At 53.4% G+C, this 120,389-nt stretch overlaps 4 protein-coding genes across 6 annotated transcripts; all 4 read right to left on the bottom strand.

The window, feature by feature from the left end:
• Window positions 1-5,142: 5,142 nt before the first annotated feature.
• Window positions 5,143-33,268, bottom strand: ACVR2B (activin A receptor type 2B). 3 transcript variants are annotated; one of them, XM_045857127.1, is made up of 11 exons: window positions 33,016-33,268; window positions 12,637-12,844; window positions 12,110-12,219; window positions 11,804-11,955; window positions 11,577-11,720; window positions 10,919-11,062; window positions 10,421-10,569; window positions 8,420-8,534; window positions 7,570-7,708; window positions 7,344-7,474; window positions 5,143-5,898 (listed from the first exon to the last, which is right to left on the bottom strand). In XM_045857127.1, exons 1-11 carry the CDS (start codon window positions 33,065-33,067, stop codon window positions 5,704-5,706), a joined length of 1,539 nt encoding a protein of 512 aa, XP_045713083.1. In that variant the 5' UTR covers window positions 33,068-33,268; the 3' UTR covers window positions 5,143-5,703. The 3 variants fall into 3 exon arrangements, with proteins under 3 accessions (XP_045713083.1, XP_045713082.1, XP_045713081.1); XM_045857126.1 differs by lacking the exon at window positions 33,016-33,268 and adding an exon at window positions 29,116-29,323 and having other exon boundaries at window positions 11,804-11,931; XM_045857125.1 differs by lacking the exon at window positions 33,016-33,268 and adding an exon at window positions 29,116-29,323.
• Window positions 33,269-42,019: 8,751 nt separating this feature from the next.
• Window positions 42,020-81,994, bottom strand: XYLB (xylulokinase). The gene is made up of 19 exons (XM_045857446.1): window positions 81,858-81,994; window positions 80,493-80,575; window positions 76,525-76,594; window positions 74,722-74,802; window positions 72,705-72,791; window positions 72,010-72,138; window positions 71,127-71,192; window positions 69,763-69,835; window positions 67,937-68,055; window positions 65,102-65,183; window positions 63,523-63,563; window positions 62,880-62,995; window positions 61,989-62,104; window positions 60,355-60,428; window positions 57,662-57,758; window positions 51,779-51,837; window positions 50,338-50,425; window positions 47,730-47,824; window positions 42,020-43,574 (listed from the first exon to the last, which is right to left on the bottom strand). Exons 1-19 carry the CDS (start codon window positions 81,912-81,914, stop codon window positions 43,497-43,499), a joined length of 1,611 nt encoding a protein of 536 aa, XP_045713402.1. The 5' UTR covers window positions 81,915-81,994; the 3' UTR covers window positions 42,020-43,496.
• Window positions 81,995-92,381: 10,387 nt separating this feature from the next.
• Window positions 92,382-99,569, bottom strand: SLC22A14 (solute carrier family 22 member 14). The gene is made up of 11 exons (XM_045857362.1): window positions 99,054-99,569; window positions 98,231-98,334; window positions 97,869-98,023; window positions 96,717-96,885; window positions 95,840-95,960; window positions 95,463-95,560; window positions 94,974-95,191; window positions 94,297-94,447; window positions 93,468-93,671; window positions 93,259-93,384; window positions 92,382-92,694 (listed from the first exon to the last, which is right to left on the bottom strand). Exons 1-11 carry the CDS (start codon window positions 99,567-99,569, stop codon window positions 92,553-92,555), a joined length of 2,004 nt encoding a protein of 667 aa, XP_045713318.1. The 3' UTR covers window positions 92,382-92,552.
• Window positions 99,570-105,418: 5,849 nt separating this feature from the next.
• Window positions 105,419-116,015, bottom strand: SLC22A13 (solute carrier family 22 member 13). The gene is made up of 10 exons (XM_045857112.1): window positions 115,615-116,015; window positions 113,235-113,338; window positions 112,902-113,056; window positions 112,521-112,689; window positions 112,172-112,292; window positions 111,990-112,084; window positions 111,502-111,716; window positions 111,200-111,308; window positions 110,476-110,691; window positions 105,419-110,229 (listed from the first exon to the last, which is right to left on the bottom strand). Exons 1-10 carry the CDS (start codon window positions 115,993-115,995, stop codon window positions 110,136-110,138), a joined length of 1,659 nt encoding a protein of 552 aa, XP_045713068.1. The 5' UTR covers window positions 115,996-116,015; the 3' UTR covers window positions 105,419-110,135.
• Window positions 116,016-120,389: the final 4,374 nt, after the last annotated feature.

Genomic DNA, 120,389 nt, shown 5'->3' on the forward strand with positions numbered 1-120,389 from the left:
GCAGGATTCCAGACAGAACTCACTTCCTTGCGAAAAACCCATCCTCACCTGCCTGAAAAGCATCAGCTAACCAGTCATATTTTTCATAACTATGAGCTCAAAATGTAAACTTTGAAAATGAATGTGACACTGCCACAGATGTCCAGAAGAGCCCACATCTGTATAACCCACTGCAAACACATGTATGTCCGTGTACACACCTCCTCGGTGTCCTAGAGTTGGCCTGCAGTGCTCAGAGCTGCCCGGGCCTCACACAACCCGGACACTCCTGGAGACCACAGGGCAGCCCAGGGCCATCCCCACACGTGGGCGTTTAGAAAACAAGCATTTCAACTCACGAGGAAACACCCCAAGTGTCATCTCTTCGAGCTGCCGCAGAAGCGAATGAGGTGCCGCGGGTTTTGGCACTATGGGGGTACAGGAGTACCACAATCGAAAGTCCTACTTCACTCATACCTGGAAGATGCCCTCAGGAAAATGTAAAAGCTTAGTAAAAATGCAGATAGTGGTAAATCCTTTAAATTCAAAATCCCGTCCAAGCCAAAGATTACAGTAGACCCAAAAGGAGTCTACTCCTATTCCATAAAACAGGAATATGAACAAATCCCACCTAGATCACTTGGACTTATCTGATGCTAGTTTGTGGATCGCTGGGATCCACTTTTTTTTTTTTTTTAAATGTGGCTGACTCAACCAAATTTCCAAGGGCAAGTGTTTTAAACTTTAGTTTCTTTTTCCTACAAAACTAAATCCTTATGTTAAAAAACTTTTCCAAGCCTTCTAAGGGTTTGGGATACATTCATAGGGGAATTGCTGGTTACAAATCAACAACCAGGAATCTTACTTAAAGAACTATGGATATAACCCTGAATTCATTAACCATTTACAAATCTAGACTGAGATGAAACTTTCATCAAATGAATTACTGGGCCAGTTTCTTTACCCAAAACATTACAGTTCATCAAGACTTAAGCTTGACATTACTTGGTTGAACACATTAGCTGAGTAGTTTATTAGCTAAGCTTTTTGTAAACAGCCAATGACCAAGGAGAATTCATGTCACCAAAGGAGAAAGAGCCACCATGCCCCTTCCTTTCTGGCTGCTCACCCTGCATGAGGGTTGAAGAGTAAGCTCACTGGGCTTCCTGGGAAGGTGTGGTCACATGTCCCCAACATGTGAACCATGCCCAGCTGTCTTTCCAAAGATGAGCCCATTAGAACCCAATAGCTATTGAAATGTCTGGGAGAGGCCACCAAAGTAAGTTCTGGAAAATGCTATCCAAATTAGGCATTTTTCTAGTGAGTCAAGTTCTCAGGAATAATGGCTGGCTATTGGACTTCTGGTACCAATTCTAAAAACTTACATACTTATGCTTACTATATTCTTAAAAAACATCAAACCCTTGTCTTACAAATTAGGTGCCTGGGATTTTACATGGCACTCTAAAAAGGGCAAAAAATTCCATCTGCCAGAGGGCCATCCAGCCCACCCACCCTGAATGGGACAGCCACTTCCCTGCTCTCGTGGCTCAGAGTATTGGGGCCATGTGACAGGCTTTCCGAGCCACACACAGCACATGGTGGACATTCAATACACAGCTGGGCCTGCCACCAAGGAAACACCACACACAGCCCAAGCACCCAGTGCAGGGCAGCAGGGAGCAAGAACGTGGCCGACTGGAGAGAAAGGTGACAGAGCAGAGCTGCAGGGTCACCAGCTTTGCTTCCTAAAGCATGACCTGACAAAAAGGTTAGCCTGGCCCCAGAGGCAATGGAAGAACTATCTCGTCCGGGGCCTGGAGATGAGAGACTATGTGTGTGGGGGCTCCAGGCTCCTAAGATGCTCCAAGCTGGACGAGGTCCTTGTTCGGCATCCATGCGCCACATCTGGACAGGATGAATCCTGAGTCAGAAGCAGCTGGCACCCATGGGGAAGCCTTCCGTAGGCAGGGCCGATCCCTCTGGGCACCTACCAGGAGCCAATAGGACAGGAAAGCCATGCTGAGTAACAAAGGCTGTGATGATGCTCCCCAATCTGCCTAAGCCAGGTCTCCCTTTCTCCTAAGAACAGTCTACCTGCAGCTCTTGCCCTGAGGAACTCACTCAGAGGAGGACTCCTAGTGGGGACCAATGGTACCCGGAGAATGCCTGACTTGGGAGGTCTATTGACTAGGTTCATGGCCTTCCTTTCCTTGTTCCCCTGTCACTGATTCCTTCACAGGACATTGGCACAGCAGCCTCTGTCTCCACCTGCTTACTCTTTCTCGTGTTCACTTGCTGGACTTCTCTGGCTAGGGACATCTTCCCATCGTGATCACTGGTGTTTTCAAACAGAGCACCTTCTTCCCCAAAGCCCGTCCCACAGCCAGGAGCCTGCCTGGAGGACAGGACACTAGAAAGGCAGGAGCAAGGATCCATGGTCACTGCTCCCCCGACTCAGCTGCCTTCCCATTGTGGATGCGGTAGCCTCTCCCACAGGCAGGGAAAGCGATGCCAGCCTCCATTCCCACCAGCTCCCACAAGCCTGGAGTGGGAGAGGCGGGGTAGTCATTACCTGAGCTCCCCGGAAGTGAATGTCACGTGAAACCTTTGTGGAGAAGAGCACAGGCAGAGGCCCTACAACACCCCCCACACAAATGGGGCCTCTAGATGGCTCACTCCCCAAAGAATTCATGACAGCAAACACACCTTATCTGAGACAAGATCCACCCGGGTTCCTCGCAGCACACTCTGGGACGAGAGTACCCACCTTCTCCCAGCCAGCACAACAGGGGGGTGTTATGGCAGGAGGGGCAAAGGCAGCCTGAAGCCCAAAGAGCTTACTGGACTCTCCCCCCTCCCTGGCCACGTCAAACAAGACCATCTCCTGACACACCCTTCTGGTGCCAAGGCCCCAAGGAGATGCCAGAGCAGCTAAGCACAGGGTGAGCAAAGAAGGAGTCCTCCCTCCCCTGATAAAAGGCATGCAGACCACCAGGAAGGCCTTCCTGTCCACACTGCGTCCCAGCCGGCAGGTCCCCACATCAGAGCCACGGCTCAAGCCTCCATGGCCAGGCCCCAACGTGTCCTCCCGAGAAGCCAGCCAGCACACAAAAGAGAAATCACCCAGAAGACACCTAAAACCACACGGAGAGGCAGGGGTAGGACCAGCGCTCCAGTCATTCCTGTAGTAGGTCGGCTGGTTGTTAGCGGCTCATTAGTTTCTGAGGGTGAAAGTAGAGACACCCGGCACTGCCCGAGGAGAAAGCTGAGGAAATTAGATATGGCACTTTTCAATAAATATTTTAAAGCTTCTGAAAGAAAGAAGTGAAAAGGGAAAGCAACTGCTGTAAGGCCTGTTTTGCTGTTAAAAATTATTCCCAGGGAAGAAAATACCACAGCACAAATATTCTTTCAAAAAAGTAAACGACAATATAGCTTACCAAAAAGTCCCTGTAACCACCTCGGCCAGCTCACAATTTGACCCATGAAGCAAAAGCTGAGCTCTGGGGCAGGGGAGCAAGCTCATCCAGGGCCCAAACAGAGGAAAGGACACAGCCAAGGGGACACCCCTTGGGGCAGCAGGCGGCTGGCCCCTAGGGTATGTGCGGTGCCCTCGGGTCTCAAGCCTCAGGGCGACAGGTAAGAACACTCCACTCCAGACATGCCTCTCTAGCACAGACAGCCCGAGCACAGTGCAGGCTCCCAGGGACACTGCGGGTCTCTCCCGACTGCTGCTGCTGCTGCTGAAGTCCTTAAGAAATGAAATCTCAAGTAAATGACCTCAGGTGGGTTTTTGAGGGCCACAGTTTACCAAGTCACAGTGGGGTTACCTGTCATTCTGAATGGCAACCAATCGAAGTGAGGGGAACATCTGAACCTCCAAAGAACCCAAGAGGAGGTGCCCCCTCCCATCCTCACCCGAGTCCACCTCTCTCCATCACCCACCCAGTCCCCCCGCAATTGAGAGCTCCGGTTCTAAATTAAAATGGTCTACAGAAACCAGAAGGAAAAGCCTTCACAAACAAGAGTGACCAATGCCCAGATGCGGCCCAGCCAACCAACCTACAGGTGATGACAATTCTGTACAAGGGCGTCACCAACAGAAATGGTAGCACTATCTAGAAGACTCAAACTCTTTTTTCCTCTGTCTTTTACACTTTCTTGTCATAAAAGCCAACTTACATTAAAATATACTTATTACAAGACAACACAACTAATAAAATATATAATAAAACTTACACAAGTAGAAAATTCTGAGGTATTTCTGGTTTGAGGTGGTCTGTGGTCGTGAAGTTTTCATTCTTTTATTTTTCAAAATTTAAACCTCGGAAGCCACATAGCAAAATGTGTGTGGATGCACAAAATATATCTGGATGTATGTGTGGTCTGTTTTGTTTTGTTTTGAATTTTGCATGTTTCATAAATTAAAAAAAATTGAATGTTGAAACAGCAGCATTAGGAACATTCACTGACTAGAGCAAGGGTATGGCATAATAAAGGGTTTTAGAATATGCACCACTTTAAGGGCCTGGAGAAAGCTATGTCCACGAGCCACATAAAGGGGACAATAATGTCACCACACAGGGCAGAGCCAGCGCTGCAGGACTCACAGGGTCTCCAGAGAGGTAGGCCTCTGCTGGCCTCACCCAGGAAATCCTCTTGCCCTGGCTGTGCAGGGCGCCCCCTGTGGGCATTTCCCTGAACTGCTCCAGGAGGAAGTAATGTATTTCAACGCCTCCTCCTTTAAAGATATTTTTACAGCATCATGTCTTATGAAGAATGTGCCCACTCAACCGTGATTTCTACCCTTACCTAACCTAAAATAGGGCAGAAAAAAATGTTCTGTCCTAGGCCCAAGCCCAAGGTAGTGGGAAAAACTGGTCAGGGCCAGCGGGCGGGTCAGAGCCGTATCTATTTTGGACTTTCTCCAAACCCCGCTCTTGCCGTTAATGCTCGGCCTCCACACGGTCCTTCCCCTCAATTCCTGGTTACCTGAGAAGTAGCCTCACAGCAAAGGATGTTGCTCCGAACGTGCCCGAGTCCAGTGTAGCTCTGCTCCAGACCCTACCCAACGCCCGCCCCGCCCCGCCCCACCCTCCCCTTTCAACTCCAGTCCGAACCATCCTCCTCCTCACCCCCCTTCTTCCTGGTCAGGACAACACCCGTTAATCCGTGAAAACACATCTGCTGTTTCTTAAACTCACTGTCTAAAAAAGGGAGAAAAACACAAGGAAAGGGAAGGAGGGAGGTGGTAAGGGCAGAAGGAAACTCCTCTGGAGGAAGTATGTTTTTATGTAACAGTCTTCAAAGGCTCCTCTAGGATGAGTTTGCAGCATTAAGTTTCCTAAGACAGGAGATGGGACTCTGTGTCACAGATTCCGAGACGAGCAACGAAGGCGGGGGAAGCTGAACCCCCAGGACAGGAGGCAGCGGAGGCTGCCAGCACGGCGCTGGTTCTGCATTCACAGCTCAGCACCTCGACGCCTGCTGACGCGTCCACTGTTTGAGATGCAGTAGAGCGATGTGCTGGTAGAACTGATCCGATCCCAAAATAATATTAATAATAATAATTATAATTAATTATAATAAAAAGTCAAGGTAAAATAGCAGCTGCATTTTATGTGTTTGTTGGTGTTATGAGATTTCCAAAACAAAACACAACTTGTTTTTTCCTTTCCTCTTCAGATCCACCGAGTCTGGAGATCCACTCGTGTCCCGGGCTTAGATGCTCGACTCTTTAGGGGGCAGGTCCACGTTGGTGACGGAAGTCACCAGGGAGACAAGACAGTCCGAGGTAGTGCCGTTGACCGACCTCCGGATCAGGGACACCCGCTCCTCCACACAGCCCGCAGACAGGCGAGCCTCTGCGTCGTGGTCCCAGCACTCCTCGATGGTCACACAGAGCTGGGCCAGGCCCTGCGCCACGAGGAGGGGAGGAAACAGAGCCTGTTGGTGTCCCTCAGTGAGGACAAGCCTGGGGGACAGCAAACTTGATGATGTACCCGAGACCAGGCAGAGGCCACAGGTGTGTCCCAACCCCAGGAGCCATTAGCAGGAGCCTGGGGAACACTGCGGGGATCAGGGTGCCACCCCTCCTGGCAATCACCACCCTGAGCCCACTGGCCTCCCACCACGGCCCCAGTGGAAGGCCATTGAACATCAACATAGGCAGGGAGGAAGCCAGGCCCCTCCTGGGGCAGATACAGTGATATTTAAGCAAAATCTTATGTGAAGCCCAAGTCATGTAAGGACCCAAAAAGTGGTGGTCACAGTGGGACCAGAGGAGGGGGCACCATCCACCCTACTGCTCACAGCCTCGGGGGGCCCTCCCTAGAGTGCAGGGCACATGGTGTATGACACCCTGTGCTGGAACCAACTGTGTAGAGCCAGACGAGGCAGAGGGTGGACAGCAGGTCCACATCCAGGCACTCTCTGGCCTGCTCTGCCCCCGAGGCCATGTTGAGACCTCTCTGGACATGGGGCTCCTCGTCAGAGAAATGGACCAGCTGCCTTGGCACCTCTGCCTTGGGAGACTGAGACAGTCTGAAGCAGAAGGTAGATATTGACCCAGGCTCCACCTTCTCCTCTTGCAGCCGGGGGTTCCAAGGAGCAGCGTGGCAGCTGAACTTGGCCTTAACAGCTTGGACCCTGGTGGTATGTATGGTAGAGGGCTACTACCCCCAGTGGTCCCAACACTGTTCGTTTTCTGAATTAACCCTGGGGTGGGTGGCGGGTGTGGATCAGGGGAGCTGAAGGCAAATATCCTCCCAAGACAGGTTTACGCTGCCAGGGTCTCTCGTACAACATCCCTGGAGCAGAGGGGCCCAGATGCCACGGGGCTTGGCCCAGGCCCAGAAAATAATGAAGGCAGAGAACAGAGGAATTTATCAGAACCAGCCCATATTGAGCATTTATGTGGTAGGTATCCTGCCAAGGGGTTTAAAATGATAACTCATTAAATCTATTACTACCCTGAGAAGACAGAGGCTCAGAGATATAAAGCAATTTGCCTGAAGTCACCCAGCTATGGATTGGCAGATCCAGGATTCAAACCCCGAGAGGTCAGGCTCAGTCAGGGCCAGCAGGCTCCACGGCACAGGGTCCCTCCCACATGGGGGCAACCTGGGCCCAACTAAGCAGACCCAGAGCCACCTCCTGGTGGCTCACTGAACCTTCCTAAGGCTTCCCTGGCGGAAGAGAAAAAGTGCACTAAGTGTCCTCTGGCCTGGCAGAGGAGGGGACTGTCTTGTTGTTTGAGGCATCCCCTCTTTCAGCACTACACCCCTGACCTCAGGTTCTCACCACAGGTAAGAACTCCCTTCCCTGCTCCTGTGCAGCCCCATGCCCTGCGGGGCCCTCACCGGGTGCTTCAGCCAGTGATCCTTAATGGCGGGCCGCATCTTCTTGTGCACGACCACCTCCTGCAGCTCCTCCAATGATGGGTGCTGGCCGATCTCTTCTTCAAAGGGCAGCATATACTCGTCCACGGGGCCTGGGGGTGAGACCGAGCCTGGTGAATCACCGCCAGGTCCTGCTGCTCCCAACCCATCCACCCACCCGCAGGACACCTGGGGCGTGGGCACTCACCATCGGCAGCCTTGCAGCGGGAGACGAGCTCCCACAGCACCAGCCCCATGGCATACATGTCGATGCGCAGGAAGGCGTCTCTCTGGAAGTTGATGGCACCCTCCAGCACCTCTGGGGCCATGTATCGCCGAGTGCCCACCTGCAGGAGGGAGAGGGTCTACGGTCACCATCTATGCAGATGCCCTCAGTGCTGGACAGGAGATGCATCCCTCGTGCACCCTAAGGGGCCAGGGTGGCAGAATTCAGAGCGGGACACTGACAATGATGGCAAGGCTTGCTGTCCCACGTTCCCAGGAGGGTCACAAGAGGCCACGGTATAAACTGTACCTACGTGATCGTTTAAGATGGCACACCCTCAGGACTGCTGTGAGCTAACCCTGCAGGTGCTGCCTCTACCCCATCACCACCACACGGGCCGCACAGACATGATTTACTGAGAGTAACACCAAAAACGAAAGGGGAAGGATGTCACTGAAAAATATCAGCAGCGATTGTTTTAGGATGATTTGCTTAGGCTTAATTTTTGGTTAATTTTTCTAGGCTTTTGGGTCTGGAGTCTTAGTATATCTTATATTTTATCTCACCTATCTTTATAACTGAAAAGAAAAAGACTGAGTCAACAAGGACGAGCGGACAAATTCCCAACCGGGAATCCGCGCTGCTCAGCTGACCAGCCTGGCTGGCTCCACCATTCCGGGCCTCGCCTTCCCCAGCAGTGCACCGTTCTCGGCGTTCTCAGGCAGCTCTGAGCTCACACGGCGACCGCTGCCTGTGCGCTCTGCCCGCTGAGCATCAGAAGGGCAATGCCTCCCCTGTGCCAGCCCCTCTCTTCCACCCCGAGCCTCGTTACCTGCCCATGAGTATCCCCTGGAGGCTTCCCTGGCTCAAACCGAACAGCCAGGCCAAAATCGGCCAGCACAGCCGTGAGGTCGCTCTTCAGCAGCACGTTCTTGCTTTTAAAGTCCCTGTGGAGACAAGCGGACCGACATGAAGGCCAACATCGTGGTCTGACCTACCTGCTCATGGTCTCCCATCTCAGCTCTCAAGATGCGGCCTCCAGAGATCCCAGAGCAGGCCATCCCACCAAGCGGGAGGCAGGGTCTGCACCAAGGCGGAGCTCCATGAAGCCACAGGTGGGCAGTTTTAGGACATGCCCCCCTGCAGCGCTGCCATGAGAATCCCTAATTAACTGCACTCTCCCCAGAGCTGCTAGAGCAACACCTGCCCCCACTGGCCGACAAACTCCATCCCAGTCCCCACGGTACCAAAGGCCAGCCCTATGTTCACAGAGGGGTTGAGGGCAGGTATACTGACCTGGGTGGGATTCGGGTTTTCTGAGGAGGATTTACAGTATTTAGGACAGAGCGAGCACTGCAGCTGAGCCTGCCTGGGTTTCGGGGCAGGCCCGAGGGGCTCCAGCCCACCACGGAGGCAGGCACAGGGCAGGGTGCTGGCGTGAGTGCCCAGCCCCGCCTCTCACTAGCAGTGACTCTTGGTCCTCAGTCTCCCCAGTGCCTGTCCCGGCCTTGTGGTGAGGATGACACTGAGAAGGTAGTAAGTACACATGCTGGGGGCTGCCCCTGGCACACTTACTATGCACTACTGTTAGGCTGAACCATATGGAAGAGTCGACATTCAACCGTTTTTGACCTACAAAAATGGCAATTTCATACAGTCAACCTTTTATGACATTGATGTTAGTACCACTAGGGGCCCTTTCTGGAGTCCGAGGCTTATTCCCCTCCCTCGAAGCCACAGAACCACTCTAAAGTAGGTATGGCGAAGTTACTGCATTTTGCCATGTATAATGCACACTTTTTTGCCCAAAATTTTTAGGGAAAAATAAGGATACATATTATACATGGGCAGTACTAATTCCATATCTATATAAATGTTTTTAATTCTTTTGTTTATGCCTATGTGTTAAAGTGTACCTCTAGAAAGCAATAATGACACCTATGTGCAAAATAATACCCTGGAATACATAATTGGTTTTGTTTCTAAATATAAACAAACAAATAAATAAATAATTGATTGAATTAAAAAAATTAAAATGAAAGATTTTCTTTCCTGAAATTTTGGGCCAAAAATGTGAGTGCACATTATACACAGGAGTTCATCACACAGGGCAAAATACAGTACTCACTCCCCTGTACGACTGTCCCCATCCATAAGATGGGCTGGAAACACCGTCTCACAGGGCAGCACTGAGGACAACGGGAGCTGGCGTTTCTGTGTGTTGGCAGCGCCACCTGCCATGCAGTGGCACTAAGATAAGGAGTCAACACAGTGGCTCTCAAAGTACAGTCCCAGGACCCCAGAGGGTCCCTGAGACTACTGTTTCAGGGGATCTACAAGGTCAAAATTACATTCCTAGTAATCTATTATTTGCCCCATCTTTATGCTCATTCTCTTGAGAGTGCAGAGTTTTCCGGAGGCTACATACATGTGAAGTCATCACTGTGGCAGTTAACGGAATGCATGTGCTTTAGTGCAGCAAACAGTAGACATAAGCCACCTACACAAAGTTCTTCTGGAGAGTGGAAAGGGATTTGAACCAAAATGTGAGAGAACAGCGGAGCCAACTCTCCAGTAATGCAGTCGGCATTTTCTCCTGCGGCCACTAGAGGGCACGAAAAAACCGGCTTGAGAGGCCAGGCCAGGCCCAGACAGGGGTGGAAGGCAGACAGCAGCAGGTGGGCCCAGGCTGCTGTGCCCAGTCACTTCTGACAGACCTCACAGTGGCTAAACGTATTTACAATACTGAGACCCGCTGGGCCCTGCTCTGGCCCTCCAACCTTCTCTGCAGCTCCAGGCCAAGCACATGGAGGCTGACTGCTAACCCAGGTACCTGTGGGCGATAGACGGCTTGTGGCCCTCGCCACGGCACCAGGGCACGTCCTCGTGCAGGTACGAGAGACCTCTGGACATCGTCTCTGCCACGTGGCATAGCTCGTTCCAAGTGATGATGTTCCCCTTGAGGTAATCCGTGAGGGAGCCCTGGAGGAGGAAGCACAGGACTGGGGTGCGGGCTCTGGGGACAGGGCAGGCCTGGCCCAGCCTCGGGAGGCCGTCTCCACAGACGGACAGCCAGCCAGGCTCCTGGGAGGCTGGAACTGATACACAAGACGCGTGAGACCAGGATGGGTTTGTGGGGGGTGGTTTCAGATGTATTAATTATGAAATTGCTACTCTTACTCATAACAAGTTATCCCAGAGTTAGGGGTTCTCACTGTGGACACTCCTGTCCGCACCTGTGGCAGGGGTCCCTGACTGCGGGAGGCCACTGTGGAAACCATGGCCACGGCCACCTCACCCTGTGCGCCCCTCTGCATGGGGCGTGGCTCACCTTGTCGTGGAAGGCTGTGATGAGCCACAGCTCCACCTCGAGGTTGGAGCCTCGCTTCTCAGCGGCGATGAACTGCAGCAGGTTCTCATGCTTCATGCCAGGCGTGCTGAAGATCTCCCGCTCGCTCTGCCACGACTGCTTGTCCTGAGGCAGGGATGAGGCTCAACCCCACTGCAGCCATGCCACCGGCCCCAGGACGGCCACCCTCCCCGTTCCCCACACCCTTAGCCTCGGCACCGATAAGGGGGCAGGCAGAAGACCTGGACTGAGCCACGCCCCGGAGCACAGGCCAACAGTGATTCCTGAGACCACACAAGGCCAGCACGTGCTTTACAAACAGGTGTGCAGAAGTGCAGAGGGCAATGAGTGGCCCAGAATCACCCGACAAATGAGACATATAGCTGGGCCAGGCTTTGCTAAGGGTCTCGGGCAACTGCTTGGGGTAGCCAAGACCTGAAACCCAGAGTGGATCAAGGTTTTGCAAATCAGGGAGTTGCAAAGCCCTACCTAGCTGCACAATACATTTCACTGCCCCCAAGGGGGCCCACTTCTCTCTCACCCACCCCTCCCCCCACTGTGTAGGGCCTGGACTGCCCAGGGGGCAGGAGAGCCTGGGCCAAAGCACAGGTGGATGGCCTTCGGCCCTGCACGCACTCACCTGCAGTGGGAAGATCTTGACGGCCACAAAGTCGTTCATGAGCTGTGCCTTCCAGACGCAGCCGAAGCGCCCCCGAGCCTTGATCTCCAGCAGCTGCAGTGGCTTCAGGCCCACCAGAGGGGATGGGGGTGGAGGTCCAGGGTCCTGGGGGAGACCGGCCTTAAGGACCCTGCCCTGGCCTCGCCACCGGTACCCCTGCCCTGCCCTGCCCCAGCCAGCCGTCTCACCTCGTGGATGTCCACGTGGCCGTAGGGGGCTTTTCGATGCCGGTACATCCAGAAGGCCAGCAGGACGATGAGGGAGAGGCCCCCAATGGGCAGCAGCGAGTAGGCCAGCACCGTAAGCAGGGTGGGGGCTGTCGGGGGTGGCTCGTACGTGACTGGGGGACACACGGAGCCCTGTGTCACACAGCCCGCCCGCCCCTGCACCTCCAGGGCCAGAGAGCCCTGCAGCCACTCCCCACCCGACTCAGGAGCTGAGCGCTCCTCACGGGCCAAGGAAAGGCCCCAGCCTGCCTCTCCCACGGCCCTCACCTTCCGGGCCCCCGGCCTCCGGCAGGTGGGTGAAGCGCTCGTTGCAGAAGTTGCCTTCACAGCAGCAGAAGTACACCTGGGGGTTCTCCTCTGTGGCCACACACTCCTGCCTGGAGGCACAGTTTTCCACACCCCCCCTCAGCTGAGGGACCCCAGGCTCTGCAGGGCCCACCCGGCCAAGCCCCTCCCCGATGACAGAGCACCCCATGGAGGTGTACTAGGGGGACAGCATACTCTGCAGAAGTAGGACCCAAAGTCAGGGAGGGAGGGATGGCCAGGGCAGACACTCCCCGAGAGCCCTCCTCAGGACGAGGCCCTGCACACACAGTGCTGGACGGGCTGGGGCCCTGCAGAAGCCCTCTGTGCCCAAGCTCTCACGAGAGCCCGTCTTTCCCCTCCCATCCTAAACGCAGGCTGGGTTTCACAGACACCCTGACGCCCGCAGGGTCAGCGGGTGGTGTGCCGGCAGGCGGGCGCCAGGGGAACAGAGAGACAGGGAGGCCCGGAGGGCAGGGTGAGCGTGGCACCTGTCGTAGCAGTTGAAGTCATCCAGCCAGCAGCCCTTCTTGACGAGCTCGATGGTGCCGGAGCTGTTGCGCCAGGACGCGTAGCAGTGCAGCCGCTTGTCCTGCTCACCCTCACAGCGCTCCAGGCCACTCTGGTTGGTGCGCTCCAGCTCCCAGTTGGCGTTGTAGTAGATGCACTCCCGCGTCTCAGCCTCCCCGCGCCCGGAACCTGCATCCCAGCCGGAGGTCAGAGGCTGCTTAGCGCTCCACCCACCCCTGCTCCCTGCCCTGGACCCAGGCCGCCACCCATTGGGCAGCTCCGTGGGCCGGCCAGCACATCCCCATCTCATTCCCCCAGCAACTGCCCTCAGGCCCAATCAGGAGGGAGGGGACCACACATCTAACAACACAGGATAGAGACAGCCAGCCAGACTGGCGGCCAGATGCAAAAAAAAGGGGCTCCACCAACACCTCAGGCCCCTGGCCTGGTGGGGGCGGGGCAGCAGCACCGCATGCCTGCGTGTGGGGGCGGGGTGTCCAGCCCCAACTATCCAACTGGAATGTGGGCAGAATCTACAGTTTTGATCACCCCCGTCTGCCTCAGGTAATTCTGATACAGACCTCAGGGCCTAGATGCTGCTGTCCGTGCTCACTCAGCACAGCCCCCACCCCAGGGAGACACTGCTGGTGTACCCCCCACAACGCCCAGCAACAACTAGCAGTGCTCAGTAGGGCTGCAGAAGGTCATCAAGCACCAGGCCCTCGTGTTCTGGGTAAGGTTCCACAGAGACCACAGGGAATACACGCCCCAAGCAGACAGAGGGCCGGCTGGCAGCTGACCCGTGAAAACAGATGATCCTCCCCGAGGGGCTTGGCCCCTGAAGCCCCCTGTGGACGCCCTCCACCCTCTCCCGTGCCCTCCTCCACCCCCTGCAGCAGTGCCACCGGGTGGCCAAAGCTCTGATCCTCAAACGTGGCTTCAAATGTTCACCAAATCCATCTTCCTCACCCATGCCCTCCAAAGCAACACCAGGCCAGCCCCCACACCTGCCCCTTTGCCCTCAGACCCCACAGCCCTGCGACAGGAAGGAGGAGGAGGAGGAGGAGAGGCCAAAGGAGGCTCTGGGAAAACTGGTTCTGACTCCTGACCCACCGCCTAGGCAGACACGTTCCCAGGCCTCCGTTTGGGAGTGCCCTGTCCTCGTCCCTTTACGGGGTGCCCCTCATCGGGGGTGGCAGCTGTATTTACAGCCTCAATGCCGAAACCACCCCCCCACACACACACACCCAGGAGGAAACCGGTACCAAGCCTACTCCTAGCCTCTCCATACTTCTTGGGGTTACTGTGAGCTGGTGACCCAACGCTGCCCCTGGCTGGACTCCCCTACAACCATTCCCACCTCAGGAAAGAGGACGGACGGGTCGGGGCACCCCTCATGGAATGACAGCTAGCCAGCCCACCCGAGTGCTGCTTCGCCATCAGCCTGAAAGGCTGGCTAGAGCAAAAAGACCCCGCTTCAAGTCAGGGAGGGGGGCGGTGCCGGAAATGCTCTGAATCCTCGAAGAGCCCAAGGTTTCCCTCTCCCCAAGCTCCACCCCCCTCAGAGGCTCTCCTGAACAAAGGGCTGACACCCCACTGCACCCAGGGAGCAGGACAAGGCGGTCAGGTGGGAGGGCCCGTGGCAGGGGTGGCCATTCTCCGGTCAGACCCTCCCCTTCTGCATATCTCCGCAGTGATGGGAGGCTCCTTCCAGAAGGGCCTGGCCAGGGGTCAGCCTCACATCTCAAGGGTCCAGGTAGGACTTCAAAGTTTCAGAATGTCACCCAACCAGAAGGCCAGTGTCCAGCTATGGCTCCAGCCATCCAGTGCCATGAGGCGCAGACTCAGACACCAGTAAGGAGGAAAAAAGTGGGTGCCAGACCACCCAGGCAGCTGGGACCCAGCCTGGTCGGCAGGCCGGGCTTCAGAGTCCACAAAGGGGCTCCTGCAGGGGTGCACACTGGCTCCCCCCCAACCAGGCCCTGCATCCGGCTAAAGGCTGAAGGTTTGGGGGAGACCTGAGGGAGCGGGTGGGCATCGGAGACCACAGGCTGAGCCAGCACACCAGGACCAGGACCCACGTTGGGTCCCACAATGCACACGGGCCCCGCAGCCCCTGCAGCAGCATCTGGGGGCTGAGCCACGCAGCACACCCAGTACAACGGGTGCAGAGCCTCCTCTCCTGGTTGGGGGGTCCCACTGCTTTCGCAGCAGCAATTCCACAGGGGTCCCCAGAGAATGAGGCCCGGGGGAGCTGCGCACTGCCCACCTGCCTTCCCTCAACGCAGTCACACCACATTGCCTGGCCCTTGGATGTGCTGGACTCCGGGCCTTACTTGGCACAAGCGACTGCCTCTGGCCACAAGATGTTTTCCGCCTCCTCCTTTCCATCTCAGCTCTATCCTCTCCCTGGAGGCCAGGGCAGCTCTACTTCCACAAGCCTTACCTGTGCTTCCTCCAAAACCTAGCTTATCGCCCTCGACAAACTGCTGGTGGTTGTTTAAAGGAGTATTTCAGACATTCGAAAAATGCGGAGATGATGTGACCGAAGATAATCCCCAAGCGCAAACACCATAATGAATGCCCGCATAAAAAACAAGTGTCAGGAGCATGCTCAACAACTGCTTTTCAAGTGCCAGGCCTCCCCCACAGGACTGCAACACTGGTGAAGGCGGAAGCCTTGACTCTCCACTTAGCGCTAGGATCAATTTCGGACACATGACGGACAGACAGACAGAAGGACCCAAGAACGCACAGAAGGACATAGTTATTTCCTGGCGAGGGCAGGACTTCAAAGGGCGGGGACAACGGAAGTGGTGGCCTCACCCTGCTGCCCAAGCTCCTGGGTCCTCTGGGGAGTTCCCACCTCCGCTCAGACAACAAGCAACAAGCCCCCGCTCAAGGCTAAGAGTCAGAGCGAGAGAGGCCGGTAGAGGTGGGGAGCAGACCCCTCCTTTCTCCGGGCCGCTGACCAGGCAGGGGCCCCTCTGGCCACTCCTGTGGGCAGGACCCAGGTGCACAGGGCTGAGCACTCCAGATCACAAGGCTCCAGGTGTAGGACCAAGGGTTTGGCATGTCACCAGACCCCCACCTGGCACAGGTGACCAAGAAACGCAGCCATGAGCTGATGGACTTTGGTCAAATCGTGGCGCTGACGCTTCCTAGCTGTGTGACCCTGGGCAAGTTACCACACCACCCCCTGACCCTGTCCCCGCACTCGTGGCAAGGGGATAGTAACAGCAGCGCACACTCCTAGGGCTGTTCCAAGTGTGAGGTGAGTTAAAGCTCTTTAAGAGTGGTTGGAACAACGCCCGGGGCTGGCGTGTTAGTGTTACACTGGAGTCGTGCGTCTCCCCTGCTGCCCAGGACGAGCCTTCACAGCACAGCCCCACAAGGAGCCCCCAGCTCATGGAGTGCACAGGGCACACACCCACACACACCCACACCTGCTAGAGCTTGGCGTTCAGAGCCTAAGGGGGTGGGGGGGGGTGCTGAGGAGATGGCAGGCTCCAGGCCCCTCCTACACCACACCCAGGCCCTGCTGCCAGCTGGAGACCCAGGGGCCTCCCCCCTCCCCCCTCCTCCCTGGCAAGCTCTGCTTCTGCACACACTCAGCTATTTATAGCCCCTGGCAGCACTCCAACCACAAGGCCGCCTCTGCCTTTTAATAGACACAGGGCTCCTGCCCACACTCACGGAGCCAGGGCACCCATGCACAGGAGGCTGCCTCTGACCTCCAGCTCAACCCCCCCCACGTCCTGCAGGAGAGGAAGCTGCGCTCCCATGAGGCTGGGTGGCCTGCGGTGCCCCCTCACACTTGTTGCCTCCCAGCCCCGACCGGAGTGTGCTCCCCGACACCTGGGCAAGGGGCTCACTGTGCTCCTGAGCTACATCCCACCCAACCACTGGCCTCCAGAGGAACCTGGGATGCTAGTGACAGTGTCCCCAACAGGCAATCCCTGTGTTCCAGGGGGCCTGCACCCTGGTGTAAAGAAGCCCCTAGACTAGGCAGGCAGAGACACCCCACTCCCCAAATCCCCACCATCTCCAAACACCAAGGGACACCCAGAGTACATGCAGATTCCTCTCTGGACAGACCTCCTGGGGAGCTGGACCTTAACGGACACACGAGGAAAAGTGCTGGCAGGTCTGCTTCCCCAGCCCAGTTGGCCTGGGACGCGCCCCCCGCTATACAGGGGGGAGCAAAGGGAGCAACCCTACCAGGGTCCCGCCTGCGAGGGACTCCGAGTACAACGGGGACAGGGAAGAATGACGAACAGATGGAGAAGTGAGGTGAGACCAAGCCACGGCCTTGGGGGAGGATCTGGAGCTGGAGCAGCTGTGTGTCCCCGGGGGTTCCCTGAGCTCGGGCTTGCGGTGTGTCCGGCCCAGCCAACACCTCCAGGAGGAGCTGTGGACCCCCGCAGCCTGTGGACCACCGTACCCTACCCTTGGCTCCTGGAGGCGCTCCCAGGGAGCAGGTGCCTATCCCCGGCCACACGGGCACTTGACACACACCCTCCCAAAAACCTCCATGCCTGAGAGGTGGCCACGCAAGGACAATTAAGGCAGCCCCGTGTTCTCCTCACTGTCCAGTTCCAGGTCTGCCCAGAGAGAACAGGCTGCCGTACCCCCTACCCCCAACAGACAGGGGCCAGGCTGCCTTCCTGAAGACCCCCACCTTAGGGTCCCCTGCCCTGCCCCACTGGGAGGCAGCTCTGCAGTCTGCTGAGCACCTGCCGCCCCAGCAGGTTCCCCGGAGGAGCCGCCGGGTACCCATCCGTGTTCACGACTCCCTCCACCACCCCCAGCCTGCACAGCGGCATCTTCGCCTTCCCCACAGCCAGAGCCAGGATGGCCGGGGTGTGGGGACTGAGGGACCTAAGTGGGGCTGGAGGTGGCTTGGGGAAGGCTGGAACGTGAGACAGACAGCCGCCACATACAAACACGCACACTGTGGACCGGCATGTTTGCACACTGGGGCAGGAAACAATCCAAAACGTACCCACATCTGTACCCTCATTTACACAGGAGAGTAACTCTTGAGTATGTGTTCCCAGCAGCCAAACACCATCTGACCAACACGTCGCTTTCTTTCCCCACACCCGTGCGTGTCTGAGAGCCGCCCAGACCAACACACGTCTCCTCCGCAAACACACAGCAGGCACTGGACCTGCGAGCATCTCGCAGACCCTCACGACAAGCCTGAGGGGCCTATCTTCCGGACAAGGGGCCTGAGGCACAAAGGGCTGGAGGAGCCCACCCGAGTTACACCTTAGGTGTCAAAACCGACGACATGGGACCCGGCAGCCTGGCCCCGGGCCAGACTGCACGCGGTTCCCCAGCTCAGCGACGCGTTCATCCTCCGCGCTGTGTCCGTCCTCCTGCTGGACTTCTGCGTCCCTGCTGCTGGTGGAAGCCCGGGCCGGGCCTCCTCTGGAACCCTCATCTGCGGGTTCCCTAGGCTCACGGGCAGGTGTGTCTCTAGAGTGTGCGCCCTCGGGTTAGAGATGCTGGGTCCGAGAGCACGAGCACCTTCCATTCACGGGACGCCGCCAGACCATTCTCCAAAGCGGGCGTACCCGTGTGTGTTCCGCACAGACCTCAGCACCGCTGCGCCACAGCCCCGCGCCTGCGCGCCCGGTCGGGGGAAGCGGGTTTCGATCCCCGCCTCCTGACTGCTTGTGCGACTGCTGGTCTCCGTGTGTGTGCGCGCGGCTTAAGCCTCTCCTGACCCCGCTGCGCATTCACATCCTTCCCCGCTTTTCGGCTGGGCTGCTTTTCCTCTGAGTTGTAGGAACTCGACGTATTTTTTTAAAGGTATACACCCAAAAAGATGACCATGGGGAAAACGAACTCTGAAGCTAGAAAGCAGACACCAAGACGTCAACGACCACAGACTCCTAAGCTGGCTGGGGAGGAGGCCGAGAAAAGCGGTACGAGTCCCACCGCAGGAACACCGCCCCCCCAAACCAGGAGTCTGTGGCGCCAGGTGCTCCGGGAGAGCGGGGTACGACTGAGTCCAAGTGCGGGAGGCTGACGGGAAGGAGCAGCCAGCCGCTCGGAGCCGCTGTAACGCTCATCAGGACTGGGGGCCGCCCCTGCCCCGGCCCAGCAGAGAGTAGAAGGTTATGTTTTTTTGCTTTTAATTTTACTTTTTTATTTTTAGAGAGGAAGGGGTGGGGGGAAGGAGGTGAGAGAGAGAGAACCAGGCAAGGAGAGAGAAACATCGATTTGTTGTTCCACTTATGTATGCATTCATTGGTTGCTTTTTCTTTTCCTTCTTTTTTAAAGAGTTTATTGATTTATTTCTAGAGGGGAAAGGAGGGAAAAAGAGAGGGACAAAACCATCGACATGTGAAAGAAACATCCAGGTTGTCTCTCATAAGCTCCTGACTGCGGACCTCGCCCACAACCCAGGCATGCGCCCTGACTGGGAATCAATCTGGTGACCCTCAGTCAGCAGGCCGGCACTCAGTCCACTGAGCCACGCCAGCCGGGGCCATTGGTTGCTTTTTCTATGTGCCCTGCAGGGAGTGAACCCAAAACTTGGCGTATCAGGATGACACTTGAACCAACTGAGCTACCTGGCAACAGCAAAGGTTATCTCCTAAAGCAGATAAAATAGCCTTTGGACAGGGAGGAGCAGGCAAATGTGAGAGTACAGGTACCAGATAGAAATAAGATACAAAATAATATACCGAGTGCCGAACCCCCAGCTCTCGTCTCCCTGTGGCTTCCAGGATGTTGGTGGCTGGGCCTATAACCCAACAGAAAACACAAGACACTTCTCAGGAGACTCTGAACTAGCTTCAGAAACAACCCAATCAGATATCCTAGCAAGTCCCACTCACAAGCTCAGAACTTTCCATCAGTGTTTGGATCTATCCTTAAATATGAACGGTTCCAGGAAAGCCACGCCCATGCAAGACAGATTAAAACAAGCAGGAAAAAAAAAAAAAAAAAAGAACTGTGAGAAAACAGACACCATGCGGGTTGACAGCTTCAACAACTGTATCAATAGCCTCAGAGAGATCAATGGAAATGCACCATGAAAAACAGGGTGGCACAGTGAAAAGACTAGAAAACAGAAGCACTCTCAGGAACTAAACATATATACATAGGATCACAGAAATGAAAATCGGCAGGAGAACTAGAAGATAATGTTGAAGAAATCTTACAAAATGTAAAGCAAACACACAGATACAGAAACCAAGAGAAAAAAGACAAGGAACTTGGAGCCCTGGTCCTGGAGGCCGGCACCTAAATAGCAGGCACCCCGCAGTGAGCAGGCGAAAGGGAAGAAATCAAAGGCCGGCACAGGCCCACCCCCACCAGGGCACATCACCGTGAACTTTCACAGCAGTAGGGACAAGGACAGATCCTACAGCCAACGTCTAGCAGGAGAGAAATGCTGCCTACAAAGGGTTGGAATGGCTTTGAACTTCCAGCAGCCAGCAGTTGGGGGCTAGGATACAATGCTCTTCCCATTGTCTGGTCACCTATCTCGCACCAGAAGCTTCCATTTGAATTACAATAGCTTCACACTGAATCCTGGCAACAACTACCCCTGGTTTCTTCTTCAGGACCCTCTGGACTCCTCTGGGTCCCTTGCACTCCCCAACTGTTTTACTCTGAGGGTTAACTACAGATTAAAGCCAAAAGGCTTTTTCTGCATCTACTGAGAGCATCCTACAGTTTTTCTTAACTCTGTTAAGATGATGGATTCAATTTTCGAAATTTTTTTTTATCAACTACGCATTTCTGGGATAAAAATACTTGGTCACGCCCTGACCTGTGTGGCTCAGTTGTTGGGAGCGCCACCCTGTAATGGAAGGGCTGCAGGCTCAGTTCCAGGTCGGGGCACACGCCTGGGCTGCGGGTTCAGTCCCCAGGCCAGGCACATACAACCCTTGGTATGGGTGTACAGGGGGCAACCAGCAGATGCTTCTTGCTCGCATCGATGTTTCTCTCTCCCTGCTTCCCTCTCTCTAAAAAGCAACAAAAAAAATGTCCTCAGGTGAGGATAAAAAAAAACACTTGATCGAAACCTGTTATTATTTTGCATATTGCTGGATTCTACTTGTGAACGCTTTCATAGTTTTTGTCTCTTACGTTCATTACGAACATTAGTTCTATTTATCACTCCCACTCTTTGTTCCCTTATCTCTCTATTGCTTGTTTTTTCTCAGTTTGAAAACTATTATCCCATTTTTCCCCTTCATTAGCTTGAAAATTATCTCTCCATCCTTTAGTGTTACCCTAGAAATTACAACATGCCTTTTCACTTATCAAAATCTAACATTAATGGGTAGTTATACTCTCTTTCTGAACAATGGAAGAATTTTTTAAGAACAATTAAATTTCGTGACTTCCGACCAAGAGAGACGTATACGTAGGTACACTCTGCTTCCTCGCACAATCAAAAGAAGGACAATAAAAAATTCAAAACCAAAAAATAACCAGAATGCCAGAAAATCAAACTGTATGGAAGTCTGACAACCACGGGTTTGAAGAAACATTCATCCAGACCGGTAGGAGGGGCGGAGACGGGCAGCTGGGGTGCAGAGGGCACATGGCAAGGCGGCAGCTGGAGGACCAGCAGTCTCACATCTGCGTGCAGATAAACTGGGAGGAACAACTGGGGAATGAGACAGACCATGCAACCCAGGATTCCAGCTCGGGGAAATAAAGCCTCAAAACCTCTGACAGTAAAATCCTGTGGTGGTTGCGGCAGTGGGAGAAACTCCCAGCCTCACAAGAGAATTCGCTGGAGAGACCCTAGAACATATACAAACCCACTCGCCTGGGAACCAGCACGAGAAGGGCTCAATTTGCTGTGGATAGTGGAGGAAGTGACTGAAAGCCAGTGGAGAGCCAAACAAGTGGCACTGCTCCCTCTCTGCCCCCTCCCCCAACATATAGCACCACAACGCAGCAAAGTGGGTTGCCCCACCCTGGCGAATACCTAAGGTTTGGCCCCTTACAACATAACAGGTACACCAAGATAAAGAAATATGGCCCAAATGAAAGAATAGATCAAAGCTCCAAAAACAGAACTAAGTGATGAAAAGATAGCCAAAGTATCAGATGCAGAGTTCAAAACACTAGTAATCAGGATGCTCAGAGAACTGGTTGAGTATAGTTGCAAAATAGAAGAAGAAGTGAAGACTATGAAAAATGAAATAAAGGAAAATGTAGAAGGAACCAACAGTGATGGGAAGGAAACTGGGACTCTAATCAACAATTTGGACCAGAGGGAAGAAGTAAACATTCAACCAAAACAGAATGAAGAAACAAGAATTCAAAAAAATGAGGAGAGGCTTAGGAACCTCCAGGACATCTTTAAACAGTCCAACATATGAATTATAGGGGTGCCAGAAGGAGAAGAGGAACAGCAAGAAACTGAAAACTTACTCGAAAAAATAATGAGTGAGGAATTCCCTAATCTAGCAAAGGAAATAAACTTCCAGGAAGTCCAGGAAGCTCAGAGTGTCCCAAAAAAGTTGGACTCAAGGAAGCACACACCAAGGCACATCATAATTACATTAGCCAAGATTAAAGATAAAGAGAGAATCTTAAAAGCAGCAAGACAAAAGGAAAGAGTTACCTACAAAGGAGTTCCCATCAGACTGTCAGCTGATTTCTCAAAAGAAACCTTGCAGGCAAGAAGGGGCTGGAAAGAAGTATTCCAAGTCATGAAAGGCAAGGACCTACATCCCAGATTATTCTATCCAGCAAAGCTTTCATTTAGAATGGAAGGGCAGATAAAGTGCTTCCCAGAGAAGGTCAAGTTAAAGGAGTTCATCATCACCAAGCCCTTATTATATGAGATGTTGAAGGGACTTATCTAAGAAAAAGATGATCAGAAATATGAACAGTAAAATGACAACAAACTCACAACTATCAACAACCGAACCTAAACCAAAAACAAAAACAAACTAAGCAAACAACTAGAACAGGAACAGAATCACAGAAATGGAGATCGCAGGGAGGGAGAGGGGGGAGAATGGGGGAAAAGGTACAAAGAATAAGAAGCACAAATAGTAGGTATAAAATTCACAGGCAGAGGGTTAAGAATAGTATGGGAAATGGAGAAGCCAAAGAACTTATAAGCACGACCCATGGGCATGAACTAACATAGAGGAATGTTGGTGGGAAGTGGGGTGCAGGGAGGGTGCGAAAAAAATGAGACACTGTAATACCATAATAAAATATATTTAAAAAATAAGTTTCATTTTCACTCCACCTACATATAGCAATCTTTTTATATACATCTCAAACTTAGTAACACATTTCTCTCCTAAAATAATTGTGTGAATATTTACCATTTTCATTGTTCTTCATTCCTTTCTGCATGGCTGACCTTCCATCTAGATCACTTTACCCTGTCTGAAGAACATACTCTTAACTTGAAACCTTCATTTTTTTTTAAAACACCAATGTGTGGCTGTCTCTCAAACACCCCTATTGGGGACCTGGCCTACAACCCAGGCATGTGCCCTGACTGGGAATCAAACCAGCGACCCTTTGTTTCACAATCTGGCACTCAATCCACTGAGCCACACCAGCCAGGGCGAAACTTTCATTTTTTTAAGGACGGTTTTACTTGAAATAGAATTTTAGGTTGGCAATTATTTCTTTGAGCACTTAAAGCTATCATTCCATTGTCCTCTGGCTTCTGGTGTTTTTGAGAAGTCAGCTGTCACACATTGCTCTTTTATTCTCTGGCTGCTTTTTAAGATGTTTTGTGTTCAGTTTTCAGAAGTTTGGCTGTGATAACCATAGGTATGAATTTTTTACTTATTATCTTATCTGTGTTCACAGGGCTTCTTAAATCTGTAGCTTAATGTCTTTCATCGGTTTTACCAAGTTTCCAGCTGTTATCTCTTCTGCCTCATTCTCTGTTATTTCTGTGGTTCTGACTACATGGATCTTAGACCTTCTCACTTCATTCTCTATGCGTCTCTCCCTCTCTTCTATAATATCCCTCTTTTTAAAAAAAAAAAAGATTTATTTACTTTTTAGAGAGAGGGGAAGGAAGGAAGAAAGAAAAGGAGAGAAATATTGGTTCACAAGAGATGTATCAAGCAGTTGTCTCTCGCACGCCTCTAACTGGGGATCTGCCTGCAACCCAGACACATGCCCTGACTGGGAATCGAACCAACGGCCTTTCAGTTCAAAGGCCAGTGCACAATCCACTGAGCCACACCAGCCAGGGCATATTATCCATCTTTTTCTCTCTCCTTGGTTCAGTCTGTATATTATCTTCTGATTCATCTTCCAGTTCACTAATTCTCTCTTCAATTGTACCCAATCTCCTGATAAAATCACTCATTGACTTCATCTTTTCTGGTAGTCAACAGGTCAGTTCCATAACAGGTTTTTCATTTGTTTTCATATATTTTTCTAGCTCTGTTGAAATTTCCACTTTCATTTCCTTGACCAAATTGAGTGCTATTATTCAATATGTATAAGATAACTCCAATTTGGAGCTCATCCAGGTCTGCTTCAATTGTGATGTTTCTGCTAGCTCCTTATTTTAAATGATCAGCCAGGCATTATATGTGCAAAACCGTTTGCAGAAAGAACCTGGGGCCTAAAATGATGTTATATTCCTTGAATGACGCCACGTGTGCTTCTGGCAAGCAGCTAAGGGCACCATTAATCCCAAAACATCTTAACCTAATTTTAGAGTTTGTCTTCTTCTGGCTCCCATCACCCCTAAGTCTTTGGGGGTCCCAACTCAGAAAGGGGGTTCACTATACCCTCCGTCTGTAACTCCAATTCTTGTCTTCCTGACCCCACAAGGCTATCAAATGCAATTCTCAACCTGTCAGTAACCCAGATGAAAGGACTGAACACAGGCTCAAATGTCAAAGTCACCACCCAGGCACTCTGTTCTCACACAGATCCTGGCCTCCTAGGTCTTCACTAGCTTCTTAGCTCTGCAATGTTTTCAACCACAGATGTTTTCTTAATGTGTCCAGCTGTTCCAGGTGTCTTCAGAGAGTTGTTCCTGATTATCAGAAGAGGAAGTCTCCATACCTACTTTTTACCCGGCTTTTACACCCATTTCCAGGATCATACTACACCCAAAGAGGATACAGATCTACATATACATGGAAACTGAGATCACCAGTACAGGTGAGATTGCCCATGGAAAATATTAAGAACACAGATCCCAGGGCAGAGTCATGAAAAAAGTAACTTTCATTTCAATTGCAACTCAAGAAGACAGCATTCACTTTCAGCCAACTGTATTATTTCAGGCTGTGATGGAAAAAAGTGTGCAGCCCACCCCCCAAATTCATGGATTGAAGCCCTGACCTCCAATGTAACGTACCAGGAGATGGGGCCATTACAGAGTTAATTAAGATCCACTAAGGTCCTAAGGGTGGGACTGTAATACAAGAAAACTGGTGTGCTTGTAGGAGGAAGGGGTGTGTGTACACAGAGGAAAGGTCGTGTGAGAACACAGCAGGAAGGCGGCCGTCTGCAAGCCACAGAGAAAGGCCTCATGGGAAAGCAGCCCCGCCAACACCTTGGGTTTGGACTTCCAGCCTCCAGAACTGCGAGAGAGTCAATCTGCTCTTCGAGCCACCAGCCGGCGGCAGTCTGTTACGGCAGTCCTGGCAGACCGGAACACAGACAGTGCGCGTCACCTGTGCAGTGTGGGAGAGCTGCTGCAACATCACTTGCACTAGGAACGGCACCACAAGTCCAGTGTCAGCGAAATCCACAAATCCTGATGAGTGGGCTCACACAAGGAATCCCAGTAAGACAGTGGTGAAAAAGTAGATACCGTGCCCTGCCTGGTGCGGCTCCGTGGGTCGCCGGTTCAATTCCCACACATGCCTGGGTTGTAGGTCAGGTCCCAGGTTGGGGGCATGTGGGAGGTAACCAATTGATGTTTCTCTCGCACTTCAATGTTTCTCTCCCTCTCTTCCTCCCTCCCTCCCTTCCCCTCTCTCTAAAACTAAATAAATAAAATCTTTTTTTTTAAAGGTAGACACCATGCTGAAGGAGACCGGGAACACAGGCTCTGGAGAACAAGTCGTCTCGAATGGTCGTCTCTGCTTCTCCAGGCGACGGTGGCAGAAGGCTGTGCAAGGGAGCAAGGCAGACCCTCTCGGCCAGGAGAGAACGCTTGCCAGGGCCGCTTCTGTCACGAGGAACTTCTCACCAGACTCTAGAATAGTTCTTCTCCAGGTTTCCCCCACACCCTCTACCGCCATTATCGTCACCACATGGAAAGTCGGGATCTTCACTGGGGCGACCACCAACGCCACTACCCACAGCTCCTCGGCAGCCTTCGGCGGGCGGCTCAGCCTCTCTGGGGGAGGGAGGCAGCATGGAGCATGGTGAGCAAGCACACAGAGACACGCACAAGCACGCTGTCCCGAACCAGACCGGCACATCCTGGCTAGCTCACTGCCCCACTGCTCCCCGCCTCCGGGCCCTCCCTCCCCGGACTCCGGCACCCCGGGAACCGGGAGACTCAGACACAGGAAGCGGCCTCCCTGGTTCCCCTCAGACACTAGCCAGCGGAAGTGATGAGCACCCTCGGGGCACCCTCCATGAAGCGGGCTGTCTCCAACCTCTGTGATCCAGAGCTTCTGGGGGTGGGGGGAGATGCTCACGGGTTACTGATTGCAGAGGCCCACCTGCCAACTCACCCAGCTCTTCCCCCACTGCCATCACCTTAGGAAATAACCAAACAAACAAACAAAAAAAATGTATAGCCATTGCTCAGTATCCATTAAGATTTTACATCTACCTGTCCTACAACACAGAAATTCTTCTCGTCTTCGATCCTCGAGAAACGATATGCATAAACTGTACACATTCAGAAAGTGCATCCAGCAATAGATAAGATAAAATGTAGCCTATATACCCAAACTTTGAAATTTTACACAGCTCTTACAAAGACTGAGGTAAGTCCATATATATAAGGAAGACTGCCAAAAAGTGCCTGAGTTTAAAAAGCTGTGACACGCAGATGCAAGTCACAACTGTGGTGAGCAAAAGATGAACGTAGAACAGTTCATTCTGTGAGATTCCATCCGCAGAAAGCACAAAGCAGGTGAATCAATGTGCAGTTGCTGGGGGTTATGGCCTGCAACCCAGGAATGTACCCTGGCTGGGAATCGAACCTGCGACACTTTGGTTCCCAACCCGAGTTCAATCCACTGAGCTACGCCAGCCAGGGCGCATTTTAGGTTTTTAAAAAACCCTCCATTTCTCTAAGCACTTCAATAGGTACACAGCTACGAGGTCTAGAAGGACACATACCAACCTGAGAAGGCTCACTTCTGGAGGGGGACTTCAGTGGTGAACAGGGGAGGCCCTAGTTTTATCTGTAACATCTGAATTCTTGCAATTAAATACACATATATTATTTGGAGAACACAAATTAGTAACACTTAAAGTGGGAAGAAGTTAGGGCCAAAAGTGACCTCTGCTCCTCCAGCCTACACCCCAGGGTGGCTCCCGGGAGACCCAGGTTTGGGTGCAGTTTTCACCGCAGGGAAGACGGGGCTGCATTGCTCTGGTTCGCCGTCTCCCCCAGGTGGCCCTCCAGGACCCACTCTCGGGTGGAGGGGCCAGAGGAGGACCCAAGCTAGGTGGGAAAGAAAACCAGAATTCACCTAACTTCCCTGCTGCTCTATTTTCTAAGCCCCAGAGCGACAAGCCCTGATCCCCTGGACCTCCTTAGGAGGTCTGAGCCACAGGGCTCCCCTCTCACTCACACCCCATCCCAGTTCCAAGCAGGGGGCCCTGGTCTGCCTGTTTTGTGAGCACCTGAAGGGAACGTCAAAACTTGGGTGAGAAGAAAATTCCCAGAAAGCATATAAAGTCAAGGATTCTTAACCCATGGCTGCTAGTCCAGGGCTCTGAGAACTCACTCATGTTTTCAAATTAATGGGGGGGGGGGGGCAGGTGTCAATGACACTTGGACATAGAAAGGCATTGTCCTCGTACCTGAAAACACTGTGCACCACTATACAAGCCAGAAGGCAAAATCGCCCCAGCATCAACACTTGGAGAGAGTCAGCTTCCGAGCCGGCCTCCTGTTTCCATTGGTTCAGGTCTAGGAGGCAAACAGGGGCCTCTCCCCCTCCCTAGATGGACAGACAACAGCTGGTCTGGTCACACCTTCCGAAACGCTCGGCCACAAAACCCGGGAAGCAGCCTCCTCCATCCTCCAAGCCAAGGGCTTGGGTTTCCAGCCGGCCTTCCTTTTCCTTCCCCGGAACTAATTTTAGCCTCCTCGGTTGTCGGAGTAGAACTGAAACGGTGGGCAGAAGAACGTTTGCAAACAAGAGCATGAGCTCACCTCGCAGCACATCTCGCCTCCAGCCCAGAAAGCGGCCCAAGAGAAGACCCGCTGTGCGGCAAGCCAGGCCCCTAGAGAGGGTCCCCGAGGGAGGAGGGACACGCGTCTGCCTGCTGGGGCAGGCTCCCTGTCCAACCCCGGCTCCCAGCAATCACGTGTACGCGAATGAAAACAGCCAGGCAGGGCGGCCAGCCCCCGAGAGTCTGGAACAGGCGGTCGTATGTGCGGAGCGAGGCTGGGGTAACCAGGGGCAAAGCATGTGGCCCAAGGTGGGAAGCCATGATTGATCCTGGGCCATGAGGAGGCTCGGAGGACCCCCGAACGGTCCCAGCCTACACCGTCAGTTGACCTCAAGTACCCAGCACTGTCTCAAGTGAAGGCATCGCCAAGAAACTTACAGAAGAAAGACTCAGAAGAAGGCAGGAGCATCCCTCCCCTCCCATCCCCCCACACACCACCCCCATCGCCACCTAACAACCTGGGCATCCGGAAGCCAGGTGCCTCAAGGGACAAGCGCCTCTCAGGCTGGAAGGGCCTGTGAGTCAGGTGGAGAAAGACAAACCAAAAGGGAAGCACTGAACAAGGGGGTAAGTGTCTATTCTGGAACCAAGAATTAGTGATAGGATGAGAGGGAAGGAATAGAAGATCAAGAATTTTAAGAAGGCAACCAAGTTCCTTTGAAAAGACCCCAAAAGAGGCGGAACTAAGAAGTCTCACCCCCGAGAGCAACCCTTTTAAACAAGCCCTTCGCACCGCAGGGATGCGGAGTACCGGAAGCTGGAGGTTTTAAGACTGCGTTCTTGCACGCTGAGAGTCCAGCCCCATCAGTGCCCAATGCCACCAGCTGTGTCCTGCTCAGGTGGGCGAGGGGCCCCCCAGCAGCCCCAGTTCCTGCCTAGCAGTGCTAGGAGGAGGACGGCGAAGAGTGAAGAACAAACACAGGGCCTGCCAGGCTGCCAAGCCCAGCAAGCAGGCGCCCCTAGGGATCAGCTCCTCCGGCCAGGGCCTCCAGTGCTGGCACCTGCCAGGGGCAGCTCTATCCACACCTCCCCAGGTCCAGGGAGGAACCTGGCCCTGCCCTCCGACTCCCTGCGGCCAGCGTAGAGACCTGTGCCCATACCTTTGAGGGGCGGCTGCCCCCTTGCCCTGGTGTCCCCAGGCTCAGGCTCCGAGCTCCAGGCCCACAGGGGCTGCGCCTCCTCGGGGCGCCACGCAGCCGGCCCGCTCGGGGGAAAGGGCATGCCAGCGGCAGGCTACAAGCCCGGGCGCTCCTCTGGGCACGCACGCACGGCCTCAGCTCCAGCGGCTCCCAGGCCCCAGCAACAGGCCCTTCCTGACATTCTGCGCGTGTGGGAGGGAGAAGAGCCAGTGCAAACCTCAAGGCGCGGGCGGTTGGAGGCGGGTGGGCGGGTGTGGGCGGGCAGGCTGCCCGGCCACCCACAACCACCGCCTCCCTGAAACCCGAACCACTTCTGGGAAAACTCAAGGACGCCAGGATTCTCCTCGGTGGCCAGCGGTACTTCAGAACCGCTCATTTCCAACCAAATTCTCCCACGCTGAGCAGGTTTAGCGCGGCACGAATCTCCTAGGCTTTGAGGAAAAGCCAACTTCCCACTCTGACTGATGGGGTAGGCTGGCAGGAGGCATTGGCCATGAACCGCACCTCCCAAACTGTCTCTTTAAAATCGGGAGAGCAATCTAGATCAAAGGTCCCCAACCTGGGTGATTCTGCACCCCTCTGCCCAGACACTGACATTTTTGGCTGTCATGATGAGAAGTGCTACCAGCATTTATGGGTTGCGGCCAGGGATGCTACTAAACATCCCACAATGCACAAGAGCACATACGCACACCCCGCAAAAATCACCAGCTCCGAACTTGTCAACACTATCGAGGTGGAGAGCCCTGTTCTAGAATGCGGCCCATCCGGCCATGACCCTGCCTGAGAACTGTCTACCCAGTGCCATCCTCCTCAGTATCACCCAGACCAGCTCCCCCCACCCCCCCGCCCAGATCCCAGGCTATGGTAACGGGCCAGAAAATGCAAGCGGGTCCAAACTCTGACAGGATGTCCCCCAGGTCCCCCTTGTCCGATCCTAAGCTCCCAGGCAGGGAGTAAACGCACTGGCACTCAGGGGAGGGCTTCCTGGGGGAGGAGGGGGAGGGGGAGGGGACCGCGGCTGGAACCTGAGCACTGGGCAGAATCTGAACCAGAAGCAGAAGTAAAAGAGAAATCATGTCCAGTGACTAGAACAAAGTCCAAGTAGCAAGGCAGGAAAAAGCCCAGTGCCCCCTGCCCCCAGGATAGGGACCTGCCCCTCAGGACTGGTACGATGGTCAGCCAGCCAGGACGTCAGAGTTCAACCCAGGGGGCCAAAGTTTCCAGGTATCAGCACAAAACAGGGAGTTGCATGTATAATGTGTGCATGTGTGCGTGGGCACACACACACACACACTTATTTGTATTTTCCTGGGGAAAGGGTGTGCATCTTTCATCAGAGTCTCAGAGGAGCCCATGGTACAAAGGACCAAGGTGTAGGATGGGGGCCTCTTCACTGGTGTCCCTGAAAAGGAAGTTCCTTAGGTGAAGTGCCAGGGGCAAGTGCAGGTGCTAACCGGGGAGCTCCGCGCCCAGAAAGAGGCCGAAGATAATACACAAGGCCATGGGGTTCTGGGTCTGGTTTTCACCCAGATGTAGGGCCTGGGAAGATGGGCAAGTGTCTCCCATCGTCCACCTCAAAAAGAGCCTCCAATAGCTGAGGAGGGTGCCTACCCCCCACAAACCGCAGCCTAGTCAGCAAGACTGGGTGGAGTCTGGAGTGCCTACAGGTACAAGGACAGGTAGGGGGCAACACCCTTCCCTGTGGAGGGGCACTAATGGCCTGTGGCTCTACGGTCTGTGTCCCTGACAGCCACCACTAGCCTGGCCTGAGCGTCACTTCACTCACCCACACACACTCTTCCCTCCTGAGGAAATGAACAAGACCTTGCAGTCAGAGACCAGCCAGCCTGAGGGCAGGCTGGGGCAGTCAAGGCCTGAACTTCAATGGGACAAAGAGGAGTCAGGTGGCCCTCCCTGGACAGTGGCTCCTGACATTCCACTCAGAACACTCTCCACTCGGTCCCATGGGCCCTGGTCCGAGCCCCCAGGACTGAGACAGACGTCAGGAGCTCCGGTGGGATTCACAGATGGATCCACCTGGGCACGGGGCAGCTCTGCCCATAGCTCTTCAAAGGCCAGAGCAGTGGCCACCAGAGGACTGACTGATGCAACCACAGGTAACACCCAGAGACCCCCACTTTCCTCCCAGGTCAGGAACGACAAGTCTTTGAATTTCAGTGTAACTCCAGCTGCCCCACCTTGCAGGGCACTACTCAACCCAGGCAGGGGGTACCGGAGGGAAGAGGAGAGAAATGCAGTGCTTGGGGGGGGCGAGGGAGGGCAGGATCCATCCTGCCTTGCCGAATCCGTGAGGAAGGTGAGGACAGGTAAAAAAACACACTGAAAAAATTAGGACAGGGTTTCCAGATCCCAGGAATGTCCAGGAGGATTCTAGGGATAGCCAGGTGAGCTGTGCATGCCTATTAAGTAAGCTTGCCGCCATCCTCCCCTCTACAGGCCAATACCTACCTTTCCTTGGGAAAAAGCATCTCAAAACAGCACTTAAAAGGAATCCGGGCCAAGCAGGCAAAAACGAAATGGCTCCAAAAGAGCCCTGACGTTCCCTTCCAGAGTGCCCAGGTGCCAATGAGGAGGTCTCTATCCTCGGGTCCCTCCATACAAAGCACCAAACCCGACAAAAAGAACCCACTTGCTTTGATGTACACAGCTAAGTCAAGCAACATCTCAAAAGAGGTGAACAGAGTGGGAGAGGGGTGCGATGGAGATCCTGGATTCCCACCCCCGCGGCAGCGCGGGGATCCCAGGCCCGCCCCTGCACTCCCGGCCCCGCCCTTCGCGGGTTTCCCAGACTCCGTGCTGCTGCCACCGAGGGCGGCTAGGGACCCGCGCTGCATGTATAATGGGGGTTGGGAACAAAGGCGCGCAGGACCTGGCGCTCCCGAAGCCGCGCCTCAGAGGCCCCGGCCCCGAGCTTCCCGGAGCTTCCATGCACGACCCCTCACGCTTCCCAGAGCTACATAGAGCCAACAACCAGAGTGTGGAGCCGCTCCCTGGGTGCACACCCAATTTGGGCGAGCCCCAGAAACCCTGAGAGAGTGAAATCAGTTGTCCGGTTTTAGGGGAAAAAGTGCCTCCCCCGTAGAACTCCGCATATATACACCCGCACACTCTCAACCACACGCGCACGAGCCAAACACTAGCTTCGCGGGTCATCTACCCCCGCCACGTGCTTCCTGGAGTCCAGAAGGAAGAGGGACCTGTTGGTTTTCCTTCGCGTCCCACCTGCCCTCCCAGGCGCCCAAAACAAAGTGGTCCCGCGGGTGGCTGCATCTCGTGCCGTGGGGTCTGCGGTAGGGAAAGCGGGTGAAGGTAGGAAAGGTGCTCCTACCCACCCACCTTGCGCGGAACATGACACAGACTCTTGTGGGATGGGGTGCAGAGAACTCGGAGCTGAAAAAAGCAACCCACTCCGCTACACCTAGTGGCTCTCAGAGTCGCATAGCCCTCCCCACAACGGCTATTGCACCTACAAGCCCGCCACCCCGGATTAGATCTGCCCGCCCCACTTGGCCACCTTCCCCACGCCCTGGTTTTCCTCTCACTTTCCTTGGGTTCCCCGCGCCCGTGTAGTCTGACCCCCGACCCAGGGACTCTGGGTCCCGGCCCTCATCGTGGGGTCTCCACCGTTACCCGGAACCACACAGACATCATCATCCCCCTAAGACCAGCTAACGGGACGCCGGGCGCGCCCCCAGTCCCGGCCCCGGGAGGTGCGAGCTGGGTGCAGGTGGTGCGGCAAGGAGGCCGCGGGTCCGCCCTTTGTTGGTAAACACCGCGCGCCGCCGAGGTCGGCCCCGCACGCCCTCCCCGCACCCCCCACGCCGCGCCCGTCCTTACCCGCGCAGAGCGATCCCCAGAGGAGGGCGAGGGCCGCCCAGGGCGCCGTCATGTTCCGCGGCGCCGCCCCGCGGACACCCGGAGCCTGTGGGCAGGGCCGCGCGGCGCTCCCAGAGCGCGCAGGGCCCGCGGCTGCCGCGCTCTCCTTCCCGCTCCTCCCTTCGGTCTCGTTTCCCGCGCGCTTCCTGCGCCTTCGTCCCTGGGCAGCGTGCGGGCTCCAAGGGCCGGGTGGAGGGGCCGGGCTCAGGGCCGCTGCGCGCGGCACAGGCTGCGGCCCGGGCTCCGGGGAGACTCGGGGGCCGGGGGGCGGCGGCAGGGCGCAGGCCAGGGAGCACCCGACTCGGGCATAGCGCGGCGGGGCTGGGCCCGGGCCCCGGGCGCAGGGGCCGAGTCCGGAGGGGCCATGAACGGGGGAGGGGTGGGGGGGAGGGGAGCTGAACCGAGTCCAAAATGGCTCCTGAGCCACGGCCACGGAGACGAGCCAGCGGGGAAACCCGGATGTTGGATACAAAGAGGAGGCGAGCGGGCCTGGGAGGGGGAGGGGAGGCGGGCCCTCCGGCCGCGTGGTCCGCGCCCCCCTTAGGGGCGGGGCCCCGGAGAAACAACAACAAGGAGGCCCCACCTCCAGCCTGCGTGCTCCCAGAGAAAGCGAAGGGACCTCCAGAGGAGCGCGATGCACGGATCGCTTACAGAGGTGTCGAAGTTGGGCCCGGGACCACTTCGCCCAGAACCGCTGGACCCCGTGGCCACCAAACCCGGAATTCTTGCTCCGGGGCCCTGGAGCCCGTGATCCCGAAGGCTTGCTGCTCTGAGACCCCTGAGTGGGTGGACAGCTCCTGAACTCTGTCCTGACTACCCCACTGGCCTCGATTACCCCTCTGTGAAGGGAGGGTCCGGTGAACCATAGGAGAGTCGTGCAAACAGGCAGAAAAAGGTTGTCTTCTCTAAAATGACAGGTGGACCCCCATGTCCACACCTCCAGCCTCTGCTCCCAGCCCCGACACACACATAAGGGCACAGCTGGGGATCCTGAAGTTGGACCCGTGCACGGGGACCCGGGAGGGAAGGCGCGGAGCCTCGCCCCGCGGAGCAGAAGCGCAGAAGCAGAGGGAGAAGAGACTTCGCAACTTGTTTCCCATCCGTAACTGCAAATGGTCCTCGGCGCTCACACCCCACCCCCACGCTTCTCTCCGCACCATTGAAACGGTTCTCAATTGCCCCCACTGCCCGCAGTTAAATATCTCGTCTCCCAAACGGGCCTCCCTTGCCCTCTTCACCTCCCCCAAGTTCTTTCTTGGGGGCGGCTGTATTCCTTCTCGGATTCCACCCTCCGTCGTATCACACAACCAGAAGTTGGGGGGGTCCCGAGGTAGCTCCCAGCTATAGAGGGGAAGCCCGTCGCAGCTCAGGGAAGGGGTGCAGGATCCTTGGGTACAGAAATTGTGCTCCCTCCTCCTGACTTGTCACAGTCTCTGTTAGGGCAGGAGCAGGACAAAAACAGCCAGGACGAAGGCGGTGCCTGGAAGTCGGAGTTATCTCGCTTCTCTGATCTTCGATTTCCTTATACAGAGAGCGAACAGGTTAGACTCCTTCCGTGCTTTGCATTTTTTACATAGCCGAAACCTTATTTAAACAAAATGTTATGGAAAAGTCCACCACATAGGTCCTGGACCTGTGGCTCACTTGGTTAGAGCATCTACCCAATACGCGAAGGTTGCGGGTTGGATCCCGGGTCAGAGTGCACACAAGAGTCAACCAATGAATGCATCAATAAGAGGAACAACACACTGATGTCCCTCTTTCTCCCTTCCTCTCTCTAAAATAAATCAGTCTTTTAAAATGTACCTCCTATCACGTTACTCCTTATTTAAAATCTTTCCTGTTAGGATAGCTAACGAAGCTCTATAGAATCGGCCCCTCTCCTCTCCCACCTCACCATTATCAGCTAGAGCAGAGGTCCCCAACCACCGCCCTCGCCCCAGCCCCGCCCCTTACCTGTTAGGAACCAGGGCAGCAGCGAAGTTCGCTGGACCTTCTCCTCCTGTCGCCCCGCCCCCTCCATCCTTCTACCTCGGCTGGGGAGCTAATCTCACCTGAGCTCTGCCTCCTGTCTCCTCCACCCACCTCCGTCTCCTGTGAAACCCGGCCCCGGTGCCAAAGGGGTTGGGGACCGCTAAGCCAGAGCACCCCGTGCTGCTTTCTATTCTCAGACGCATCAAAGGAGTTTCTCCCTTAGAGCCCCCACGATCGCCACAGCCGCTGCTGGAAAACTCTTGTCTGCTTGGAGGGTGGAAGTGACGATCTTATGCAATCTAGTTAAAGAAGCGATATACCATCACCTTTGTCGTATCCTATTTATTACAAGCCAGTCCCAGCTACTGCTCGCACTCGACAGGGAATTCCGCAAGGATGTGATTACCAGGAGGCAGGGGATCGTCGCAGGCCACATGGCGAGCGGCATCCCAGCCCGCTGAGCTCCAGGCTCCTGGTTTCACAGATGACACCTTCCACTAAGCGCCGCTCTCCTTGAACACCGCTCAGGAGGGCACTGGGAAACGCGCCTTCTGAGCAACATCCTCAGCCTGCTTCCTGCCCTTAGGAAGTTGGGGGCCCCGAGTCGGGGGCCCAGAGTCTTTTTACGTACGTTTTGCCCCTTTTTATATATTGGGGTTGCTCTCATTAGTATAGCTCCCCAAAATGATCTGTGGATTTTGTGATTTGAACTCACTCTGCACACCGTAATTATTTTTGAGATCTCTCTCTCTCTCTCTCTCTCTCTCTCCCCCTCCCTAATCCCTGACACTTTAGGTATAAAAGGATGGGGTGGGGGCGGGGGAAGAAACTTAAGATTCTTGAAAGTTGTTTTAAACAGCTGGAAAGGTTCTATTGACTCTCTCAGAGGATCTTAGCAAAGTATCTTTCAGGCTTTGCTTTTTACAGCCATATCTTACATTTGATCATCTTTTATTGGCTTAAAGGGATGAAGATGCGCTATTTTTTTCACCCTAACATCTTTATAGTCCCTCTAAATTCTACTTGAAATCTGGCTAGTTCTTTTCGGAGTAATAATGAGCTGACATGTTCAACATTCTGCCTAGAAATTTATTTTCCCGAGACCAGATGTTCAGTTGTACACTTTGTTTTCCAAGTCACCACAGGTACTCGGTTTCCTTGCATTTTTCAGCCACCTGTAATTATTTTCTCACCAATTTTCTTGTCTGCACCCACAGCCTAGTTTCAATGTCATATTTATGAGGGTTTTCGGAAGGGGGGCGTTGGCTTTGGCACCAATTTCTATATCAGTTACCTATTGCCGTGTGATAAATCACTTTAAATCTCCATGTTTTAAAATGATACTTATTTAGCTCATGAATCTTTAGGCTGATTTATTTTCTTATTGATTGATATTTAGAGAGAGAGAGGCACAGAGAAATATTGACTTGTTGTTCCACTTCATTATGCATTCATTGGTTGATTCTTTATGTGCCCCGACCAGGGATTGTCTCGGGACGATGCTTTAATCAACTGAGCTGCTAGGCCAAGGCCACACAGGCTGGTGATTCAGAGTGGGCTTGGCTGGGCAGTTCTTCTAGGCACATCTGGACTCACTCACATGTTGTCTGGGGCAGTCGGTCACCCTGTGGTTGATCCAGGATGGATTTGGTCAGGCTAGCTTAGGCACAACATTTTCATGAAAAAGGCAGAGAGTGAAGTGAGAGCAATCCCAACTACATACGGGCTTTTTGAAGCCCAGTTTATGGCATATTTGTAAGAATCCCACTGGCCAAACTCACAGAGCAGAGCCAAGTCAGAGAGGGGAAAGCTCAACAAAATTCCATGGCAAGATACATGGATATAGAGATAAGTGAAGAACTGGGCATTATGCAATCTAGTAGAGAGATCAATGTTATATTCGCTTCCTAAAAGTAATCCAGAACTTCCAGCCAAGATGGCGGCACAGGTAAACATGGCTCACCCCCTCAATCACATGAAAATTACGACTACACTACAGAGAACCACCACTATTCAGAACCATCAGAAATTGAGCTGACTGGAAATCCTACAACTATGGAATTAAAGAAGAAGCCACATTTATCTGCCTCTCCTGTGCAAACAACATCACTGGATAACTGGATAGGGGTTGTCTGACAAACCAAATGGTTGAGGCTGTAACATTCCTTAGGTGGTATATCTTCATTGCATATTGTAGCTTTTAACATTATAATGTTGCTCTGACCAGCGTGGATTGGGCATCCTCTCGCAAAGCAAGAGGGGTCACTGGTTTGATTCCCGGTCAGGGCGTGTGCCTGGGTTGCAGTCCAGGTCCCCAATTGGGGGTGTGTGAGGCAATTGATTGATGTTCCTCTTCCTGTCTTTCTCCCTCCTTTCCTCTCTAAAATCTTTTTTAAAAACTTAAAAAAATGCATTATCATGTCCTTTGTCGTGTCTATTTTTTTCCCCTGAATTCTACCTTGTCAGATATTGATATTGTTGTAATCTTTGCATTTTATAATTTGTATTTGCCAGGTACATTGTTGCCCTTTTGGATCACTTGTTTTAGGCATGTTTCTTGTAAATAATGGACAATAAGATACTGGTGTGTGAGCCCACCAGTATCCCAATTTTATTGGGAGTCCTTCCATTTTCTAATTTGATTCCTATGCTCTTGTCCTTGTTGTCTGCTGCATGTATGGTGCTACGTTTAGTGTGTGTTTTCCACTATATGATCTAATGCCTTTATTATTGTTTGTGTGGGCATTAAGGGAGATGTCTATTTTTATCCTAGTGATTACTTTCACACTATCCTACTATCTTCATATATTGCTTTTGTCTCCCTTTTTCCTTATTGAAGCCTCAACTATTCGGTCTGTCAACTTTAAATATTGATTCACACATACTGCCTTTGCCAGCTTTACACTCTCCTCTTCCTCTCTCCCTTCTTTTTCACTTATTTAGTTGTCTTTCTTCTACCTCGTCAAAGCATATACCACTTGATATTATTCTTCCACCCTTATTCCCACTTTCATTGTGGCCTTGGATCCAAAATTAAAGATATTCAATACTCTCTGCCAGTTCTTTTGCTTCAGTTCCTCCAACCAATCACCTCCTAGTTGGATGAATCTTGTCCTTTAGTAGAAACCTAAGGAGTTCTTTCCTGAGCTCTTGAATGATTAAAACTTTTTAAAAAATAATATATTCAAGACTTCCAGCCAAGATGGAGGCATAGGTAGACACACTGTGCCTCCTCGCACAACCAAAAGGAGAACAACAATTTAAAAACAAAACAAAACAAAACAAAAAAACAACCAGAGCTGACAGAAAATCTAACTGTATAGAAGTCTGACAACCAAGGAGTTAAAGAAGAAACATCCATCCAGACCTGTAGGGGGGGTGGAGACAGGCAGCCGAGCAGAGAGGACTCGTGGCCAGGCGGTGGCTGGTGGAATGGGAGGTCCCACATTCAGGAGCAGATAAACCAGGAGGAACACCTGGGCAGCGAGACAGGCCTCGCAACCTGGGGTCCCACTGCAGGGAAATAAAGCCTCAAACCACTGATTGAAAACACCTGTGGGGGTTGAGGCGGCAGAAGAAATTCCCAGCCTCACAGGAGAGTTTGTTGGAGAAACCCGCAGGGTCCTAGAATGTACACAAGCCCACCCACCTGGGAATCAGCACCAGAAGGGCCCATTTGCTTGTGGGTAGCGGGGAACATGACTGAATCCAGCAGAGAAAGGAGTAGGCGCCTTTGTTCCCTCTCGGACCCCTCCCCCACATACAGCATCACAACCCAGTGACGTGGGTTGCCCCGCCCTGGTGAATACCTAAGGCGTGGGTGGGTTGCTCCGCCCCTCACTATGTAGCAAGCGTGACAAGACAAAAAAAGATGGCTGCAATTGGAAGAACAGATCAAAGCTCCAGAAAAATACAACTAAGCAATGAAGAGATAGCCAACCTATCAGATGCACAGTTCAAAACACTGGTAATCATGATGCTCACAGGATTGGTTGAATTTGGTTGCAAATTAGATGAAAAAAATGAAGGCAATGCAGAGTGAAATAAAGGAAAATGTACAGGGAACCAACAGTAACGGGAAGGAAACCGGGACTCAAATCAACGGTGTGGACCAGGAGGAAGAAAGAAACATTCAACCAAAACAGAATGAAGAAACAAGAATTCAAGAAAATGAGGGGAGGCTTAGGAACCTCCAGGACATCCTTAAACATTCCAACATCCAAATTATAGGGGTGCCAGAAGGAGAAGAGGAAGAGCAAGAAATTGAAAACTTATTTGAAAAAATAATGAAGAAGAACTTCCCCAATCTGGCAAAGGAAATAGACTTCCAGGAAGTCCAGGAAGCTCAGAGAGTCCCAAAGAAGCTGAACCCAGGGAGGAACACACCAAGGCACATCATAATTACATTACCCAAGATTAAAAATAAGGAGAGAATCTTGAAACAGCAAGACAAAAGAAGACAGTTATCTACAAAGGAGTTCCCATCAGACTGTCAGCTGATTTCTCAAGAGAGATCTTGCAGGCAAGAAAGGGCTGGAAAGAAGTATTCCAAGTCATGAAAGGCAAGGACCTATATCCAAGATTACTCTATCCAGCAAAGCTTTTATTTAGAATGGAAAGGCAGATAAAGTGCTTCTCAGATACGGTCAAGTTAAAGGAGTTCATCATCACCAAGCCCTTATTATATGAGACGTTAAAGGGATTTATCTAAGAAAAAGAAGATAAAAAATATGAACAGTAAAATGACAGCAAACTCAACAGTTATTAACCACAACTAAAACAAAAGCAAATTAAGCAAACAACTAGGACAGGGACAGAATCACAGAAATGGAGATCACATGGAGAGTTATCAACAGGGGAGGGGGAGGGAGGGGGGAAAAGATACAGAGAGTAAGTAGCATAGATGGTAGGTAGAAAACAGACAGGGGGAGGCAAGGATAGTATAGGAAATGTAGAAGCCAAAGAACTTACATGTATGACCCGTAGACATGAACTAAAGGGGGGGAATGTGGGTGGGAGGGGGTGTGCAGGGCAGAGAGAACTAAAGGGGGGTGGGAATGGGACAACTGTTATAGCACAATCAATAAAATATATTTTAAAAAACTTTAAAATATGTATTCTTGATACGTGGACAGCTTAGATGGATACTAAAAACCTACTTCACATTTTTTGTCTCCAAGTTTCTTGAAAATGTTGCTCCACTGCAACTTGCTCTGTGAGAAGTCCTATACCAGCCTGACTTTTCCTCGTAAGAGTCTAGGTCCCTTGGCCTAGAGAGTGCCCTGCCCCGTGCCCCCCCCCCACCCCCCGCTTGCCTTTATAGCTGGCTAAGATATTTCTTAGCTGGTCGTCCTGGGACAATTTTCCAAGTAACATGTTAGGCCCTTTTAAGATACAGATTCAGGTCTTCTTTTGTGTTCAGAAATTTGTCTTGGGGCATAGTTATAAATATTAACGCTGTCCCACTGTCTTACCTTTTGGCTTCAGGATTCTTCCTGTTAGTCTTTCTTTGCCTGTCTTTTTATCTATCATTTTTTTCTGGGCTTTTTAAGCTCTTCCTGTATATTATTTTTGCTGAGTTTTTGTTTTTCACTCCTTTTCTCTATATGCTTTACTGTACTTGTGGTTATTTAGTATTTTCCCTCAAGTTATGTTGTAATTCAGGCTCCAAAACTATGATGACTTTACCTTTTTTGTTCAGTCTTTCCCAAGTTTGATCCGTTCTCTTTTCCCATATGTCCGTTGCTTTTCATTTTTCTTCTGAGTTTTTGAATTCCCGATCGGTGGTAGTTTTTCACATCCACAATTATGTTTTAAACTTTATTTTAAAACTCATGTTCGACAGTTGTTTCCATTTACTGACTTTGTTCCTTTCTACTGTGGAGTAGTTCACCAACTTGAAAACTTGAGATTCTCATTGTTTTCTTCCTGTGTTTCGATAGATGGTGAGTTCCTTTTTCTATTTATGTTTGCACACTTCCACTAACGGGCAGCTCTACAGGGGCAGAAGTAAAATGGGGAATGAAGAGTGGCTGTCTACCTCTTGGTCCAAGAGAGCTCTGTTGGTTGATAATACAAAATTACATCTTCAGCTTCTTGCTTCCTTGTTTTCCCATCACCCACCAAGCCTGCAAGGGGTACCACTCCATTTCAAGATGACTTCCTCTCTCCTAGAAGTGATGCCTCTGGTCCCATTCATTTTTCTCAACCCCTTCCTTTTGACAGTGCACCAGGCACTGCTCTGATCCACCAGACCTCAGACCTGTTTGCAGTATTTTCCACTCTGGGTGAGACCACAAGCAGTGTGGTTTAACTGAAGTGCTAACTTAAGCCCATGGAAGAAAATAAATCTAGAGAATTTTGCAGGAGGCAGGTCCGAGAGGACTTTCTATGGAGGTTTTGCAATCATCTGAGCAAGAAACAAAGGAATGTAAAGTAAACAGCAAGAATGGAGGGAAGGGAACTGCTTCAGGAGTTACCAAAGAGATGCCAAAGGAATAACCAGTATCGCTTGGTGACTAGATATTTCTGGAAAGAGGGAGGATATAAGTGTTAGGCTTTGATTCCTGAATGAATGGATGGATGGTGTTGCCAATTCACTGAAACAAGAACTCTGGAGGCGAAGGTTTGGGGAGAAAGAGGAAGGGAAGACAGGTGGAGGCTGGAGAGAATGCTGGAAGACTCCAAGGAGAGTGCTGGCTGGAAACAAGACATCTCAGTATTACTGGTGTACGAGTATTGAATGCTGAAGCCGGAGAACACATGAAGTTGTCCGATGAGACAGCAAACCATGGGAGGGAAAGGTAGATGAGAACAGAGGTCTGGGGCCCAGCAATAATTCTGTGAAGAAAGAATGAATGAGAGATTAGGAGAGCAGGAGAAAAGTTGGGGAGAATGGCTATCGAAAGGAAGTATCGTACTGACACTAAAAATAAAAACCTACTTGCTGTTAGAGGATGCTTGGGAATTAGCTAATTATTTTGAAAACTGGTGGAGGAAAGAATCTATTTATTCTGCCTCTCCTGGGGAAACAGTACCACTGGGTAACTGGATCGGGGATGTTTGGTGTAGAGAAGAATGCCAGCCAATAAATGAGGAGGGATAACAAAACTGTCTCCCTAGTGAACTCATGGAGCTAGGTAGAAACATCACAGAAAGGAGAGAAAACCAGACGCAGTGTGCCTCCTGATGGAGGAATACAACGCCAACTAAAAGTAGTCTTACATAAAAAAGAAAATAATCACATATGCATCCGATCAAGCCTCTAGGTCAGTGATGATCAACCAGGGGCAACTTGGCTCCCCCACCCCCACCAGGGGATATCTGGCCATGCCTGGAGACATTTCTGATTGTCACGACTTGGGGGAGGGGGTGATAATGGCATCTAGTGGGTAGAGGCCAGTGATACTGCTAAACATCCTCTGGTGGGCGGGGCAGCCCCCACAACAAAGCATCATCCAGCCCAAAATGTCCATAGTGCTGAGGCTGGGTAACCCTGTATTAGATCCAACCACCAATTCACAGGAAACGCAGACAATGGAGAACATGGTAAGGACACTGCAGGGATGGAATCACCAAAATCCAGAGTTGGGAAATTCTCAGGGGTTTTTTTTTCCAGCAAGAGAATTGCAAGGGGGTATGGGGGTGGGGTGGGGGTGGGGCTCAGGGAGGGGGAGAGAATAAACTGTGCCGCCTGGGCCTCCGAGTGTTCTCTTGTGCCTGGGAGTCAGGCAGCCTGTGGGCAGAACTGAAGCACAATCACCAGGCACCTCGTGTTTGGGGCAGGAGGTGGTGAGTTACACCAGGTGGGCAGGGGAGGGAGGAGAGATCGAGGAGGGAGAAGGAACAGATGCTGAAAGAAGGGTAAGAGCATAAGGGAGGGCTGGGCATGGGGAAGACAGGCCGGGAAACTGGGCATCACTTCAGATGGGTGAAATGAGGAGGGAGGTAGCAGCAGGGAGGGTCAGGGTTGGGGGACAGGATGGACAGGGCCTGGGGGGGTGGGGGGTGGCTGTGGGTTAGGGCCTGGGGGAGAGTGGCCAGAGAGTCAGGACCGGAGGAGAGGGTAGGCTGAGGTCAGAGTATGTGGGACAGCTTTGTCTCCCCTATGCTATCGATTCAGGTTCCTGGATTAGCTTCCCTTCTCCCTTGAAAAGCAAAACAGGCACAATTTTTATTGGCGATGTCCCAGAATCAGTGCTATCCTGCCTCCTGAAATAAAGACAAGAGAAGAGATGCTTCCCTGTCCCGAGCACAAGGACACAGGGACACAAGCAGCCCATTTATGCTCAGGAAGATGTGCTAAGGCAGGCTTCCAGGGAATCCGGGACAGGCTGGAGGACCTCGGAATCGGGTGGCAGGTTCCCAGAACTGGGCGGAGGATCCCCGCTGTGTCCAGGGCCACATCTCCACGAGGGATCAGCAAGTCTGGGCAGGCAGGGTCAGCGGGCCTCCTGGGCCTGCAGAACTCACTCCAGAAGCCCCCGGGACTGGGACAGGATTCTCTGCTCGAGCTGGGCATACCTCGGGAGGAGGGCAGCATAGACCTGCATGGGCAGAAAGGGCACTTTAGAGCAGGGCGGGGTGGTGCAGCTTCCCTCCCTCTGCAACTTGCAATTTGAAATCTTTTCATCCCATTTACTCGCAATTAAGTTTTTTTTTTTGCTGGGCAATAGAAAGGAAGCGTCAACTCAGAAAAAAAAAAACAAAACAGGAAATGCTATTACTTCTCAAACCTATAGTTTAAGATTTTTTAAAAATGTAAAGTATGACAAGAAGCCAATTTTTGTTACCAATTCTATCAAATGAAGAAAAACAAACCTGGTGAAGAGACATGGTCAAGGCTGTCTTATGGCACAAGTGGTGGAAGTTGCTGGTGCAGCTATTTTGGGAATCGACTTGATTTGACATCAGTATTAAGGAGCCTGAGAATGCCCATAGCCTTTGACCCAGGGATTCTACTTCTGCAAAGCTGCCCTAAGGAAGGAATCCTAAATAGAGGGTGCCAGGCCCACCAAAGGTGGCCTTCTGAGGCACCACAAAACGTTCAGACTCGTAAGACTACCATGGGTCTCCGGAGCATACACTGGAGACAATACCTGTCAGCGCGGCGGCTGCAGGTGCTCGTCTTCAATGGGGCACCATAGAGTGGGCCGCACAGCAGTTCCCACGGGTGTCCGGAAAAGGGTCTCTTTGCCTCCCCGCCTTCTCCCTTCCTTGCCCCCCAGGTTACAGCTCAGGTGCAAGGAGATGAAATCCACACTGAACCGTAGGGAGGGGGCAAGAACCACCCTGGCTCTGAAGCCCCGTGTCCCACAGGGGTATCTCTTCTAACCCCCGGGAGTTACATGCCCGGGAGAAGTCACTGCACTCAGGAAAGCCCTGAGTACGACTCCCCAACAGGTATTAATGGTTTTCCCATGTCAGATGCAATTTCCCAATCAAAGGCCATTTTTTACATAAGCGGTGTTGCCTAGGAACACTGTTGACTTTCCATTTTATTAAGTTGCGAAGGAAACAGAGCCACAAAGTTAACAGAATAAAAAAAGGGTTTGTTAACCCTTTGCCCACATACACTGGATTATAATCATTGAAAAATGAGAAGCAACTTCTAAGACCCAGAAAATGCTCAGAGTAAGTATGGCTCATTAGCCAGAGAGGATGTTATACGGTCATTAAAAATAATGTGTGTGCATTTTTAAGAATGTGAATGCTTATGGGGGGATATGGAAGTTTTAAAATGGGCTACAAAATTATATAGAGAATGTGCTGTCTAATAAACTCAAATAAAAAAACCAAAAAGGGAAAACAGACCACAGGGAAATGCAACCCCACATGCTTACCCTTCATTCATTTTTTTAAAGCTCTTTTTCTTTTCCCTGCGGCTCTAAGAGCCTTGCCTGAGAAACACTGGTGCACTTCAGGTGAGCAGGTGTTGTCTTAGGGCCAAAGGACCCGGATTTTCTCGGGACTCACAAACACCGCTAGTTCACGCCAATCCCACTCCTTGTTGACATGGCTTAATTAACTCCACCGTGAAGTACTTCAGTAACTGATTATGCAATAAGGACCTACTCTTGGGGCAGCTAGAGCAGCTCTGTCTGTGAACGCAGAGAGAGTAAGGAGGCCCTGATTTCCTCTCCAAGGAAGAAACGGCAACATTCGGCTGAGCCCAGAGAGAAGACACTGTTGCTGTTCCGAATTTCCTCTTGAGCACAGCACTGCGGGAAGTGCCACAGAGAGGAAACAGGACGTCACCCCGCTCTCGAGGAATGTACAGTCCAGTTCTCGAACAGGTCACTTACACCAACAATCACAGACCTGTCCTGCTTGCAACCTGGTGTTTGGGATTCTGAGGTTACCCTTGGGTTTCATGGTAAAGAGTTCCTTGAGCTATTAGTGACGGGCCACGGGCAAGCCAGGGAGGGTGGCGGTGCCCACCTTGAGGATTTGCTGCCTGTAATGAGGCAGGTGCAGCTGTTTGCCTCCCCAAATACCTTCTTTCCTTGCTGGCCTCCTTCTAGACAGGATGAAAGAGCCAGACGCTGCCCCCAGCCTTTCTTACAACCGAGGCTGACTGTAGGACCCAGCGGCAGTCTTTTGGGGGAACTGAGGGGAACAGACCACTATGTCTTAGTAAGTGTGTGGGGAGAGACTCTGTGCCCCATGAATGCAGTTGTCGGGGGAACATGACGTTTGGAGCAGCTGCAGACACCCTGCAACCACCTGAAACATGCCTAGGGCTGCAGGGTCCAGTACAGTAACCACAGCCACGTGTGCCTCTGAGCACCTGACATGTAACCGGTGTTCCGAGTACACACCAGATTCCAAAAGCTCCAGACAAAAGGGAAGCGAAATATCACATTAGCACTTTTTCTTAATGATGACATGTTGAAATGACAGTATTTCGGATATACTGGATTACATAAAATATTATGAAAAGTATTCATTTATTTCTTTTTTACTTTTTTTTAAAAAATGAGACGACTAGAAAATTTGAAATGACCTATGTGGCTCTCAGGAGGTTCCCATTGTCCATTGCTGATCTGGAGAACTGCAGGGAGCGTGACCTGCAGCCCTGACACTGTTGAACCACTGCACCAACACTGGCAGTGACCTTCAGACCTCCTGTTATATGATAAAGCTACTATAGTCAAGGATGCTCTTTTGAGTCTCACAACTGGCAGGTTAAACATAGCCAAGAGAGATGTTGTCCCCAAATCACAGATGAAGACACAGAGGTTTGGAGATGAGAAGTGCCGCTCAAGGTCAGGTGAAGGCCAGGTGGTGAGGGAGAGGCAGAATGAGGGCAGAACCCAGAGGCCCTTGATCTCAAGGTAGGATCTTTCTACTACATTGAGCTGCGCCTTCAACGCAAGGGCACACAACAGCAAATAACAACACCTGGGGGCACCTATGTGCGTGGGTTTCCCTGTTGCCAGGAAAGCATGAGCTTCTGCTTCCAAGATATGCCGGGAACAACCCTTTGTGGTGTTTCTATATGTCTGGTGCCAGCTTTTGTTCCGGAGCATCTTTTCAAGGATGTTTGTAGTGTCGCCCTCTGGGGGCAGAAGAAACTTTTTTTTTTTTCCTGACTGGGATAATAAAGATAATGTGTCCTTTGGGGATCAAGGTTGGGCAGCTTTGCTTGCTTCTCCTTTATAAAGTTGGGGGTTTCTGAGCTCGGGGTCCCTCCACTGTAACACAGACATAGTATGTGCACAGCAGCCACCCGGGCCCACTCCACATCGCCCCAGGGCATTTCGAGGCCAAGGACAACTGGGGTGAGTGTGAGGCTCAGGCCGCCTGCTGCACCACCGTGAAGGGTAAGGCCCTCTGTCTGTGCTGCCCCAGCTCCTGGGCTGCAAAAACCTTCTGCAAAGAGAACAGGGCTGCAGTGGCCACTGTGCACACCGCCCAGACTGCCCTTCAGGAATGGAGAACTTCCTGTCCTAGTCCTCAGCCGGTAGCCCCCTTTGGGGCTAGCTTTCGCTCTAGAGAGCTGCCTTGCCCCATCCTGGGGTGGACTGCAGCCTGCATGCACTGACTGACAGACACGGGGTATGAAGGCCTGGCCCTGCGCCCCAGCTGGGTAAAACTCTAAAGGGTCATCCCAGCTTCCGAAGTCCTTGTGGGGATGGCTGAGGGCTCCATAGAGACTGCCCTGCAGCTCACCTCCTCTCTCCGCCCGGTGCACAGCCTAGATCCGAAAAGCACGCCCCCATAAACCTCCTGCCTCAGGAATCAACATCTCAGAGTCTGCTTTCTGGGCAAGCAGATCGACAACAGCGGGGCTGCCTCCCAGGGATTTCCTGGCCTGAGGGACTACACAGCTGTCTTGGATCCAGGCGTCAGATCTGAGTGCTAGAAACCCAGCATGCCTTGTGCTTAAGTGACAGTCCTTCAGCGGCTTCTGGAACTGGTGAAGCAGAAGGGCCTGCCCTGGGGCATGTGAAGGGGAGTCCAGCGACTTATCTGACCCCTGGGGCTGCAACAGCAGCAGTATCTGTGAATCTCAGCTGATAACCTGGCTTCTTTTGCTCTGGTTTCTTGACAAGTTTTTTTTTTAAAGGTAGGATTTCTGTTTCATGGAGTACATCAACTTGAATGCAGGTGAAAAAGAAACTTACCTCCCGGGGAAAAAGGAACCCAGTTGGTTTTCGCAGTGCAAATGCAATTAGCAAATTCTGATGGTCTCTCACCTGAGAAGCTCCTGGGCTTGGAGTAGCGGCTAATCTGGGGCTCGGGGCCAACTTCACAACCTCAGAAAAGGGCACATCTGTCCCAGCTGCAAGGCCTAGAAGGGAAGGCTCATTTCGCGTCAGTGTGTGTTGCAAATAAGGACAATAACCAGAAACAGCATTTTATCTCTGGGGTGATAAAATGTTCTAAAACTGGATTATGGTGATGTCACACCACTCAGTAAATTCACTAAAAATCCCTGCATTGCACGCTTAACACTGGGTGATTCTTATGTCATAGAATCATGCCTCAATAAAACCATTTTTAAAAAAGAGAGGGAACAAAGAAAAATGTCAAGTGCAGGCTTCTACAGCAGGGCCTGGTTTGTCTTGCTCACTCATAACGAGACCGGGCGGCGGCAGTGGAGCCCCGGCATCTGACAGGAGAGCAAAGCCGCCTGCCTGTCCTCCCCATCCCCCCCTCATTCCTCACCTCTCCCTTCACCTGCCCCATCACTCACTGCACCGTCCACTTCCCTCAGAGCACCACCCTCACCGCTTCTGGCCACAGGCATGCTGAAGGCCCCTGCCTGGCTTGGTGAGGCCAGGAACTGGGTCTCCACGAGAGCCCTGGTACCTCACACACTACCTGCATACAGGAGGCACTCAATAAATACTCACCCCAAAAAACAGTGGCGGGGCTGGAAAAGAGGGAAGGTTACCACAGGTGGGCAAGAAATAGTGAAGAATTTCTGGGCAATAAAGCGTAGCATCGGACTGACAGGGAAACACATCACCAGGAGCGAAGGCATGCCCACTGAAGAGGTGAGGCCTAGTTTTGTTGTTTCTGATTTTTTAAAAAGATTTTATTTATTTATGTTCAGAGAGATGGGAAGGGAGGGAGAAAGAGAGGGAGAGAAATGTGAATGTGTGAGAGAAATATCGATCAGCTGCCTCCCACATGCCCTCCGCTGGGGACCTGGCCCACAACCCAGGCATGTGCCCTGACTGGGAATCGAACCAGTGACCCTTTGGTCTTCAGAATGATGCCCAACCCACTGAGCCACACCAGCCAGGGCAAGGCCCGGTTTTTCATCAGAGAGCTGGAGCATCCCAGCTTGGAGCTGTGTGGACGCGTGAATGGGTAAGTGGCGTGGTGGCCAGCAGTGAGACCAATCAAAAGGCCTGGTTGCCTTCCCACTCAGGCACAGACGGGCTGCATGTGAAATTCACCCCTGGACCCGGCTGGGGCGTGCAGGTCTCTAGACAAAGTGGCTGAGCCACCTCGGGGTGAGACCCGGTGTGCTAGGACTTAGCTCAGGCTTCGGTTTTGGGGATGCAGCGTAGGGCAGCACCTCAGGTAACCTTTGGCAACTAACTAGGCACAGAAGAGGAAAATGAAAAAGAAACTCGATGCACTTTAACGCTGGGACCCTTCCCTACGGAGGAGTTCTTCCCCTGCTTTCGCTTCTCACGGGCAACACTGGAGGCTGGAAGACTTTGGAAGTGTTTTCACAGTTCTGAAGGAGAGTACTTTGAACTTAGCATCCTCTGCCCAGCCAAGGTCATCTTCTTTGGGAGGACAAAGTAAAGCCCTTGCTGGACATGTGAGGCCTCAGAAAAGGATCACTTACTGAATGCCCTCTTCAAAAAAGTGTATTTAGGTTGTAGGTTGCAAGAAAACTAGTGTAGACACAAAGGAGAGAGAAAAAAAAGTTTCAATGAGTTAAAAAAAGAAAAGAAAAACTCATAGGTAAATGCAAATAAAACCCAATCTGATGTAATATGATTTTAACTAAAAGCATGACAATCTGGATATAAATTGCCCAATGATACGATACAGGAAGCGATAGGAAGTGATGTGAGGTGGGCAGGGTGTGGACGGAGGGGAATAAAAAACAGGTAATTAAAAGAAGGATCTAGTCCCAAATTAGCTCTCAATGCTGGTAGAAAATATAAGTGCCAAAAGGCACATCAGAAAGTGGAGAGCAAACGTGTGAAGAACGGACCCTCTAGAGGGAAAAGACTAAGCCCCTGTGGGACGTGGGCGGCTGGAGGAGCACCCTGAGCAGGCAGGGGGCGGAGCACATTGGCCAAACGGAAGCAGGAACACCCTGTGGGCACGTGCTGCTGCCGCCAGAACTTTCCTGGGTGGAGAGATGGCTGGGAGTTTCAGGGAGGCCTCCAGGGAGCCCAGGGGCCTGGGCCGCTGTCCAGGGTCCTGAAGTGCTGGGCTCTGAAGCCTTCATCATTGTCTCAACTTCCTGCTCTTGCTGACAAGGTGGCTCTGGACTTCACCCCGTCTCCCACCCACCTGCTGTCCACCCCCAAGCCCGCGTGCCTTCAGCATGCCCTATGTCTTTCCCAAGGTCGCTCTGCTGAGCCTGACGCTGACCAGGCCTCACTCACTCAGGGGCCTGTCTCTCCTTCCCAGGTTACGTAGAGAACAAAGGAACAGAAAATTGAGGCTGGTTCTCGCCTGCTGAGAGGCAGAAAAAGGACGCTGCAGCCCACGAGACTTCAATGTCCCTAAAGACTGGGTACCTCCCGATCTCCCCTTTCCGCCCTCCTCAGCTCAGCCAGTGCCCCAACCTCTCCCGGAGGCATCTCCCCCGACCCATCCACCTACCGTGGAAAGCCCGGTACGCGGAGCCCACGCAGGCCGAGTTGGCGGTGTCTGTGACATACACTGGGGCGCCAAACACATCCGCGAGCACCTGGGAAGGACAGAGGTCTTGGCCGTGGTGAGCCGTTCCCCAGAGGGAACACGGGCACATGTTATCCCGGCCCTCCTTCCTCATCCGTCTTCTGGTGCCTCCCACGCCACCTCCACTGCCTTAAAGGGAGAATGCGTGGCCACACACCCCGGTGACGCAAGGGTCAGGATGACCGGCTCTCCAGGGTGTCCCCGCACTGCTTACGCATTTTATCAGTGACAAGCAGGGAGACTTTGGAAGCAGGCTTAGCAAACGGTCAAGGTGGAGACGGGCTGGGCAGCCGACTAATATTCACAAGCCCAACCCCACCTAACGAGGGCGTGTTTCGTAGGGATAAAGATGGAGCGTTCCATTTAGGCCCCCAAAATAAATTGCACACGTTCAGAATGGAGGACGTGTACTGAGAGGAGCTGATGTCCCCTCAGGATCCCCTGACTGGACCGGCGTGCACCCCGCACCACGTGCTGTGAGTATTAGCTGCTAACGGCTCACAGCTGCCCCTCCTTAAAAGCACTCTCATCTGAACAGAGGCTGCCTCTCACAGGAGGTTATTTTCACCCCTCCCCAGGGTGGCCAGCCGGCCCCCCTTACCCCAAGCTGGAAACCAGTCTGTGGTAGAGTTCATGTCCCAGATCTCCCCACAGGACGGAGCTGAGGTTGACTCCAGCCAAAACCGCATCCTCACCTGTGGCTCTTGCCCTGCCCTGCCAGCACCCCTCACTCCCTGTCTCCCTGGAGAACTCTCTCAGCGCATCCCTCACAGAGACTGTCCATTTCAGACTCTGCCTCTCGAGAATCTAAGCTAAGACAGGAGTATGACAAGTCAAGAGCTGAGGCAGTTATTCCAACAGCTAAGGCAGCCTCGGGCTACATCCAAAAAATACTCCGTGTCCCAACAGGACCCTGACAGCCCCGAGATGTAACAGCCCGATTGCCAGACATCTGCAGGTGGACTACTCCAATTTTGGTCACGTATTTCTAGCCTAATGGAGGACCAGGAAGACGAGGACACAGCCTGACAGCTGTATGATAAGAGGCATGGCTGGGGATATCAGAGCTCTTTACACTGGGAGGGAGAAACGTTTAGGAAGGCAAGAACACTGGCACGCGATGTCAGGCGTGACGTGTGGGACGGGCACTCTCTGGGTGACGACAGAGACCAGTGCTGATACCACAGAGTGGAGTTCCACGGGCCGTGGGGTCCCCCTGCGTCTAAGACGACTGGCTCACGGCGTGAGCATCAGGCAGCAGAGCTGGCCTCCTGGGAGGTGCGGTGGGAGCAGAGGCAGTGCTGGGGCTGAGTGCCCGGCTCCAGGAGGTAACCGGCAGGCAAGAGGGCCTGCCAGCACTTACCTGTAATATGTCTCTGTTGTGAGACGCCCCTCCCGTGGCCAGAATCTTCGTCCTGGGCACTGCAAGGAAAAAGGAAAAGAGGGACGGCTGTGACAGTTTCCAAGGCAGAAAAGGCTGTTCTCCAGGGTCCCTTGGCCACCAAGGGCTTGTATGGGCCCGAGGCTTGTTGCTGTTCTCAGGAGACAAGGGGGCAGAGAGACCTACAGCTGGTTCTGTCCCCGCAGGCTTGTCGCATGGGATTTGCTGGTGAGGCTGCTGTCCCACCCACTTCTTAGTGTCTTCATGTCTTTTTTAATTATTAAAAAACAAAGTCCGTGAAACAGGGTTAGAAGGGACTTGACTCACACGGATGAAGACATATATCCAAAACTCACAACACACATCATTCTTAACAGGATTATTTAGAAGCATTCCCTTTAAGGCTGGTGTGCCTGTCAGATCCAAAAACTGTCCCCGAATGTCCCCTGCCTCCTGACGGTCACACCTGCATGCAGTCCCCTCTCACACTGAAGAGGCTGACTCGTGTGAGCGCCAGAGTGTGGACGCCAAGGCTGGGTCATGAAGGACACGGAGGCTTCCTTCCTGCCCTGCTGCAGACCACCCTCTCTCGGATGCCTCTCTTCAAGGGCTGCGAACGGCCACGTCTTGGAGACACTCACGTTGCGCGGAGGCCTACATGGTGAGGATCCGAGGCCTCCTGCCACCAGCCGCCTCGGAAGCGGACCCTGCAGCCTCCGCTAGTCTGGTGGTTAGACGACCCCAGCCCCAGACAGCATGCTGAGCTCAGCCTCAGGGGAGACCTCAGCCGGAGCCACCGAGCTATGCTAACCCTGAATGCTCAACCTACAGAAACCGTATAAGGTAATAAGTGTTCGTATTGTTTTAAGCTGCTAAGTTTGGGATAATTTGTTATACAGCAACAGAGAACTAATATGAGAAGGAAGCAAAGATTCATACCATCCAATACACTATTGCATAGTACTAGCTATTCTAAGCAATGCTGTAAGGTAAGACAAACAAATAAAATATGGAAGGATTGAAAGAAAGATGAAGCTACCCTTATCTATGGACAATAGGCCATCTAGAAATATTAAAAATAGGCAAACTGCCCTGGCTGGTGTGGCTCAGGGGACTGAGTGCCAGCCTGTGAACTGAAGGTCACTGGTTCAATTCCCAGTCAGGGCACAGGCCTAGGGTGTGGCCCAGGTCCCCAATTGGGGGCCTGCTAGAGGCAACTATCAATGTTTTTCTCACACATCGATTTTTCTCCCCTTCTTTCTCCATCCCTTCCACTCTTTCTAAGAATAAATAAAACCTTTTAAAAAATAGACAAACTAATAAAAGTTTAATAAGGTTGCCTGTCTAACAAAAGACACATAGTTCCATTTCCAGTTAAAAGGGAGATAGGCAAGAAAGAACATTCCTTGTATCATGTAACAATCAGAGAACTCTAAAATATAAACAAAAACAGACTCTTATCAAAGCTATCAAAACACTGTACATGCAAAGAGTCTAAATGAATTAAATCCCGGGATGAGATGTGCCCTTAAGTGCTGGCTCTTCCGGTAGTGGAGAGTAGCGGAATAATACGTCTCCGGAGGCAGACAAACTCGGCCAGGACAGAGAGAGACCCGCCCACCATCTAGCAACTGCACTTGGGCAGGTGAGGCAGACTGGAGCCCAGCGGAGCCCCAGAGGCAGAGCTGATCCTCCCGTGGACCACGGACCAGCTCTCCCCCAGGGCCTGCTGCTGGGCGGGGTGCTGGGGAGCTGGGGCGGGGCGGGAACACAGGGAGCTCTGTGTTCTCACAGCACTCAGAGCCGTGTGCTTCTGCGCTGCATGACGCCTTCACAATGGAAGGGCATTCGTGTGTTACACGGCTATTTAAAAACAAATACGTGTTTTCAGCCCCTGCTGCCCCACTCGGCCGGCCTCATCTCCACTCTCAGCCGCGAAGGGGGCATCTGGGCTGGGACAGGGGAAGGGAGGACAGTCCCCTAAGGAAGCCACCTAGGACTGGGAAGATGTTCCAGCATGAATCCACGTGGGAAAATCAGAAACAGCCTCCACACCTGACTGCCAGGAGGACCAGCTGGGGGTGAGGTGAAGCACCAGGAAGCAGGCTCTGCAGAAATCCCAGGGTTTGCGTGTACAAAGGGACCAGGACCACAGCTGTACAAAAATCAGCTCCTGAAGAAGACTGGAGGGACTTCCAGATGGTGCACGTGGTGGGAAGAGGGGATGGAATTCTAAGTAGTTCCCTTTATGTTCCACACTTGCTAAGACAAGGTTTTATTGCTTTTACGAATCAACTTAAACAAAATGAAACATGCATGGAAACAAGCTGCCGAGGGACCACGGCGTCAGCCCAGCGTGGACAGGTGTGTGCCTGATGGTGTCTGAACAGCACCAGAGCGATTGTTCTTTGCATAAAGCAGATTTCGCCTGGTTGTTGAGAACCCAGAGTCCAGAGCCAGAAGCTTGGTTCAGCTTCGAGCAAGTGATCTAACACACGGTGTCCTACTTTGGGAAGTGAGAGTGATAGCAGCATCTACCTCAGAGCGCTGTTGTGCTTAGAGCCAGGCCGGGCACACAGCAGGTGCTCAATACATGTCAGCAGCTATTGTTATCACGATCATCACTCTTCCTTAAAGTGCCTCTTTATTCTTCTTAAACGCTATTATAATAAGACTATGACCGATTCGGAACAAACCCCACGCAGGTCAGTCCACACAGCCACTGGGAAAATGATGCCTCTTCTGAGTGTGGCCCCCTGCAGTTCCTGGCACGTGACATGATCTGGTTTGAGCAGAACCCAGCCGAGCTGGCAAGACAGGTTTGATTAAGCTTGCTAAGAGGATAAGGAACTTGACACTGTTGCACAGGAGCCACGTTGGAGGCTGGGAATGACGACAAGACCACACCACCCCCCGGAGCCCAGGAGGGCCTCTCTGTCCTCGCTGCCTCTCCCTGCACACTGACCTGTGAGGGCAGCCTCCAGCCCCCACCCACCCCCTCCTGACAACCAGGGCACCCTTCCTGTCAGGCAGTCGCTGCCAACCTCAGCACCATCCCTGCCCTGCTCACCTGACCGCATTCCTCAGGGAACTTGGAGGTCTTGGAGAGATTTGGGGAATTTCTTTTTGCAGTTTGAGTGGAAGGGTGGAGAGGAATGAGTATGTTTATAAATGTTCATTTGTTCACAAGCACGCATGGCCGTGCAAGGGTAAACATTTTGAGAAATGCACTGGTGGGCAATGTCGTCGTGTGAACACCACAGAGTGCACCTCGCACACCCGCATAGTTTAGCCTGTTGGGAACCGCCCTGCCTGGGATCAGACGCTGCAACCCCGCCTAGGCTAAGGCTGAGGGAACGACGCCCTTGGAACCAGCCAGCAAGGAGACAAGCTTATCTCCCTGACAGGAGTGCTGCTTCTGTTCCTTCATACCTCACCCTGCCTGGACCCCAATGCTTGGTCGGTTAGCCAATGACGAGTAAGATTCCCCAAGGGGGGAACGACTTAAGACAGGCACGATCACGTGGGAGGCCCCCAAAAGAAGGACTTTGGGGGCTACAGCAAAAGGGGGTGATGGACTCTCACCCTTTGGCTTTGACAAAGCCCAAGTACTTCTGCTCTGCAAGAAAATCTCTTAATCTCTTGGTTGCCTTACTTCCCTTGCTCCACCTAAGCCTGAAACAATGACAGGGTGGTGCCGCCCTGAGCTGGAAAGGGCGGATTCCCCGGGTGATCAGGCCTAAGAAAGAACATGTAAATTCCTGTGAAACCTTCTTTGTTCAGAACGCTCTCAGTTGAATGAGAAGGGTCCAAGGAGGAAGTTAGTTTGTTCCTTATTAGAGTCTTACAGCTCTTTGACCCTGACTCAAAATAGACCCACAGAGTTCCTTGTTATCTATCGTTTGATCCTTACTTCCTCACAATGAGTAATGTGCTTTACCTGAATTCTTATGCAAAACAACCCAATAAAAGCTGGTTTGGACGGTAAATCGGCACGCTCCCCACTAGAGGGGGTGGCCGTTCTGTCCTTACTTCTCCACAGAAACTGGTCTGTCTCTGTGCATGTTTTTTCTCGCGTTTTGATGAGCCATCCGCAGCGTTCTGTGATCACTGCTGGCCGGTGACCCACGCATCACTAGCCTACCGCACACCGAGGCTTCCGCTCCTGGGCCACAACCCCACCGTACAGCATGTCACGTACTGAACACTGTGAGCGGCTGAAACACAGCAGGAAGCATACGTGTATCCAAACATATCTCAACCTAGAAGAGGTACGGTACTTTTATACAGCCGGCAGCGCAGCAGGTCTGCTTACACCGGTGGCATCACCACGAACACGTGAGCGAGGTACTGCGCTATGACGTTACGACAGCTATGACATCACTGGGTGATAGGAACTTTCAGCCCCATGTTAACCTTGTAAGACCCCTGTCCTATACGTGGTCTGTCGTTGGCCGAAACATCGTTTTCGTGGCACGTGACTACATGTAGCATTTTTATTGCACACACACACACCCTGAAAAATCTACACACACATCATAAGCTGATAGCCTGACAGATTTTCACAAATGAAACACCCACCTATCCCAGGAGGCGGCACATCACCAGCACCCCAGAGGTTCTCTCGTGCCCCTCTCCTGAACGGTAACTGCTAACTATCCTGACTTCTGACCACAGCAAACAGTTTGGTCTGTCTTTGAATTTGATGTGCGTGGAAGCCTGCCATACATACTCGGTGCTTGGCTTCTGCTCAGAGCTCCACTGCGTGAGATGCACCGATTCTGCTGCGTGTAGTTGAGGCTGGTTCACTTTGGTTTCTGTGCAGTATCACACTGCATGAATACCCACAATGCACTTGCCCTGCTTGTTATCGATGGGTGTCGGGGTGTTTCCCGTGTGGGGCTACCAAGCACAGAGCCACAAGGAATGGTCTCCTATACGTCTTTGGGGAACATGTACACGCATTTTGAACACATATTCGCCGAGGGGTGAGCTTGTAGCTTTAGTAGGTGCTGCCTAACAGGTTTTCAAACAGTTTTCCTGAAGCTTATTTTTAGAATATCCTTTCACTTGGTGGGTTCAAAAACATAACACATATACTACATAGAACTCAGATTGCCCATAGAAGTACCATGAAGAGGCCATCAAGCCAAGAGGCTTCAGGAGTTTCCTACCCTCTCTAGTGACAACAGCAGCTGCCCAGAAGGACAGATACATCCTAGAAGCCTGGTTACCTTGCAGAACCCCCAGAGCACAGCAAGGCCATCAGTGCGGGAACTCACACACCTCCGAAAGCTTCCCGTTCCCTAGGTGGAGTTCTCAGAAATCCCTTTCTCCCCCACGTGCCTCTCCCACCCCGGTTCTGCCCCTCCATTCCAAACTGCACATGCCCACTCTTCCCTGCCCAAACTGGAATGCCCAGTACTCTGCCCCCCAGGCGGGGGCCTGGCCAGGCTAGAGAGAGGCCAGGGTGCAGTCACGGCCCCAGCACCTGCATGGCCCTTGTCCTCAGGGTCCAGAGCTTGAGCTTGAGACATTCAGTTTGCAGGCTGGAACTTAAACTTCTAAGGAGGATCTCTAAGCCCTACAGCTCCCGGCCAGGGGACCGGGCCACTGAGGACAGAGTGGAGAAGCAGGAACAGCCTGCCTCCCAGGGGCAGCCTGCCCACAAGCGCCGGTCAACTCACTGTCAGCCGCCACCAGGGGCCAGGCTCCTGGGCTCTCCTTCGGGAGGCCCCGCAATGGAGCCTTGACAGACAGTGCCCGCCAGGCCATGCCTGAAGGTCCCAAGGGTTTCAGGCGCCTCAGTGTGAGTGGGACCCCGGACCCCCAGCCCAGATCACAGCCCGCCAGCAGCTCACTTACTGACTCGATAGCCCAGGCCCTCGGCGTGGATCCTCTTGGCCAGGAACTGCCCTTCAATCAGGGCTCGGACCTCCACATCCTTGGGGAACGCTGAGACCTGTCTCCAGGGGAAAGCGAGCGCGGAGTGAAGGACTTTCATTGTCCATGCACGTGTGCATGTTACCAAGTTAAACAATAACCCAGCCCTGGCTGGTGGGGCTCAATGGGTTTGGCGTCGTCCCTCAAACCAGAAGGTCACAGGTTCAATTCCCAGTCAGGGCACATGCCTGGGTTGTGGGCCAGGTCCCTGGTTGGGGTCGTGTGAGAAGCAACCAATAAATGTTTCTCTCTCACATCACTGTTTCTCTCCCTCTCTTTCTCCCTCCCTTCCTCTCTCTCTAAAAATAAACAAATAAATAATTTAATAAAAAATAAACAAAAACCCAGATTCGGAACTCATGACTCAGGCCTCCAGTGGAGCTCCTGTATAGCTGGGCTCCTGAACCACTAACTGCCTTTCTCTCTCTCTCTCTCTCTCACACACACACACACACACACACACCTCACACACATGTGCTGGCAGCCTCACGTGAGTACCACTTTGGGGAGTCAGAGCACCAGAGAGCTCAGGCCACCACCGGTTCATGCTCTGCCTCTGCCGCTCAGCTCTGTGGCCTGGAATAAGTGATGCACGTCTTGCTGGGCCTTGTGTTCTTTCTTAACAAAACTGAGATAACAGTGGTACCCATTGTTTTTTTTAAATCCTCACCCAAGGACAGGCCCATAGATTCTATAGAGAGAGAGAGAGAGAGAAGCATTAATGTGAGAGAGAAACAATGATCAGTTGCCTCCTGTACATGCACTCTGACCAGGGATCGAACCTGCAACCCAGGTTTGTGCCCCAACCATGAATAGGACCCACAGCCCTTTGGGGTATGAGATGACACTCCAAGCAACGGAGCCACCTGGCCAGGGCAGCACCTGTGTTTGTAGGCTGTTACAACGATCAAGGTAGACAACAGAGCCTGGTCTACACAGTTGACCCTAAGTGAGAGCCAGGAGCTTATACTGTGAACCGGCTGCTGTGGGGCGCCCTCAGGCTAACGCTGGTGGGTACCTCTCAGCCTGGCCTGTACCTCTAGCCCCTGAGACCAGTGACGGACACTCCTGCCCTTTCCCTCCTGAGCTACCCCAACTCGACGCACCTACTTTTGGTGCCTCCGACTGCTCCCTCTGCCGGGACGTCTGCCCACCTCAAGGCCACCTCCTCAGAGGTGCCACACCTGGTCACCCCATCTAGCTCACCCCTGCTTTCTCATGGGGCACCTTGTCCTTTTCCTCCCTAGCCACACTGCACACTGTACTCATACATGTTTTTGTTCCTTCCTAGACAACAGACACCATGGAGTGGGCGCCATGGGTACCTCATTCTTCTCTGTGTCTGCACCACCTGGTACTGATCATGCAGCCGATGATGGGAGGAATGAAGAAAACCACCTTCTCCCTTGACAAACCCAGACAGATTCACACAGAAGAGAACAGGCATGTCTACTCTCTGTGATGAACAACAGAACCCAAACTGACCCTCCATGAGAAGACGGGGATGGACCCCCCCACTTCTATTTACAATCCAATAGGTGACGCCACCATCGGCCCTGTGAGCCAACGCCAACTTCAGAGACTGACTCATCGGCCCTCAGACAGTTGTTTGGGTTGGAAACATCTCCGAGGTCCAACCCACAACGTGGTGCTGACTCCGCTGGCTGTCTCATAGACAAGTCCATTCAAAGCAGCGAGGGAGAACCAGGTGTCTCCTGGGAGGCCACATGGGGGAGGGGGGAATAAAACAGCAGCTTCGGGGCCAGAGGAGACTGGGTTTGAGCCCCTCTACCACCTAGGTCCTCGTGACTTGGGCGTGCTATTTAACTTCTCTGGGTCTCAATTTCTCCATCTGTAAAGGAGCTGGCAACACCTATCTCACAGAGTTCCTCTGAGAGGTAAATGAGAAAAAGAAGGAAAACCACCAGGCCCTGGCTGGTGTGGCTCAGTGGGTTGGAGCATCATCTTGCAAACTGAAAGATCACTGGTTCGATTCCTCGTCGGGGTCCGTGCCTAAGTTGCAGGTTCAATCCCCGGTCAGTACGCATACAAAAGGCAACTGATCGATGTTTCTCTGCCTCTCTCCTCTCTCCCTCCCTTCCCCCTCTCTAAAATCAATAAACATGTCCTCAGGTGAGGATCAAAATAAAAATTTAACCAAAAACAACAAACAAACCACCAGGCGAGTGTCTAGAAGAAAACCGAGCTCAATACATGTGAGTGCTCCCTCCCTCCCCCAGCCCCAGAGTCTCTTTCAAAGAGGCAGGAATTCATGGTCTTGAGATCTGTGAGTCTTTGGTAGGTGCGGGATGAATCTTGCCGAGGAAGCGGGCGCTCTGACGCCCAGTGGTCGTCAGTGCGAGCGCATTAGCTCAGGGGAGACCCCTGAGGGAGGGGCTCTGCACTCCTGTCTGGGAGAAGGGCTCGCGTCTTAGGTCCTGCTGACTCCCCAGCATTAACCGTGCACCCTGGCACATCAAAAATGTGTTTTATTGATGAGTGAGTGAAGGAATGAAGCCCCTAACAGTGGCGAAATTTGACAGGCAGCTGCTAAATTTAACAGTCAGCAATGCAGTCGATGTAGTTCCAGACCAGTCAGTCTCACACGTACGTACCTCACGGTTTTCTGCGCTGAACCTGTGGCGGCCGATCATTTCAGGGGTGATCTCCATTACGTCAAAATAAAAGCCTGAAACGGACCAGGAAGAGACTAGCTGTCAGTGGCCAAAAACAAAAGGTGGGTTTTTCAAGAGTTAGAAAAGGGTGAGATGCGATGACCCCTGTCTACGGGGCCCTACTCATCTGCCCAATGATGTCACAGACACCCTCACTTCCTTGCCTCCGGCAGGACAGAGGACAACTGGAAAGGCCCACCTTGTCTTAGACAGCCCCTCCCACGTTCCCCTGGCAGCCAGGCCAGGGGCAGCTGGCCACCAGCCCTGAAATACCACACGGGTTTTGTGGCAGGCGGTCAGGCAGACGTGAGCAGAGCAAGTACGATGGGCGGGGCACAGAGGGTCACCAGAGCGGAAAGCCCTGGTGCCTGACCACAGAAAACAAGGACTTCGCCCCTGGGGTAACCTTTCTATCCATAGAAACATCGCTGGTCATGCAGTTTAGAACCCCTGACTTTTCCCATCGCAGGTCATGCAGCTTAGAGCCCCTTGGAAGGGAACCAAATCAGAGAGCCGTAGAATAATAGCCTGTAAGCATTAAGCCCCCAGGGCAGCGGAGTTCTGACCTGCACCAAATACATCTAGGCCTCAGCTGCGTTCCAGCTCCGGGCTCGGGGAACTAGCAAAACCAGACAAGTGATGCCACGACTGACCTGAGGACCAGCTGCATTGACTCACGGCCCCTGCCCTGGTACCCACCCATCACTGAAGACCTCGACCCTGAAAGGACACACCTGAAAAGCTGATGACTATTCTATGGAGATCTTCCCCTGGGACGGCCCCTAAAATCCCCACCCTTAAAAGCCCTCAGGATGGAGGACCCAGTGTGCTCTCCCCTTGGGGAGTGTGTCTACGCCTTTCCCATCATCCTTCTCTCCCCCCCCCGCCCCCGCCCCGCCGGACGCATTACCTTTGCCTTTCGCTCTCCTAAGTTCCAAGGGGCCCTTCTTTTGCCTCTGGAACCTGTTTCCTGAGCCCACTTCTTCTACAGCCACTTCTTCCGCCTCTGTGGCTTTCTAAATAGACTTTCTCTTACAGTCTGAGTCTTGGCTCTGAATTCTTTCTTAGCCGGAACTCACGTACTGAGGTTGGTGAACTGAGGTCGCTGAACCCAGGTCCAGTCTGACCCCACCCGTCTACCACCTGGCGCCACTGTCGCTACCAACAGCTGGACCCAGGGAGGCACGTGCCCTCCCTGCCCAGAGGCCTGCTGCAGACGCTGGGCACGTCTCCTAACAGGACGCTGTGCCTCCAGCAGACGGTTATGTACAGGGATGCACGCAGTAGGGGCTGCGGCTGCCATTTCTGATGCTGTCACCAGGGGCTTGGAGGGGGACAGAAGACGCAGGGCACAGAGAGGCCGCCAACAGCAGCTTCCAACCCTGCCTCACTCCGAACCCAGGGCCTCACACCAGCGGTAAGGTCCACGGGGCAGAAGGACAGGCAGTCAGGGCGCTCCTGGGCTTCTCCCTGGCCCTCCTCGCCCCACAACCAATGGGGCACCGGGCCCTGCCACCCCCCACCACAGGCAGCTGCTGCCCCGTCACGGGCCCGGGCACCACCCAACAGCTTACCCAAGTTTCCACCATTCCCCATCTCCGTGGACTGCAGCGCCTTAGAGAACTCACTCCAGGAGCAGGAAGCCGACTCATCTCGGATCTTCTCTCTCATGAGAGAGCCGTTTTTAAAGCTGCAGAAGTGCCCATGAGCCTGAGGGAGGGTCCCGGTGCCTGCTGGCTGGACCCACGTGCCGCCAAGTCGAGGGGCTGCAGGTCAGGCTGGACCACGAGCCCCAGCCCCTGCACGGCAGGGACCTGAGGTCCCCCCTCAGGTATCGGGGCCAGCTCACGTCTCGGAAATCCCCGGGAAATGCACTTGTCTTGGGCTGTTTGCAGAGCAGTTTGCCTTGTAAACACAGAGGAGCCCGGGGAGGGACGGGGACCCTGGGTTTCTGCACACTGCACCACCTGGGCAACCGGGAGGGGCTGGCTAGGTTTTCTAGACCTACACGTCCTCCAGCGGCTCCTGGGGCTGAGAGGTTTGGAAACCTCCCTGAGTAGCTTCCAGTGTCTCTAAAAGCCTGTGGTCAGGACGCAGAGCACACGCACACCCTTTCTGTAAGAACTGTCAGGCAGTGCCACGTGCCAAACATGTCCCAACAGTACAAAGTAAACGCTCTTATTCTCATTTTATGAGCAAAGTGTGGCTCAGGCATACTACGGCTGGCATCTGCCCCAGGCTGTATAGGATGTGGGTGGTGGGGTTTTGAACCCCACCTGGGGATTGGGGACTGGGGACTGGAGACTCCAGGTGCTGGGTTCTTCCCCACCCAGCTCTGCTGTCAGCAAGACCCAATGAGTCCCGGGGGGCTCGGCTGCCCACAGGAACCTGCTCAGTGGAACGGCTTCAGGGGCTCCAGGTGGGGGCCAGCCTGCCCACACCTCCTCCGTCCCGACCCCACCTACCACAGAAGCGCCATGTAGTGCTGGGGGTCAACCGGGTTGCAGAAGACGTGGCCTTCCAGGGCAGGCGTGGGCTGCTGGAGCCAGAGGAACAGGGTGTCGCTGGTGCCCAGGCTGACCTAGGGAGAGACGGGTGGAGGTGAGGCGCCTTGGCCCCACCATGTCACTCCTCAGGCCTCAGATTAAGTGCCACTGCCTCGGAGAAACCTCTTCTGACCCTCCCACACCAGAAGAGTCCAAGGTCAGCTCCCCTGCTACGGCTGTCTCGGATCCTAAGGACTGATTTTCTAGCGCTTAGCACAACCGTGTCTAACTAAAGGTGCCGTGGGGATTGGCTTCCCCGGTGGTTTTCCCGCTGAACCCAGGAGGGCAGGGGTGATGTCTTCCTAACTCATCCGGGAGCTCTCAGCCCTTGGCCCGATGTCTGAACCCTCTGCCACTGTGCCCGGCAAGACTGGGCACTGCCAAGGCAGGCAGAGGACTCGGCAAAGGCAAATGACCCTCTCAGACAGATGACGTGGGCAGGGCCTGGGGCCTGGGTCCCCCTACTCAGCTGCTGTTTGGGAGCAGCACACCCTGACAGGCAGCGAAAATGACCCCCGGGGCAGAAGAGCTGGCGCAGCGTGGGTGGGAGAAGTCACCTTACCGCAATGTCACCTTCCTCCAGCCTCATGCCTGCCAGCGATGCTGAGAAGGGCCAGGGAGACTCTGGTTAGCAACATGGGAGCCACAGAGCCCACAGCAATCACCCTGCCCCCCATGGGAGCGCAGCCCCCACCTCCCACCAGAAGCCACATGATAAAGGTAGAGGCAGGAATGGGGGAGCTGAGGGCTCAGGAGGTCCCAAAAGGCAGCCCCAGAGGTCAGAGGGTGGAGGCCCTGTGGTCAGGGCCTTTGACTTGGGCTAAGACCTCTTCCCTAAAGCAGCCCAAACTCCCCACCCACTGGCAGGCCCTCCCGGGAGCACGGAGAACTGAGGGGTCAGGTCAGGACACCAGGACATGGGAGGCAGAGAAAGACAAAGGTGCGGCAGGACTGAGGGGCCTTCCCCTGCCCCAGCGGTACGACAGGCGGCCAGGCTCTGTGGCCCGCACAGCGATCTCTATCTGCCTTGCTCACCGATACCTAAAAGAAGGCCTGTCATGTAGTAGGTGCCCACTAAACCTCAGGAGAGTGAATGGAAGGAGAAATGTGGGGACCGGTGAGGTGCAATGAGCAGTGCGTGTCCAAGCCCTGGGTCCAGGAATCCCCTCCAACCCCCATCACGGCGCACTGGTAAGATGCATGCTGGCACAACCCTCGACAACCCTTAAAATGTTGGACAGAAACATCGCCCAGGTTGGCTGGACATAAAAAGGTCAGAAGGATGGCCGTCAGAATTTTAACTGTGGTTATCTCTGAGTCAGGGATGAGTTTCACGTCCTTCCTTTGGTTTGTCAGTATTGAAAAAAAAATTTTCTGCAATAAAAAAAAAAGCACGAGCCTTTGTTCATCTGTTTGCTTGTTACTGTTGTTGTTATTTTCATGAAGCTGTAAATAAGTTATTGTTTAAGGCAGCAGCAAACTGAAGGTCAGACTCAGGGAGGGACTGGCTGAGGGTTACCTGCCTGGTGGCTTCGGCCGTCAGCCTGCAACCAGAGCCCAAGACAGGGGACAGAAAGCTGCTCCCTTGTCACTGCCATGCAAACATGTCTGGAATCTCGCGTGGCTAATAAGCAGGCCCTACTTATTATTCTCCCTGACGCTCTTCTAGTTGTCAGAGTGGGTATAAGGACGAGTCCATGTTCCTAATGAGACTCCCTGTCATTATGTTCATTTTGAAAGGAAAACACAGTGGATGGGTAAGCACTCAGTCCCCTCTGTAGGTTGAATGACAGTTCAGGGACTGAAAACCGCGTTCCAGAGGAAGGGTACGAGGCACCGAGAGGTTTGGCTTGGAATGGAAATGGCGGGTCAAGCAGGGGTAGGTAGGACTGCTTTCCCTAATCACTGGTCCGCCTTCCTCTAAGGTGGGGAGGCACATGTCAGCGCCTCCTGAGGACAGGCAGGCCAAGGTGGGGCAGCCCCGAGGAGTCGGGTTTCAGGGGTGGAGCCCAGAGTCCAGAGAGTGGGGGCCCCCCCCACAGAGGGCTTCCCCGAGAGGCTGGGCTGGCATTCCCAAGTGCCCTCGTGGACCGAGTCACCGAGTCAGGCTACGTGGAGAGTGAAGTCCCACAGGCACTCACCCGGGTTGTCCCCAGTGAAGGCCACCACTTTGCATTCTGGAGAAAATCCGTAGCGCTGGACATAGTAGGAAGAAACGGCTCCCTGAGGAAAAAGCCAGCACACTGCTGAGGCCAGTCCCGCTGCTCAGCACAGCTGTCCACCCCTCAGGCCGTCACGGGGCAGCTACAGGAACCCGCAGTCGCGCCACACCCTGCGGCCAGCCAAGGATATCCGTCGCCCCTGTGCGTGGGCAGCCGGAGCAGCCCGGGGCACTGGGTTCATCCCACCCCTTCGAAGTCCCACTTGGTTTTCAGGTGCAAGGCCGCCAGAGCCACCCAATCCTCAACTTGTCCTTGCCACGTAAGTTCCAAATTCTGGATACAGCTTTAAAAATAAATCGCCGGGGGACAGCAGTAAGCAAACTCACGGGAGCCCATCGACCCTTCCACGCGCCCTCTAACAGCCCAGCTCTCGGACTCAAAATAACTGCGCGTACAAAGGCAGAGGTTGATGTCCTAAAGAAAATAAACCCGAAGAAAAGGCAGTATGGGGGCGGGGACCCTCAGGAACCAAGGCCCTCAGGCCCCTCCACGAGCTGCTGTGGGACCAGAGGGCAGGGACACCCTCTAGATAGACATGGAGTCTTCAGAAAGCATAGTTGTATAAAACAAATACACACACAGACAATTCTTCTCCTTTCCCTGACTTCATCTTAGTTCTAAAAGTACAAAATAAATAATAAGACTTCCTGGTGTCTGGGAAGAGAGTTTTGCTTCCTCCAGCAGAGTCTCGAGTTCAGAGCAGACTAAGCCATGTCTCAGGAGATACACGGTCTCAGCCTCGGGTGCCGCAGAAACACGGCCTGTGTCGGGGCTCGTGGGCAGCGGGCTTATCTGGGAAAGTGATCCCAGGAAGCAAGAGAGGAAGCAGAAGAGTAAAATGGGAAGGAGGGTAAGTCCGTCCTGGGGTGCAATGTTGAGCTGGTCAGCGCCGTGGGCGACCAGGCCCACCCACGGGTCAGTGTAGGAAGCGGACCTGAGGTTGTCCACCTGGAGACGGGACAGGGGAGCAGCTCCCCAGCGGCTCCCGCCCATGGGGTTACTCCCTGCACCTCCAGGTTTGCGGAGCACAGATGTGGAGCCGCAGAAGCTCTGGAGTGTGAGTGAAGTGTGGGAAGTGGGGTGCAGCCTGGGCAGGCTGCTGCCAGGGGAGGAGGGCTGGCGAAAAAGGCTGGCCGGAGGATGCAAGGTGGGGCCTGAGGGGTGTCTGATACAACCAATCACCAGGTATCCTCCTGGACACGACCTGCCCCCAAAAACAGATGATAGAAATGGATGTTGCTGCTGTGACCAGGTAGCTCAGTTGCTTAGAACGTTGTCCCAATATGCCAAGGCTGAGGGTTCGATCCCCAGTCAGGGCACATACAAGAAGCAACCAATAAATGCATAAATAAATGGAACAAGTTGATGTTCTTGTCCTCCCCCTCCTCTCTCTCCCTAAAATGGATCAATGAAAATTTTTTACAAAGTGGATTTTTCTTGTTTTCCCCATCACCATCACGCGGTGCATATGTTACAGTGGAAAACGCAAAACCATTCCAGAATCTGTCCTTTCCTGTGCCCCCAACTGCCAGTCTCCGCACAGGCGCCCCTTGGAGGCCCAAGTTCATGGCCCCAGGCAAACGGGCCTGCTGTCACGATGACACACCACCCTCCATCTCTGGGACACTAACAGCGATGCATGGACCACCAGCCCCAGCGGCTGGTCTGTGCTCTGTTCACTCTCCCTCTGCCTTTCTGCCAGGCGGCGCCCCGCCTGGGCCCTTCCTTCCGCTGTGGGTGCTGGTGGCCCCCAGGGCGCCCTCTGGATGGTGAGGGTGTGGCTTTGTGGTTCCGTCCCTGATGGCAAAGGCTGTTTCCAGCTTGTCGGTGTTGATCTCGGACAAGGGCCTCTGTGGCTGGGACTCCCGAGGGGGAGGGCTCGTGGTAATTCGGGTCTCCTCGTGGCCCACCGCTCCCAGCTCCACGCCTCTCCCCAGGCCTGGGGACCTCCTCCTTCCTCTCTGTCCCACCGGGGATTTCTAGCTGTGTAGCCTGTGCTCCTCACCAAAGGGTCCTGGGGGCACGGCCCAGGTCTCCCTCGACTCCATTGTCCCCCAAGCAGCCAAGAACTGAGCCAGCCAACCAGGAACACCAGGGCACTCACAGCCGTGTCTGTTCTGAATGGGGCGTCACTCTAATGCTTAAATGTTTTTACTACTACAGTGGGACCAGGCACTGTCCCAAGTATCCTAAATACTTTAAAGGTATCAATTCATTTATTTGACGCAACAGCCCGACAAGACAGAAAGTACTACTGTTCTAATTGTTTCAGGAACGATGGAAATGACGAGGAAACTGAGGCACAGAAGGAAGTCTCAGAGCCGGTCAGTGGCAGAGCCAGGGTCCCGTCCCAGGCGGTCTGGCATGGGGGCCTGCGCTCTGTCTGGCTCGCTGGAGCTTGTGCTTTCTCCAGCCTGCCTGCTTTAGCTCCACTCCGGTCCCTAACCTCGGAATCGCTTTTTCTGTGCTTTATTCCTAAGGTGTGCAATCACCGAAAATGTTGCCTTCATTTTTTTCCCTATTCCAATAGATTTCTAGTGGAATTTCCTAAATCTCCCCGCTCCTCCACTGCCAACAGGCAGTGATCTCTACCTGCACCTGAGTACCTACTAAGCACTGATGCAAACTGTTACTTGACCTGTCTTATACTGAACTGAAAGTCCTGTGTGTACACGAACGTATGTGTGTGTACTGCACTGCTTCTCCGTGGCCGCCAGCTCTCAAAGAGGCTGCATCACTGGAAAGAGGACCTACCACGACAGAGCACGATGGTACCGGGGGGCCAAGCTTCTCCTCCAAATGAGGTGCACAGGCTCGGAGGCAAGCCTGGGACCAGACTTTGTCCTGGATGTGCAACAGATTCATTCCGGAACCTGAGGAAGAAAGGACACAAGAAACGTCTTGCAGAAATGCACAAACCCGGCAGGGAGCGGCTCATTCTCTCGCAGCAAACCTGTACCAGTGGGACGTGCACCACGTGCCCGGGTCGCGCCGGAACCGCAGGACCAGCAGGGCCCGAGGAAACGCGTGGCCCCACCACGTCCTCATCCTCCGAGAACCTCCTCACCGGCGGGATCACCGGCTGGCCTGGAGAGCTGCCGCTCTGACACCTGGCCCGGGGAGGGGAACCACCAGCAGTGTGTTGACAAGGATCCACCCTTGTGTGTCCCCTGTGGGTCCAGGTTCTGCTCAGAGGCAGCCTGTTGCTGAGGGGGGCCAGCCCGCGGGGACTCCCCAATCACACCCGCCTTCAAGCAGAGCTCTCAGGCTCCTCCTCCTCACACTAGCCACTAAGATCAGCTCACTAAGTCTTTCCTAAAACCACCCATTTCTCCCCAGGCTTTCCTGGGGTGAGGGAGGGGAGGGGACCCAGAGCACAGGTAGAGGCAGACGGACCATCTGGGATGGGACAGGGATGGAGTCACGTGCCCACGAGAGGAGGTTAGCCAGCTGGTAACCTAGGTGACTCCTCAGGTGAGCGGCGTGGAGGGCCCAGCGGAGGCTGAAGAACGTGACCCTCTGGCACGCCTACTGGAGCCATGGTGTGACCCTCCCCAGCAGCACGTACCAGCCCCAGGCAGGGGTGGGGAGGGTGCGTGGACTCTCGAGCTAGGCCAGGTTTAGGCTCTGCTGCTCTGAGTTCTCCGCAGTTAGCTGTCAAAAGCCTTTCTCCTCCAGACTGCGAGTGAAGCTTGGGGACCACTCTTTAGTCACCTCACTTTAGCTCCCTGGAAACTTCAGGTGAATCCCAGGAGGCCCAGAGCGTTGGCTCTTTCTCAGGCCACTTGCATGGGTCTGGGCTCTTGCGCTACACCTTCCTCCCCGCTTCCGGTCATTCCTTTTAATCTCAGCTCACCCAGGAGCTCCTTTGGCACCTCCACCCAGCTTTCCTTCCTCGCTGGCACCGATTCCATTTAGTTTTGTTCCTTTTTGATTCCAGAAACTCACAACTCTCGTGAGTTCCCCCATGTGAACAAAAACTTCAGTAAATAACTTCTGTGGGCCCCAGCTTCCAAGAGTCCAGGTGTTCACACCTGTGAGGTCCCCGCCTCCCCGTCCCTGGGGAGGTCTGTGCAACCTGTGGTGATGGTGTGTCACTTCCCAAGATTAGGGTGTAGAACTCTGCAGCTTCTGCTGGGCTGCTCTCTTCCTCTCCCACCCCCTAGTGGCGGAACCCGGCAGTGTTGTCATTCACAGCCCCACAAGAGCCTCACACGGGGAAAAACTGAGGCCTCTGGCCAACAATCATGTGTGTGACCCTGGACCTGTCAGCCGCGGACAAGCCTTTAGATGACCGCAGCCCTGGTGGCCAGCTGTGTGGCCCCCTCACGAGAGATCCTGAGCCAGAACCACGCAGCTAAGCTGCTCCCAGATTCCTGACCTTCAGACACTCTGTGGGATAAGAAACATTTGTGATCTTCAGCTGCCACGAGCTGCGGTCATCTGTTGCACAGCAAAAGATAACGAATACTCTCCCTCCTTGGCAACAGATAACAGAGCTCAAAGACTGGCACCCGCCCAGGTGGCCGCGGCTGACACGCCCCGCACGCCCACTGCCCAGGCACGCGCCCAGGACTCACCATCACTGTAGTCAATGGGGCAGTAGGACCCGAGGAACAGGGAAGCGGCAAAACTACTGACCAAGGAAATTCTCTGCAAGAGAAGGAAACAGCGGGGTATGACTCAATTCCGTGCACCCTAGGCAACTGAATACATCACTCACACACACACACACACACACACACACGAGCACACGAGCACACGCACAAGAAGAGGTCTGAACTGGGAGGAATGTGGGAGCTGTGAGCAGGAACGGCAGTGGCACCTCACTCTGCAGATGACAAAACTGTCAAGTTCAACAGAGACAAGGAGCAACAGGCCCTGTGACAACGCCACGCTCAGGGGAGCGGGTTTTCCACTGGGAATCCGGGGAGTGTGGTGGCCCGACTTCCGTCCTCCCCTCCTGGGGTCTTCGTACCTGGTCCCAAGGGCCGTGGTGTGGCCACACCTCCCACGGAGACACCCTTGGGGGTTCAGAGCAAGTGCCCGTGAAAGCGGGCCCCTCGGACGCCCAAGACCCCAGACATGAGCTGGAGGAACTGAGAACGGATTTCAAGTGTCAGCCGAGGGTCTGAGCTTCCTCACGGGAACCACGGACCTTTGGACCAGGGCAGAGAAGGATGACACCTCCTGTCCCCCCGTCAGGCGACCTCTGTCCTCTGTTTCACACAGAATTTGGAGAGGACTTTTTACTCCTGCCCCCAACCTCCATGGCTAATGCTACAACGTAATCTTGAATCATTAAATGATAAATGGATATTAACTCCCAAGATTAAAAAGGCCCCTTGGTTTATCACGAGCTGACCGCTGTCTAATTACCCCGAGAGGGAAACTGCTGCTACCGGGGGCGCCAAGCGCCTTCTCAGGCAGCACCGAGTGCGGGCTTCCAGCCAGGGGACCAGCCAGCCGATCAACAACTACATCTGGGTTCCTGGGACGCAGCCTCAGGTCGAAGGGCCACGGCCGAGGACACGTCAGTCCAGCTTTACAAAGTCCCTCTGGAAACACTGACCCCATGCCAGTCGAGAGCCTGGTAGCCACGCCGCATTGACCGCTCAGGAGACGGAGGGCACAGAGCCTAAAGGGCACCCGGATCTCTCGTTCGGCTGGTCCCAGGAGGACGCCCATCCCTGCGGCTCCCCCCACCCCCCTAACCCTGACCTGCACCCCCTGACTTCCCTTTCCCACGATTCCATTCTTTCCCTCCTTTTTGGAAACAAGCAAATTGTCCCCACAGGAGAAAAAAGCCCACGGAATATGTCGTTTTTAATGTCTGCTAACCAATGTTTTCGCCCCATGCGCACGAGCTGTATTGCTGTTGGAGGAAAGTATCACAACAGGAATTGGACGGTGACTTTCCACCCAGCAGGGACGTCTGACCGACCTCCGTGTGTGAGTAGGCCTCGGGGTTCTGCTGGTAAATCTTCGCAATCTGGTTTCCCGTAAACCGCTGGAAAAAGACGGAGAATTCTTACATTCACCCAAACCCTACGTGGTGAACTCCGTCACGTGCCGCACGTGCGGCACGCTCCGGGCGACCGTTCGTACAACGAAGGCCTTGAAAGGCCTCGGAAATGGTGCTGCCTCTGACCGCCCTCAGCGAATAGGCCTGGTGGGGGGGCTCATGCACAGCACGGGGGCCACTGTGACCACGGGCACCTGTGCAGGGGACTCGGGTGTCTGCCCCCCCCACACCCTTCTTCCTTGGGGTGGCCCAAGTAGGTAGGGTTGGCCCTGTGCCCTGAAGCCTCTGCCCCAGGGAGGGTCACATGACCCAACGTGGCACTGGGCGGGTGGCGGCCATCTGTGCACTGGGGTGGGACCACAGCTGGTGCCAGCAGGAAAAGGGACTTTTTTTTTTCACTTTGCCAGGAATTGCCCGGTGTCTTATACGCACGGATTCCTTTCAGCTTCAAAACTACCCAAAATGTAAGTGCTACTTTTGTCCTCAAGTTAGAGGCTGAAGCCGGTGTCCCAGCATCCCCTGGGCTCGATGTGAGGGGCACAGCCGTGCTCACACCTGGGTCTGGACCTGGGAACAGGCACAGGGAGGTGTGCCTTGCTCAATGGGCGGCACATGGAGGCAGGACGGCCTGGAGCAGGACCAGGGGCCAGAGTGCCCAGTCCTGGCTCCTCTGAGGCGACGCCCACACAGGGGCCGGCCGCCAGCTGTGTTCTCCCAGACGCCCCAAGAACAGGTACCCGAGCCAACAACCAGACCCTCCTCCCAAGACCAGCCGCAACCCCAGCCCACAGGGCCTGCCCACCTCGTAGGCGCGGGAGCCGGTGAGGCAGCTGAGAGCCTGGGCCCCACCCACGGCGGCCTCCAGCTGGCGGCACTGGGCGGTGGTGCTGGAGTCCATCCACACTGGGCAGTCGCTGATGGAGAAGCAGGCCTGCGAAGAGGGGGCTCCGCCTGCTGACCTGGGACTGGCGGTCACGCTGCCCATCACGGCAGGTGTGGACGCTGCTTCCCTGGACGTGACCTTGGGTGAGCCCTTCACGCCCACACCTCCATCTGGCCCACTGGGGTCTCCTCCCCCCAAACCCGACACTGAAGGTCCTAGTGAGGACGCCCGAGCGCAGCAGGTAACACTAGAGGTGGGTAGGAAAGTGCTCGTGCAGCTTGGCAGTGGCGTTTGGAGCCGGAAAGAAAAGCCAGAGCTGGCCTATCAGCATCAGGAAGAGGTGCCCTGCCCCACAGGGAGATTCCTAAGGGGGGACTGAGTCAGGGTCAAGCAGGGCGCTGAGGACTGGTAGCACCTGACCCTGTGTCCGGACACCAGGTATGCCCACTGCAGGGGGACAGGCCCAACCATGCTCACAGGACCACCACCCGAGCCGGCCTCCTATGCCCTGACCACGCCCTAACCACCCCCCCCCCCCGCCCCCGGCTTCAAGGCCTTCCCCCCCCCCCCCCGCCCGCAGCAGTTTCTCTGCCTCCCCCCACCTGGCCAGTTACCTGCAGCTGCTCGCGTAACGGGAGGTCTGGTGACAGGCTCGTCAGCACCCGACTGGCCCCGGCCTTCCAGTATATACTTCCATGTTGCTGTCCAGGGAAACCCAAGGGCATGTTCATTGGCCACACACTGGCGTCACAGCCTTCTGGAGACCCAGGAAGACCCCAGACCACACCCCGAAGACCTGGGCTCCAGCCCCCACCCTTGCCCTTCTTAGCCCTAGAGCCTCCCGTCTTCACGAGCCTTGCTTGTCACATCCACAGACTGGGGAGGGACTCTGCCCTGTCCACCCCTCAGTTTGTAGGCAGGCTCCAAGAAAGACAGATCGGTCTGGATTTTGGTGCCTTTATAAAAGTGTATTTAATATACTGCTCATGAAATTTCCTGACATTCACTCATTCGTTCGCTTATCCATTCATTCAGCCCTGGAGGTGCAGTGATAGGGCTGGGGACAGACAGGAGGGGCCTCTAACCAGCTAGGGGCACAGACAGGTAGAAGCAGGCATGACTGTGAGGAAGGAATCCCAGAGTTGAGTGTGTGCTTACTCCAGGCAGAGTATGACCACAGGTGAGAGAGAGAACCTGGCCGGTGTAGGGGAGGGTGGCTTTCTAAGCAGTGGGCCTGCAGCTGGGGCAGGAGGTGGGTGACGGGGCTAGCGGGCAAGGTGGCAGCACCAGGGCCTTGATGTCCAGGCTCAGAAGGCTGGGGTTTGTCCCGGAGGTGGTGGGGACTCTGGATGGGCAGGATGTGACCAGGGTGGAAGGTCTGAATGGGCCCGTGGGAACCTGGGGGGAGGCAGGCTGGAGGCAGGGAGGCTGAGGCAGAGGCCCAGGGGAAAATGATGGCACTGGGCCTGGGCCACAGAGGCAGAGTTGGGGAAGAAGTGATAGATTCAAGAGTCATGTTCAAACCCCTGAGGGGGCCCTAGGATGTGGCTTCTGGGTTCCCTGAGAAAGGGAACCCGAGAAAGAGGAGGTCTGGGGTAGGTGGGTGCTCAGCCTGGGTGTTCATAGAACACCTGGCCATGGAGGTGAAGAGGATGCTGGGAAGGAGAGGGTGTCCAGGCCTGGGTTCAGGTGAGAGGCAGGCCAGATCCCCCAGGGAATCTGCTTATTTTAACGAGGACAGAAGCAGCCAATTCCTGTTAGGTCAGGGGGAGAAGAGCTATCTTCAGAAGCATTACTAAGCTCCGTCTAACAAGGGCTAACCCAGCAGGGAGCAAAGTGATTCTGAGAATGAATCTGGACTGGACCCCGATTTCCCCTCCTAGTAGCCATGGGATCTTGGACAAGTGACATCACCTCTCTGTGCCTTAGTGCCCCCGTGTAAATGGCAATGGTAATAAAAACAGCAGCTAAAACTTCTGGATTGTATGTACCAGGCACTGTTGAATTTTACGTATTTAACACTCACATTGAGCCTGTGGCAGACAAGGGTAAGGAGGCACCAGGGCTGGGGGGACATCACCCAGGTCACTGCTGGGAGCGGCAGAGCTGGGGGCCAAACCCAGGCAGTGTGCCCAGAGCCCTGTGCTCACCCCTCGCAGAAATGGCATGAGGACTCTGCTAATTCATACCAAAGGCCCAGCACCGCACCCGGCACGCACTACGTGCTCAATGTGCATTGCCGTCATTATTACTAATGTCTCTACTAACAAGACTGCCGTCATTATTAGTGTGGTTTCTGACTCTGCTCTGCTCCCAGGAAACAGAAAAGCACTTTCAGGGCCCCCCCATCAGAACAAATCCCCGTCAAACGCTCCCTCCATCCAGTCCCTCCTCACCCACTGCCCTCTGCTGTGCTGAATCATAAGGACTGTCTTAGATCCATCTGCAAGGAGCCTAGCCCTGCACCCTCCAAGGCAAAACAGCTGCTGGGAGCTTTTACCAACAACAAAACCTGTGCAGTGGGTCTCAAGACCGAGTGCCTTCCCTCGGGGGGCGCCGGCCCCTCGGCACCAGCCCTGCTGCCCAGGACAGCTGCCCTTTCGCGGTCCCTGCCGCCCGCTGCAGACAGACCTGGCCCGCCCCGGACAAGGCGAGGACTCGCGAGAAGTCAAAGCCTGACGTCTTCATCTTCTCCAAGATGCTATCCAAAGCCTGAGCAGAAAAACAGAATCCACCGTGACTGCGCTGAACCAAAATCCAGCCACCCCCACACCAAGATGGAAGTGCCTGTCATTACAGCGGGGGTGACAAAGGAGGAACGGATACATTAATTAAACGCGGAGGCATCAGTCAAACGAAAAGGTGAGCTACACTAAACACATGTTAAATGCATGAAAGCGCACACCATTAACCCTTCATTTCTGCTTCTCTGGTTTGTGACTCCTAGGTACTCAGGAAGAGAGAAGACAAGGCGGCTCAAATTTTGGTTTCTTGTATTTGCGTTTTCAACCCACCCTGTTAGGGATGTCACTTCTCTGCCATGGAGAAGCGGAGAGCAGAGCAGAGGACACCCAGCGGAAAAGGGCCCCAGGCCTGCACTCCCCGGGTCCAGGAGAGCAAGGTCGCAGAGCGAGCAGGGACAGCTGGCAGCCATTTGTCTCAAACCCCTCACCACCCGCCTTCCCTTCCGGTGGGGCCTTCTCTCTAGCAAGTCCCCATTGTGGGGTGGGGAGGGCAGAGCCCAGGAGGCCTCGACGCTTCCCCTGAGATTTCACTGCAGGAATTAGAGTCCCCAGGCATCTCCTTGTGGGTAGGGAGGCCACCTGAGTTTTTGGCTGACCCCACCATCCCTGCCCACCCTGTGCAGGGGGGTGGCTTTCACAGTCCGGCTGGGGCTCTCAGCTCTAACCCTGCCTGCCAAACCTCTCGCAGGGAGCGTGGAACGGCTGGGGCAGGGACTGGCAAAGCTAGAACAGGTCCAGGCCTGGGGCCTGCTCAGAATTATTACAGGAACCGCCCTGGCCCCAACCCCAGGCCTGGCTCCCTCCCCAGTGCTCACCTCCCCAAGTTAGGGTCTCGGCATCATCACTGGGACCTCTAGGCACCCACTCTTGCCTATTGCCCCCGTGCTCCCCACCACGGCCCCTCTGTCTGGCCCAGCCCTCTGAAGCACATTCCAGCCAGCCTGCCTGGTGGGAGTTCATCCTTTACCTCGTCCTCCAGGATGAGTCGGGGTCAGGCAGATGAAAGAGAAATCACACTCCTTATCTTAACAGGAAGAATTTACTACAGCAGGTTGGTCACACAGGTGTCAGAGGGCTGGGAAAGCTTCTGACAGACACACTGGGTCCTGCTGGTGGCTGGCCTCCAGCTGCAGGGCCTTGGGTGCCCGGTGGCTTATGGAGCAGGCCCCAGCCCCGTTACACCTGTCTGTGGGGTCCACGCCCCCAGTCCTGTGGCCCCATGGGTCACCTGGATCTAGCAACAGGGATCTTCCTTTCTCATTGGTCTTGCGTGGGCAGGCCTGCTTGGGATCCATCTGAACCTGGTGGGGCAGGTCACGAGCCACCACCCGGAGACCCCTGCCCTGGGAGGTGCGGGGGCTGGGGACGGAGCCCTGAGAACCCAAGGCTGTGTTTGGATCTCAGGGTTCAAAGGTGGCTGCAGAGTGTTTGGGAGAGGTCTGCTCTGTGGTATTTTAAAGATGAAGACTGGCTGGGCTTCCCGGCTGCTATGGCTCCAGAACTCGGGAGCCCTTTGCGAGCTCTCTCAGCTCAGGAGCGCCAACACCAGCTGAGGCGGAGCCTGGCCCTAGGAACCGGGCGGAGTCTGCTTCCCCGTGAGGATTTGGTCTCGACAGACGCTCTCTCCTGAGCTAGGTCTGTAGGTAAGACAGGCTGGGGTCAGGAGAGGGACAGGAACCCCCGTGCTTACCTGGACCCACATCAGGACTGGAGAAGTCACTGCCAGGCCGTCCTGGTGAACATGAACTCCACCCTGAGTCCTACAAGGAGAGCAAGAGAGACGGTGGGACAGAGCTCGGGCAGAGGCCCAGTGGTGGCAGATCCAGGATGCCTCCGGGGGAAGCAGGAACGCCCCCTCCCCCAACCTCAAGAGGGAGCCCCGGACAGACGGACGGAACAGGCACGAATGCAGAGTGAGGTGAAAAGAGGAGGCACGGAAACTGCCCCGAGTGGCCCAGAGGTGGCAATTCTTGGGAAACACCGGCAAAAACAAGCCTTGGAGGGCAGGCATGGTGTCACACGGTGCAATGGTGAAGAAGGAACTGGGGGGTCGGGGGGTCACAGGGCTGGATAAGATCCCTTCCCAAATCCATTTGCGTTTGGAGAGGCAGAGGTACGGCTCTTGGAGCTGCTGCACCTGTGAGGAAGCTCTTGGCTATCAGACCGAGTCCTTGGAGTACAAGCCATGGGAGATTCCTTGGGACCCTCTCCCTCCCCTCCTCACCCCTCTAAGACTCTCATGCAAAACGATAAAATAGTTAGAAATAAGGTTTAAAATAACCATGTGCACTGGGTAGCCTTTGCCTTGTCACAAGCCTTCAAAACGTAGTGGCTTGAAACTACTTAGCTCACAATTCTGTTGGTCAGTCACTGGGCTGGGCTCAGCTGGGTGGCCCTTCTGGTCTCGGCGAGGCTCACTCACGCATCTGTGATCAGCTAAGTGTAGCTAGATGGCTCTGCCTCTGGGGGCTGAACTCTGCCTCTCTTAGCTGGGGATGGGGGGCAACTAGGACACGTGTCTCTCATTCCCCAACAGGCTAGCCTGAGCTGGTCCATGTGGCGGCGGTGCAGGAGTCCAAGCCAAGCCTCTTGGGGGTTAGGGTTAGAACTGGTACAATGTTACTTCCCCCATGTTCCACCGATTAAAATCAACAGGCCGGGAAAGACTCCATCTCTTGAGGAAAGGAGCGGCAGAGTCACATTGCAAAGGGCAGTGGTACAGGGAGGCGTGGAGAATTAGGGTCATTTTTGCAATCTGCTACAATGTGAAAAATCCACATATTAAACATATTAAGACATACATGAAGTGGTCAAAAGAACATTTGAACACATGAAAAAACATAGCATGTGCTTAGGCAGAAAGACTGGATCTCTTGTCAATTCCTTCATGTTAATTTGGAAATGTAATATTATCTCAAAAATATTAACGATTTTGCACTCTGGAATATTAAATGCTAATTCTAAAATACAGAGTGGCAAAGCACAAGAAGTAGCCATGGAAACTGAAAAGAAAGGGCAATCAGAGGGGGCCAACAATTCCAGGTATTAAATCCTTTTACAAAGCTGGAATAATTAAAATGATGTGTTACTGGTTCATGAACAGATACACCAACCAATGAAGCAAAAGAAAATACCCAGAAATAGACCTAAACATATAGAGAAATTTAGCATATGCTGAAACTGGTGTCTCAAATCAGTGAAGTAAAGGTGGACTTCTAAAAAATTCTGTTAAGCCCTGGTGGATCTGGCTCAATGGGTTGAGTGCCAGCCTGTGAACCGAAAGGTGGCTGGTTCGATTCCTAGTCGGGGCACATGCCTGTGTTGCAGGCCGGGTCCCCAGTTGGAGGTGTGCAAGAAGCAGCCAATAGATGTATCTCTTGCACATTGCTGTTTCTCCCCTTCTCTTTCTCCCTCCCTTCCCCCCTCTCTAAAAAAAAGCAAAACACATAAAATCTTTACAAAATTCTGTTAAAACAACTAGTCATCTGGAAAAAAAATAAATTTATATATAAAAGTCCTGCCATGTACCTAAATAAACTCGAAATATTTTTATATAAGAAAACTGAAGTCTTCCCTGGTTGGTGTGGTTCAGTGGACTGAGTGCCAGCCGGCAAACCAAAGGGTTGCTAGTTGGATTCCCAGTCAGGGCACAGGCCTGGGTTGTGGGCCAGGTCCCCAGTAGGGGGCGCATGAGAGGCAACCACACATTGATGTTTCTCACCCTCTCTTTCTCCTTCCCTTCCCCTCTCTCTAAAAATAAATAAATCTTTAATAAAGAAAAAGAAGGCTGAAATATTATAAGAACCAGATGCAAACGTAAGTGAATTCCTTCATAATCTTGAGTAAGGAAGGTTTTTTTAAAGTATGACTCAAAATTTAGAAGCAATAGAAAAACAGATGGAGAAATTCAATGGCATAGAAAACAAAACAAAAACCCATGAATGGTAACAACAGCAACAACCCATAACAAGTGAAAAGAAACAACCATCTGAGAAACATATTTGCAATTCATGTAACAACAGAGACAATTCCTCTAAGACATGAAGAGCTCCTAGAAATTAACAAGAAATAGATAACCAATCAAACAGAAATATGGGCAAGGAACATGAAAAATAACTTCACAGAAAAATAAATTCAAGTAGCCCTTCATCATATGAAAAGATGCTCCGCTTCATTCAAGACAAGAGAAATGCAAGTTATTTCTACAAGGTATATCTCTATACAGAGATATCATTTTTCACCTTTCTGACTGGCAGAGAACCAAAACCTCTTTTACCATCCCCCTGAATTAGCAGTGCTGTGGGAAACAGACACTCTCGTGTACTGCTGTTGGGGTGTAAATTGATACAGTCTCTGTGGGAGGCAATTTGGCTACATCTTCCAAAAGTATAAATCTATCTGCTCTTTGACCCAGCAATGTTATTGCCGAAATTTTATCTCACAGATAGACTGGCCCTGTCTGTGATAGCCTATGTAGGTAATTCACTACATCATTTTTCATTGCAAACAACCCAATATCCTTAAATAGAAGATGCTAAATCTACCCAGTGGAGTAGGATGCATCTCTAAAAAGAACACAGAAGTTCCATGTACGGACATGGAAACATAGCCCCGTGATTGAGACATGAAGAAAGCAGAGTACAGAATGGTAACGTCCTGTGTGTGTAAGGAAGGGAGAAATGAGGATATTCTTATCTGTTAATACTGCAGTAGGACACACTGGAAGGACACACACAAAACTAAAACAGTAAGGAGGGCAGGAGGGAAGAAATGAGATCACAGAGGAATTAAGACTTTTCACTGTATGCCTTTTGTTTTCTTTTGAATTGTGTACCGAGTATATGCAATGCCTACTCACAAAACATTTTTATTAACATAACCACTTTGGAAGAGAACTGGCAATTTCTTACAAAGTTAAACATACACCTACCATACAACTTAGCCATTTCTAGGTATTTCATTTCCAAGAGAAATGAAAGCTTATGTCAACACAAAGACTTGTATGTGAATTTCACAGTCGCTCTATTTAAAATACTAAAAATCTGGAAACAACTCAAACGTCTCTCTCATTAGGTGAGTGGATAAACTAATGGCAATCCATACAATGGATACCACTGAGCAATAAAGAGAACAAACTACTGATGCACCTAACAACATGGATGAATCTCAAAATGATTGTACTGAATTTTTAAAATCACATTAAAAAGTACGTACTTATGATTCCCTTTAGAGAAAATTCTCAGCACTGAGCACAGTACCTGATGCAAAGTCCCACCTGGCACCTACTGCATACACGCATGCATGCATGAATGGATGGATGGAACTGGGAAGGACTGGAGGAGAGAGCATCCCAGGCCAAGGTTTGGAGATGTCTCTAGGGACCATGTGTGCAGGGATCTGAGCTACCAGGCCAAGGCCTCTGGGCTGTTCCCATAGGCCATGGCCATGGTCAGGAAACACATAGTTCCCCAATGCAGTAAACCTCCAAACCCAAGGGTATAACTCCTTTCCTAGTGCTCAGAGTTCCAGCCAGACCACCACTCCTGCAGCTTGATGAGGCCAGAAGAGTATGTTTATGAATGCAAAAGGCTGAGTGAAGACCCCCAAACCAACCCCCAGCCCCCCCCCCCCACAGAAACGCATACCCTGAGTACATACCCAAATTCTGGGAGGTCCCTGTCAAAATTCACACTGTCCTCATAGAAGACATTCAGCTCTGCATCAACAGCCACAACTTTCACCTGGAAGGCATTCAGAGAGATGGTGTGTAGCCTTTTCCTCAGCTTCGACAATGGCCCAGGGATAATACACCATCAGGCAGGGCCCAGCACCCTAGAAGTGAGTGGTTCAACCTGGAGACCTGCTGGAAGGCTGGGCTGCATCATCATAACCACGGGCCTTATCTGGGGACACACCCAAAGACTGAGTATAATGAAGACACCGAGACCGAACTGAAACACCCAGATAGCTCAAAGAATCTCTGCCTATCAAACAGCCAAAGCCAAAACTCTCTAAGAGACAGATGCTCATAATGAGCTGCTCCCTGCTCCTGGCCCAGAGGCCTGAAAAAAGCCCTAGAGGGGAAGAAATGGCAGGCTAATGTTTGGAGATGTCTCTAGGGACCATGTCTGTAGGGATCTGAGCTACCAGGCCAAGGCCTCTGGGCTGTTTCCATAGGCCACGGCCATGGTCGGGAAACACATAGTGCCCCAATGCAGTAAACCTCCAAACCCAAGGGTACAATTCCTTCCCTAGGCAGATGGGGAAACTGAGGTCTTGCAAGGCAATCTGGTTTGTCCAGGGTCCCACAGGACTTCCTGGTCACCAACTGGCTTGGCCCGTCTGATGGGAGGGGTTCGATTACAATTGTATTGACTTCCCAGGTTAGGGAGGAGTGCCTTGGCACCCATGCCCAGTATGAAGGCCACTTTTGACCGCTTGCCAGCCTGCGGGGTCCTCAGAGCAGCACAGCGCGTCCTCTGGCCAGCAGTGTTAGGCACGCTGACCCGGGCACGCCGGTGCCAAACAAGGGTGGAACAAAGTTCACGTGTGTATTGTACCCACTGCACTTAACACTTTTCAAGCGGTGATACAGTTCCAGGTCACTGTTCATGCCTGTGTGCTCATCTACCCGTTGGGCGGTTTCCCTGCCTTGCAGTAGTTACAGTGGCAGAGTTCCTTCGGGTTCCTGTCACTGGGTGGCTAGGACGGCGCGCGAGCCCGTGAGGTCCCCACACCCTTCTGGGCACTTCCCCACCAAGTGACCCCAAGATCCTGCCGCGGGGGTGGGAGGAGGAAGGGGGAGGCGGACGCGGAGGGCCGGGATACAGGCTGGGGAGCTGTGGCATCTTTTGAGCGGAAGGCACTGATAAGGTGTCCTAGGACAGGGGCGCGGGGTCCCCTAGAAGTTCGAGAGGAAGGTGTGCCCACGGCTTGGCCCAGGTGTCCCCACACCGGGATCCCCACCAGCTTGTCCGGCGATGCAGAGGAGGCGGCCCCGGGGCCCACGGCCCGTGACAGTACCTGCTGCGTGCTGAAGTCCCAGCCCAGGCAGCAGCGGGGAGCGGACCGCTTGGCCATGGCCGCGGAGGCTCAGGCAGCGCGCTAGTCCTTCCTTTCCGCGGCGTGACCGTCGCCGCGCTCTAACGCCCGGAGACGCAGGGGCCCGCCCCTCGCCCCGCCCAGGCGGACTTTTAGACCCGAGTCCCGAGCAGGCTGTGCTCTGGCTCCGCCTGCCGGGCGACGGGGGCGCGGACGCGCATTTGACCGGGACTGGGGACTTCGAACCTGCGCAAGAGACCGGCGCCCACTGCGCAGCCCGTTCCCTCCCACCCCCGCGCCCCTTCCCTCCACCCCATCCAAGTTGAAGCAGACTTGTCCCTACCTCTCTCTCCGATGGCCCTGAATCTGAAGACCTCCGTGGCCGTGTCTTGGGTACTGGAACAGCTGTCCACTCATGGTGGACACACGTCAGGGGTCACAGGACAATGTCCCTGGGGCTAGGGGCTCTGGGCTCCTGCAGGCCGTGTCCTGACCCAGGCAGGCTGAGTGGCCCATGTGCCACATCCCACCTCTGTAACTAAAACCAGAAGTCCGGGCGCCCCCACGGAGGGACTCATTTGTTCCTGCCCAAGGAGGAATGAGAACCAGGATTAGACCCCCTCCCTATCTTCCTGGAGCTGGGGACACCTCCCCTTCCCTCATTCCACCTGGCCACGTCCTTCTTGTCCCTAGGACTGACTTCTTCCAGAAGTCAGGTGACACACCCCTCCCAGAAGCTTCCCAGCCCATCAGAGCCCCTGGTGCAATGGTCTCATCCTCTCTCTCTCTCTCTCTCTCTCTCTCTCTCTCTCTCTCTCTCTCTCCCTCCACCCCCCACCCTCTCTGGAGCCCAGACCCTCCTCTTAGCCCCAGACCCCAAGGTCAACAGCAAGAGCTGGGCCCATTGCCACTAAGTTTGACTCCAGAATCCACATGTAACCACTAAACAAGACAAGTTGCTGGGCAGCCTTGTGAGAAGGTCCGTGGCAATATACAAATATCTCACGAAGGTCAAGGCCACTGGCTTCTTCTTCTCAAGCCCCCACACAGGGTGGCCTTGTCTTGCTCCGGGTACCTTTCCTTTGGGCTGTGGCACTTCTGCCATTCTGGTGACTCATCCTTTCTCTTGACATAATGGTCCTCTCACCATGGCCACAGAGCAGACTGGAGGTCTGAAAGCCTATTTGCTTCCACAAGGATACTGCATATCCATGATCGGATCCATTAACAAGAAATGACGACAGACATCTTAATTCCAAACTGTGTCATCTTCCTTGCTGATGTCCTGAAAGGGGGCACCCAGTAGTAGAAGGATTCAGGGGAGCCCCTGGTTTGGACGTTTCTTATGTGGACAGTCTCCCCAAGGCTCCTCCCCTTACCCAAGGCCCTAAGTGGGCAAAGCCCTCCCACAGAGGAGGAGTCACGTGATCCCAGTGGCACACTAGGAAGAGCGTGGCAGGTGCCAGGTGGAGGACTGGGTAGAGGGGAGGGAAGAGAAAATCGGTTCGAATGTGGTGGCAGGAGGCCTGCCCTAGGGCAGAGGTGCAAAGGACGCAGAGAAAGAGATGGGCTCAGAGATTTAGGAAGCTCTGGGGCCTTTGTGGGCTGAGAGATGTCGAAGGAAGTGTCCAGTTTTCTGGTCTAGGTGACCTGCTGGGTTAACTGTTGATGCATAACAACACCGCCCCCCCCCCACAACAGTGGTGGCTAAAACAATAATAACCTTTATTGCCCCTCACAGGTCAGCAGGTCAGTGGGGTGGGCTGATCTTGGCTAAGATCGGCTGGAGTGGCTCGGCTCCACGTGTCGCTCATCTTTCTGTTCCTCAGACCAGCAGAATGCTCCCAGCATGCCCCTCTCCTAAAGCAGCAGAGCGTAAGAGGACCAGAACCAACCTGTGAGGCCTCTGAGGGCCTAGGCTTGGAAAAGGCATCTGCGTTCCCACCTCTTTGCCACGGGTCAGTCTTGTGGCTGGAACAAAGCCACAAGAGGTGAGGGTGAGGCCGCGGTGAGGGTGCAATGCACAGAGGAATGAAGAACTGTGGCCACCAGGGCAACCTAGTGCAGGCCGCCGCCAGAGGGGGCTGGCTCTGTTCTCTGAGTTAGGACACACGGGCAGAGAAGCAGGCTCGGGGAAGACGGTGGGATAAGTCTCCCTGCGGATGTCTGCGTGGAGGCCTTGAGCAGGCTATCGGGTGTGTTGCTTCCAGCTCGGGGAAAGAAGTGTGGGCTGATGACAGCAGTTTGCAAATTATCAGCTGCTGCCAGTGGGAGGGGCCTAGAGAGTGCAGAAAGGACTCAGCGTGGAAAGCTGGAGACCCCCAGAGGGAACCGCAAAGGACAAGCCAAAAGAGACCGCGAGAGAGGGGTGTGGTGGAAGCCAAAGGGAGAACCTTCCTGGGAGGCCACTCTCCACAGGGTCAAATGCTGCATGGAAACCTGTCCACAGTGTAGCAGTCAGAAGGCGGGTCATCGAAGCCTTGCAAGAGCAGACTCAGTGGCACCCCATCGGCCATAGTTTATTTTATTATTTGTATATTTGTTTATTATTGACACTATTACCAATGTCCCATCCCCCCCACCCCCACCCTTTGCCTTCCTCCACCCCCCACCCCCCCGTCTTCATGGCGTTGTTGTCCGTGTCCATGGGCAATGCATACACACATATATATTCTTCGGCTAATCTCCATAGGCCATAGTTCTTAAGTGCTTTTTTATTGAGCACTGTTTTCACGGTGTGTTTACATCGTTATATGTAGATCTAAATCTGTGGTGCCCAAACCACGTGCCTGAGAAGCTGCAGGGGACCCACAGGGCGCCTGTGGGATCTCTTTACTGTTCTAAGAAAACACAGTGACACCCAACACCTGTCAGGCGCCATGTGAACTGCTCACTCAGGTAGCTCGCAGGCCGACATTCAATTGTGCTACGTTCCTTTCCATGCTGTAGCCTCACGTCTCTGCCAGGTTGTGTCTGCAGCAGTTGCGGTGAGAAGCAAGTTGTGTTGCCACCCTTCAAGGCCGGCAGGTTCGTGGTATTTGTGCAGATGGGAAAGTATTCATAGAGCTGTTGGGCTGTCTGGCATGCCTTTATTCACGGGTGGGTGAGACACACAGGCTGCAAGCTGCGTGTCTGTCTGCATGTCTCCTGTCATGGCCCCTGCTCCCCAGCGTGACACCCGTCGTGGCACCTGTCCCCTTGCGTGTCTCTCATCATCATCACCCCAGCAGGGAATCCCTACCTGTTTAAACGCTAGATGGGAACGAAGCTGGCAAGGTGCCAGAAGTTACATAACATAGCATAATTCTGTGCATGCGAGCTCACTTCATGTTATGGGAACACTTTATCAGACCCAGTCTCGAGGCTAGGAGCACACTAGTTCTCAGGCCCCTCCAGGGCTCGGGGAACATTGCTTCCCTTCGCTACCCAGACTCCTGGGTGAGGAAGCCAGGCTGCCTCCACTTACCCTACACCTGTACAAAGGGAAATCGAGGGGAAACAGAAGGATGGCAGTGTCCCGTCTGATCCCAGCGTTTTAGGAGGTGCACGCTGCCCAAGGGGCATACACGTCGCTTTGGGAAGTGATTCTGATTAAGAATCAAATGAAGTATTTCCTCCTCCCATTTATGTGTATTATTTCCTTCAAGCAGCTACCAAGATGTTCGGCTATAAATATATGTTAAGCTGTTTGGACCTAACTACGTAATGAACAGAGCTGATGGCCATTTTTTGTTGGCCTGCGAGTACAGTGGAAAACTTGTTGAAGTTCTAAGGGTGCCATGAAGTAAAGGCATTTGGGAACCCTGACCTGGTGTTCAGTGGTGAGTCAGCCCCACATTTTACCGCACAGGCACCCTGGGAGTGACACGTGGGTGCACCTCGGGCTCATCTGCGGTTTTCTGAATGAGGAGTGCTAAGAGCAAAGACTTGGGAGTCTATCAGTAGCCTGAATTCCTATCCTTTACCTTTCTAAGACAAAGTTAAAAGTCACTGAATCAAAAGTAATCTGAAATGAGGAAATGAAATAGACAAATCAATTAAAGTTCAGGCTTATTAATTCGTTATACCTATCTGTCTGAAATTTTAGAAAAGATTTCACCTTGGGATATGTTAGAAATTAAATAATTCTTCTGTGCCCTGGCTGGTGTGGCTCAATGGATTGGGTGCCAGCCTACAAAACAAAGGGTTGCTGGTTGGATTCCCAGTCAGGGCACATGCCTTTCTCCTGCTGCCGGAGCATTGGAGGCAGATCATTAAACCCAGTACCTCTGTGGACACAAGAGATAGTTCTAGGAAGTCACACTCCAAGTTGTTAGCCCCTGTCTGTGGGAGTGGGATTTAGAAATCGGTGGCTAGGAGGTGACTTCTGCATTTGAATTAAGACTGCATTGTTCAACGTTTAACGTTTGGACTAGAAGAATAAAGAACAAAAACTCAGCGAACAAAGCAGCAATAGTGGGGGGATCTCAAGGTGCTTAGGACTTTTAAATCAGTCTCTTACGTAATTAGGGATCAAAGAGGAAGTCAAAATACAACACACTATTTAGGAAGCGGGAGAATGAAAACATCCTTATTGGAACCTGTGGGATCTACTCAGAGGTAAGTGCATATGTTTAAATGCTTTTATTAAAGACTGCAAATAAAGCGACCACATGTAGTGAGTAGAATTGTGTCCCCCGGGAGTATATGTCCGAATTCTAATGCCCAGGACCTGGGGATGTGAACTCGTGTGGAAATTAGGTCTTTGCAGATGCAGTCAAGTTAAAGCGAGGTCACACTGGAGGAGGGCCCGCCAGGTCCTTAGGAGGACTGGTGTCCTCCTAAGAAGAGGGAAGTTTGGACACAGACACAGACATGCAGCGGGGAGGCCCTCTGGGGATGGAGGCAAGGATTGGAGTGATGCGGCTACAAGACAAGAAACCCCAAGGGCCCTCGGCAGCCACCAGGAGCTGGAAGGGGTGAGGAAGGACCTCTGGAAGGAGCCTGGCCCTGCCGAATTTCGGTTTCGGATTTCTAGCCCCCAGACCTGGGAAAAAGTAAACATCCATTTTAAGCCCTGCAGTTTGTGGGTACTTTTTGTTCAGCAGCCCTGGGAAACTAAGACACATCGTAATTCAAAAGTTTAGGGGGGAAAAAAGAAGAAAGCATGAGTCTGCAGGGAAGCAGAAAGAAGACAAAAAGGCAATCGGGAAAAGGTAAAAATACAAAAATAACAAATAATCCAAGAGCTAATCTTTGAAGCCAGAGAAAAAGACAAGCCTTTTGAAAAATACAAAATCAGAAACTGAAAAAAACAAACACACACGACACACACACACACACACACACACACACAACCTGGTCCAACTGGATTTTCATTGTTTACACATTTTGCCAGGTTTGGGTTGGAATGTGTTGCTTCTGTTGTTCACATTTATGTTTCTAAATGTGACTGACACGCACTTTTCCTTCGTCAAACTCGTCATCTGTGTGTTTTAATCACGGCTGTGCGAGTCTCAAATCAGTTCAGAAGTCCTTTCTCTTTCTTTGTCTTCTGGAAAATTTTGTGTAAGGTTGGATTATATTTCTTGACTAGTGGGACTTACCTCTCTGTCCTCTTCCCTTAAGAAAAAGCACTTTTAAAAATGTTTCCCTTCTTTGGGATATGTTAGAAATTAATCTTTGTAATCTTTGTAATCTTTGTAAATGTTTACAAAGATTATATATATATGTATATATAGATATATATGTATATCTATATATACATATATATATCTATATATCTATATAGATCTGTATATATCTATATATATAGATATATATGTGTATATATATACATACACACACATATATATTTAATATATATAAATATATAATATATATAATATAATAATATATATAAATATATATAAATATATAAATATATATATATATATATATTTAATTCCAACATTACAGAAAAATATAAATAGAAAAAGTGTAAAATAATTTCTTTTTTTAATGATTTTTTTAAAGATGGTTCATCTTTTTTAAAAAAAAATTTTTTATTTATTTATTTTTAGAGAGGGAAGGGAGGGAGAAAGAGAGAGAGAGAGAGAAACATCAATGTGTGGCTTCTGGGGGCCGTGGCCTGCAACCCAGGCGTGTGCCCTGACTGGGAATCGAACCTGCGATGCTTTGGTTCGCAGCCCATGCTCAATCCACTGAGCTATACCAGCCAGGGCAGAAAAAGTGTAAAATAATTTCTTTAAAATCTACCCAGAGGAAATCAATCCACGTGTTGATGAGCATCCCTCTACGTACACATACATGTCTAAATTTTACGTGACTGGTACAGGTACACGTTATGCGTGAGCATCTGTAAGCTGCCTGCTTCCCTCAGCATTATGGCATGGAGATCCATTCACATCAGTAAATACAGAGATGAATCATAAATTGTGTCGATTACTTAGTCTGAATGGTACGGTCTCCTAGTGATGACTTAAAGGTTGCTTTCAGGTGTTTCTGTATTTTTTAACGTGTCGATGCAAGAAATGTCCAAACCTATAGAGAATTTTTACAAGTTCTCTTTGAACCAAACTAATGCTATACTCTGGGGAGCCAGGTCTCAAGTGCTCTGCAAAATAACAGCTTTGCAGCTTCTTTTCTGCATTTAAAATTAAGGCAGGGATGCAAAGAGGATTGAAAAAAGTAAGGTGGGGATTGGGTTACAAGACAGTTAACAAGACCGTGTTCTCTGAGAGGTTAAAACCCCCTTTCAAGGGGTAGTACAGCTGGTATTTCAGAGAACAGTGGACAGGCCTGGCTTAAATCCTTTCACTAAAGAACTTATATAAACATGGAGGGTTAGCAGCAGGGGAGTGGGAGGAGGAGAGAGGGAGAAAAGGTACAGAGAATAAGTAGCATAGACGGTAGGTAGAAAATAGAAGGGGGGGTAGAATAGTATGGGAAATGTAGAAGCTAAAGAACTTATGACACATGGACATGAACTAAAGGGGGGAATGTGGGTGGGAGAGGGTGTGCAGGGTGGAGGGGAGTGAGGGGGGGGTGAAATGGGACAACTGTAATAGCATAATCAATAATATATATTTTTAAAAAAGAAGTTAAATGCCGGGGCTGTGACTCTCCACCACAACCTGCCCACTTAGGAATTTATGATCAGATCACCCTGTGAGCACCCCCTTTTTTTTTTCATCCACAAAGGTAACAAAGGCACAATGAACATCCTTCTGTACATATACTTTCATATTTTAGTAGTTATCTCCTTTGGGTACCTCCTAGAAGAGGGTGCTAACCTACAAATAAAAGGCCAAAGTAAGAGGCAACGGCATGTGCTTGACAAGAAAAAAGAAAAAAGAACAGCTGCTCAGGAAGCACCAGTAGAGGCAGAAGCCCAAACGTGCTCCAATGAGGACACAGAGGCGGTGGGCATGATGGGAAAGGGGGTGGGAACAACTCCATCAGTAGAAGGAAGGCGTTTCCATTGGTGCAGAGAAGCCAACGCAGCGATGTGTATTCTAAAGGATGTTTTTAATTTTCAGTCTGGTAGTCCTAATATCGGCTTTCTAGCTATGCTTGCCAACCGTTCTTTGGGACACAGAGTCACCCTCGGCTCCGTTCAAAGGTTGCTGTGCCCTGTTTCAGCATCTTGAAGGTTTGAGGCACAAGACGTGTAAGGAGTACAAGGCATTTCCTCTGGGATGGGAGTTCCAGCTCCACTTTAAAGTGACCCCATTCACTCCGTCGTCATTATTTTTTACAAGGGGTTGCTGGGTCACAGGGTATGCACGTTTTAAATGTTTGCACATTTAAATGTTTGCCAAAACCCCTCTACAATGCAGGACAGACGGCACCTTCTCCTGCCTTCTGCTAGTCACTGTTTAATGAACAGGGAAACCACAGCAAAGCGAGGCCGAGGGAACGGGCTGATGGGTGGGGGCAGGGAGCACTCGAGGCCGCTGAGGGTGACTTGGGCTCTCCAGGGCCTTTGCGCTCCAGGTCGGACACCACGGGCCTAGTTCTGTGGGCTGTGACAGAAGATCGCGGGGCTGTGGTGTGGAGCCGAGCTGGAGAGGCCTTGGGAAAAGGCGAGACAGCCCAGAGCCCGAGAGGAGCACAGGGCTGGAACAGAGAGGAGAGGAAGGCAGGAAAGAGGCTCACCTAGAAGCAGAAACCACAGAGCTTGATCAGGAGACGGGCGGCAGGGGGAGCCGATGACACCCTCCTGACCTCTACCTCCACAGAAGCCCTTCAAGAAGCTTCTGGCTTTAGACGATGGCGCCGGCCCCGTCCACCTCCACGGGGCTGCCTGTGCGCTCCTCAGGAGCATCAGTGCTTGGGGTCAGCAGAGCTCACGCGTTCCCGAGACCCTGGCTCAGAGCCCAGTGGGAGTGGGCCAGGTCCCCTGGTCCCCACCGGGTGAAAGGCTCTGTCCCCTTAGGTGGCTGTGCCCGAGCTGCAGCTCTCCACCAGCTGGGTGGACTTCGGGACCTGCTTTGTGAACCAGGGGCACGTCCGGGAGGTCTACCTGATGAACCTGAGTGGTTCCCGGAGCTACTGGACTGTGCTGATGGGTATGTCACACTCTCCTGTCTGCCCGCTGCTCCCGTGTGGCTGGGCCAGGACCGCCAGGAAGGGGCCCGTGTGTCCTGTCCCCGCAGGCTGGCACCACCTGGGAATTCCTGCAGAGATGGCCAGTTCACCAGTCCCGGGGTATCCCCAGGGATCCAGAAGGCCAAGAAAAGCCAAGACCCTCTTAAAGAGAAACAATGTGGAAGAACTCACTCTCCTGGATTTGAAGACTTTAAACACCACAGTACCCAAGAAAATGTGGTATGGGCGCCAGAATGACACACCGGCCAATGAAACAGGGAAGAGAGCCCAGAATCAAACCCTCACACAGAGTCACTTGATTTATGATGACATTGAGAAAAGTGGGGGAGGGGAGAGCATCTTTTTAACAGGGGATCCTGGAAAAAATTAGACATTCATATTTTTTAAAAAAGAAGAAAGAAATTATTTAAAAAAATGCTAAGTGAAATGGCAAACTAAAGGGGCAAGAAGATATTTGCAACACGTATAACTGACAATGAACTTGTAAAGAACATGTAACGTACTCCTGCAAATCTATGAAAATGAGAACAGACAACCCAGTACAGAAGTAGACAAAAGACCTAACTAGGGATTTCATAGACAGGGAACCCAAGTGGCCAACACATATATTAAGAGGTGCTCAATCACCTTAGGAAGGAGCAAAGGTTAAGTTAAACCTAAGACATCACCACGCAACCATAAGATTGGGTGAAATTTAAAAAGTCTGAAAATGTCAAATATAATCAAAGAGGTGACATAGCGCCGGCTGAATCCTTCCAACAAAGTCACTAGAAGGGAGGTGTTGGCACATGGCTAATATGTTGCCCACCACAGGTCACAGGTAGGGCCCCCCAAAAGCAAGGGGGCATTTAAAGCACCCCACGCCGTCCTCTGAACAGATGCCCTGTGAGCTGCCTTTGCCTGGGCAATCCTGGGGAACTTGGTAAGGAACAGAGGGGCCAGAAAACCACACTGACAGGGGAAGGCGTGGGCACTAGCTTCCTGCTGTCCCAGAGTTTGGGGGTGTACACTCAAAGCAGTGTGCCGGGGACAGGGTGCCAGAAGCCACAACTCCACTGTGCTGCCCTCTCGTCCCGCCCTGGGGACTCAGGGCCTCCCTGCCCTCCCTGCATGAGGACAGACATTCTTTTCTATCCTCTCAGAAGCTCCTCCCTTGTAAGCTGATGATTTTCCAATAAACTGTGGAAGAGACAGAGAGAGACAGAGAGAGAGGGAGAGAGAAAGAGAGAGAGAGAGTGAGTGTCAGGCCTTGTCGGAACCCACCCCCTTCCAGGGGGAGGGGAGGTGGAGGCCAGGCCCTGACCCAGAGGCTTCCATCTGGCTAATGGGTGAGGATTCCTGGGCTGTGCCTGGGGAGCCCGCAGCTGGCTGGGAAGGGCAGACTTGCCCTCGGGGCATCTGGGACTGTGACCCAGGTTCTAGGGATCATTCTCAGGGTGGTGGTGGTCAGAGGTCAGCCCAGCTGGAGCCATCAGGGAAGGCGCCCCTGCGGAGGAGGCCATCCTGTCTGGGGAACGTCAAGGGAAAAATGGAGTGAGAAAGCCCTGTGCCATGTGGTACAGATGGGAGTTCTCATTATTTCTTCACATTCCAGCCGTGGCCCCGACTGGCGCATACAGTGGGACAGTGACATCTGTCCTCAGCCTGCACCGGAGCAGAAAGCCCACCCACACTAGCGGGTGCCAGGGCTGGAGGACGTGGGCAGTGTGGAGGCGAGATCCTGCCCTTGCCCGCTCCTGGCCCTCACAGACATGGCCCACCCACACCTCCCCCAGGGAGCTCCTGGCTGCCCCCAAGAGTTAGCTAAAGACCTTAAGGACTCTGGATGAGCCTGTCTGACCCATGATCCTCTACGCCTGTGTCTCTGGATCTCCAGACAAAGACAATTGGACGTAGCCATCTCAAGGCCAACACGGCGCCTTTATTAGAATGCATCACCCCTCAGCTCCCTGCCAAGGTGCCGCTTTTGGATCTTGAGGACGGACCTGCCTCCCCGCTTGGATTAGGCCCAGAACTTGCAGCCCAGAACACACGGCCACATACCCAGCCACTCAGCTCAACCGAGCCCGTCCGAGGGCCCGGCCCTCAGTCCTCCTGTTTGTCCTTGGTCTCTTCCGGGTCCTCGTTCATCATCTTGTTGAGAATGGTGTTCTCCGCCACTTCCTCAGACTCCTCACCCACTGACATATCCTTGGACACCAAATCCTGGTTCTTGTTACTGAACAAGCTATTGGAGAACAAGTCGTGAGCTGGACATTTTGGAGCAGTGAAGGCAGCGACTCTGGGGCAGTCCCCAGCAGCACTGGCCCTGTGCTCCTGCGAGGCAGGGCTCCCCCACCCCTGTGGGGCATGAGCCTGTGACAGCCCCTGGGACTAGGCCACTGCCATCCCCTGACTCCAGCCAGACCCTTCTGTCCTCTGCCTCTTTGGAGTTCTGCGTGCCATCTTCAGCACAAGCATTGACTGAGTGCTTGTCACATGCTAGTCACAGGGCCAGCTGCTTCATGTGGGTTTATTCCACCCAAAAACCCTGGGAGAGAGGAACGCTAGGCTATGTCGTTTTAACCCGTCGGTGCCTCCGGTTCCTCATCTGTGAAATGGGGGGTGGGGGGCAGTGACAGGGCCCACCTGGCATGTCGTTGTGGTGAGGACACAGTGTGACAAGGCACGCATGGGAGGGTACCTGGCACGGAATGCACAGGGTCTGGCACAAAAAACGCTCCCTCCCTCAGCCCTGGGAGGCAGCCCTCCAGTCCAGGTAGGCGGCCAGGAGGCAAAGAAAGGAGAGGACCTGATCCAGGTGGGGTCGGAAGAGCCAGACAGGATGGAACAGAAGTTGGACTGCATAGAGTGGGCGAGAGTATCCAGAAGCGCTGGGGAGGCCGTACTGGACACAGTGGCTCTTCCATTGGTGGCCCTTTGGGGAGAGGAGCGGGGTTGGATGGCACCCAATAGCCTCTCTGGGCTACATTCCGGAGCCCAGGGGCCTCACACACCTACCTGTCCCGAGTGGAACAGTCGTCCGGATAGTCAGAGAGGGGCCAGTCGCACGTTTCTGGAAGCGTGAGGCAGAGCAACAGGGCGCAAATGGTGAAGATGCAGAAGAGCGAACTGGAAATGGTGATGAGGTTCTGGCTGATGAGGGCCACGGATAAGATGCCTCCAGGCACCCAGGCCAGGAACACCAGCCCTAGACCCGTCGACCTGGCAGGAAAGGTCAGAGCCTGTCTGGGGGGCCTCCTGGGCCCAGAAGCTGGGGAGAGTAGAAGCAGCAGCTCCCCAGAACTCCATCCACCCTGTCCCAACTCAGTCAGACCTTGGAGAATTTAGCTCTCCTTTGATTCGAAGAGGTAGTCATTTCTTCGGGGCCTACTCCATGGGGTCAGGAGTAGGAGAAGTAGGACCCACGGAACAGTGGTGGTGGTGGGGCGGTTTGGGAAGAAGGCTGGGCAGGAGGATATGGTTGCCCGTAGCAACCTCTCCCAAGGTGAAGGGTTTGAGCCTCAGAGTGGCCCGGATACTTCTCAGACACTCTGCGCAGGATGGAAACTAGCGTTGCACCCCCCAGGGCCAATGCTAATCCTGCCCCTTGTCCTGTATGACCTTGACCCAGTGCCTCCCCCTCTTTGGTTTCATTGTCTCGAGCAGGGCTAATGATGGTGTTTGGAGACTTTTTCGTGAGGTGTAATAATCCATGCCAGCTCCTCAGCACGCTGCCCATCGCCAGGTGAACGCCCAGTCTTAGCTGCTGCCATTCACCTTGTTATTGTCCCGCCTTCTCACTGTCCCCCCCCACCGCCGCCCCCGACCCCTCCCGCCCGGCTCGCACCTGAGGACAGTAGGGAAGAGCTCGGCAGTGTAGATGAAGAACACGGCGACTGAGATGGCCTGGCTGAATTTTCCAAGCAGGACTATCAAGGCCTTGAAGGGTTTTGACTCTGTGGCCAGACAACGTGACCACCTGAGTTTGGAGCCACCCCCCACCCCCATCAGGCCAGGCAGGGGAGGCCTGCCCATCAGCTCTCACTGATCCCTGTCCGAAGCCCACCCCACCACCCCATCAGCTGACTCGCGCGTGTGGTCAGAGGACCGTCAGTGTTCCAGGGCCCAGTCAGGCCGGGAGTTCATTTTTGCTGCATCTATTCACATTTAACCACCAGATCAGCCACGGACTGGAATCAGGTGGCAGAAGGCTGCCCACTCTCCCGCCTGCGCAGGGACGATTGCTCTGAACGGCACTGCCCTCTCCCAGGCCTCTGAGAGCTGTGTGTTTGGAACCTGTCGGAACCACCCCCACCCGCCCACCAGGGGGCAGGACAGCGCTCCAGCAACCGGTGCCTGCTCCCCAGGTGTTGGGGCATCTGCAGGGGAGGTGGGCTCTGGGCACAGGAGGCAACTCCCAGGGTGCCTTGTTGGCGGGACAGGACGGGAAGCACGAGGGAAGGGTTGGACAGGAAGGAGGCGTTGGACAGAAGGCTCAGGGCGGGGGTTGGGAAGGGCGGGCTGTACCTGAGGGGAAGAGAAGCATCAGCAAGTTCATGAAGATGTTGTGGAAGACGGTCACAACCAGGCTCCCCTTCCTCCCCATCAGCTTGAGGAGAAAGATGGAGCATAGTTGGGCGGGCACCTCAATCAGGCGAGGAATCATGTGGCTGATGTGGAAGCTCAGACCAAAATCCTTCATCCTGAAGCCCATTATAAAGTAGCTGTGACTGATTGTGAACCTGGAATGAAGCCAGGAGAGAAACGCTCGGAGAGAGCAAGAGAGAGACCACGCACAGGGGCACGCGCACAGATGGGGCGCGGTGTGGGGGCGGGGGCGGGGGAGTCGGGCGAGAAGGGAAAAGAGACGTGAACACAGATCGGGGATCTGCGGGCCAAGCCGGGGTGCTGAGGCCTCGCTCCCCTGCAGCCTGGCCCGGCCTCATTCCTTCGCCAGAGTTTCCGGCGGGCACGTCCGTTTGCCGTCACCACCCTTCAGCCATGGGGACTCACCACACATAGCCTGTCACCAAGGTTATCTTGCACAGGTTCTTATTGTTATATAAGTTCAGGATTGAGGCATGTCGTATGTTCTTTTCAGGTACCTGTAGCTACAGGACAGAAAGGACCGACCAGAGGCAGGGCAGAGACCCCAGCTTGTTCCCGCCCCTACAGGATTCTCGAGCGCCCCCACACCCCCACCCCCGTTCCCCCAGTGCCAGCCTGGTCCCTGGCCTTCCCCTGGCAGGGGTGGGTTTTCTGTCACTGTTCCTCTCAAGCAGTGGGCTGGGGACCCCCTCCGGGCCAAAGTCCCACCTGAAAGGATGCAGAGGGAAGAGGCCCTTCCACAGCAGCCTGCCCTGCCCTGCTCTGGCTCCAAGGCCTCTTACCTTGTCCAGGCGCCTTAAAGGAATCGTCTTCTTGTTCACGCTGGCTGCATAGCACAGCACCTGCTTGGCGGTCTCCACCTTCCCTCTCACCATCAGCCACCGAGGGGACTCTGGGAGGATCCTGCATGGCACAGCCCCCTTGTCTGTCACTCCCAGATGCCCCCCCCGCCCCGCCAAGAGGGCCCTGTCCCCATCTCAACAGTGCCCATCCTGTTCCAGTATGAGGTCATTCAGGTGCTGGAGGCCTTGGAGGCGGCCATCTACCTTGAGACATCCTCCCCCCATCCTTGGCAGTCATCCCTTCCCCTGCCCCAGCCACACGCAATCCCCGGCTGCTCGGTGTCCCCCTGCCCACGTGCTATCTCGGCCTCGCCGTCTCTTTCCCCTCTGCCACCTGTGAGAGTGCTGTACTTTCTATCCCAGGGGTCGCCTCCACCCCCCCGTCCCAGGCATGCTGAGGACGCTGTCTTCCACGCCCACACACTCTCCTGGAGCCCCATGCTCGTAGCTGGGACTAGCACGGTGACCAGGTCACCTCCTAGGTGGCTCCCTTTTCCAGGTTGTCCTCCCTCCTCAACTCCCTGCCACTCCACAAAAGCCACCTCAAGATCATCAAGGCCAACAAGCACTTTACCAGCCTCTTTTTTTTTTTTTTTTGACCTCGACCTTGTCCATACGTTGTCCTTGAACCTTGCCTTTCGAAGAGTTGCCTTCTGGTTTTCTGACCACCACTCTGGCGTCTCAGCAGCCCCCAGCTCTCTCTCACCTCAGCTGCGTACCCTTCAGCCCAGGGAACATCCCACCCACTCCATCCCTCCCAGGACCCTTCCCACCCATCGGCCCCAGCCCCGTGAGTGCCCTGCACCCCTCAGCTCACCAGATGAAGGAGATGAAGGAGAACGCGGGGGCCCCGCCCAGCAGGAACAGCAGCCGCCAGTGGGGGAGGTTGTAGGCCAGCCCCGTCAGGAACATAATCCCCAGAGAGAAAAGGCAATGGTTCAGGATGACCGAGTGGGCCCGGTACTCATTCGTCAGCCACTCAGTAGCTGTGCGGAGGAGGCCAAGAGGACGCGATCACGGTCCACTCAGGGTGCCCAGGGCTGCCCCTGCACCCAGCCTTCTGAGATGTCCCAGCCCTGCCTGGGACAGATGAGGCTGGGCGAGCCTTCTTCTGCCTGCTTATGATCTGCCCAAGGTCCAGAGACAGCCTTCCAAAGCCAGGCAACAGTGTCCCTGCCGTGGCCCCACAAGGCACACCGGAGGCCGCTCGCCTGACCTCCCAATCTTTCATGTTGCCTCCAGGCCCTTCTCAGCCTGGCTGTCTCCCCACCCCCCGAGAGCACCCGCTGCCTGACCACCTGCCTCTCGCCGGGAAGGCCTGGGTGTGGGCACACCACAGTGGCTGCCCCACGGTGTCACTGAGACTATGTGTCACTGTCCTTGTCTTTGCTCTCAGTGCATCGGCACTTTGGCCACTCAGGTCAACCTCTGCAGAGGGCCCAGGTCCCTCTGGCCGGGCTCTGGCAGGAGCTCCAGCAGGGACCGGGGAGCACAGCCGGAGATGGCAGCCATGGGGCTGAATGAGTGCCTGGGTGCCGGGGGCTTTCCCGTCCCACCGGCCTGGGGTGGAATCGCAGTACCTCCGCTTCACCTGAGCAAGGTGGGGGACGTCCTGAGGCTCAAGTATCCTCCTCGGCCAAAGGAATAATAGAATAATGCCTACCGAATAGTGTTGCCAATACAGACAAAGGACCTGGGGTCAGCTTGGCCCTCCTTCAGGGCTCAATAAATATAAGCCATGTGCAGGGCATCAGGGGACATGAGAGGAATGTGTGGGGTGCTAGGCAGGTAGAATAGGGGGTGAGAGTGGAAGGGCACTCTGGGCACAGGTGCTGCACACCTCCAGGCAGCCCGACGTGGAGGCTCTGTCCTCCACTCCCAGCACGACTGGTTCCGCGGGGTGGCGCGCCCCACCCACATGCACTCCCCGCAGTGCCCACCGCCCACACGCCCGCACAGCCGAACTCACTTAAAGCTACGCTGTTGATGTAATAGCCCGTCGACGCCTGGAACGTCCCAAAGCGGAAAAACAAGTACTGTTGAAAGCTGTTGACGAAGGCTGTCCCAAAGCCGAAGATGATCATTCCCAGGATCGACAGCAGGATGGAGGGGTAGCGGCCGATCCTGAGGGCGGTGAGGGGAGGATGTGCCGAGCACCTGGACCTCTGTGTCTACCCTAGCCCAACCCCAGGGGCCAGGTCCCGAACCTTGCATGGGCCTCCAGAGTGCACATTCCCTCACTCACCCCAGCGTGAGACTTCTCAGCTCTGAATGCCCATGAGGAGGGGGCAGGGGTGTTCCAGGGGCCAGGAAAGACTCTGGGAGACTCACCTGTCACCTATTAACCCGAACAAGATCGACCCTATCATGAGGCCAGCCAGGAATATGGTCTTCATGATGTCCGAGGCCATTTCCTCCTCACACACCAAGTCAAACTGGGGATTAATGCAGGGGTTGGCCACAGGCCTCCACCCAGGGTCAGCCTTCTGGTTCCAGATACTGAGCCTCCTCCCAGGGTAGGCCTTTAGGCAGAAGGGGCCTGGGACGGGGATAGGGAACGGTGTGGCAGGCGTCAGCCATTCCCTTGGCCTTCCATCCTGCATCCAGCAGACTCTGGGAGTTAGGCCTGAAGAGAGGGACCAGAGGTACGGGCCGAGATCGGGGTAGATGGACAGGTCACTGAGTAAGGGCCAGCATCACCAAAGGCCCTTTCTCCAAAACAGAAGTTTGGGCCCCAGCCTAGAGATTCAAACTGGACAGGCCTGCGCTTTGAAGGGTGCAGGTTGCCGCTTAGCCTGAGGAACCCTGTAAGAGGTACCCGATCAAAACTGCTTCTTTCCTCAATCCCCCGTCTTCTGAGAGTTCAGAGGCCAGAGCCACAACTACAGAAGCACTCCCTTGGACAGATGGCAAACGCTGCCCTCTGCCTTCTGCCCCCTACCCCCAAACCCACTCTAGCTTTCTGGCTAGGACAGGTGAGGCCCGGGTTGGGCAGCAGGAATCCTAAGTTTCTGCCCTGGCCTTTCCTCTGCAGGGTGACCTTGGGTCAATTGCTTCTTGTCCCCGAGCCTCTGTTTCCCCACATGTTGGGTGAACGTGAGGGTCCGTCTTTGGGCCCCCGAGATAGCTACAGACAGCTCTGGACAAGACACACCTCATTGATTATCGACCGCGTCTTGCTGTGAGGATAGATCCACCCATTGTAGCATGACTGTGTGTAGTTGAGGCCAAACTTGATGATAGAATCCAGATCCCAGGTGACAGGCATGTACATGAGGCATGGCATGAAATTACCATTGGTATCCCGGGGCAGGGTCAAGTTCAGCTGTTCCTCCTCTGACAGGTTCGGGCCCACTGCCAGGATCCAGCTGGTGTTGCAATAGGGCTCCTGGGCTGTGAACGTGAAGATGTCAGTGAAAGTGAAGAAGGCTAACAGGATGTAGGGGAAGGAGGTGAGGGCCACCAGCCTCTGCTGGAATGTGCCAAACCCCCCCAGCGCATTCATGATACTGTCAAACTTGTCATCCTTATTGGTTTTGATGACTCTCAAGCTATGTAACAGCGACTCCACGGAAGAGGAAGTTGAGAATTCTGCTGAATCATGCTGGACTGAGCTCTTGGAATAATCCGGGGATTTGAGCTCCGCACCCAAGTTGTCTTCGTCTGCCATCTGTTCAAAGAAAGGATGCAGCACAGTCACTATTGCCACCACACCCCAGACCTCAGGGGCTGGCATGGGAGCCACGGGCTAGAAGCTGACCTCTCCAGCTTAGAATCCTGTGGACTCCAGCCTTGCTATTCTTTGTAGTTCCCTCCTTGGCTTCTAAAATGTCTTAGTTAACATAATGTCCCCCGTTGGCCCACCCATTCGGATTTCTTAATGTTTTAGAAAGTGCTGTGCTAAGTGCTGAGGAGTTCTCCTACAGCTTCCCCGCAACGGAAACCGCACGTGCACACGCACACCAAGGTAGCGCCAGGCTTGCAAAAGGAGAGTTCTCCAGAGAACGTTCTTTGCAAACAAGCAAACCAACAAAACCCCGGCCTCCCAGTCTGGATCACGAGTGGCCAGGAACCAAGGCCAAGGCGGGTGGCCGGAAGCCCTGGCCATAGACATAGGAGCCAGAGCCACCAAAACAGTAGGATGCCACACAGCACGGAGCCAGAGCAGAGGCAGGTAAGGCAGGAGTGAGGTAGCGACAGTGACCGCAAGGATACCACCCTGAAACAGCAGCAAGGGGTGGGGTGGGAGCGGAAGCTAAGCTTAAAGAACTCTGTTTTAAGGCACAACCCTCAGCAGGGCTGAAGAGGTCCCGAGTGAGGGCATCTCTCGGCTGCCAGCAGAAGCAAGCCCTGCCCTGAAAGGAAACCTCTGCAAATGAAACCTGCGAGGCTCTTACAGATGAAGCTCAAGCAAAGAGCTCAAAACAAAATTGTCACACACGGGAGGAGGCAAGCCCTTCTGAGTCAACAGAAACAAGAAACAATAGCTTGAGACTGGATTCACGATCTGACATCGATATAGGTGTGTGCAGGTATCCAGGGTCCGGCACAAATAATGCCTCCCCCTTTTTTTTAATACAAAATCTTTTATTACCAAGTCATCAGCATGTAATACTGCAACATAACCATATCACACTCGAGCACGCCATAGGACCCTTCAGGTAAATTGTTCAAATTAAAACTATATTACACCCCTAGTTTCACCCTACCAACCACACTCCTGCGGGCGTTACTTCTGCCGGCCCCTGTATTTTTCCATCTCTGTCCGCTGAGATGGCCTACGAGCAATGACACTTTAAGACCCGTGAGGCACCTAGTACGCAGATCTTGGTTTCTGAGTAAAAGAACCAGGGCTCTTTGGAGAAGGGGTGGATTCGAGGGGAAGTATGAGATGAGTCTGGAATGTCTCACGGTACCAGAAAGTAAGGAAGTGTCCCCAGCATGACAGGGGCCTGTCAAAAGGACACAGGAACCAAACAGAAGGAGTCCCCAGTGATCGAAGCTGGGACAATTTTAGCAGCAAAATAAATAATGATAGTAATGAATCCCCCATAGAACAAATACATCTGAATCCACGCCGAGGTAAAGAAATAACTGGGTAAATGAACAGGAGTAAGAGGGGCTGCTCTTCCTCACTGTAGAATCCTAATTAATACACGTGGAAGGGATGATGGGAATAGGATGGAAACAGGAGAAGCCGATATTTGCACAGTCCCAGAGTACCTCCCCACAAGACACTGTTCACTTACAAAGGGGAACATATGTAGAGAAGGCACTGGGTGGATACCACTTGAACCACGCGACGGAAGTTAAGATCACCAGTGATGCGACGTGTTGACAGTATGTACTGTTTGATGTCGTGCACTGAGAAGGGCACAGTGTCGCTTCTGAGGCATTCTTGCCCAAAATGCATAATGTTAACACGGTCATGGGAAAACACCAAACAAACTGAGGGACAGTCTACAAAATAACCGGCTAGCACTTTTCAGACGTGTCGAAGCATGAGAGGGGAAGCAAGCTGAAGGAACTTTTCTAGGCTGAAGGAGACGAAGAAGACACGACAGCAAAATGCAGTGCGGGGTCCTGACCTGGACCCCCGATGGGGGAAAGAACACTAGTCACACACAAATTAGTGGGGACTGTTTACCAAATCCAAGTGAGGTCTGTACATTAGTTAACAGCACCGCATCGATGTTGACTTCCTGCTCTAGATCACTGTATTGTGGTTAAACAAGATGCTCTCACTGGGGGGAAGACAAGGGAAGGGAAAGGGAAAGGGGGAGTTCTGTGTTCAGGAGTCCCTCCTTTCCTATCAGTTCGCTTTTCATGGTTTCCCTGACCTGCGGTCAACCGCGGTCCAAAAGTATCAAGTGGAAGTTTCCGGAAATAAACCATTCATACGTTTTCAATTGCGTGCCATTCTGAGTAGCACGATCAATTCCACGGCGTACAGCTCCTTCTTGCCTGGCGAATCAGCCCTCCGTCTGGGGATCTCCACGGTGTATCCAGTCACTGAGTAGCCGTTTTGGTTTTCAGACTGCCTGGTATTGCAGGGCTTATGCCTGAGTAACCATTGTTTTACTTCACAAGGGCCCCAAAGCACAAGAACAGTGGTGCAGGCAGTTCAGATACACTAAAGAAAAGTCATAAACTTTACCATAGGTGTGTATGTAGAAGAAAAATCAGTATGTACAGGGTTTGGTACTCTCCCCAGTCTCAGGCATCGCCTGGTGGGTCTTGGGATGTATCCTTTGCAGATAAGGATAGACAATTGCACTATTTTTGCAACTTTTTTCGTCACTCTAATAATCTTTAAAATTGAAAAGATTTTTTGCCTTAGCTAGTATGGCTCAGTGGACTGTACGCCGGACTGTGAACCAAGAGGCCATCGGTTCAATTCCCAGTCAGGGCACGTGGCTGGGTTCTGGGCCAGGTTCCCAGCTGGGGATGTGCGAGAGAAGCCACTGATTTCACCTCTCCCTAAAAATAAATAAATACAATGTTTTTAAAAATTTAAATGAGTTTTTAAAACAGGGGAATTGAAAAAAAGAGACACCATTTACAATATTAAGAGAATATGAACTGGGAACAAATTTTACAAAATAGGTGCAAGACACCCATTAGGGTGGCTGTTACTGTACTTAAAAATAAAACTCCAGAAAACAACAAATGTTGGTGAGAAAGTGGAGAAATTGGAACCCCTGTTCATTACTGACGGGAATGGAAAATAGGGCAGCCCCTCTGTGGCAGATCCTTGAAAAATGAAAAAGAGAGTTACTGTTTGATCCAGCAATTCTACTTCTGGCTATGAGCCCCAAAATAACTGAACGCAGAAAGTCAAACAGATACTCGTACACCAAGGTTCACAGCAGCGCTATTCGCAGCAGCCAAAAGGTGGAAGCAACTCAAGTGGCCATCAGTGGGTGAACAGGTAAGCAAAATGTGGTGTGTACAGGTGATGGAACATGATTCTGCCTTTAAAAAGAATGAAATTCTGGTACGTGCCATCGGGATGACCCTCGAGGACCTTGCGTTCAGTGAAATAAGCCAGTCACGAAAGGACAAACGTTGTGTGATTTCACTTTTATGAGAAAACCAGAGGAATCAAATTCAGATACAGAAAGTAGCAAAGTGCTTGCCAGGGACCAGAGAGAGGAGAGAATGGGGGGATATTGTTTAATGGTACAGAGTTCAGTTGGGGAAGATGCAAAAATTCCGCAGATGGGTAATTTCACACTGTGGTGCCTCTGAATGTCACCCTTAAAAACGGTGAAGATGAAATGACTCCTATAACTCAATAACAAAAACCCACAAATAATTCCGTGTAAAAATGGACAGAGGAACTCAATTGACACTTTTCCACAGAAGACATACAAATGGCCACCAAGTACACAAAAAGTTGCTCAACATCATTAGTCAACAGAGAAATGCAAATCAAAACCACCATAAGATATCACCTCGCACAAATTAGAATAGCTTTCATCCCAAAGGCAAGAGGTAAGTGGGGTGAGGAGTTAGAGAAAAGGGAAACCTTATATTCCGCACAGCTGGTGGGAATATAAATTGGTGCAGCCACTGCAGTCGACAATGTAGAGGTTCCTCAAAAAATTAAGAAGAGCCCTGACTGGTGTGACTCAGTTGGCTGAGCATTGTCCATCCTGCAAAGCAAAAGGTTGCTAGTTGGATTCCCAGTCAGGGCACATGCCTGGGTTGCAGGTTCGGTCCCCAGTCAGAGCATGTAGAAAAGACAACCAATCAATGTTTTGCTCTGACATTGATGTTTCTCCCCTTCCCTTCCCCTATCTCTAAAATTAATAAGTATGTCCTTGGATGAGGATTAATATAATAATAATATAATAAGAAAAATGGGCAAAAGACATGAATGGGCATTTCAAGAAGAGGAAATTAATGTCTTCATATGTTTGTGGCCCACAAACATATGAAGAGATGCTCAATAATTTTAGTACGGAGGAATATGCAAATCAAGACCTTAATTAGATATTAATACTCAATTGATGAACACAACTTAAAAAGTCTGACAATACCAAGTGTTGGAGAGACTCTCTTTCACACATTTCTGGAAGGATTATGCCTAGCTCCACATGGGAAAACAAGTCAGCATTGTCTTATCAAGTTGAATGTTTGCACGCCTTGTAACCCAGCAATTCTGCCCCATGTATATACCCTGGAAACACATGTCTCCATATGACCCAGGCAATGAATACCAAAATGGTCATGATGACACACTTCAAATATTAAAAAGAAAAAAAAAGAACCCAAATGCTCATTTACAGAAGAATGGATAAACTGCGGTATATTTACATAGTGGAATACAATACAGCAGCGAAAAAGGAATGCATGTCAGCTACATCCATTAAGACTTGACGGGCCATTGCAGGCCTTGAAGATGGGAAGGGACCGTGAGCCAAGGAATGCAGGCAGCCTCTAGAAGCTGGAAAAGGCAAAACAATGGATTCCCCCGCCCCAGAGGCTCCAGAAAGGAATGCGGCCCTCCCAACATGTTGACTTTAGCCCAGGGAGACCCATTCTGACCCCCAGAATGGCGACGTAATACATTTGTGGTGTTGCAAGCCACTGGGTTGGCAGTCATGTGTTACAGCAGCATCAGGAAGTGAGTGCGGTGCGTGTGTGTGCATGGTTGGAGGGAGTGGTGGTGGATAGAGGAGACTTCCTGGGGAGGGAGGGAGGAAGGGAGGGAGGGAGGGAGGGAAGCTTTGCTCTCCTCACAGACTGGCTTCTGACTGTACCGCCTGGCCCCACAGGGCTCCCCCAGCATGCCCAGCGGCGCCGGTACACCTGCTAGGGTCCAGCGGTCTGCAAGGCCCTGGATTGCTTGCTCCCTCTACTTGATGTCACAGATCCCCAGCCAGGGGGATAGGCCCCAGGCGACTGGTTCTCAAGGTACAAAAGAGGAAACTGAGGTCTGGGAAAGGGAGGAATGGCCAGGAGCACCGCTCCAATTGCAGGCAGGAAAGGGCCGGTGCCGCCCGGAGAGCTCACAGTTCCTATGAGGGGGGGCAGCCTGTGCCTCCCACAGACTCCCCGCAACCTAGCGGTCCCACAGTTGTCGGGTGCCCTCCAAACTACCACCCTCCACACCCTCCCACGAACCAAAGCCAGGGCCCACCTGACCACCATCCAGGCCCAGCCAGACCGTTGGCAGCGGAACGTTTGGGTTCCACTGGTGGCCAGGAAGTCATGTCACAATGGGGCGCGGAGGGCCTGGGGTGGGGTAGGAATGGTGAGGAGCAGCATTCTACTCCAGGGGCCCGGCTGGCCACAGACCTCTGGGCAGAACGGGACAAGGCAGGTGGGGAGAATCCTGAGAGCCAGCCGCATGCCTGTGTGCAGACTGTTCCTGGCGCCAGGAGCCCCTGTCCTCCCCTGAAGGGTCCCACCTCCACTGAGGGCAGTTCCTCCATCTGTCCAGACACTACTGACCCACCCTCAGTCCCCATGCCTAAGGTGGGGGGCGGGCAGGAGAGTCAGAGGGGCAACAGGCCCTCCCTTCGGCTGCTCTCAGACCTGGGGGCAGAGGTGAGGGCAGAGCTTCTTCGGGCCTGGCCCCCAGTGGCTGCGCTGCCCAGCTGGTGCAGCGGGAGGGGAGAGGCAGCAGAGGTGCTGAGGAGCTTGGGAGCGGCCACCGAACGGCTTCTCCCTCTCTGAAAGCTGGAGGAGAAGCCTCCGGTCGGGAGAGAGAAGGAAGGGGTGCAGAGAGGAGGCGAGAAGAAGCCCCCGGTGAGAGCTGTCAGACAAGCCGAGGTGAGAGTGTGCTGGGTGCAGTGAAAGGCCCAGGTGAGACTGGCGCCTGTCGTTTCACAGAACAGACTTGACGGCCACGAGACCCTCTCCAGCAGTGCCCAGCAGTGCCCAGCAGTGCCCAGTGGCCTGGGGTGCGGGGGGAGAGGAGGCAGATGTTTGGGCTCTTTGGCCACTATGGGTTTGTAAGTTGGGGTACGACCAAAGGGTGGAAAGGATAAAGTGCAGGGTGTTGGCAACCGAGGGAAAGGATCTCTGTCTCTCAACAGAAAGGAAAACGATGGCTCACACACTCAAATCAGGGGACACTGGTGGGAGGTCCACAGGCCACAGGCCTCAGGGAGGCTAAGGCTGGCATTAGGGACTGAGAGCGTATGTCCTCCTGGAGTCTCCCAAAAGTCCACGTTGAAGCCCTAACCCCCCCACCCCCGGCGATATTCAGCAGTGGGCCTTGGGGAGGTCCTTTGGGTTAGATGAGGTCACGAGGGTGGGGCCTTCATGATGAGCTTGGTGGCTTTCTACGGAGAAGAGACCTCCGTCCACCTGCATGCAGAGGGGAGACCCCGTGAGGGCACAGTGAGGAGGTGGCCGTCTGCAAGCCACGAAGGGGGTCCTCGTCAGACCCTGGCCCTGCTGGCACCCTGACCTTGGACTTCCAGCCTCTGGAACTGGGAGACAATAAATCTCTGGTGAAAGGCACCAGTCGACGGCACTGTTACTGCAGCCTGGGCAGGCCAAGGCGGGTGGGGCTGGTGGAGCGAAGATTCCGAAGGCTGGGAAGCGGCAGTCAGAGAATGGGGCGTCTGAAGGAGGGTTCCTTCACTTGTTCAGTCATACGCCAGACATTTGGGGGTGTCGGAAGTGGAGAGGAGTTTTCCTGAGCTGGTGGCAGGAGCTGGCGTGGGAGGGACAACCAGGAAGCAGGCGGCTTTTAGGCGGGTGCGGCTGTGCGCGCTGGAGGCAGGCGGTGGGAGCCGGGAAGACGTGGGTTTGGACAAGAGGAGGTTTGGACGAGTGAGAAGGGCAGGTCGGCAGCAGTGGGGAGCGAAGAGGCTCTCGCCCCAGCTCCCTGGCGTGGCGGGGACGTGTGACCAGAGGAAGCGGCAGGAGATGGAGTGCCCTCCTTCAAGGGCCGAGGACACAGGGGCTTCTGCTACATTTGAGGCAGCAGCTTCAGAGACTCTGGTTCGAGACCATGGGGGCCGGGTCAGTGGGGATAGGGACAAAGCACAGGGGTTGGCGGGGGGTGCCTGAGGCTTCTGACAGTGACACAGTCAACACAAGATGCATCACACAGTGGTCCCTCCTGGGGGTCACTCTGAGGAGGGCGGGCACTGAGCTGAGTGGCCAGGGGGCTTCTGGGCAGAAGCAAAGGAAATGGGGATGCTAAGCTGTGTGGCCAGGGCTCAGGCCAGGGAGCAACCAACCAAAGGGTCTTCACCTCCCAGCTTCCTCTTAGCTGCAGGCCTCCGCCCCATGCCCCCCGCCCCACAGCCATGGGCCTCTTCATCACCAGGACGTTGGGAGGGTCAACAGAGGTCAAAAACATCTGCAGTTCATCTCTTGTCCTGTAGTTAATGTTATGTTTCTCTGCATCTACTTCCGGCCCCTTCCAACACATTCTTTCAGACAGAGAGTAATTTATAGTTTCAAAATACAAATCTCCTCGAGCCTCTCTCATGCTTACCGAAAAATAGTGGCTTTTGTTGCCCTCAGAACCAAGTTCAAAATGAAGAATAAGGCCTTACAAGGCCGACCCGGGTCTAGTGGCTCCCACACCCAGGAACCCTGTGGGGATGGCGGTGCACACCATACCGTGGACAGGTGGTGTGTTGTGCAGTTGTGCACCTGCAACCTGCATGATCTGGTTAAAGTGTCGCCCCCAATGAGGAAAAAGAAACTCCCAGAAATCCAGGCAGCTGAAGCCCCTGCCCACTGCTAGTCTCCCCCCACCTCCCACCCTCACCACCCCCCCAAAAGCACATCTGCATCCCCGGCTGCCTGCTCTTCACCTGGCCCGCAGGCCTCTCCTGCCCCAGCCTGCGCACCACCTCAGCTGCTCGTCTAATGCCGCAGTGCTCCGTCCTCCTCGTCCATGGCATCTGTCCAAGGTTTCCTGGAGTAGTTTCCTAGCTACAGAGAATTGTCCGTCTCTGGGTTCAGCATGTTCCCAAAGGCAGGGCGAGACGCATGGGCCTCCCTGGCTGAGGAGAGGCTGCATGGGCAGTGACTGAAGCAAAGTCCGGGGGGGTGTGAGTCAGGGCCACACGTGGGGACGGACTCAGCCCAGCCCCGTGCCTGGCAGTGACCCGCGGATGGAGGGTGGCCCTCCTTCCCTATCTCCCTGAATCCTGGGGACAGGTTGCTGAAGCCCTCTGCCTCTCACACCCAACCCGGGCACCCAAGATTAGACTCCTTGAGGATCAGTGTTGAGGGACCCGTGAAATCACCCATCTGAAAATGGGCAGCCCGAGGCTCGGAGTAGGAGGGCTCTTGCAGCCAAGCCTGAGCTGTGAGCCCTGCACTGGCCTCCCCAAAGCTGACCATAGCATGAGTCGTGGATGCCCTGCTAGCGTGTCCCCCAAATCTGGGCTGGGCTGTGCTCAGCAACACCCTCAGGAGAACAGCCCCAGCCCAGCCCAGGCTGCCCCCGGCTCCTCGTGGGTAGGGTCCACACCAGGCCTGCAGGTCTTCTCCTCTGAGGTCTCGGCCGCTGATCTCCCGCCCGCTAACAGCCAAAAAGCTAACATTTACCCATCAGCCAGAAGGAGCCACGGGGCCCTCTGTAATGCACCCGGAGAAAAGTTTTTCTCCCCGGGGCCCTGCAATAGTAAAGACAGGACAGTTTCTGAACACTTGCCGGAGGCGGTGGGTGAGTTCTGCATTTCTCTCGGTGTCAGTAAAGAGCCTGTTTCAAGTCTCTTTCCAGGACCGAAGGTCACTGCCTCACAGGGACACAAGTGTCCACGCCTTAGGGCTGCAAACGGCCTTCCGCTTTGAAATGGCCATTTCCCCACTCCTCTCCGGGTTTTTTCTTCCTCTCCTTGGCAATTTCAGCCGAGAAAGACTTCTCACTGTCCCCAAAGGAAGACTTTAGCCTGGGATGCCAGACTGGGTCCACAGCAGGAAGCAAAACACGACGTTTCTCCATCCCTTCATAGCTGAGAACTGTGAGTAACAACTACCCATGTACTCGCAAGAGAGCTGCTGGATGCTTCCCTGTTGGGTTGACAAAGGCAGGAAAACTGGTCCAGCACCTCCCACCGCCTCCAGGCTCCACAAGGGAAGGGGAGCTGAGGGGGGAGGTTCTGCCAGAGCCCTCTTTGGGGCTGGGCTGCCTGTGACGAGGAGAGACGGGGACCTCTCTCTCAGGACAGGGTTCAGCTGAAATGCCCTCAGAGGCCAGCCAAAGGAAGGGGTAGCAGCCAACCAGTCTCTCTCCACGCTCTTGGCGGCACAAGGATGTACGGAGTCCTTGTGGGCCGAGCAGCTAGCTGCCAGGACAAGTGGGCTGGCCCGAGGGACCACAGCTGAGGGCCGTCCTGTAAGGTCAGGTGTGCCCGCGGTGGGAGCTGGCGCTGGGGAGGTCAGCGCGAGGACATTGGTTAGATGAAGGAACAGCACAAAGGTCCCAAGGGGATCGCCGGGCAGCCACAGATGTGCCCATGGAGGCGCGGACTTCCTGACGCCCGCGGGGGCACACTGACGTGTGATCAGCCAGCACGACCTGGAAGGAGCTCATCTGGCAGCAGCCAATCAAAGACCTCGCTGTTCTCCCCCTTCTCCTTGTCTGGGCCCTTTGGGAGCCAGAGGCAGCAGACTGTGAAAGGGGGGAGGCGACACAGAGAGGGGCAGAGCCCACCTCCGCGTGGTCCCCGAGCCACCCAGGTTAGGCGTGAGCGGAGTGCGGGTGGCGGAATGGAGGATCTTTGAAGAGGATGCAGGACTGGAGCTTCGCTGTCCCCTGACCTAGAGTCTTCTCTCAGCAGGATCCAATGTCCTGTGGGACTCCAGCCTTGGCCACAGGGGCCTGGTCCTGCCGCTAGAAGGAACGGCCACCTCTCCTGACCCACAGGCTTTTTGTCCTCCGGCCGGGACAGAGAACTCAACTTCACGTTTTCTCCTCCTACGGAGCACCCTGGGAAAGGCCCTACCTAGGTGTTCCGGGTCTGACTGTGTGTGGAGGGCAGGCGGACCCCAGATGGAGGGGATCGGGGAGCCAGACCCCCCACAAGACTATCAGAGAAGTTAAGAGCAAGACCCTAACCCAGAAGAGGGGGTGGGGGTGGGGCTCCGGGGATAAGGAAGGTGTTGGGAGGAGAGAGGCCCTGTCCCAGCCGTCCCTGGGCGTGGGCCTGGCAGTCGGCGCTGGTGCTGGAGTCAGGTCCCCACGTGTTGCCTCCGTCAGGGAAGCTGGTCTTGCGCACAGGTCCCACCCGTGTCCAGGGGAGTGAAATCAGAATTGTGTGCTGCTCACGACAGCCACCCCCGGGCTAGACGTTCTTCCTGAGGCCTGTGCCCCGTGTTCGGGGGGCTCTGCCTCCAGAGTCCTACAGGGGACAAAAGGCCATCACTGGTTGACCGGGAACCGGCCCCATAGGAGTGTCCCTTGCCACTCCCCAGAGGAGGGGGACTCTAACCCAACACCAGCCAGATGTCTGGGGTTCCTAACCCCCCCCCAACACTGGTCTCTAAGTGACGGCGGGCCAAGGGTGCGGTAGAGGCTTGCGCTTCGGACACAGGGACCACCGATGTGGAGCCAGGGCCCCGGGCTTCAGGGAAAACCCGCAACTCACCGTGGGCGCGGCCCCTGCTCCAGGTCCTGGATGGTGTCCTTCATGGGCTGGCCCCGTGTCTCGGGCAGCAGCAAACAGAGTAAGCCCGCCCCGATGGGGAGGCTGCCGTAGACCACCATGGGGAGGGCCTTGTGGATGTCACCCAGCAGCATCACCAAGGGCGTGATGATGCCCCCGATCCTCGAGAAGATGGCCACCAGCCCCATGCCCGTCTGCCTGGGGGAAGGCCAGTGTCCACTGAGCAGGCCCGGCCTCTGCTCCGGGCCACAGCGCCACCCCCGCACACTCCCTTGGGAGAAGACCCCTCGTTACGGCCCGCAGTTATGGCAGGGCCCCCCTGCTCACCCAGCCCGCTCTGCCTTCCTCCCGCACATCCAGCCCCTGGGAGTCCAACCGAGGGCCCTGCTCCTGCCGCCTCCAGGCCGCTCGGTCAGCCGGCTGCTCTCCTGCCCCTGCCACCGCCCCACCGCCCCGACGGCTCCTCCTTCTGAGCCGTCCCTTCTTAGACTTACTCCGTATCCCAGTCCCGACATGGCCAGGGCAGGGCCCACCTCCCTACCCGTCCTCCGCCAGCCTCTGGCCCACTTGGGGTTTGGGCTGCCCTGGGGGGCTGGCCCCCAGCCAGCGCCGCTGCCCCAGAGCCAGCCTTGAAAGCTAGTTGTGGACGGGCAGGGAGCGGGGCAGGGGGTGGCCAGGGAGCAGGAGCCGCACCAGCAGCCCTTACCTGATGACGGTGGGGAAGAGCTCGGTGGTGTAGACGTAGGAGATCGTGAACCCAGCGGCTGTGGCGAACTTCCCCAGAATGGCCAGCACAGTGCTCACTACGGGCAGATCTGGTGGAGGATGCTGGTCAGCCACGCAGAGGGCAGACGGGCCCCTGGCCTGGGCCCTGCCCCTGCCGGGTCCACGCAGACTCTGCACCCCTTCTGTACCCGAACCCCAGGGAAGCCCTCCCTCCGGAAAGAGAAGCAACGGGCCACAGGTGAGTGAGGGCGGGCGGGAACAGGGGAGCGCCAGGCCTGGTACCTGCTGGGATGAAGATGATGGTGATACACATGAGGCCACCCATGGCCAGAGTCCCCAGCTGGCTCCACCTGCGGCCGAATGTCTGCATTATGAAGGTGCTGGAGTAGCGGGCGGGCAGCTCCACTGCTCCGAAGATGAGCTGGGTCAGGTAGATGTCCAGGCCAAAGTCCCCCACTTGGAGGCTCAGGCCATAGTATCCCAGACTGTCCACAAACCTACGAAGTATCCAAGGGTCCCTGTCACTTCTGGGTGATGAGACCACCGCACTCACAGAGAGAGAGAGCCTGGCTTGGCCAGAAGTCACAACAGGAGACGGCAGCACAGTCAGGGAGACACCGAGTCATTCCCGCCCAGCCCCGCCCAGCCCCACCCAGCCCCTCCCAGCTGGAGGGCCGCCACTGACCCTCCACATCCCACTGACACACACCAGGAAAGGGGCAGCGCTTGACTGCGGCCTCAGGGAGCAGCCAGGACCCCAGTGCACTCACCAGACAAAGAAGAGAATCAGGGTCACCTTCCGGAGCTGGGGGTGTCTGAACAGATCCAGGGCATTCCCTGAGGGGCCTGTCTTCTCTAGGGCCAGCTGGGAGGAAGATGCCGTGTGAGGGGCCCGCAGAGTGGTCCGTGGGAGTCAGGTGAGGGGGTAGGCAGGGTCCCTGGCCCTAGGTACCTGGCTCAGCAGCTCTGGGGAGAGCTTCTGCCTGTTGACTGAGGCCGCCTTCTGGATCAATCGTTTAGCCTCCTCGACCCTGCCCCGGGTCAGGAGCCACCGGGCAGACTCTGGCAGAACCCTGCAGGTCAGGAATGGTTGTGACTAGGAGCATGGAGTCTTACAGGGCCCCCAGGCACCCAGGAGCCTTCCTGGCCATCCCAGGGCACAGGGAACCCCACAGCCTTAGCAGGCTCCCTCTCCCAGACACATCTCTGGGGGTCCCATGAGGAGAATGTGAGGTCGACACCCCAACCCCAGGGGAGCACAGCTAGCCTAGGGTGGCTTGCCCCAGGAAGCATCTCCTCACCAGAAGTAGAAGAAGAGCAGAAAGATGGGCGCGGTGCTAGTGATCTGGAAGAGCCTCCAGTTGCGGACGCCGTAGGCAAGTCCCGCGAGGGCCATCTGCCCGACGGAGAAGCCGCACTGGCACAGGACCATGGCCTGAGTCCGCCTCGAGGGCCCCGCCCACTCTGCAACTGCGGACAGAGAGGCGGAGACTGGGCCCGGCCCTGCCCTCTCATGCCCTGCGTCCCAAGAAGCCACCCTGTCGGTGGTCCCAGCCCAGGAAGCGCAGGTGTGACCACCTTAGGTGTGGGTACCTGACCAGGCCCCCTCAGGCAGTCTGGGGAATGAGGTGGGCCCCCAGGGCCTCACCCTGTGGCTGAAGGCTTCAGGGGCAGACACTCACGTAAGGTGGCATTGGTGATGGCATACCCAGCGACGGCAGTGGCCACAGCAAAGCGCATGACCAGGTAGAGGTCAAAGCTGGGTACAAAGGCCGTGGCCAGGCCGATGAGGGCGAACAGCAGCATCTGTATCAGGGTACTAGGTTTTCGACCAATCCTGAAGTGAAAAGGAGACAGTCCAGGAGGGGAAGGGAGGGAGACCAGCCCAGCCCTGGGCTCCCTGTCGGGGGAGGACACAGGGTCCTACCCGGAGAGCCACACACGAGGAGGAAACAGCCCTGTGCCAGACACCCGAGAGCCCACAGGTAAGGGATGCACTCGGTCAAGGTTCTTACCGGTCACAGAGGGGCCCAAAGATGAAAGCGCCGACGAGGAGCCCCAACATGTACACCGACTGCGAGGTCTCCTTCAGGTGCTTCCGGTCACACACCAGGTTGAACTGAGGCAGACACAGACAGGTGTGAGTCTAGGGGCAGCCGGGGGCCAGCCCTTTGTCGCCTAGGCCACCCACTACAGACTTCCCAGGGCAGCTACCCTCGGTTCACAAACTGCGTGCCGAGTCAGCCCAGGGAACCCGAGGGAACTTCTGGGGCACAGCGTGATCTTGAAAACACCGAAGGAAAAGACAGCCAATACGCAGCCTCTGTCTGATGTCACATGAGCTACTACTAGCCTAGCCGGGAGAGCTGTTTCAGCATGAGGTCATGCTATTCTCAGTGACATCAGCTTTGTGGGAAGTTGTATTTTTGGCAGTTGCTGTGAAAAGAAGCAAGAACCGTGAGAAAGTCAACGTGGATTGGAACACGAGGGTGGTGGCGTTCAAGGACTGAGAAGTCGTGTTGTTCCCAATAGGCACATGCGTTCTGTTCATTGCATTTATTTAAGAATGAAATAAGGCACAGCAGGGAGGGGGTGGGTGGAGGCAGAAGAGGATATAAGGGGGACAGTCATGGGAAAAAGACAATAAACATAAATTCAAAAAAAATAATGAAAGAAAAATGTGTCCTTTCAATGGATGTCTTGTTTTTTTTTAAACAGCTATTAAATTGTGAGGACATAAATGCTTAAGTTGCTTGCAGGGTGAGAACGTCCTTCATACATAAAACTGTGACATGTTTCTCTCACACGTCCTGGAGAGGCCATGGAAGGTGATGGACACACGAAGGATGCAGAGATTGGGGACCTCTGGAAGAGCACGGATTCTGCTCCCTGGCAAAAACGGGGCCTCTTCCCATAGCCAGGAAACCCCTGTGACCCACCGGGGCCTCCCAAGTTTTCACACCTGCAAGCAAAATCCCCCTGAGAGTCACCATGCATAGGCAATTTGAATACTAAGGGGCCCTCACACATGCCTTGAGGAAGGTCAGTTAGGACAGAGTGTGCATGCACAAGAACACGGTGGGGGTGTCAGAGCAGAGGTCATGGGGATGTAAAGTGCAGCATTGGGAAGACAGCTGACAATATTCTAATAACCACGTGTGGTGTCAGATGGCTGTGAGATTTATTGGGATGATCAGTGAGTTACACAAATGTCTAGTCACTGGTGTGGACTCCTGACGGTAATATAATTTTGTATGTCAACTGCAATTGAAAAGTAAAAATGATTTAAAAATAAAAAAGAAAGAAAGAAAGAATGAGAGAAAGAGAGAGAGAAAGAAAGAAAAGAAAGAAAGAAAAAGAAAGAAAGAAAGAAAGAAAGAAAGAAAGAAAGAAAGAAAGAAAGAAAGAAAGAAAGAAAGAAAGAAAAACTTTTCTACCCACAGGGGGAAAAAACAAATGTCCGATCTCTGGACTCCAGATTGCCCTCTCCACAAAGGCTCAGCATTTCCCACCGCAAAGGTGAGAGCTGCACAGATCCTCCAAGGAACATCCGGCTCCTGTGGGGACCTGGGAAGCACGAGCCCACGTGAGAGCCCCAGCTCCACAGTCAGCTCATGACGTCACCCTGGAGAGGTCCCATCCCCACTCTGAGCCTCATCCCACCACGGAGGAAGAAACAGAGTGGGCCTAGGTGCTTCCTGAGGCATCTTCTTTACCTGAGGCAGAGGACGTGGGAATGTTCCCGCATCTATGTCTAGGTCCCTCCAGCAGAATGAATGTGTTAGCACAAGCCAAAGCTCAGTATTCAACAGGACAAGTTCTAGGGCCATGGGTGTCTGCCAGCATCCCGGAGGTCGGCAGGTGTAGATCGGAAGAGAGGAGGCGAAAGGTAGGAACCCCAAGTCTAGTGAGCAGGAAGGCAGGTGAGTGGACAGGGCAGGAGAGAGCATCAGGGCGTCAGGAAAACACAGGGAGACTGGTAAGGAGGCACACACGCAGGGCAGGCTGAAACACAAAGGCAAGTGGATGGACAGGTGAGACCGTGGGAGAGAGAGAAAAGCATCAACACAGAAAATCAGGAGGGCATGGGAAGAAAGGCAGGCAACTGGGCAGACAGGCAGAAGGACAGACAAAAGGACAGGTGAAGATGAATGGACAGATGGGCAGAGAGACCACAGAAAATGGACAGAAGGGTAGACAGGGCTAGAGGGCAGAAGACAGGGAAAAACAGGATGACTAGCAAAAAAGAAAAGCAGGCGCATCAATGGGCAATCACTCAGGCAAGGGGGCCTGGGGTGAGACAAAGGTAGTGACCCCGGTGGCGGAGGGCAAAGCATAAGGCCAGGAACCGACACACCCGAAACAGGTGGACCGCCAGCCAAAAAGGCAGCCTACCTCGCGCTTCAGGGACAGGGGCCTGTGTTCAGGATAGTCCCAGCCCGCCTCGCAAGGCTGTGTCTCATTGAAGCGGTGGCTGAGGATGTCCTCCAGGCTGGCGCCATCAGGGGGAGGCCGGAACATGAGGCAGGGCTCAGGGTTGCCCGCAGCGTCCAGCGGCACGCTCAAGGCCAGCTGCTCGGCAGCGCTCAGGTTCAAGGTGAGGTTCTTGACCCACGCCACTGAACAGTAGTGGATCTCCTCCTCCAGGACCATGAAGACTTGGGAAAACGTGAAGAAAGCAGACAGAAAGTTGGGGACAAACAGCAGCAGCAGCAGCTGTATCTGAAAGCGACCGAAGTTGCCAATTTCGGTCAGGACCTGAGAAAACTGAACCATGTCTACTGGTCACCAGGTCCTCAGCCTAAGACGAGCAAGGAGCTCTGCACCTTGGCCCTGGGTTATGCGCTCCTCTTAGCTGTGATGATCGCTGCTTTAATGTTTAATCCGGCCTTGCCCACAGCCACCTTCATACCTCAGCTCCCAGGCAAGATAAGGCTGGGATGAAAAAGAGTCCACTCCGGCTTGCAGAATCAGAGGATGTTTTATTGACTACGTGATAGATGCTGGCCTCACGTGAAACAAGGGAACCTTCTCAGGCCCAGCACAAAGGGCAGAGTCTCACCCAAACACCACACAGGACCCACCCCAGCCTCACCAACTGCCACATCCTGAACAATTTACACCCAGTCCAATAGAACCCAAATTCTGAGAGTAGTTGCAATACCCAAAGGCACACCGAAGTGTCCCTTCTAGCAACCAGCCCGTGTTAGGAGAGCTGCAAGGACCCATATTTATTAACTCTGCCCGTGGACCAATCCAGTTCTTGACTCTGACGATCTCATCTTTCTCCTGTGCCTCCTGGTGCTCGTGGTAGGTGACACTGGGCAGTGCCAGGGCAGCGTGAGGGCCAGGAGACCCACCAAGGGCACACATTCCTTTGCTTTTCAGCACCAAAGACAGTTCGAGAGTGCAGAGAAAGTACAGAGGAGCCATGAGCTGCATTTCGATCCCTACTCTAGGAGTCACCGCAAAGACAAGGCCAATGTTAAAAATCAATGCCAGCTGCCCCAGAGTAGCCCCAGCGACCCCAGCCAATCTCCATGACAACAGAAGAACACAGGACAAAGTCTCTCCACCACAGGCCCCCAGCTATGGAAGCCCAGATGGTGGCTGCCCTAACCTTGCTGGAGTTGGGATTCTTACAGGGCTGGGGACTTGACAAAGGGAGGATCTCAAAGAGGAATCCTCCCCTTGGATGGCATTTAGTTCAGTTGTGGGAGTTTGGGAATGAGGACTTAAAGAGAATACTAGGAAAAAAAATACACATGTATATATGCACAGACATTCACATTATTTGCTTGTGTGTGAATAAGAAAGCCTTATAGCCCTGGCTGGGTGGCTCATTTGGTTGGAGTGTCATCCTGTACACCACAAGGTTGTAGGTTCAATCCCTGGTCAGGGCACATACCTAGGCTGCAGGTTCGATTCCCAGTTGGGGTGCATACAGAAAGCAACTGATTGATGTTTGTCTCTCATATTGATGTTTCTCTCTCTCCCTCCCTCCCCACTTCCTCTCTGTCTCAAATTAATAAATACATCCTCAGGTGAGGTTAAAGAAAAAGTCTTTCCATATTCCCAACTTTAAACTATTTTAAGACAGGCAGAGGAACACGGGGGAAGGGAACCCGAGGAAGCCAGGCTGTGCAGGCGAAGTCCCAGATACAGTGTGCCTGCGTCTCTCTGGCCCGGCCTCTGGCGGCCTTTCGTGATTCAGCCTGTATTTCTGTATTTCGGGTGGTCTGCTCCCGCAGACCATGGGGAGCAGAGGTAAGGGGACCCGATGCCGCAGGAGAGCCCTTTCCTCTCCACCACCCACCCCACACTCCCCACCAGGCAGTATCTCTCATGAACAAGAATGCCAAAAGCCCTCAATGAAATAGTAGCAACCTGAGTACAACAATGTAGAAAAGGAGTTTTACACCATGACCAGGTGAGATTTATCCCAGGTGTGCAAAGCTAGCCCAACATTTGAAAATTAAATGTCATCCTTCACATCAACAGGCTAAGGGGTGGGGGTGGGGGGGGAATCACATGATCACATCAATAATGCAGAAAAAAAATTTTAACAAAATTCAATACCCATTCATGATCAAAATTCTCAGCAGACAAGGACGAGAGGTGACCTCCTCCACTCGGTCAAGAACAGCTACAAAAAGCCTGTTGCTAACATCGTGTTTGATGATGAGAAACCAGAAGCTTTTCAGAACAAGGCGGGAACTTCTCTCATCATGGCTTTTCTTGAAAAGGTTTTTTTTATTTATTGATGTTTTTAGGGGTGGGGAGGGCAGGCAGAGGAACACTGATTTGTGGTTCCATTTATTTAAGCACTCATTGGCTGGTTCTCGGGCGTGCCTGACTGGGGATGGAACCACAACCTTGACGTATCGGGACGCAATGCTCTGTCCAACTGACTGAGCTCCCTGGCCAGGTCACCGCTGCTTTTCCTCTTCTTCTTCTTCTTCTTCTTTTTTTTTCTTTATAGAAGGCTGAGCATTCAGTTTAACCATTGCTTTTCAACACCACACTGGACAGCCTCCTACATAATTTAATGACATAAAGGAAGAAAAGGTATATAGATGGGGAAGAGAAAAGAAAACTGTCTTTATTTGCCGATGGCATGATTATCCATATGAAAAACCCAAAGGAATCACCAGCATAATACCCCTGACTAACAAGTAGCTACAGAGTAAGGCTGCAGTGTGTGAGGTTAATACACACAGGCTATCACTTCCCCGTGTAACAACTATGAACAAGGGGAATTTGAAATTAAGAACAGTATCACTTACGTTATCACCCAGAAATGAAATACTGGTGTAAATCTAACAAACTATGTGCAAGATCTATTTAAGGAAAACTACAAAATACTGATGAAGAGAAACAAAAAAAGAACTAAATAAATGAGGAGATATTCTATGTTCACAGATAGGAAGACTCAATATTGTCAGGATGTCCATTCTTCTCAACTTGACCTAGCAATTCAACATGATTCCAGTCAATACCCCAGAGAGTTGTTTTGTGATTACTGACACACTGATTCTAAAGTTTACATAGAGAGGCAAAAGAGGCAGAATAGCCAACACATGACTGAGGAAGAACAAAGTCAGAGAACTGACAGTTCTTGACATCAAGACGTACTACAAAGCTACCATACTGAAGACGGTATGGCATGAGCAAGAGAACAGATCCATCAGTGGAACACAGCAGAGAGCCTAGAAATAGACTCACAGATTCAACTGATCTTTGACAAAGGAGCAAAGGCAATACAATAGAGCAAAGGTAGTTTTTTAAATAAATGCAGTGAAACAACTGGACATCCACAGGCAAAAATCCCTGAATCTAGACATAGACCTCATACTCTTCACAAAAATTAACTCATAATGGACCATAGGCCACGATGTAAACAGCAAAACTATATAACTCACAGAAGATAACATAGGCAGAATATCTGCACGATGTGGGCATGGTAATGACCTCTTAGATACAACAGCAAAGACATGATCCATGAAAGAAATTAACTGATAAGCTGGACTTCATTAAAATGAAAACATTTGGCTCTGCAAGAGAATGAGAAGACATGCCACAGACTGGAAAAAAAATACTTACAAAAGAGGTATCTGATAAAGAACTCTTATCCAAAAACTCTTAAAAGTGAACAATAAGCAAACAAACAAGCTGCTTAAAAATGGGCTTTAGCCCTGGCTGGCGTAGCTCAGTGGATTGAACACAGGCTGCGAACCAGGCATCGCAGGTTCAATTCCCAGTCAGGGCACATGCCTGGGTTGCAGGCCATGGCTCCCAGCAACCACACATTGATCTCTCTCTCTCTCTCTCTCTCTCTCTCTCTCTCTCTTCCTTCCCTCTCTAAAAATAAATAAATAAAATTTTTAAAAAAATGGGCTTTAGACCTTAACAGATACCTCACTGAAGAATATATTCAGATAGCAAATTAGCCTATCAAAAGTTGTTCATGTCATCAGAGAACTGTAAATTAAAATGTGGTGCCACTGCACACCTATTATGACAGACGGAGTCTGAAACACCGATACCACCAAACGCTGGCGAGGACGTGAAGCACAGGATCTCTCATCCACCGGGCACTCTGAGAGATGGCTGGTGCATCTCACAAAACTAGACAGACTCGTGTTACACAGTCCACAATGGGGCTCCTTGGTTATTTACCCAAAGGAGCTGAAAAATTGTGTCTACACAAAATGAATGTGTATGGCACTTTTATCCATAACTGCCCAAACTTCTGATTAGGTGAATGGATTAATATATCCAGACATAGAATGTTATTCAACGCTAAAAAGACACGGGCTGTCAAGCCACGGAAAGACATGGGGAAACCTTAAATGCATCTAAGTGAAGGAAGCCACTCTGGGAAGGCTGTGTACCGTAGGATTCTAACTAGATGACATTCTGGAAAAGGCAAAGGCATGGAGACAGTAAAATGACCAGCAGTTACCAGGGACAAGAGGGGACAGAGGAACGAACAGGCAGAGCACAGAGGATGGTAGGGCAGAGAAACCCCTCTGTACGACTGTGATGATGGGGTACATGCCATTATGCAGTTGCCCAAACCCGGAGAATGCACAGCGGGAACAGGGAACCTGCATGTGCACTGTGGACTCTGAGTGATAATGGAGGTTATCAGTGTAGTAGGTTCATCG

This window comes from Phyllostomus hastatus, unplaced genomic scaffold (genome assembly GCF_019186645.2).
Source record: "Phyllostomus hastatus isolate PE091 unplaced genomic scaffold, TTU_PhHast_1.1 phas_scaffold_129, whole genome shotgun sequence".
Taxonomy (NCBI): Eukaryota; Metazoa; Chordata; class Mammalia; order Chiroptera; family Phyllostomidae; genus Phyllostomus; species Phyllostomus hastatus.

Bases quoted from the DNA above. Each gene is read 5' to 3' on its own strand.
- ACVR2B (XM_045857125.1), bottom strand. From the start codon at position 29,236: ATGCCCTTTCCCCCGAGCGGGCCGGCTGCGTGGCGCCCCGAGGAGGCG. The intron at 12,220-12,636 runs GTGCCACGCTCA...CTGTGCCTCCAG, and splicing joins GACTTCAACTGCTACGACAG to GCAGGAGTGTGTGGCCACAG. The intron at 7,709-8,419 runs GTAACGAGGCTC...TCCCTCCTGCAG, and splicing joins CAGGGGATACTCATGGGCAG to GTGGGCACTCGGCGATACAT.
- XYLB (XM_045857446.1), bottom strand. From the start codon at position 81,914: ATGGCCAAGCGGTCCGCTCCCCGCTGCTGCCTGGGCTGGGACTTCAGC. The intron at 74,803-76,524 runs GTAAGCACGGGG...TTTTCTGCTCAG, and splicing joins CAGTCCTGATGTGGGTCCAG to GCTTTGGATAGCATCTTGGA. The intron at 47,825-50,337 runs GTAGGTGGATGG...CTTCCCTTCTAG, and splicing joins CGCGTACCGGGCTTTCCACG to GCCTTGCAGCTGGGACAGAT.
- SLC22A14 (XM_045857362.1), bottom strand. From the start codon at position 99,569: ATGGCAGACGAAGACAACTTGGGTGCGGAGCTCAAATCCCCGGATTAT. The intron at 98,024-98,230 runs GTGAGTCTCCCA...CACCGCCCTCAG, and splicing joins TTCGGGTTAATAGGTGACAG to GATCGGCCGCTACCCCTCCA. The intron at 95,192-95,462 runs GTGAGTCCCCAT...GCTTCATTCCAG, and splicing joins TTGGTGACAGGCTATGTGTG to GTTCACAATCAGTCACAGCT.
- SLC22A13 (XM_045857112.1), bottom strand. From the start codon at position 115,995: ATGGTTCAGTTTTCTCAGGTCCTGACCGAAATTGGCAACTTCGGTCGC. The intron at 112,293-112,520 runs GTGAGGAGATGC...CCTGACCTGCAG, and splicing joins CTGCTCTTCTTCTACTTCTG to GGTTCTGCCAGAGTCTGCCC. The intron at 110,692-111,199 runs GTAAGGGCTGCT...GCCTTCCCCCAG, and splicing joins CTCTTCCCCACCGTCATCAG to GCAGACGGGCATGGGGCTGG.